The 101974-nt window shown below is 41.2% G+C and overlaps 6 protein-coding genes across 13 annotated transcripts; 3 read left to right on the forward strand and 3 right to left on the reverse strand.

Annotated features, from left to right (window-relative positions):
- Window positions 1–4815: 4815 nt before the first annotated feature.
- lpin1b (lipin 1b) lies at window positions 4816–20061 on the forward strand. 2 transcript variants are annotated; one of them, XM_085431629.1, is made up of 20 exons: window positions 4816–5406; window positions 10699–10902; window positions 11006–11101; window positions 13055–13326; window positions 13467–13580; window positions 13675–13798; window positions 13885–14221; window positions 14575–14668; window positions 14790–14974; window positions 15086–15179; window positions 15344–15413; window positions 16084–16176; window positions 16262–16323; window positions 16418–16556; window positions 16768–16916; window positions 17373–17459; window positions 17640–17792; window positions 17888–18002; window positions 18195–18298; window positions 18386–20061. In XM_085431629.1, the coding sequence occupies exons 1-20, from the start codon at window positions 5332–5334 to the stop codon at window positions 18558–18560; spliced, it is 2742 nt and encodes a 913-aa protein (XP_085287755.1). In that variant the 5' UTR covers window positions 4816–5331; the 3' UTR covers window positions 18561–20061. The 2 variants fall into 2 exon arrangements, with proteins under 2 accessions (XP_085287755.1, XP_085287756.1); XM_085431630.1 differs by lacking the exon at window positions 4816–5406 and adding an exon at window positions 7286–8663.
- Window positions 20062–20111: 50 nt separating this feature from the next.
- gnpat2 (glyceronephosphate O-acyltransferase 2) lies at window positions 20112–29559 on the forward strand. Its single transcript, XM_085431632.1, has 16 exons — window positions 20112–21314; window positions 23050–23250; window positions 23332–23508; window positions 23678–23807; window positions 23956–24083; window positions 24190–24265; window positions 25127–25278; window positions 25381–25511; window positions 25901–26142; window positions 26646–26903; window positions 26979–27058; window positions 27293–27433; window positions 28247–28346; window positions 28446–28539; window positions 28658–28719; window positions 28924–29559. Exons 1-16 carry the CDS (start codon window positions 21303–21305, stop codon window positions 28974–28976), a joined length of 2037 nt encoding a protein of 678 aa, XP_085287758.1. The 5' UTR covers window positions 20112–21302; the 3' UTR covers window positions 28977–29559.
- Window positions 29527–31152, reverse strand: LOC146691705 (uncharacterized). Its single transcript, XM_085431638.1, has 2 exons — window positions 30925–31152; window positions 29527–30299 (listed from the first exon to the last, which is right to left on the reverse strand). The coding sequence occupies exons 1-2, from the start codon at window positions 30986–30988 to the stop codon at window positions 29782–29784; spliced, it is 582 nt and encodes a 193-aa protein (XP_085287764.1). The 5' UTR covers window positions 30989–31152; the 3' UTR covers window positions 29527–29781.
- Window positions 31153–31527: 375 nt separating this feature from the next.
- fam228a (family with sequence similarity 228 member A) lies at window positions 31528–39461 on the forward strand. Of its 5 annotated transcripts, none has more exons than XM_085431633.1 (9): window positions 31528–31727; window positions 31998–32121; window positions 34596–34784; window positions 34863–34940; window positions 35067–35255; window positions 35428–35511; window positions 35610–35676; window positions 37988–38159; window positions 38251–39461. In XM_085431633.1, exons 1-9 carry the CDS (start codon window positions 31543–31545, stop codon window positions 38360–38362), a joined length of 1200 nt encoding a protein of 399 aa, XP_085287759.1. In that variant the 5' UTR covers window positions 31528–31542; the 3' UTR covers window positions 38363–39461. The 5 variants fall into 5 exon arrangements, with proteins under 5 accessions (XP_085287759.1, XP_085287760.1, XP_085287762.1 ...); XM_085431634.1 differs by having other exon boundaries at window positions 35428–35499; XM_085431636.1 differs by having other exon boundaries at window positions 31662–31727; window positions 32039–32121.
- Window positions 38991–88330, reverse strand: itsn2a (intersectin 2a). 2 transcript variants are annotated; one of them, XM_085431627.1, is made up of 40 exons: window positions 88225–88330; window positions 79673–79744; window positions 70932–71024; window positions 70769–70832; window positions 70200–70375; window positions 69894–70109; window positions 66192–66285; window positions 64011–64153; window positions 63688–63751; window positions 62186–62323; window positions 61994–62100; window positions 61642–61904; window positions 61414–61563; window positions 61176–61316; window positions 61002–61089; window positions 60777–60916; window positions 59821–59901; window positions 59141–59286; window positions 58661–59063; window positions 57543–57712; window positions 57276–57336; window positions 54851–55086; window positions 54730–54770; window positions 54476–54645; window positions 54354–54387; window positions 54118–54239; window positions 52772–52868; window positions 51219–51410; window positions 51024–51068; window positions 46499–46620; window positions 46296–46402; window positions 41615–41798; window positions 41419–41517; window positions 41140–41307; window positions 40714–40926; window positions 40475–40596; window positions 40305–40387; window positions 39637–39720; window positions 39388–39561; window positions 38991–39143 (listed from the first exon to the last, which is right to left on the reverse strand). In XM_085431627.1, exons 2-40 carry the CDS (start codon window positions 79677–79679, stop codon window positions 38992–38994), a joined length of 5190 nt encoding a protein of 1729 aa, XP_085287753.1. In that variant the 5' UTR covers window positions 79680–79744; window positions 88225–88330; the 3' UTR covers window position 38991. The 2 variants fall into 2 exon arrangements, with proteins under 2 accessions (XP_085287753.1, XP_085287754.1); XM_085431628.1 differs by lacking the exons at window positions 51024–51068; window positions 59821–59901 and having other exon boundaries at window positions 88225–88329.
- A 2234-nt stretch (window positions 88331–90564) lies between these two features.
- On the reverse strand, window positions 90565–101483 carry LOC146691708 (uncharacterized). Of its 2 annotated transcripts, none has more exons than XM_085431640.1 (3): window positions 101346–101483; window positions 100594–100690; window positions 90565–97909 (listed from the first exon to the last, which is right to left on the reverse strand). In XM_085431640.1, the coding sequence occupies exon 3, from the start codon at window positions 97882–97884 to the stop codon at window positions 91240–91242; it is 6645 nt and encodes a 2214-aa protein (XP_085287766.1). In that variant the 5' UTR covers window positions 97885–97909; window positions 100594–100690; window positions 101346–101483; the 3' UTR covers window positions 90565–91239. The 2 variants fall into 2 exon arrangements, with proteins under 2 accessions (XP_085287766.1, XP_085287765.1); XM_085431639.1 differs by having other exon boundaries at window positions 100581–100690.
- Between the last annotated feature and the right edge of the window lie 491 nt (window positions 101484–101974).

The following is a 101974-nucleotide window of genomic DNA, read 5'->3' on the forward strand; positions in this document are numbered from 1 at the left end:
GCAGTGTTTTGCCATTCTCAGTGAGAGATGAGAGGCCTTATAAGTGGGTTTTGATAACAATGTCCCGGGGGTACAAGCTGCAGTTTCGTCATCGATCTCACCCTTTTCAGAGAAAGTGACTTCTGTCACACTCTGTGAAGACACTGGGCTTGTCATAGGAAATATGCTACAAAAGGGCTATCACAATAGTGCAATCAGAACACGGGATTAATGAGCAAGGGATTTTATTCCACTTACTTCTTGATTCCAGATACTATATGTCCTGAAGACCATCACTCCAGGAGAGTGGTTCACCTTAGTCCTCAATGATGCTTACTTCCATGTGCCAGTTCATTTTGAACACAGAAGGTTTCTGCATTTCACCTTTTGGGAAGTGTGCATCAGTTTGCTATCCTCCCCTTCGGCCTGTCCCTTGCCCGTTGGATTTTTACGAGGTGACAAGGCCATCCTTGACCTCAATAATCCTGCTGAGAATAAAGATCCCTGATGATTTGCTTATCTGCATCCCCTTATTAATTAACATTCCCAAGACCACATGGTGGTCTTGGGAATGTTAATTAGTTGGGCAAAGAGCTTCCTACATCAATCATAGCAGGCCAAGCTCAACCCTCCAAGACCCAAAGGTTAAAACTTTTCACTATATAAATAAAATGGAATTGCAATTTAATGAATATGTCAATAATTTATAGTGTTTTTAAATATTCCAGTATAGTAGATACATGGATGTTAATGCACAGTAATTGTACACAGTATTGTGTCTGACATTACCTCTAAGAGGGCGCCATGGAGTCAGTAACGTGTAGAAAAATGCATAGATAACAAAACTGGAATCATATAAATACGGTTACACCAGCAAAACAATGTGAGTTAACTGTTACTGTTTAACTTTTGTGTTAACTAGATTGACATTAATGAAGTCAAGGTTAAATTTTAGTAATGGTGGTTTCAAAATATTTTCAATGCACTGATAGGTGATCCAGAAGTAGAGGAGTCATCAGTGAATAATGAAACTGGAGATGTCACTTCTAGAGCAGGACATCTGACTTAATTCTAATGAACCACGTGCCATTCATTCTTCTTAAAAATTTATCACAGTAGTTCATTAAAGAAAACACGAGAGAGTGAGAGAGAGAGAATATGAACTTAGATTAAATAAATAACTCAAACAAGTAAGAAAGGAAACATTCTAAATTCTCATTGTACTGTTTTTGCATCGCACAGTTACTTTTTTTGTGACGTAATTGTGAGTAACTGTGCATCGCAATCAGTGTTGGTCAAGTTACATAAAAAAAGTAACTAATTACTGATTACTTCCCCAAAAAAGTAATCCTGTTACTTTACTGATTACTTATTTTCAAAGGTAATTAATTACTTAGTTACTTAGTTACTTTTTAAAAATAATAATAATAATAATAATAATAAATTTTATTTATGAGCGCCTTTCAAGTCACCCAAGGACACTTTACAATAGGATAAAACACTTAGTAAAACAATGGCGGAATAAGAACAATAAAATAAAGCACAAGATAAAATGAACAAACAGTGGATTCACAGTGAATATGCAGATTTGAACAGATGAGTTTTGAGTTGGGATTTAAACTGGGGGAGAGAACCAATATTTCTTATTTCAGGGGGCAGAGAATTCCACAACCTGGGAGCAGAGCAGCTGAAAGCTCTGCTTCCCATGGTGGTGAGGCGGAAGGAAGGTACAGTAAGCTGGACAGAAGAAGAAGAACGAAGTGAACGGGCAGAACAAGTGGTGGTTAACAGGTCAGAAAGGTAAGAAGGAGCGAGGTTATGAAGGGCCTTGAAGGTGAGCAGAAGAAGTTTGAAAATTATCCGGAATTTCACAGGGAGCCAGTGAAGTTCCTGAAGAACAGGGGTGATGTGCTGGTAGGAGGGGGTTCTGGTGATAATGCGAGCAGCAGAGTTCTGAACCAGTTGAAGCTTATGGAGGGATTTTTGGAGGAGACCATGCAGAAGAGAATTGCAGTAGTCAATACGGGAGGTAACAAGACTATGTACAAGAATGGACGTAGACTGGGTGGAAAGAGAAGGAAGCAATCTGTTAATGTTACGTAGATGGAAGTAGGCAGAACGGGTGAGGTTATTGATGTGTGATTTATAAGAAAGTGAACTGTCTAGGATGACACCAAGGCTCTTAACCTGAGGAGAAGGGAGAACTGTGGAGTTATTGATGGTGAGTGAGAAATGGTTTGCCTTCAAAAGGTTGGATTTGGTGCCAATAAGGAGGATCTCAGTTTTATCCTCATTGAGCTTTAGAAAATTAGAGGTAAACCAGGATTTTAACTTGGATAGACATTCTGTAAGGGAAGAAGGTGGGAGGGAGGAATCAGGTTTGCAAGAGAGATATAACTGGGTGTCATCAGCAAAACAGTGAAACTGAAGATCAAATTTGCGGAAGATGGTACCTAGAGGGAGGATGTATATTATAAAGAGAAGAGGGCCTAAAACTGAGCCTTGGGGTACACCAGAGGTGACGGGGAATAGACGAGAGCGGAATGATCTTAGTTGAATAAACTGGGAACGGTCGAGGAGATATGATTGAAACCAGGCGAGGGGTGTGTCAGAGATGCCGAGAGAGGAAAGTCTGCTCAGAAGGACAGAGTGAGAAATGGTGTCAAAGGCTGAGCTCAGATCTAAAAGGACGAGAATGGTGAGAAGACCAGAGTCAGCTCCGATTAAGAGATCGTTAGTGACTTTAAGTAGAGCAGTTTCGGTACTGTGACATGAGCGAAAACCAGATTGAAATCTCTCATAGATGTTATTATTAACCAGGTGTAAATGAAGTTGAGCTGCAACCACTTTTTCGAGTATCTTAGAAATGAAGGGTAGATTGGAAATCGGACGGAGGTTGTTAAAGTTGTTAGGATCTAAAGAAGGTTTTTTCAGTATAGGAGTGACTAGAGCAGTCTTCAATAAGGAGGGAACGATACCGGTGGTGAGAGAAGAGTGAATGATAGCACAGATGAGTGGGAGTAAAGAAGAGAGGCAGAATTTCACAAGCCCCGTGGGCATGGGGTCAAGATGACATGTGGCAGGTTTTGATTTACATATTAACTCGGAAATATCAGATAAATCAGGAAGATGAAAAGTGGAAAACGGCTCAAAAAGGAGAAAAGGTTCTGGAGAGGGCGTAGACACAACATTTGATCTGAGTTGCTGGTGGATGTTATCGATTTTCGTAGTCCAGAACAGCATCAAGGAGTTGCATGTTTCAGAGGAATAGAAGTGCGGTGGTAAAGCGTTGGGGGGTTGAATTAGTTTGTTGAAAACTGAAAACAGAGTCCTAGCATTACCCTCATAAGAACTGATAATACCAGAGTAGAAGCTTTGTTTGGCCTTGTTAATGGAGTCTTTATACTGAAGTACATGGTATTTATAGATTTCTGAATCAACAGTTAAACCAGATTTCTTATATTTACGCTCTAGCTGCCGAGCTTTTAGTAGCAGAAAGATTCGAGGGAGTAAGACCAGAACAGCAGACCAAGTCCAGGGTGTGTCCTTTAGAGTGAGTGGGGAAATCGATAAATTGTTTAAATTCAGAGCCTTCGAGACAGGAGGAAAAGTCTCTGGTGAGCAGAAGGTCATTATTGTCCATGTGAATGTTGAAATCTCCCACCAAGATCACATTTGGGGAGAGAGATGAAAGATGGGTTAGTAGATTAGCAAAGTCACTGAGAAAGACAGGGTTAGGTTTGGGGGGGCGGTATACAGTAGCTATGATAGTGGGAATGGGTCCAGTCAGCTCACATGCAAGGACCTCTAGAGAACTAAAGGTATCAACATTAACCGGCAGGACTTTCAAGTGCTGGCGAAAAAGGATCGCGAGACCACCCCCACGACCTGAGCAGCGGGGTTTAGAAAAGTAAACAAACCCCAGAGGAGCAGATTCGTTTAGCTGAGAAAAGTCATCAGGTTGTTGCCAGGTTTCAGTTAAGCAGAAAAAGTCAAACTTACGGTCAGATAGGAGGTCTTGGATGAGAGGTCCCTTACTTGTCAATGAACGAATGTTTAGAAGACCGAAGTTGAGTGGAGTATCTTCTTTTTTGCTAATCGCAGTGGGCGCCCTGGGCAGGTGGGCTAGAGATCGATGGTTGACAGCCCGATCAGGGTTCCTGCGAGGGCGGCGAGTAGCAGACCAGAACGATTTAGTTCCATTGGAGTTATGGAAAATCCTGCGGGACCCGCGATGGATGTATCTCTGGCGAGGCTGGAAAGTGATGCCCGGGTGGTAGTGAAGCTCCCGGAAAGGACTGAAAATCTAGCAGCACAAGCACAGAGATGCTAACATTAGCGTGGAGGCTGTTAGGTCCAGAGTGAAGGGGAACGTCCTTACATGTTTAATAGACATTAAAGCTTTAATATGAAAGGAACAACTCTTTTTATCTAGCTGTAGTGTCACTTTTCAAGAAAATCTCACATGGTCAGGTGGGAGACATTTGATGAGCTGACACTGAATGACCTTTGTACCCTTCCTCAGTTCTGCACTCAGTTCTCCAACTTTTGTCATGATGAGTCTGGTTTGCACATTTCTGTGAAGGGAGTAGCAAACTCTACTCTTCTAATATAGCAAATACTTTATGAATACATTTAATCTCTTTAAAATTAAATGTGCTGCTGGGAATCCTTGGCACTCGTGTGAATGTCACTTTGACACATAACACCCACCAAACAGTGTTTTAGACTAAGGAGCCCCCCCATCCCCACCCCTTAGACTAACAAAGGTCATCAGTTCAAACACACTGTGTATAATAGTCTAATATTAATTACAGTAATCACTGGAAGAGTCACTGGGTACTTGGGAGTCTTGGATTTCACCCAATGCAACAGGTGGTCTTGTCTCAACGTGATGCAACAACACTATACTGTCAACAAAGGATCAACACCCACAACAGGTGGCACAGTCTGAACTAATGAGACATTTACATATTAAAAGGCACTGTCAGGCATGTCTTATTAGGTAGATCTCTGTGCCAGTGCAGCTTATTGTGTCATTCTTGTGTGATCATGTCTAAAGGGAAGATGCCCAGTTCCACTAAAATGCAATTTTAGCAGGTGTCCCCCTCATCAAATGCCTAAGAAATCAAAGGGTCTGGTGCATGATGACCACTCCAGACCCAGCTCAGGTTTCCAACCAGGGGGCCTGGGTAAATTTAGTAAGACACTGTTCACTTGCACTCAACAGTCAGACACTTGACATGCGCGGAGAGAGTAAGGATACAAGTTCTTGAGCAGACCAGACTCATATCTATCGAGAGGTGGCAAAGACCAAACATCTGCCGCTGGGATTAAACACACTATGGAATCATGATATCAGCAGAAGATGGAGACGAGTTAGATGAGGCTGCTCAGAACTATGCCACTGACACCACCTGGAGCTGGGTAAAGCGATTTAAGAAAAAAGAAAATCATCTGCATGTGTGGAAAAAAACACAAAAGCATGAATAACGCTTAAAGCAAGTTATACCCGTTTGTGTGTTTCAGCATTTGTGCAATGTGAACATGAATAAAATAGTCACGACAACCTTTCAAAGTCATGCAGTAGGTTCTCTGAGTAGAAGCAGGGAGAGCGGGGTTGTATTTTTCCATAATCCACCAGTGTAAGACTAGACGTTACCACTGAAACTGAAGATGACGGGCTCAGACTCATTAGGTCAAGTAAAAGTTACGAGATACCCTACAGCAGTTGTTATCAACTATATTCACAAATGCATCCACAACACCGAAAGACAGCAGATGTTTTCCTTTTTGTTTTTCCGTATTTGTTTGACATCTTACAGTTAACTTAAATGACTTTTTAAAAACAATCTACAACCATAAGCCCTGGAAAAGCTCATTATTTTTCCTTTTAGTCTCTGAGTCAGAGTTTAGTCTTTTCAGCCTCTGTCTCATGATCCTCAGGCCAGAATCGCCTCAGCCAATCAGAAACCTATATTATTTTAACAACTGACTCAATTAAAATGTCGTTTAACAAGAATTAGTAATACCTGAGGCAAACTGTGTTGAGTAAGTCCGGTTTATGGTGGAGTCATTTGTAAAAAATGACTGTCAAGCACCTTTCGCTGCATTTTTTGTATGTATTAAAGTGCATGACCAGATCTATGACAGGACAAGCAAACATTTTACCTGTAAATCAGTAATTCATTTAAATGTTAAATGTAGCACGTTGTCTGCAGAATGGACAGTGTGCTATTACACCCTTACATTGTAAGTACAGTATGTGACCACTGCTTAGGAAGGCAGTGAACTGACATCTCACAAGTCATCACTTCCTCTTGGCCTCACAGGGTGTGAGAACACAAAAGCAAAAATGATTTCCCCTTAGCGGGGCTGTCCTAAAAGAACAAGAACAGCTTACATGTTCACCAGTTGAGGTCTATTACAACAGTGTAAATGCACCAAGTAGAAATTTGAAGCTGATGTTTTTCTTCAGCCGAGTAGGCAAGTGAGACTGTCACATGTCAGCAGGTTTCTTGTAGCCTGACACAGGTCACGTCTCTGACCATTCATGTTGAAAATTAAACTGATATCATGTGCTTTTTTAAAAGTGTACAACGCTGGCTGAGTTTGCCTGGCAAAACAACGTGTTCTTGGAAACATGTCGGCAGCTATGTGGCTCATGTATCCTCGGAGGGTCCAGTGACGCCAGCGTTTGTCACCGACATAATGTGTGTCCCGCCTGTTTACGTAGGCACTCTGGGATAGGCTTACCGATGGTACAGATATACATCGGTATGTGTAACATCGAGTGTTTAAAGGACAGGGTGTTTACTGCAGATATTTAAAATAGTTTATGTAAAAAGACAAAGCGAAAGTGTTTTGGCGTTCAGTGTAACAGTGTAAGCATAACATGTTTTACACTGATGAGTTGTTTTGACCCCTTTTTAGGTACACCTGCTTAAAAGGCTTGTTGCTTATATGTGATCACGTGGCAGCAACACAATCCATTTAGGTATGTAAACATGGTGAGGATCACCCACCAAAGTTCAAACTGAGCATCTGATTTAAGTGCCAGACACGCTGGTCTGAGCATTTCAGAAACTGATGATCGAGTGGGATTTTTCCATATAACCATTAGTAGGGTTTACAGAGAATGGTCTGGAAGTGAACAAACATTAATTGAGGCCAGTTCTCTGGGTGGAAGTCTCCTATTGATGCCTCAGGTCTGAGGAGAATGGAATCTGTACCATGAAGAATTAAGGCGCCCCTGCTATATAAATAAATCTGACCTTGACCTTGACCTTGACCTTGAAGGCAAAACGAGGTGCTAACAATAAATAAAGTGGCCAGTGAGTAAAGATGACCATAGGGTGTAATAAAGTAAACTTCTGCAAAAGCGAGATTAAAAGCATCCTGGCCAAAAATATTTGCATTACTTCCATTTGAAATTTGCATTGAGAAAAAAAATGACTAAGAGCGCCTCATATTTCCTGACACCAACTGTCAGAATTTGAAAAAGGATGGTTGCGAAAGTGCAAACCTAAAACAATAAACGCTCATTTTAAGTTGTGATGGAAAACTACTATGAAGACACACACTCTTCCCCTTTCTGCCTCACAGTCTGGTAAAACAATTAGATCGTGTTCACTCAGAGACACATTTTCCCAGACACACAGGCTGAGCTTGGTTTGGTTGCAGAAGAGCTGCACGTGAGGCTTTTGTAGCGTGTAACCCCGTCCAGTATTTGTCCTGGAGCATGAGGGGAGAAGCAGTCTGCTGTCAGGATTTTGGGCTCTGAGGCACAGAGATACAGACAGAGTGGTTTTGGCAGTAATGTAATTGTACCATTAATGACAGTAGAGCCGCTTTTTTTAAATTAGAAATGAAATTGGTGCATTTACATCCTGACTTTGTTTCCTTCTCGAGTATGTTAGTCTTTGCAAACTCAGCGTTTGCATCTTTCTACATTAAATACCTATTTTTGCTTATGTTTAGTGTCCTAATCTCACTAACCACGAGCCGACCACATCCTCTTCGCACAGTCTCACTGGAGGGTCTCGCGCTGTAAGCAAACATGGCATGTGTTACGAGGCAGAGCTGTGATTGGCTAGAAAGATCACCTCACAGCATCAGACCTGACTGACAGACTGGTGACTTTAAACGCTTACGAAGCTTCCACTGCTTCCCGCTGTCAAAGACTTAAGTAAAGTGAGATGTCTTGCTGTAGATTTATTTTTTTTGTTATCAGGGTTACAAGTTTAATGCGACTGGATGTAAACGGTCACGAAAGAGCATAAAGTCACTCTGTAGGCACAGAAGAGCTCCGACAAAGTAAGAAAGAGGGTAATTTTGTTGCCACTGTGGCAATTGAATCGATTTTTTCTTTCTTCTTGGCAACTCAACAGCTCGACGCTGATTGGCCAACTAACGGGTCGGGGGTTTTTTTTGCAAGTGACGTCACCCAGTGACAGGACTCCTGAGTGAGAGGAACAGACTCGCTTAGAGAGGAAGAGTCAACGCTTTAACTTAAACGGTAGCGTTTTTGCTCCATGCTCCCAGGAGCTGCATCCGGGCATCAGACATCACCTGTATCGAGGAACAGGAGGTCTTTTAAAATGTTTCGTTGTTTTATTATTCCCGGTTGATGAAACGCTCGTCTCCCGTGTGTTGGTTAAAAGGCAGCCCCTCAGCTCAAACAGGTATGTTTTGGATTGTTTATGTATATTTGACTGCACCTGACTCTGAGATGAAACCGATGATAAACTGTCTTTATTTACTCTGTAGATGTCTGTTATAACCACACTGGCCACTTGTGTGTCTTTTATCTGTCTTTACGCTCATTAAGCTTTTTTCATTCATCACAAAAAATTCCCGTTTGCCCTGTCAGGAGGTATATGAGTCAGCTGTTTACCATATCGATTAGACCTTATTACACTTTTAGGTGTTTAAACATGCGTTATGGAAGCTGATTTGTCACATCACATGTTTTTTATTTAAACATTTAAATAAAGGAATTTCCTTACATGTAGAAGGTTTTATTTTCTTACATAATCAGGAATAGATTGCATCTTGTACTGTGTGTTTCTGTGTATTGATGTGGGACTGAACACATTATCTGCTAAGCTGTTCAGCCAGACTCTTCCAAATGAACATACCACAGCTAAACACAAGTGGATGGATGGATGGATCCTTTATTGATCCCACTGGGGAAATTATTTGGTCACAGAGCAGGATGTGCCACAGGCATATACTGTGAGCCTTATACAATGAAAAAATTTGCACACAACGGTGATTAAAAAAAAACCCCAAACAAATATAATAAAAATGAGATTAAGTTGAATAGTAAACAGTAATCGTACCAGAGAGTAGTGCTAATTACATTAATGAATAGCATCCACACTATAATTCTAAAAATTAATTAATTAATTAATTAATACAAAGAGTGGATCTATTACTTTCTTCCATGTTTCCTGTCATATATACACTGTTCCAGTGGTGGATGCTCAGGCTTTATAAAGGCTCAGTTTAAGATAAATAAGGATTCTTTTCAACTGTGAATAATACTAAGCTATTCTAAAGGATACAAATGTGGCGCTGAAAAAGTGCATAAAAGGTCTTCTTTAGATGGAGGAGCTCTTTTTCTGAAACCCAGCCCGAGTATTTTGCTAGTGTTCAGAGACACTGAGATGAAACAAAAAGAGGAACAAACACAAGACATCTATTTTTAGATTAGGCTGCACTGTACTGTGTAACAGTATTTTGCACTAAAAGTCCTCTGCTTGAAAGTCAACAGTGTCGTAACACAACGCCCCGGTGGAAAATTCAGTTAATAATTTAATACAGCAAAGGTAATTTAGAAGAGATCTTTTATAAGATTTAACAGTCGGTGTCTCTGTTCTTCAGACAGGGCCTCGTCTCTTGTTCACATGTCCTCAAGGGGTAGGATATGTTGGCATTTTTCCAACATATTTAAGGCCATCTTTCCCTGGATCACCACCTCCAGCACTCTCATCCTGTCTGTTACAAGAAGCTATACAAATCGTAATAGTAGTCAGTCTTTACCCTCTGTAGCCTGCTTACGGCCAAATATAAGACGCTAAATATGTTCCAATTTTCACCAGCGCGGGGCTAGAAATGGAAGCTGAACTATTTATAAAATGTTTCTATTTACATTTGTTTTTTAAGGGGAACTCTAAATCCTGTTGGTGTTGAAAGGTTGTTTGACTCAAATGGGCTTAAAAAAAATACATAAGGGGGTGGATGGGGGTTTTATGCATTGAGTTCATGCTATATTTACTGTATTACATTATATACACATGACTTGACAGTCTGGTCTAACTTAGTCTGTCCTTTGACCTTTGATGTGTGAATGGAAAACAGTTGTAAGGCTTTACAGACTCACAGTATGAGGCCCGAGGGGATGTAAGATGTAAGAGAGACAGTAAGGTCAAAAGTGGTAACAGGTTCTTTGTACAGTTTGTAATTACAGATCAGGAAACAGCTTCAACTCCTTCTTCATCTCTTATCCATACAGAAAGCTTATTTTACCTCAGAGTGTTGGAATAGCTCGCCCTATTTCCAGCGGGGTGAGAGTTATGTCACCAGTGCTTTGATTCACGGGCTGAAGATTGCTACGGCAGATGCCCACTCATAAGCGCGTCCACTTTTGAAAGTTGGCCGAGTTCAGGAAGAGGTGACTTACGCAAATAATTTTAATCCGTTCACTTCCCCCAGACCCGTCAAACCATGAATTTCGTGGGCCAGTTGGCGGGCCAGGTGTTTGTCCAGGTCAAAGAGCTGTACCGAGGCCTCAATCCCGCCACCCTCTCTGGCTGCATCGACGTCATTGTTGTGAGACAGCCCGATGGCTCCCTGCAGTGCTCGCCATTCCACGTGCGCTTTGGCAAGCTGGGGGTCCTACGGTCCCGAGAGAAAGTGGTGAGAAGATAAAAAAAAAAAACAACGACAACAACAACAAGGGCATCTTTAGAGGAAAAGTTTAATGTTCTAGTTTGTTCAGCTCTCACCCTTTTGCTTTTAGGTGGACATGGAAATCAACGGAGAACCAGTAGATCTCCACATGAAGCTTGGGGAGAACGGCGAGGCGTTTTTTGTGCAAGAAACAGAAAATGATCAGGTAACGATTGGGAGCGTTTCCGCGAAGCATAATGCTGTCTGCATGTAATTATATTTTGATTAACTAATTTGGCCAAATCATCTGATCTCATGTGGAACTGCTTAAATGAACAGGTGAGAAAATGACACAGCAGTGAAGAACTTTATATAAAAAACCCTAAAAGACTGTTATATTTGTAGCCATATAAAAGGCAGTACATTTCGATCGTGGCTCAAGAGTTGGGAGTTCGCCTTGTAATCGGAAGGTTGCCGGTTCGAGCCCCGGCTTGGACAGTCTCGGTCGTTGTGTCCTTGGGCAAGACGCTTCACCTGTTGCCTACTGGTGGTGGTCAGAGGGCCGGTGGCGCCAGTGTCCGGCAGCCTCGCCTCTGTCAGTGCGCCCCAGGGTGGCTGTGGCTACAATGTAGCTTGCCATCACCAGTGTGTGAATGGGTGGATGACTGGATGTGTAAAGCGCTTTGGGGTCCTTAGGGACTAGTAAAAGCGCTATACAAATACAGGCCATTTACCATTTCCGCCTTTATGTGGCCTTTTTGATTCAAATAAAACCAAGATTCAAATGATAACACTTTATTTACACCCTGCGCTCACACACTCCCCATTTGCAACTGAAAAGTGTTATCCAAACTTTCTTTTTCCTACTCGGAATGATAGTAGTTTGAACAAAGTCGCACTGTGTGCAGAGTTGGCACAGCACCCAGGAATTTCTCCCCTTTCCTTTTTTTAAAAACCGACTGCCTTTGTTTATCAGCGAGCAAGAGCTGAGAACGCAGAATTTACTCACCAAGGCTTTATGACCTGGAAGTATGTCAAACACTGGGAGCATGAGGATAAATCGGAAACTGGATAAATATGCTTCTGGAAATTTAAATGTTTGCGGTATTGCAGTATTTGTGAAACTGGCTTAAGTATTAGAGAAATGCTCAGAGCTTGGCGAGTTAAAGATATGTCAGAATTCCTCCAGTCTGACCTACATTTCTACTTTTTATGTTTACAAAACTTCACGGAAAGCCGTTTTTCCTCAGTTTTTTGGAAAGTCAGTGTTTAATTTTATTTTGGTTTTGCGAGGTTCAGTTGCAGCTTTAAAGAGCCTGGTTGCATGTACTCTCATCTTCTTTCTCTTTCTCTCTCTTTTTGGCTTTGTATGCACGTGAGGATGCATGCAGAAAAAGATAAAAACAAGCTCTAAAGTACTGAAGCTTGGGGCTGGCTGTAACGAGGGAAGTGTCTGATTTATTTTCCCCTGGGTGGTGTCAAATTCTCAGGCTTGAACGAGCAACTAGGGGAGGAGCGTTGTTTCTCTGAACCCATTTTCTTGGCTCAGGGAAGCAAAACGTGAGGCATTGTTGTCAGACCACAAATCATGGTGTTATACGTCAGTTTGTCTTCGCTTTCTGTTTTTCCCCTAAGTCTGCACACACATATTTATGTTCCCCTGGATGGACAGCAGGAGACCTCCTGGAAAACTCTTTTCTTTTCCTAGAAGGAGGGATCATAAAAGTGACCAGAACTGAGAAACAGAGTCTGCTTCTGCTTTGGCAAACCCTTTCCTCTGTGGAGGTTTTTGCAGTTTGGCAGTTAATTGCAAACCTATGTCTCAGACCAAAGTCATGCGATACACTAACTATGGAGTGGGGGATTTATTGCAATGATTATAATCTACTTTTATGCAGAGTGTTGTTATCTTTTGTTTCTCAGTGGTTGACATAGCTTCATGTCAAAGCAGGAGATAATAGCTGTGCAGGTTGCACTATCACATGTTGTTCTGCGTTACAAAAACCAAAGTGTGAACAGTAGGGGAGTCAGCAACACTCCTACAGCACCCAATTTCAGTGCAGACCTAAAGCTTTGACAGTAAATCCAAACAGATTTCCTCATGTGGGTAGTTTTTGGTGTAACGTTCAGGCTCTTTGTCTGCTCGGCATTGTTTCACTCCTGTTTCCTGTCTTAACAGGAAGTGGTTCCCTCCTACCTGGCCACCTCTCCTATCCTATCAGATGGACCTGTTTTGATGGGGAAGATCTCCGGGACACCCATACAGAATCTGTGCTCCGTGGCAAGCAATGGCGAGAACAGTAACGTGATGATGAAGAAAAGGAGGAAGAGGAGGAGGAAGGCTCGGGCGGACAGCCTGAGGAGAGAGGAAAGTGGAGACTACTCCGCGGACGAAGACATGTTCCCCATAGACATCAGCTCGGATGAAGTGGCAGAAATGGAGAGCAACAGGTAAGAGCTGGCCGTGAGGAGTGAAGGGAAATGGTGAAGGACTAATCAAATACCCATGCAGAGGATGAGGATGATCACCTGACAGTGTAAGAGAGAGTAAAGAAAACCCTGACTAACTCGTCTTTGTGATTATACTCCAGGTCTTCATCTCGGGATGTCTCTAGAGAGGAGAACACAGTTGGTTCGACCAACAGTTCTTTCAAACAGGCTGGCATGTACACTCGTTCAGATGGGGAGTGGAGTCCCATTCAGAGGTGCTCGACTCACACAAAATACTTTCACACCTACAGTAAATGCTATAAATCCATGAAATAAATGTGGAAATGCTATAATCTCTTTTTCTTTTAGTCCTGGAAACTCTCGCCCCACATCTCCCAAGAGTGATTCTGAGCTAATTGGCAAACCGTCAAACACAGACAATCAGAATCCAGAAATGCACTGGGCGTGGGGAGAGCTGCCTCAGGCCGCCATGGTAGGAAAGCCTTAATCCTGATACCCTAATCTGCAGTGTTGTTATTTCTTCAGCTCATATCATCATCCTCTTCTCCACTCTTGTAGCCATCTGTCCTTCCACTGAAGTCCAGCCCTCCACCAGTTTGCCCCGTATCTATCCCGGTGTCTGAAAGCACGCACTTCCGTGTGATTACGCCTGAGGTGTCTTCGGAACAGTGCGGACCCTGCTCGGAAATACCAGCACTGCGACTGCTGATGCCGACAGAGACGATGCACACAGAGGAAATGGTCGATGCAGAATCCATTGGGATGGAGTCTCAAACGATAACTTCGGCGATGCAAGTTACAACAGTGGGAGGCGTGGCAGCTCGTATGGTGGCCGACATGGAGGACACTTCACCCCGTCCACAAGGCAAAGCAGACTCTCCGTCAAAGAAAAAAGGTAAACCTTAAAAAGGTTTCCCCACGTATCATTTAATGCACTGTGTTACGTCGAGAAGCTGCAGCTTCACACTGCAAATTGCTCAAACTCAATCAGTTGCTCTCCGTAGTATAAGATAAGATGCAATATAAGATGGATTTACAGCCAAAAATGTGTCTGAATCGCTGCATATGATTGCAAAGATAAACAGGGGCCAGGTGAACGGATCTGGTACTACAAGGAAGCTTACAGCCTCATAATAATCCATCTATAGACCCTCTCACAGAGATCAAGCTGGCAAATGATTTGCTTCTGGATAAATCAGTCGGGGGGGAAAAGTCTAAGAGGCTGAAAATGAATTTGCTCTTTTGCAGATAAAAGGAGTCGCCATCTTGGTTCTGATGGAATTTATCTGGACGACATCACTGAGCTTGAACCGGAAGTGGCAGCCCTTTATTTTCCTAAGAGGTATTTGGACATCACGCACGCTTTCATGTTAAGAAAAGTTTCATACAGTTGTATTTCTGAACTGTGCAGAATGATCAGCGAGATTCTTATCAAAAGTATCTCCTCTTTTTCTTTTTTGCAGTGACACTGGTGCAACAGTGAGGAGCATCTCGGATCCGGGCCTCCACAGCACCAGTCAGTCTCCTCAGTCTGTAAGCTCTGGAGGAGACAGTGGAGTAGACAGTTACTGCGATCCCATGTCTGACCTGCCATCAATTGCCATCTCTTTGTGTGGGGGGCTCAATGACAACAGGGAGATCACGAAAGGTAAACGATCACGTGACATGACACGACTCCAAGATGCACTTTAGACACTGTGTTGTAAGCATGGGGAATAAGTAACGTGTGGGTTTTTTTTCTTCTCCCTTCCTTTTACAGAGCAATTTTATAAGAAGACCGTGTCCTATCAGCAGTTCACAGAGAACCCGTCTATCATCGACGACCCCAACTTAGTGGTGAAAATTGGCTCAAAGTAAGACATTCGAGTGTACTGAATGGATTCATGTGTCACACACTGCGGGCAAAAACAGCAGCGTTAGCACAACTCTTTGGCCTAATGAGCTAAAATTGGCTGAAAAACATGTGTTTTGCTGCATTTATGGAAGGGCTAAAAATACATTTTGTTATCTCCCACAGGTACTATAATTGGAACACTGCAGCTCCGCTTGTGCTGGCTATGCAAGCCTTTCAGAAGCCTCTGCCAAAGGTAAGAGTTGATTGCAGACGCTGCACAGATATTTAGGAGTCAGTAAGTTGGGTTGGATTACATGAGAAGTATTCCCCCTTCTGACTGATCCCGGTACTGCACCACTTTACATAACATAAGGCCTAATGTGGAGTCTGTGGACCTCAAACCTCACTGTGTTCAGTTTTTGCTACTGCAGACAAAATTTACATTGTGTAACAAATGTCTTCCAAACTTTTGCTCTCAAGCTAAATGTTGTTTTCTCCTTTGTTCTCTCCCCGTCTTATTTTATTACTCCCTCCATCCATCTGTTAGTCCTCCTGCCCTAATTACATTCACTCAACCTTACAGTTCCTCCACTGCTGTCTGACCAGTGTTCTGGGCTACAGCTCTGTATGTTTATTTTTTGTTTTAAACACCCCTCCCCCCTTTAATATCTCTACACAAGCTTTCACTTTTATTCTGTTGGTGTATTTTCCCCCGCTTCGGCCTCAGGCACATTCTTGGTTTTGCCTCAGTGTTTGTTGATTTACGGTATAGTTTGCTTTATTTTTTAAGTGTGTCTTTATGGCTTTGTGTTGTGGTTGCTTGGTGTGTGTGTGTGTGTGTGTGTGTGTGTGTGTGTGTGTGTGTGTGTGTGTGTGTGTGTGTGTGTGTGTGTGTGTGTGTGTGTGTGTGTGGTCTGCTTCAGGCTGCAGTGGAGAACATCATGAAGGAGAAGATGCCCAAGAAAGCAGGAAGGTGGTGGTTCTCCTGGAGAAGCAAAAACAGCAGTGCCAAATCGGTAATTTAAAGCAGCAGCTATGTTAATTGTGAACAAGTTACGCGCCAGATAAACACCAACCTGGCACTGTTTTTATTACCTATAGGATTCAGCCTCTGAGCGTGGGGCCTGTTGCACTGCTGAGCAGGTTGGGAATATGACAAGCAGGTAAGAGAGCATTCCTGGCTCAAAATTGTCCTTGCTCACTTACTGAGGTTTATATTGAAGCATATAAATGCCCTGTTCACCTCTCTGATGACAGACTGAAAGAAGAGTCATCCTCTAGTGATGAGGACCACCGGGAAGCCAAGCAGAACTCTTCCCTCATACAGACAGAGCCGGTACTCACAACGGGAGGCGTGTCTTATAAGAAAACTCTCCGACTCACATCAGAGCAGCTGGTGAGCACACAAGTTAAAGCACAAGTTTGGATATGATAGAGAGATAGCTCAAACATTAAAAAAGAAGCATAAAAGAATGAGTTACCAGCTTGAGCAAGATGGCAGCAGTAAAGATCCACCTGACAAGCCCAAATGGTGCAGCTATAACACAATTCTCTTCCTTTCTGAGTGGTTTTTCATGGATTTTCACCCCCTTCACCAAATTTCCCAGCTGTCTCTTCAGTTGCAAGACGGGCCTAACGATGTCGTGTTCAGCGTCACCACTCAGTACCAGGGAACCTGTCGCTGTCAAGGCACCATCTACCTCTGGAACTGGGATGACAAGATAATTATCTCCGACATAGATGGAACCATTACCAGGTGCGTGTGTCTTGTTTTTGTTTTTTTTAATGCATAATGGAGTTTAGTTTGGACGGCAAATCTACTGGAAGTGGCTCCAGTATTAGGTTCATCTGCATGCTGTACAACTCTGTGCACAGCAGGGTTCAGTGTGATGAATAAACTCTTCACGGCTATTCCATCTGTAACATTTATTCACTGCTGATTATGAGGCAATTTGTCATTCTGATCAGAAGATTAAATATGCAGCTTCTTGCAAAGGTAGCATTTAATAGAGAGCTAGCAGGTACTTTTCCAGTTATTGTGACATTTAAATCCTCTCTCAGACTAAACAGAGGATGCTTTTATATATTCCAACAATGAGAAGTATTCCAAAGGGTTTTAAATCTGGATGACTATGACATAAAACATCATTAGATTTTTACACAAGTGCAAAAAAATGCATTTTTAATAACGCTTGCTTGTATTTGTCTCCAGGTCAGACACATTAGGTCATATCCTGCCCACACTCGGGAAAGACTGGACACACCAGGGGATTGCTCAGCTGTACCACAAAGTCAGCCAGTAAGAACTACTTTGTTAACAGTCTACTCTCAGTTTTAAAGTAAAGCATAAAGGAGATTTTATAGAAATAAAATAAAGCTCTTAAAGAAATGCTTTTACAAAGTTAAAGAAATTATTTAGTAATTTCAACTCTCTATTGACACAAGTTGGTTAATATTAATCTCTTCCTCTCCACATCAGAAATGGCTACAAGTTCCTGTACTGCTCAGCCCGAGCGATCGGCATGGCTGACATGACTAGAGGTTACCTCAACTGGGTCAACGAGAGAGGCACTATGCTTCCTATGGGCCCCGTCCTCTTGAGCCCGAGCAGCCTCTTTTCAGCTCTGCACAGGTATTTCAGATCACAAACGTGCATCTGTTTTTCTATATTAGTACATGAGAGGATGCAGGAGGAACTCATCGTGCAGTGCTGATTGTGTTTCACAGGGAGGTGATAGAGAAGAAGCCGGAGAAGTTCAAGGTAGAGTGTCTCACTGATATCAAGAACCTCTTCTACCCCAACAAGCAGCCGTTCTACGCAGCATTCGGCAACAGACCGACGGTAACTCACATGCGGCTCTGCAGAGCTTACAAACAGTTATATTTGCTTATAGTTTAGTCTATTTCTCACCATAAAAGTGAGTTTGGATGTTCACTGAGGGTAAATTGAAGCTTTTTAGGTATTTTTTGCACTGTTTAAGTCTAATATCCAGTATATCTAACATTAAAAATGCCCCTGTTCTTGTCTTTGTAGGATGTATACTCATACAAAGAAGTTGGGGTGTCACTAAACAGGATTTTTACAGTGAACCCCAAAGGGGAGCTGGTGCAGGAGCACGCCAAGACCAACATCTCATCGTAAGTCCTTCACCCAGGTCCCACTGGATTGCTCTCATGGCCCTTACAGCATCACTGCATCATCTCGCTCTCCTCTCTTCTCTTCAGCTACGTACGTTTGTGCGAGGTCGTTGACCACGTGTTTCCGCTGAAGGCCCGAGCGTCCTCCTCTGACTTCCCCTGCTCGGACACCTACAGCCACTTCACCTACTGGAGGGAGCAGTTCCCCCTGGTGGAGAGTCAGGAAACTACACCTCAACAGACCGCCAGCTCCAGCAGCTGACCGACTACCTCTGGCCTTTGGAGCAAGGACTAAATGATGGTGTGCTTGAGATGTAGCAGAGGGTTGGAGAATGATGTGTGCGAGTGTATAATTGTTGAGTTTTCGTTTTGTTTTTTCAACAGAAGATGGAGCACTTTATAAATGGACAGCGGAGAGTAAAACTAGTAAACGAGTAAAGCAATCTGCTGTGAATAGTCTTAATTCACAAGATGGATATAAGCACACTTTTATTAAAAGATGGACTTTGGGGTCATCTGACTAAAAGTATGTATGTGTAGTGAGGAATAAAATATTAGTATTTTATTCAGGCAGCTTAGTATGGATACTATTTTATAGGGAGTGTTGGCAATATATCAGTAGCTAGACTACAATGTATGACCTAGACAATTCTTTAACACACACTATAGCTGAATTATGGCCTCTGTTTATCATAACGAGAGAGCAGGTTACTTAAATTTGTGCCAAATAGTCAACGTGGAATTTATTTTCTTACTGTGATCATCTGCTCTGCAGGGCCAGAAGTGGTGTAAACATTTCCACATACATACATGGCTTAAATTAAAACAGTATAGTTAAACCAGCATCTTCAGTTGAATTCTACATTTGGCTTCATTTCTGCGTTTATTTATATATTTATTTAACCGATGCCATTTTTTGTCCTCTTTAGTTTACACACAGCCTTCAATCAGCATGGAAGTGCAGCTCTCCACGTGCATTTGTACTATGTAGCAACACATATGTGAGGCGACCGAGCCAGTGAGTGTCAGGACAGAAAAGCACAACACTTTAAAGCATCGTCTTCCTTATTTGCGAGAGGGATTGGTGAAATATTTGTTTTTCTATTCAGAGTCTGCATGTGCTGTGGTGAGAATGTGATTTCAGTTTGTGAGGTGCAGTTTTTCGCCTTTCTGTTATAGTTCATGTAGTCTACGTTACTGTATAAGATGCAGACTGTGTAAGATGTAGCGTACACTTCTGCTACTGCTAGCAGCTAAGAGAGGTCATAGTATTTTAAGAAAAAAAGGGTCTTTATATCATATAATGCGGTCATATGAATATGTAAACAGGGACTGAGTCACTTAACAAATAAAATTGGCAGAGTATTATCAGCCTGTAGTATAGTTTCTAAGAGATGGTGTGTGTGTGTGTGTGTGTGTGTGTGTGTGTGTGTGTGTGTGTGTGTGTGTGTGTGTGTGTGTGTGTGTGTGTGTGTGCATAATGCTTTAACAATGCTATTATTCTTTCAATGAAAGAGCTAAAGTAGCGTGAAATTGTTTTTATTTTTGCCTTAGCTGTGAACGTGATCTGCATTTTGCTCTCTTTTGAACAGTTGCTTGTTAAACTGGTGCAGTCGGACTCATAAATGACATTGGGGTAAACACTTTATGTGTGAATAGAAACAATAAAGACTCCTCTGCTTGCCTAACTCATGAGATGATCATTGTTCGGCAACAAAAAAATACATAAATAAAATGAAGATTTACAAAAATGTTCACCTTCATTTTTGTGGTTGCTCTTCATTTTGAGACTGCTCACCACTGAAGAAACTGATACCAATTGCTCTTGACTGGTGAAGCATGTTTGAGTCTGTAGCTCGAGACTGAGTGGACAGAGGGGTGGAGGCCAGGGCGAAGGTCAACCAAAAGGACTTCAGTAGTAGTACTAGTAGTTCTACGTGATTTATTAGCTTGTATGGTCACCTTTAGCAGCAATAACTTTACGTCATTGTTTTCTGCATGACTTTATCAGTCTCTTACAACCCTGTGGAAGAATTTTGCCCCACTCTGTACGCCACCACTGTACAATGTTGCTTCATTTCATTGAGGTTTGTGGGCATTTACTTATGCACATCTCTCTTAAGGTCCTGCCAAAGTATATCAATTTTACTATCTTGACTTTGACGGGGATGCTGATAGATTTGCTGAAAGGCTTGGGATCATGGTCCTAATGAATTTCTCAGTTTTGACCAAGCTTTAGCTGTTGGACAGAAGGTCTAACATTTGCCTTCAGAAGACTTTGGTACACAGAGGAGTTCATGATTGACTCAAAGACTGCAAGCTGCCCAAATCATGACCCGTCCACCACTGTGCTTGCCAGTTTGCACAGATATCGCACAACAAATGTGGGGCTGTGCATTACCATCTCCACTTTGCTCTCATCTGTCCAAAAGGACATTGTTCCAGAAGCCTAGTACATTTAACATTGTAACTGAAGCCGGTACACCTGGAACTCTTGGGGGGTTTGCAGTTTCTCTGAGTGTTGCCTTTTAGGGTGAATTTGATGGGAAGTGCACTTCTGGGAAGATTGACAGCTGCCGTGAATGTCACATGTGAATAATCTTAAGCACATCTGAATGCTCCAAACCAGCAAAACTGACAAAAAAAAACAACGATAATTTAATCAGTCCCTGTGGAGTGCACGCTCAGTTGATGTTTAATTCTTGGTTATGTTTCCTCCAAAAATATTCAGACATTTTTTTCCACATCAGACAAACTCGAGATCACTTAAAACATTAGCTATCGCACTCAACGGCGCGCGTGGGGTGAGGGGGGTTACTTGGGAGCAGAGGGTTGAGTATTACAATATGCGGGAGGAGTTTCCAAAACCCAGGCACACCATTGGCCCCGGGCCCCGAAGTGCTGCATATTTCACGCAGTGTGGAGCGAAGATAGCGTCCAAGCACAAGAAAGACAGTCATTGAGGCCAGTCACCAGTCAGCTTCAGTGTTAGTGTCCGCAAAGAATGACGAGTACGGTAAGAAGCAAGTTTTAAACGCGTCTGTTTTTATCTTCTCTCGGGCCCGTCGACGCTTTTCTTTAAACCTTTCAAAGTTAGCGGCGACTATAAAATATATAATACCCAGAAGGAGACCGCCTGAAGGAAACCTGTAGCGATGTTCGCTTTTGTCTGCCTTCAAGCAGGGCTTGTTTTTGCTGTTAATTATGCAGGCAGGGGTGTCCTGTGGAGCCTGGCCGCCTTAAGCTGCTCAAACTTTGGCCTACTAAGAAAAACAGCGACTGTATGTAAGCCGCTGTTGCTTAATAGTTTTTCACCAGCCAGTGTTGGCAGGTCACAGCAGCCTGCAGAACAGAGCAGCGAGGAGATAACGACTTTTATGGTTTTAACTCGATAAACTTTGTGATTTAATAATTTAATTTGTCTCAGACCACTTTTCCAAAGTAACAATACGTCAGTTTTTCCTTACTGTTAAAATAAACAAAACTAGTGCTTGTATAAAAGGTTAATAAACAATTAACACATTAATGGGATAACTATAGGGATGCGCCCGTTGTAAAATAACAGTTCAAAATAACAGTGTGGTGAATAGTTGTTGTCCACATATATTATCTTTTACCCCCGCCCCCTCTTTTTTATTTTATTTTATTTACCAAAGAAATAAAGAGTCTTACAAAACTACAGTCTGCTCTATAAGAATTATAGCATTTTTAAAAATGTATTTATTTCTGTAGTTTTTGTCTGTTTTTTTTGTGAGCTTGCAGCTTTAATTCAAGGGTTTTAAGAAAGTTTTGAATTAAGTGCCTTTAGGTTTGAATTTAATAGCTAAAAAGCTGCTCTGCTGGTTTGACTATTAAAGGACATCCCATTTATTTTTGCTTGAGATGCTTTTACCGTATGCTTTAGGTCATCATCCATTTGCAGTGTCCGATCAATTTTGCAGCACTTGACTGAGTCCAAGGCGAGAGTGTAGCCCTGTACACTTAACAGATCATCCGGCTTCTTCAATCAGTACTTACATCATCAAGAAACACCAGTGATCCAGCTTCACTAGCAACCATACCATACCATACCAATACCATACCATACCATGCCATAATGTTACTGCCACCATGTTTGGCAGATGATGTGGTACGCCACGGATCATGTTCTTAGTCATGCTTTGGTCTTACTGTCATTCTGGTACAAGGAAATCTTTGTTTAATATAAATACACGCGAACTTTCGGAAGTTGTTGTGATTGGCAGTTTATTATTTTTGCAGAATGAACCAGATTGTAGAGTTTTTTACTATGTGTCTGATAGATTTATTTCAGTTTACATTTAACTTCTGTAATAAAAATTCAAGTGAAAAGCTACAAAATGCAAATTCACCAGTTGGAATCAATGCCACATATTTTATTAGCTTTATGTGTTACGAAATAACAAGGGAACAACCTAACCTTGTCATGAAATTGCTTATCAGTCAACTGTCCAATTAATTTATAACCTCTGAAAATGGGACGCTGTGCATACAAATGGATATAATTCCTAAATGGGTAATGCAGTAAATTTGTTAGACCCCTTGAATTAAAGCAGAATGTGTACAGTATAAAAAATGTGGTGCTAATAAATCCGTATTAAAAACAATCTTGCTCTGTACCCACGTTACTGAGTTGGTAGATTAGTAGTGTTGTTGTTGTTTTCTATCCTGTTACAGATGTTCCAACATCTTAACTTTGAGACTTTTAACATAAACCTTACTCCTTCCTTCAGTATAAAGATTCAGGCACTGCAAGCCTGAAGGATGAGGAGGAGTTTACGGATATATTGGAGGAGAGGAGATGCACAACTGATCTTGGCTATGCCCTGAGAACCTTTAACCCTCAACCGTACAAAGGAGCCCCATCCAGCTCCACTTCTGACCTCAAGAAAGCTGTACTGGAGTCCCAGTATCTGCGCTATATTGCCAAAGAGGTCAGTCATTTTATTTATTAAAAAAATATAGTTTTTACTGTTTTGTTGTCAGTTTGTTGTCAGTTTTTCCTTCCCTCTCAGATTGCCTTGGAGACGGGGTCATCCGTGGAGAAGGTGAGACAAGAGGCTCGTGGGATTTTGGAGGAAATGTCTCACAATCTGCAGCTGGGGTTTATCAGGCTGATGGCCTACACTGTCAATAAGGTGTTCAAGAGACTCTTCAGAAGCATCTATGTCAACATGGAAGGACTCAACATGGTCAGGACTCATCAGAAATCAATACACTTTAATCAGTTATTGGCCAGTTTGTTTCAACAGTAGCTCTTTAGAGGTCACACAACCATTCTGATAGATTTGCTTTACTATAGTATTTACTACTATTTACTATACAGAGAACCTTGGAAGTTAAAATTTTCTGTCACTGCAGCTGCAGCAAGCCATCCAGGAGAGTCCTGTGATCCTGATGCCCAATCACAGGAGTTATGTGGACTTCTTGATTGTCTCCTTCATCCTGTTCACCTACGACATCCCAATACCTGTCATAGCTGCAGGAATTCGCAAGTATCTATTTGAATTAAGACAACAAAGTGTTATTTAAATCATACTAATTATACACAACATTATATCCATTTTGATTGCATCGTAGCATCCAAATATTATTATTATTATTGTTTATTTTTTTGTTCCGACTCCTTCTCTTTAAAGCTCTTGCAAGCATGAAGGTTGTTGGAGAGATTCTGCGTCGCTCCGGAGCTTTCTTTATCCGAAGAGCAATCGGCTCTGACAAGCTGTACTGGGCGGTGCTGTCAGAATATGTCCGAACAATTGTCAGGGTAAGACAAGGACTTTTTAAAAGTATTCCTAAGTGCATCTTTGGCAGTCAGCTTCTTTAACAATTAAAAGAAGAAGGCTTCCAACAGCTTAATGTGTTTTTTGTAGACAGGATGTGCTCCTTTGGAGTTTTATGTAGAGGGTTTCAGGAGTCGCACACTGAAGTCTGTGGTGCCAAAGCTTGGTAAGTGTCTAAATGTACACCTTTGTTGTTTTTGTTGCTGTTCCCCAGGATATCAAAGTGTGTGCATCTCATTATTTTGGACTTTTGTTTTTTTTTTTAGGTTTTGTTGCTTTAATTTTATAGCAGTTAAGCATGATGACCTTTTTCTATGGTGGCCCGGGGAGGTCAAATGCACTGCAAGATAAGAAAACACCAGAAAAAAGAAAAATCCAGCACAAGCAGACAAAATACAACTGAATAAAACAAAGCAGAAATGGTGAAAAAACAAACAAAGAAAAAACAACCCACAACAGAATTTGAATAAAACAATTGAAGTAGGGAAAGAAAAAAGAAATTTCACTAAATGCAACAGAAGAGTTTCTGGAGAGACAATAAGGCGATGGACCAAAACATGAAAACAATTACACTTAGACTCACTTAAAAAATTCATTTAATAATGTAGGTGTTTGCTATTAGCTGTTTACTGTTAGCTTGTCACTTCCACAGCTGGTCCGTCACATTATTGTCTCCCCAAAAACACTTCCATTGTGTTATGTGAGGTCTTTTTTGTTTTTTAGGGTCTGTTTTGTGAGATTTAGCTGTGTTTTTTCTATTTCTGTTGTGTTTTATTACAGGTTTGACCTTAAAGGGCCATTGTACCCTTTTCATTGTACAGTACTTTACTTTTGCACACCAAGGGATCATGCACTCACAGTTTAGGATATTTTAATTGTGAAAAGTCAAACAAGTTTACAGTATTTTTAGATCATTTTGTGTAATTTGAATATTCTTTTCAACTTATTTTTATTTCCATATGTATTTTTACATATTTACTTATACATGTTTTGAGCATCTTGGTGCCACATCTGCATTTGTCTGCAGGTATGATGGACATGGTGCTGGAGCCATATTTTAAAGGTGAGGTGTTTGACATTACGCTGGTGCCCATTAGTATCAGCTATGACAGAGTAGTGGAGGAGTCATTGCTTGCACTTGAGTTGTTGGGTGTCCCCAAACCCAAAGAAAGCACCACCGTAAGTTTCGTCTCATTGCTGACTTGATAACATTTCCCATGTAATCTTTGGTCCTGAAAGATATGAAACTACAGGCCTCTTGCCCTCGCTCTTTCACTGCAGGGACTGTTTAAAGCTAGCAGAGTTCTGCAGGAAGATTATGGCTGCATGCATGTGAACTTTGGCCGCCCCCTGTCTGTTCGACAGCTGTGTGAGGGAAAGATAAATCGGAGCGAGTACAATCTCATACCAAGGTACAGATTTGCTTTTTTTTTCTGTTTATGCAAGACATGGTAGCCATGTGTGCCAAAGTCACAATTGGCTGTAGCTAAAAATTGTGAGTACTGAGTATACACCAACCAAAGTGAGTATTAAATGATTTTATGATTTACCATTTATGTATTCTGTTAATGTAATCTCCATTAGTGATATATAAGCAGTTCAAATGAAGTGCATAAAACACCTTTTACATTTTTGAAATGTGTTTTTATTTATTTTTTCTTACTCATAGTGAGTGTAAAATGAACCAAATCAACAAAAGCATAACAAGTGTAACAGTGATACAACTTAAATGAATATTTTTGTCGTTGTAAACCTTCAAAGCCTGTATGTAACTTTAGAATCTACCTTGTTTTCTGTTTAGAGATCTTCCACAGAGACCAAGTACGGAGATCCAGGACTGTGTGAACTGGGTGGCTCATTTGATTGTGCGAACCCAGGAGGAGGGCTCATTGATCAGTCCTTGGTCTCTGATGGCTTGCCTGTTGCTCCAGGCTCCAATCACAACTTTAACAGAAGAGGGTTTGCAGTGGCATGGGCTCACGGAAAAAACACTCTGGCTCAGGAAGCTGGTGCTGGACTTCAGGGGCCGTCTGAACTGGCCTGGTGAGTGGGCCAGATGGATTTCAAAGATATCAATTTATTTTAATTATACTGTGTAGAAAGCAGCAGCATCAAGCTTAGGGTTAAGAACAATATAGGCTTTGCTTATAGTGGGCATTTAATGAAGCTTGCTTTCCCTTCAGTGACCAGCAGGTGTCCTTAACATATTGCATTGCTAGACAACCAGACGCTGTTAATGCAGAGGAGTAACTGAGTAGTTTCCTTGCTGTTGCATAGGCTCCTTTTGACCCGGTCCTGTGTGGATCACAAAGATTAGGTGAATGCAAGTTGGCACAAGTGTCCAGAATCACTTAGGAGATGTTCAGTGGATTAATGCACTTTAAATAACTTATCCTAAGAGGACTCCACTGAACTGTCTCACTTCACAGGTGTCCTGTGTGTGGACATTCACACATGCAGGCACGTGTGCACACTTCAACACACACACATGCACGCATGACTTTCTGAAGGTCATGTGACCCTCAAACTTTACACCCGTTTTGCAGCACACACCACAGACTCAGACGTGATGTCATCCACCGTGGCTCTTCATCACTCCATCGTCCATCATAAAGCGGGCCGTGTCTGCCTGGTTCAGGATGGAGACCCTGCGAGCCAAGATCCACTCAGCCCAGAGGAGGGTGTGATGAGGACGGCGGCGGCGGTGCTGATGCTGGTTTCCTACAGGAATCAGGCGTTGCATGTCTTTGTGCGTCCAGGAATACTTGCTACTGCCATCCACATCACAAAAAGCACACAGAAGGGTAAATGTTAGGTGCAGTTGCAGATTCTGAGTCTCATGAATGGACACATCTTGTTGAACTTTTTTCTGTTCACAGATGAGCTGTTCAGCTTCTTCTGCTTCCTGCGGGACGTCTTCGCCAATGAATTCATCTTCATCCCTGGCAGGGCATCGCAGGTAACAGCCATGTTTGTCGGGATCACGATTATTCTGTGCATGAACTGGGTAAAAGGCCAAGGTCACTGTAGCCTCTCGTTTATCCAATTCCCAGGAAGAGCTAATGAAAGAAATTTTGTGCTTATAGTGCTTCAGTGTTTTGCTACTATCATATTCATACACACTTGTGTGTGATTAACAATGAGACAGATTATTGTTACTCATATTGCATATGTCTGCCCCTCCATCATTTAGGACTTTGACGAGGCATGTTCACTCCTGCAGAAATGTGGAGCAGTCCACATGAGTGAACAGGAAGTGACCGTGTTGGAAACGGGGCTGGAAGTGTTATCCTTTCTGCAGAAGCTGCTGCAACCCTTCTTAGACTCATATCAGGTCCTTCTAACTTGAGTATCTCTCTCTGTGATTAAGTGTATTTCGTGGAGAGTGACTGTTGTGAAGATTCTTGGTTAGATGTTGTAAAGTTTTTTTTCTTATTATGGACCTTCTATTGTATTCTAAGAAATGTCATTAAACATTAACCACTGTTATCAGATAACAGATTATGACTAACAATCATGGCATAGTCTCTAATGACATAAAGAGACATGCTGTAGTTGCATCTTTGAAACTTGAAAAATTATAAATATTGTCATTAAGACATTTTATGACTATAAAGAGTTCAATTTTGTGGGAGCTTATCTGCATTAGCAAAAGTATATCGAAAACTTTTTGTCTTTTAGTAAGACAAATACAGTTTTGTGTACTTCCTGGTTTACATATATTAAGATTATCTTTAGAGAGGAGATGCAGTTCATATCACTGAGTCTGAAACTAAAGACACGAGTCCTGCTTATGTGATTTAAAATGGATATTCCAAACATCAGTTTATTTCCATCTTGTGTCTAATGTTTATAGACTTATAGATTTATAGATGCACAGTACAATATTTAATGACTTCAAAGAATCTCTTGCAACTTCACAGTAACCATCAAATGGTGGTCAAGATGGTTTACAACTAAACTATTAACCATTTGGAAAACATTAACATCTGCTAACATGAAAATTATTTGTAACATTGTTAACTTACTATTGACTAAATTTTAGGCAAAGCATTTATTACTTTTTGACCATAATTTGACTTTATTTCCACATTAATATACCAACGTTTTAATGATGTTTTGGGGGTTTTTTTCCCCTCATGTCCAGCTGATCTTCAGGTACTTGTGTGAAAACGGAGCTCACGTGTTTACGGAGAAGCAGTTCCTACCTGCTGTGCAAAACCTGGCTACAAAACTCATCCTCTCAGGTAAAACTGAGTGTGTGGAATGACCTCTGAACTCTAGAGTTGTCTGCTACCTGGTAACTTGCAGATAACTCACAGTTTTTTGGGTTTTTTGTTTTGCAGGCGATCTTCACACCTTTGAAGTCCTCTCTTCTGACACACAGAAAAATGTTCTTTCTGCACTGCGGAGACTGGAGGCAGTGACAAAGTTGAGGGCGTGAGTAATGAGATTAAACCTACAGCCCTGTTTGGTTTTAAGCTCATTTTCTTTGGTGGTTTGAGAAGCTGTCCATAATGCTGATGCCAAAGTTACACATGCACTCTTCTCATCTCAGGTCCCAGCAGAACGAATACAAAGTGAACAAAGCAGCTGTCAGAAGAACTGGTGACATACTCTGTAAGATTATTTGTGATATTCCAGTAAAGATAAAGCTGCTGTTTTGTGTCCGTCTTGAGAATTTTGTTCTATTTTTTACCTTGCTGTCTTTAAAATGATCAGATTATTTTACATATACAATTACCGATTAGCTTACAGTTGTTTACTACACCCGCCTGAGGGATCTTTCTTATTTTTGTTTTTGTTCCTCTTCTTTCACTGTAGCTGGGAAAATCCCCCCTGAGAGCCTCCACGCTATACCTGACGCAAGACTTTAGTGTCAAGTAGAGTAAATTCATCTTCAGTATCAGCTCACAGTCCTGCTCCCCCCATCCCCAAACTTGCCTGTCTCTTCATTACTTCTTCTTCCTCATTTTCATCCCTGTGGTCTCTTTAGCAGTTTGACTGTGTAAAGATGCAAATGCAATCTGAGCTCACAGGCAAAATACTTGATCCCGGATGCCAGCCAGACTTAATCTACTGAATGTTGGCTACCTCTGTGTCCTTGCTGACATGCGTTTGAGACCTGAGAAGGCTGAGATGAAGCTAAAAAGCCCTGCAGGATAAATGTTGGTGGCCTATTGCTGATTTAGTTTGACTGTAACCAGAATCAGTAGGTGAATAATAACATACTTTCTATTGCTGATCCTTATTTTTTTGGTAAATATATTGCCATAGATGTATTATTAATGACTGAGATAATGAATAAGAGAGCACTTTAAAATAAACTTGGTTGCCAGTAAGATTTGGTATAAAAGAATGTAGCAATAAAGCTCTAAAGGCCAAAACAAGCAAAGATGTCAGGTTTTGTTTGATTGAGACATTTATTTTCTTTACATTTCCATAAATGTGAAACAGTTGTAACAAAATGCACCATAGTTTTATTCGTCTTTTCCCACACGTGCTTAAATATAATTTATTTGATTCCGTTGGTAACTAATTCCCCTCAACAGTGAGTGAAAACCAGAAGTCAGAGTTCAACCTCCTGCCCTCCCTGCAAACCAATCAACACTCTGCTGTACTTCTAACCCCTCAGCAGTTAGAAGAAGGCCCCTTATGTGCCAATTAGCCACGGGAAAAAGATTATCTGTACACGGGTGGCACGTCAACCTTGATGCGTAAAGCGCTCACGGGGTCTTGACAAAACACCGAGATGTATTCCAGCACTTTGGAATTGAGCCTCTTCTCGCCCTCTTTCGCCCTTAGCCGCTCTTTGTCCCACCTCTCCTTCTCGCCGTTCATCTGTGAGAACAGGTTGATCTGGATGGTGCGCAGCGTGGCCGCCAGGATGTAGAAACCTCCCTGCAGCATATGACAGAAAGCGGCCCCGACGCTCAGCGCTGCGCTCATCATGTTGGGCACCGTCTCGCACACCACGCACATGCCCTCCAGAAAGTGTAGCGTGCCTTTCCTGGCCAGGGGTTCGCTCTGATGGAGGTAGCCTGGAGGAGAGGGGCCCTGCTGGGCATGGTTGACCCAGTACCGCGCGCTGTCGTAGAAGTGCGTGGCGGCTCGGCGCAGCGGGAGCAGGGCCAGGTACAGGTGACAAGCGGCTTTGGTCAGAGCGTGGAAGAGCAGCCGCAGCTCAAGCACGGCGTTGCCTGGAGATAAGAAGGTAACAGGGTCAAGCTGGAGTCTAAATTAACACCGTGGCTAATGTCGAGAACCACAAACAGCGTCTGCCACTGGATTAAAGTCTGCTCACCAGCCGGCTGGGCGGCGGGTATACTGAGCACGCAAAGCGAGCTTTCGGCAAGTAAAAGTACCCTGACAACCACCTGACCTAAAGCACAAACCATTCACTCTCTAAATAAATACTCAAAATTGTTTGTATTGCCCCCTCTCCCCGCCCCGTCATCTCGAAGCAATCAAGTGTGGTTGCCTCATCAAAAGAGTTTAATAAAACATTATTAATTATGTAATATATCTTATTTTTTCATTTAAAACGTATAGAAACGGGAGGTTTTGGTTAGTGACGCGATCTGCACCACCTGCGCCCATTTTAGCTATTTGTGTCATTTTGGGACACAAACTATTCCCTAATCTGTAGAGTCTCATCTGCTCAGTGCATCCACCTTTCGAGGGAATACACTCGAAATATGAGCTACAATAGAATCCACAACCACTTTAACATGTTATGTAGAGTGATTCCTGGTCTCTTGTGCCGTACGTTTATAGGTTAGTGGACAGGTGCCATAAAACCATTAAAAAGCCGTTTTCCCTTACCGTCTATAAAGCAGAAAATCCAGAGTAGGGCAATACTCGCTGCCAACAAAGTCCACCAATCCATGTAGCCTCCCCCCTGTGCTGACCCCAGCAACGAAAAGCGAGAAAGAAATGAAAAAGACGAAGTTATGATCTGGCCAAGCCCTGCCCTGCCTCTTTTACGCAGCTAATACCCAAACATTAAGTCGTCGCTTTCTCCGCAGGAGAACCGTCAAAGCGCACCTCAGGTGTCAACCGGCGCATTAAGTCCTAGAAGCAAGGCTACAACTCTTGAACCTACTGCACCGTGTAGCGGAAGTTTTTATTGGCTGGAAGACCCTCCTCGGGCGTGAAAGGTGTCACCTAAAGAGACTTTTCAACCTTTGGGACTTTAAACGAGTTTACCCTCTTATTTTTTTAAATATAAAGTGTTATAAGTAAAAATCTTATAAGAATATTTTTCTTCTTGAAGTGCATCTATGCTGAATTTTTTTGTAGTTTTCCCCACCTTTGCCCAAACATCTGCTAAATATGATGACCTCCTAACATTAGTTATTCAGCTGATCTCTGCGCACATTAAAGAGGATCCAACAGTCAGAGGGTGCATGACTCGTCTAGACTTGCATAATCTGAGCACAGATGTGGGGAAATCACTTTCCACAAATACAGTTAATGCAGAACGCAGAACCTTCGCCATTTACGTACGACGTCTCTGCGCGTGCTCGCCCCAGGCTCGCTTGCGTGTCGGCGTCATGGCAACGGAAACCCTCTTCAGACGGTGGTTCACCTGGAGGAGGTATCTCCTTACTGGCTCCGTTAGAAAAGTAAGTCTGAGCCCAGGGTAAAAGTTAGCAGTCTGCACACTTTTCCAAAATGATGTGTGTTGCACGTGACCTAAAAGCACGGAGAGTTTTGGTAAATTGGCCACACGAACTTCAGTCCTCAAATCAGCACAGGTAAGAAGCAACCACATTGTAATGGAGACGTGGGCTTTTAATGAAATTAAAGCAACTTAATTAGCAGGTATGGAGTAAGTGATGAGTAAATTCAGTCAGTGTTGTTCTTTGACACTGTCTATCGTTTATCACTACCAGCATGTCGCTGACTCCAGGCTGCTTGTTTTGTCGTGATGTAGAGATGAGCCACATGAAGAAGAAGGGTCCCAGTGGTCTGATCACCGTGCACTCACCTTTTCCTGTCAGCCTGTTAAAATCAGAGGTAATAATAAATAAGAGAGCATCCTCATAAAAGTGGGAGTGTAGTAAAAAGAAAGCTCGGAAGTGGATTGTATATTACACAAAAGGAGCTACTGGGTGGCTCAATACCAACCCGCTTCCCATTATGTTAAATATACTGCTGTTAATGAAACTTTTAATTAAAGAGCATCGGCAGTGTAAGTGGTTTTGCTCGGCAGCACGGCAGTGGTGTTATGTTCTGTTTAAAATTTGGCTTTTGATGAGCACACTTTTTTCTTGTGAACATGGACACTCTGTGCAGTTTGCACTTCACAGCAGAGTGAGACTGTGACCTTTCACCACCTAATAATTTATCTCCAGTCTTTCTTCTTCTTCTGTATTTGTTCTCCTGCTCTCAGTATACGGTATGTGCACGCAGTGCTACGGAGGGCCTCAAGTGCCAAAGTGAATTAAATAAATAATTAAATAAATAAATAAAAATATTGAATTTTTAATTACACGTAATTAATTAATTAAAATGGGAAATAATTAGTTAAATATATGCATGACTTAAATGCCAATTCATTTTGTTTAAAACATTTAATAAATGAGTTATTTCCAATTTTAATTAATGAAAAATTTAATGAATGTGTAATTCATGTTTAATTAACCAAATCAGTTAATTCAAAGATGATAGTTTTTTTTTCTTCTTTTTATTATATTAAAATATCTCGGGGGTTAAATGTGTGGTTGATGTTTCACTGGCCCGGCCCACTTAAGATTAAAGTGCCCTGTATGTGGCTCACAATGTAAAATGAGTTTGACATGCCTGGCTTTCCTAACTGCACCTCTTCTTTTTCCTTTTGCGTATCATATCTGAACATACAATCTCAGAGTCTATTTTTAAAATGAATGAAAAGGTTTTAGTTTACTGACAGATACGGTAGCCACTGTTACCCGCACTTAAATAAGGACTAAAGGAGGCGCGCCGGATCAGGTTAAATGCAAAACAAAGAGTCTACCCTATCTACTGCAACAATAAAACCTAACAATAAGCACACGTACCTGTGCACTGATGCCAAAACCGCTGTCATAAAATGACCAGTGTCATTATCTTTTACACCAGAGTGTAAAAATGCACATATAACGTGTTACGTGTTAATGTAACTGCGAGAAGCTGCTCGTGTTTCCGTGTAGTGATGGGTGTGGTGGACTCTACATTCGTGTACACGGACATGATCTTCTCTCTATGTGAACTTTGGCTGGATTTCAAGAGTTCGGTCTACACAGGACTCTGCAGTCTGTAAATATATTCAAAGTACTGAATGCTGTGAAAACAAGAGATGTACATTACTGTGTAAAATTCTTGAGATACCCCTCTTTTTTAAATTATTTGCTTAGGAAATGGAAATCTTTGGATGTTTGCTGTTTTATATTCTGTTCTTTGCCAAGATGATCCCAGAATGCTTCAGTAATGTTGCAGTCTGAACTCTGGGCTTTTACTGCAATGGCAGTGTGTTTGGGATCATTGTCATACTGAAAAAATGAAGCTGACACCATTCAGACGCATTCTGGATGATATCAAATGGTGGATCAATATCTGATGGTGCTGTGTTTTATAAATTCATCAAATTTCACAAGATCTCCAACTGTAGAGACTCACTGTTGTAGCTTCCTGACCGCTTCTGTAAATATTGATGACAATTTTAACCAAAGCTCCAAGCTCCATCTGACGTGTTGCGACTGATTTTCAGACCAGTTCTTGTGTAATTTAGCATACCTCAGCCGACCTTCCAGTGAGACCATTTCTGATGAGGCTTCAATTAACAGTAGACTGGTCGACTGAAAGGCCAGATGCATCTCTCAGGTCTTTGCCTTTTCTTTTCCTTCGTTGCTTTTTTTAAAGTCCTGTTCCTTAAGAACGTGACTTTCATGTACTTTCGTGTTTTTCTAGGCCTGCCACTTTTTCTTTTGTCTTCCCCTTGTCCACTATCCTCAAAAATATTAAGGACACACGGCGCACTATGCCAGGATGTCTTCACAAAATAGCTCTTTGAGAATCAATTACCTGGTGCAATTATACTATTCGATCTATTTTATGTCTGTCGAACTGTGTTGTCTTTTGAATTTTCCATAGATTCAACTAAAGAAATGTGAAAGAAATTATGTGTTTTTGTAACACGCTGCTAGTAACAAAGTGCCTAAAGATACAGTTTAAAATTTGTTCTTAGCCATGATGTCCAGTATGTGTATATACAACATAGTTTCAGCCCTTGCATTAGGTGGCTTTTTTATGTCAAAATGTAATAGGTCAGTGTAAGTACCTTAAAAAAAACAACAACAACCCATCACTCTGAAAATGGTAAGATACAAGGATAAAAAAATGAGTTGTGGCTCAAGAGCTTTGCACATCACTGTAGTTGGAACCATTCATTTATTATTCATACTGTAATTTCAAGCAAACTTTATGCACTGCACACAGTAACTACAGCGTACAATATACATCTGGTGTTTCAGGAGTGCGTTACAGATGTGAAGCACACCACGGAGAGCAAGAAGAGCAGAAGGAGCAGCTCACAGCAGCGTGAAAGGACGAGGAGCACCTGCAGGTCTGTAACGCCAGAGAAAAGGAATGAGGTGTCTTATGTGCCAGAGTGGGCCACCAAACGGGACTGGCTCTCTTACACCTCCCTCAGACAACTGCAGGTACTGCACTCAGTCGACTCACATCTTCACAGAAAAGATGGAAAGGATGAATTCCTGAATCTCTTTCTTGTCATTTAGGCAAAGATGAAGGCTGAGAAGCAGCAAGTGAAGGAAATACTCCAGCCATTACAGGAGACAGAAAATGGGTTTATCAAGGTAGGGTACTAGTTTTTATTGTACTGTAGTCCATCTAATACAATGACACAGCTTTTTTTCCCCTCACATTTTATTCTTCATTATTAAAAATACCTCCAATATTGATTGAAATGCGTTTTCATTCAGGAGTTGGAGTTTTACCTCAGTCAGCGTGATGTTACAGAGCTCAGGAGGAGAGAGCTGCTCCACAAACACTGGACTGAACATGTCTGGTTTCCCATCCAGCAGAGAGTGAAAGCGCATGTGTCCAGCTGCCCAGAGGCCAAGAGGCGCCACAACCTCTACAATCACTACCTCCATGTCTGTGACTCCAAGGTGGTGCTGAAGCTTAAATTAGTTTTGAAGTTAGGTCAATGACTCCTCATGTTGGTGCTAGAGTTTTTGTGTTGTTGTGGACGGCGATGTTTAGGTTTTGTGCCTATTACTGCAAAAACAGATGAGATGAATGTTTAACTTATTTCACTGCCACGTTATCTCTGATCCACAGGGGAATGTCTTTCTAGAGACCTACGATCCACAGGAGTACGATCCTTTACTTCTCAATATCAAAATGCAACAGGTGAACAACCAGGTGACTTCTGTGACTTGAATATTTCCCTTCAGTATGTTTCATAACAACATTAGAGTGTCTCACGTGTGTGTTACTGCTAATGCATTGATTCCTTAAAGGGGTCATTGGGCCTTCGTTTAAATGAAAGACCAACAGGAAAGAGATTCTACTCATCTTTGGGACCAGGTATCTATATATTTTCCCCTTTTTTGTGTTTTTTTCTAGCCAATCGGAAATTTAAGACAAACTATTATACAAATGCTTAGTCTTCAGTATTGGCTTAGTTTATATATATATATATATATATATATGGTAATTCTTATGCTTTTGTTGTCTGTCTTATACTGTTACCATGATGGATGCTCACAATAAACATGGCCAAAGTTTTTACCTGACACTTAATTAGGTACACCGTGCTAATTCTAGGTTGGACCTGCTTTTTCCTTCAGAGCTGCCTTAATTCTTCGTGGCACAGATTCAACATTTCTCTGAGATTTTGTTTCATACTGACATGATGGCATGACACAGTTGCTGCAGATTTCTCAGCTACGCATCCACTAGATCTCAATGGTTCTGTATTGGACTGAGATCTGGTAACTGTGGAGGCCGTTTGAGTACAGTGAACTCATTGTCGTGTTCAAGAAGTCTGTTTGAGATGATTTGAGGTTTGTGATATGGAACGTTATCCTGCTGGAGGCTGCCATCAGAGGATGCACAAGGTGCACTGTGGTCATAAAGGAGTAGACATGGTTAACAACAATACTCAGAGAGGCTGTGGTGTTGAAACAGTTTTCAGTTTCAGAGGCCGAAGTATGACATTACATCATAGCGTTACACCGCTAAGCCCCCCTTTCTTTTACAAGAAAATCTTCGCGTATAAAGAGCTAACATCTCCAAAATGTCAGGAATAGTTAGTCATTACAAGAAGTGTTTGTGAACTAAAAAAAATCAAGAATATGGAATACTGTTTGTCTGTGATTTGGACAGCCCAGCGTGTGCTCCCGACGCAGGTTAAACAAATTCTGTCGTGGAGACCTATCTTGGCACTTGTGCAGGTGAAGTCAAGAAGGCAAGATATGCTTCATCACATATCTAGTATTTGGCTTGGTAGGAAGTTGGTTTGGAAACATATTTGGCGAGGCTTCATCTTCTGCTTTGCGTTCATGTGGGGTCCCCTCTGCAATGGCCCTGGCCCCCCACTTTGGGAACCTCTGCATTACACCATAAGCACGGCTCATATAAGGATAGATGAATCAATGCATTCATGTTATTTACGCAAAAGTCTGATCCTATCCAAATGTCACAGCAGAAATCGAGACTAATCAGATCAGGCAGCGTTTCTTCAATCGTCTGTTGTCCAATTCTGATCAGCTGGTGTAATTGTAGCCTCGGTTTCCTGTTCTTTGCTGACATGGCACCCAGTGTGGTTTGCTGCTGTAGACCCATCTGCTTCAAGGTTTAAGGTGATATCTGTTCAGAGATGCTCTCAAGTGTTTGAGTTACAGTTGCCTTCCTATCCTATCAGCTCAAATCAGTCTGGCCATTCTCCTCTGACCTCTGACATCAACGAGGCAATTTTACCCTGAGAACAGCTGCTCACTGGATACTTTCTTTTTTTCGGACCATTCTCTGTAAACTAGAGATGGATTTGTGCAGAAATCCCAGTAGATCAGCAGTTTCTGAAATATTCACAATGCCCATCTGGCAGCAAACAACTGTGCAAAGTCACTGTGGCGTGGTGTGGTTTGTGGCTCAGCTACAGGGGAGCGGTGGAGCAGTGGGTTCAGGACATGGTGTCAGGGGAAGGCTGACCAGCACAGCTGATTTCCGTTGTATAATCATGCCTTCCCTATTTGAGTAGGATGCCGGGACCTGACCAGGGAGCTGGGTGTACTTGCACTGGAGACAAGCAGCTGTAAAGCTCCAAAAACGGAGTCACTGGAAACTTTGCAAATAAACATTCAACTGCTTGCAAAGCTACGCGCTGTGGGTCCTTTACATCACAGTCACTTAAATCACCTCACTTTTCCATTCTGACGTTCAGTTTAAACTTCAGCACCATCTTCACCATGTCTACATATCTAAATGCATTGGCTTGTTAGCATGTGATTGGCTAGATATTAGCTTTAGTAAGCAGCTGAAGAGGTGTACCTAATGAAGCCTAGGGTGAGTTTATAAATCAGCACAATAATGACAGTTGTTTTACTTAGTAAATATATATTTTTTTGAACTGTGAATTGTGTAAAGCAACTCTAGAATCCAAGAGTATAAAATGGAAATATGGAACTGAAAATGAGCACAACAGGTACCCTTAATTTTTTGCTGGATTAATTTATAATAGGTACTTCTGAAAAGTACTTATTAGCATTGAGCATTTTCATTAACTGCTCAGTGTTCTAGGAGTTTATCTCAATCTTTTGCTTTTTCAGTGTAAAATACTTTCAGGTCAAAACTTCTTCAAATGAGAGATTTTTTTTTTTTCCTTTTCCTATCTTAGGGCAAAAACTCCACTGGACAAAAGCTGAACGGCGAACTAAAAGTCATCGACCTCTGAGTGAGTCTGTGAAGTCTCAGGCCAACAAACGTCTACATGCCTCATCTAAATATCCAGCCTGTGGGTCCATTAAAAGGCCAGTGGTCGTCGAGACTGATAGAAGCAAGTGTAGCAGGTACTTATATACTGTATTTGTACACTATAGCACCATACTGCTCACTGACAAATCCCACTAACAGTTTAAGTTTGAAATGTTTTTCATCCAGGCCTAACACTATACCACTGCACATCAGTGCAACAGCCACGTCAGATGGAAGGTGCCACCAGACCAGCTGCTGGTTCTCCAGATGTGGATGTCTGCAGGAAACATCAAGTTAGCAGTGACTTTGGCCACTGTGTGCATCCAAATAAAAAGAAACAAACATACATAAAAAACCTACTTCACAATTTTCCTGGACATCGTACTCGAAAGACAAACGCAGAAAAATGTTTTACTGTACATACATTTTATTCATGCCGGTGCCGTTTTCGGGATTTAATGGCGTACTTGCCATGAAACCTCAAGCTTACACCATAAGGCTAACCATTGACATTACATTATACAGCAGTGTGCAGCAGTTGTAATATAAAGATACGTGAGACAGTGTGCGACTGTCCACACGTGTGTGTAACTGGCTGATATGTTGTTATATTCTTTAATTAGCAGTGCGCCGGAAAAAAAAAAAAGAATTTACAAATCGAAAGTGAAATGTAAAAATCCGGTGAAACGTTGAGTCTCGTTTGTTACTTTCCATTTCTGGCTGGCGATTATGAAAATATTGGCAATCATCTCCGTGTTTTGGATCGTTTGAGGTCGCTGAAAAGCTCAGGGTCAGTGGAACAAGCAGGGACAGTAAAATCCCCATTATTGCGTAATGTGCAAGAGCATAAAAAAGGCACTTTAATGGTCCTTCATTACTATTATTAAGTGGTGTGTGTGTCTAATGGAGTATTCAGATGTATTTTCCTCATTTGGTTGGCTCGTAAAGCTGTAGGTCTAGTTTGACGTGAACTTCTCCAGTAGGGACTTCGTGCAGCAGAAGGCGACGGGTTGCTGCTCCTTTGCTCTCCATCTCTTTCTTTATCGTTGCCACGGGAACCTCAACGCGGCCGAGAAAATCTAAAGAGGAAGGAGGAGACTTTTATTTAGTAAGATGATTAAAATGAGAAAAAGAAACGCATCTCATCGGACAAAAAAGAAAAAGAAAAAAAAAAGAAGTTAAGACCGCTGATTTACTTTAATAGAGGAAAACCAAGACTTTAAGTGTTCCTTTAATTCTGTATAGGCAGGAAAAATTAGACAAAAAGCCTAATAATCAACTGTTTTATGCATGAGTGCATGTGCGTGTCCTTTATCCACTGACCATCTGGTGAGAACTGATCTTTCTCGGACACGGTGACGCAGAGGACATCCTGGTAGAGGTCTTTGATGAAAAACTGGCAGTTAAAATTCCACTTTGGGCTCAGAGTGTCGCTGATTGGTCGAGATGTGTAGCACTGAGCTCCCATTGTCAGCTCACAGTAAGGATTACTCTTACCTAAAGAGAAAAGGAGTTAACGGGACTTAATTACAAAGCATGCATTAGCACTGTCATGTTGCCACGGGGCCTCACCGTTGGGCTTACAGGCCTTGAGCTCCTGGGCTTCAATGACTGTCACCAGCAGCCGGCCGATTCCGCTGGACTTTAGAGAGCGTGCTAAAATAAGCAGAAGACAGTAAGATATATGACAAAAACGCAGCATCCATTCATAATTAGGATAATGTTTGAACAATACACACATGCATACTTCAAGGTTCAAATAAGAACACTTTGTTAACCCTGGCAGGGGGCTTGACTTATTGTAGATTTTTAATATGCAGACTGAAAAATGTCAACTCTGGAATAAAAGGAAGTAAAAATAAAGCACTCCATTCAAGCTCCAGTGCATGCAAATGACTACTCCAAAATTAAACGATACGATGCACGGTATAAATATGACACTGTAGGTGAAAACAGTCTAGTGGTCATAGGGACGAGTCGTAGAGTCTGATTTCCTGAAAACTTGTGAAGGTGCTGCACAGAGACCACCAAACAATCATTTTCAGATCAAGCAGATTCCAGGTCAGATGACACTAAGAAACTGCTTGTCATTATATCATTCAGCTCAAGCCGGCACTACAAGGAAAGTTAACAAGGGAGCAGCGGAGGAGATGATAGGAATACCAGCTTGCTCTGCAAAGGGATAAAGTCAATACACTCAATATTAGCTGACATATTTATGAGCGTGTAGCTGTGTTTACCTTGGTAAGCCTTCTCTCTCTTTTTCTTCTCTGTCTCTATGAAATGTTCAGATGCCGCTTTGATTTTCTGGACCCACGCTGCCCTAATGGAAGCAGTAAAAATGTGTGAGTGCTTCACGCAGAAACACGGACGTGTGGTTACACAGAACGCGAGATTTTTGCACACGTGCCTCTCGTTCAGGGTCTCGGTTTTGAGAGTGTAGACGCGATCGATGTGCGAGACGTGGAACAGCGGCTCGTCGCTGGACGGGTCGGGTGGCATTTTCACCAATACCTCGTTCAGGAAGAGAGGCTGGCGGAGATGAAATGCATATCGGCAAATGCCGAGAGAACGTAAACGATGAGAAAGAATAGTTCATCTGTGCATTTATATATATTTTTATATATATTATACCTTAGATTAGCTTACTGTTTTGTACATCTTGAGCTGTATGCTTGTTTTGGGGCTGAATAACTTGTCAGATCCTGAGGAGGAGAAGGGTTTGGCACTGTGTGTGAGGAGGAGGAAATCACTGAAGAGGAAAGCCCACAGCTCTCTGCTGCTTTTGGTCTTGTACAGCCGACCGCTGTGGAGCAACTTGCGAGGCCCGAGGCAATTAGTCAGCGAGTTGAAGACCAAGTGCTGGGGGGGAAAAAGTGCAGAGAAAACAAGGCATGGCTGAGGAAAGTTGTTCGAAAATAAGCAAACTGTCAAGCGTTGTAGTTAAGAATGGAATTGTTGCTGTCCCTGCATAACAGCTCAAGACTTGTCAGACATGAAATGCTTTGCAGAGGCCATATTTAATATAGCAGCAGGGACTCGAGAGTCGAGATACTCGTTTCTGAGTGTCCTTACCTCTATGGGCCCCTCACACTGCATGTGGCTCTGTATCCATTCGAGCCTGTCTGAGTTCTCCTTCTCCCGAACCCCCTCATTGACCTGAGAGCACAGCTCCTCGGCTCGCTCCAGAGCTTCTCGGAGAGGGCCTCGGTCTGCGTGGCCATCTGGGGTGTGCTCCAAGATCTTACCAAGAAGCACAGCACAGGCAACAAATTAAGAGACATGGAGATGAATATTAAACAAGTGGTAGGCGGGATTCATGGAGTTACATATAAACAGCATTTCTCTGCATACATTTTTGATGAGTAGAGGGTAACGTGTAATCCTCTGCATGGGCTTGAGGAGGAAGCTGGACAGCGGCATTCCTTTACAGCGGTAGTTAGTTGCAATCTTCTGCTCAAGAGGAGGCAGAGATATTTTATTGCATCTGACAAAAGCAAACGTTTTATTTATTTTTCCTTTCACAATATCCATTATCCAAGGCTCGTACTTTGAGGAAGTCTTTAAAGTCAGGCTGGTTGTGGGTCTTGCTCTGCAGCAGCGCTGCGGCGTTGAGCTGGCAGGAGCAGAAGCGAATGTACGGCTGCATGTGCGCGAGCTCCGACGCCAGCAGGTCTCCTATTAGCTGAACGGGCATGTTCTCTCCTCCTGTCTTTTTACGGACACGCAGGGCTCTGGAGGGAGGTCACAGATGATCAGGATGTGAAACACCATTTCATAACCTCACAAAACATAAATAGATGGAGTATCTGATGAGTTCTGCAAGCCTTCAGAGTCTATGGACTTGCAGAAATGAAATAAGTGTCAGTTTTTCTGTGCATTTGCTTTTGATCGTTTTCACAGAAAGAGTTCATAAATGTGCAGGGGGGAGGCGGGTGGGTGTGTTTGACGTGTTATTATTATTTTTATTCTGAAGCTGTACTTTTGTTGTTGTGGGTTTGCGTTGTGTGTTTGTGTGAGTGTGTTTTTCCCACTTGTTCTTTCTTTGGGGGTGAAGAAATAAGTATTTTCTCTTTTGTCTTTCTGCAATGATCAGCACTTCAGGTCAGTCCTTAGGCAATAGTGGTATTAGATTTTTAACTTGGAATGTCAAAGGTATGAATAGCCCAATTAAACGATCTAAAATATTTACGCATCTTAAACGTTTAAAGAGTGATGTAATGTTTTTGCAAGAGACCCATTTGCGAGATCGGGATCATCTTAGGCTCAGGTGCCCATGGGTGGGTCATACTTTCCATTCAATGTTTAATTCAAAAGCCAGGGGGGTGGCGATCTTAATAAACAGAAGGGTACAGTTTACAGCCTCTGAGATTAAAGCTGACAAAAACGGGAGGTATTTGGTTGTTGTAGGCACCATGTACAATGTACCCGTCCTCTTAGTCAATGTGTATGTGCCAAATTTTGATAATCCAGGTTTTACAGATGCACTTTTGAGTAGTCTCCCTTCCCTTGATACTCATCTTTTGATATTGGGTGGTGACTTAAACTGTGTTATTGATCCTGCCTTAGATCGTTCGAATCCTCGGACCCTGACCCAATCCTCTATGTCCAAGTCTATTTCTGAGTTTATGTTTCAGAATGGTTTTGTAGATCCCTGGAGGTTTTCTAACCCTACTGCCAGAGCGTACTCTTTCTTTTCTCAGGTACATCAGTCCTTTTCGCGGATTGATTATTTTTTTGTGGACGGTTCCCTTATTCCAAAAGTACTGTCATCTACATATCATCCTATTGTCATTTCCGATCACGCACCACTTAGCGTTGACATCAAGCTCATAGCCCAGTCCTCTTTTTCCTCACCCTGGAGATTTAACTCTTTGTTGCTTTCGGATGAGGGGTTTGTTACCTTTATCAAATCCGCAATTGATGAATTTATGGTGTTTAACGACAGCAATACTGTTACGAGGTCATTGCTTTGGGAATCTCTTAAGGCATATGTGCGTGGGCAAATAATTTCTTTCTCTGCCCATTCCACTAAAAGCCACAAAGCCAAACTTCAAACTTTGACTACACAAATTTGTGACATAGATAGACAGGTTGTTGACAGTCCCACTCCCGATTTGCATAAAAGACGACTTGACTTGCAGACTGAATTTGATTTACTTTCTACGGCAGATGCTGAACGTCTTTTACTTCGTGCGCGTGCGACTTATTATGAATATGGTGATAAGCCCAGAAGGCTTTTGGCCCATCAGTTAAAACGTCAGGCCTCGTCTCGATTAATTTCCCAAATTAAAGATGCGGCAGGCAACTCTGTCTCTGATTCAAAGGAAGTAAACGAGGTGTTTAAGACGTACTATTCCTCCCTATATGAATCTGAATCTGCTGCTGACGCCTCAGAGATAGATTCTTTTTTTAACGGTCTTACAATGCCCACTGTCGATCCTGTTATAGCTGAACAATTAGATGCCCCTCTTAGGCTGGATGAAATTGTGCATGCAATCAAGACCATGCACAATGGTAAGGCACCAGGACCTGACGGGTTTTCAGTTGAATTTTTAAAAACTTTTATAGACAAGTTAGCCCCACTACTTCTTTCAGTGTATAATGAATCTTTTGAACGTGGTCTATTGCCCCCTACATTGTCTCAAGCACTAATTACTGTTCTCTTAAAGAAGGGTAAGGATCCTACGTCTTGCACCTCGTATAGGCCTATTTCACTGCTGAATGTTGATGTTAAAGTCTTGGCTAAAATTTTAGCAATTCACCTTGAAAAGGTTCTTCCTACTATTATTTCAGATGAACAGAATGGCTTTATTAAAGGCCGCCAGCTGTTCTTTAATGTCCGCACGCTTTTGAATGTCATTCTTTCCCAACACTCAACCACTAATCCAGAAGTAGTTATCTCACTTGATGCTGAGAAAGCTTTCGATCGTGTAGAGTGGAGCTTTCTCTTTGCGGTCTTGCAAAGATTTGGTTTCAAGGACAGATTCATTTCATGGATTCGACTGTTGTACAGGGCACCCCAAGCCAGTGTCTATACAAATGGTGTTTCCTCTGGCTACTTCTCATTGTCACGCGGGACGAGACAGGGTTGCCCCCTGTCCCCCCTACTTTTTGCTATTGTAATTGAACCCCTATCTGTAGCTTTGAAGGCCCTTCCTCATTTTCGTGGTATTTCCCGGTCAGGCCTTGACGTAAAATTGTCTTTATATGCAGATGACCTGCTTCTATATGTTTCTGATCCCTTATCTAGCATACCATCGATTGTGTCTCTACTAAACAAGTTCGGCTCTCTGTCAGGTTACAAAATAAATCTTCTTAAAAGTGAATGTTTCCCCATAAATTCTTTAAGTCTTACACTTAAACAATCTGACATTCCTTTTAGACTTAGCCCTGCTGGCTTTAAATATTTGGGAGTTAACATGACTCGTACTTTGTCTTCTCTATACTCTTCCAATTTCTCCCCTTTAATGACTCAAATTCAATCAGATTTTCAGAGATGGAAATCGCTACCTTTGTCCCTAATTGGTCGGATCAATGCTGTAAAGATGAACATTTTGCCTCGATTGTTATTTCTGTTTCAGAGTATTCCTATATTTTTACCTAAAGCTTTTTTCAAAAAGTTAGACCAGCTAGTTACATCGTTTTTGTGGGGAGGGAAACACCCCAGGGTGAGGAAATCATTATTACAGAGACTGACATTTGATGGTGGTCTTGACTTGCCTAACTTTTTATTTTACTATTGGTCCTCTCATGTTCACAAATTGACCCATTGGCTTGAATCTCAAGACCTGCTGTGGTGCAAACTGGAACGCCTGTCGTGCACTTCCTCATCCTTAGAAGCTTTATTATTCTCTCCACTACCACTTAAGCCTTCTCATTTCACCCAAAATCCCGTGGTACAGTCTAGTCTAAGGGTCTGGTCACAATTCAGGAGTCATTTTAAGTACATCTCTGCGTCAGTACACATGCCCATCACGCAGAACCATCTGTTTACTCCTGGCCTCATTGATGGTACCTATGTACAGTGGAAGCGTCATGGTATTAATACATTTAAGGATCTCTATAAAGATGGCACTTTCTTAACTTTTTTAGACCTGTGTTCAGAAACAAATCTTCCGGCTACCAATCTATTCCGTTATTTTCAGGCACGGCATTGCACTTCTGCTCTCTTCCCCTCCTACCCTCTTCTCCCAAATGTCCAACCGTGGGAGGAATTCTTATCCCTTAAACCCAATAAGAAGTCAATTATATCTTTAATATATAAACAACTTATGGATTTAAATGTCCATTCAGTTGTTAAAATTAGGAGGGCTTGGGAGCAGGAGTTAGGAATAATTTTTTCGGATCAGCAATGGGAGAAAGCAGTATCCAATGTCCGTTATAGTACATCCTGTGCCAGGTTACAACTCATCCAGTTCAAGGTGTTGTACAGGGTTTACTATTCAAAGTCTCGTCTGTCTGAGATTTACCCACAAGTGATGGATCAGTGTGAGAGATGTCATGCCACCCCATGTGACCTAGGCCATATGTTCTTTCTGTGCCCAAGACTCCATGGCTTCTGGAGTCAGTATTCAGTTATTCTTTCCAAAGCTCTTGGGACCCAAATCTGCATGGACCCTTTTCTAGCTGTTTTTGGGCTTCCAGTCAACACTGGTCTAACCGACCCTACACACTTCAAAATATTAGCCTTTACATCACTTTTGGCTAGACGTTGCATCTTACTCCTTTGGAAATCTTCAAAGCCACCTTCAGTTTCTTTTTGGTTTAGAGATGCGATGTCATCTCTTAAATTGCAAAAGATAGGCCTTGTGGCGAAGGGCAAATACAGAGAATTTTATTCTATCTGGGGCCCCTTCGTGGACTATTGCAAGTCATTAAACGCTCTACCAGCTGATTAATATCATGTCTCTTCCCCCCCCCCTTTTGGGGTTTGTGTTTGTTTTGGGTTTCTTATTAGGTTTTGTTTTGTTTGTTTACTTAAGCGTGTGTGTAGATATGCCTGTGTGTGTGTTATTGTGTCTGTTCATGTAAGAAAAACTAAAAAATATGTGAGGGGAACAGATTGTGTTGTCATTGTAAACTACTGTACACTTGTCTCTCAATAAAAATATTAAAAAAAAAAAAAAAAAAAAAAAAAAGAGTTCATAAATGTTTATTCTAGCAGAGCAGTAGGGTTTAATAGTTTAGATGTCAGTATGGTTCATAACAATGTCACACGTGGGACCTACTTGAGCAATTTGGAGTTGCACATAATCAGTTCCCTCCAGTTAACAAAGATAACTGCCATCTCAGCTTCAGTCAGACGGCCTGACTCGGACATGGGCTTGTAGAAGACCTAAGAGGCAGAAACAAATGCAAACAGGTGAGGACGGGAAAAAAATGACAGAAAAGTGGTAATAATGTTCAAATATGCCGATGTTTCCGTCGGTACCTCTAGCACTAGCTCAAGATCCTCGACATAGGTCTCCTCGGTCTGGATGAGCTCGTGAATGTAACCCTGCCTTTTCCTCTCCTGAGGGGTCATTGTGTCGAGCGTCATCAGGTCAGCACACCCTACAGGAGCACATCCATGCGCATGCAAACACACGTGCAGACATGCATGCACGGACATGCACCGGCATGTGCATGGCAAACACAAGCACAAACACTTTCCTCTCAATCACTGATGTGGTGTGTGAGAAAATACAGCGAGCGTTCAAAAACATGTTAAAATCTCCCTTTATTATCACTTCGATGACGTCTAATTTACATTTAATGCACAGAGTGAGGCACATTGTAGTCGCAGTACATGAACATAAGCGATGCCAACGCTAACAACACTGCTACCAAGAACACTAAGGTAAAGAAAAATAAAGCACCTTTCATGGTGGAGTGCTCACTCCTAGTGATTGCATAGGTGTAAATGGATAAAGTAGCTAATGCTTGAGTGACAGAGCAGTGGAAGACTCAGCTGGTAGTTCAAGTCTTTGAGGTTCAATCTTGGCAAAAGGTGGATGTACAGTTGTGGTCAGGAGTTTACATACACGCATCACGAGCATGAATGTCATGGTAATTTGGGGCTTTTAATAATTAATTCCACAGTGGAAGAATTATACAACATACATGTTTAATAACTTTAAAAAACAAGAACTGATTCTAAATGCTTGACTTGATTTTGGAGCTTCTATAATCCACACAATGTCAAAAATATATGCACAGACTCAAACAAGGTTCTACAATAGCTTTTAACTCGACAAGACTGAGGCCTATTAACCTCTCATGATAGTTTCTACTACAACTGGTAGTTTCTCTTTGCCAACATAAAAAGGTTTGACAACTCTCATTCGATTGACGGATACTCAGAACAATGGGAAAGTCCAAGGAACTCAGAGAAGATATAAGAAGCAGAATTATAGAATTACACGAGTTGGGAAGATTTCTTGGAGTCATTACTAAACAACTGCCACTACTTTGGCAAAACCCACGATGTCACCCTCAGGCTGCGTCTACACTAGCTCGGATAAATTTGAGAACGGCGTATACGTCTGAAAATGCTCCACGTCCACACTATCGTTTTCATGCGTTTTCACAGAGTTGTTCAGCCACATCGAAACGGCCGAAAACGCTTACGTCCCAGTACTGCGCATGCGTGAAACGCAAGACGATTCGACCTGCCTTATTTCTGTCTGTCGTTTATTTACTTTCCGGCTCTTTGAAACGTCACGGCAAAATGTCGAGGAAAAGCACCGAGTTTTTTTAAACGGACTAACAATGAGGTGGAGTTGTTGCTGCGAGTAACACAAAAGTACAAAGTTGCAAAAGCGATTGAGAGTCAAAGAATTTGAAGAAAAGCTACCTGAAGCATGTACAAACTGAATTAATCTTTAATAGGGCTGTCAGAATTGAGAGCACACAAAACAACTGCTGTGTGATGCCCTCCGCTCACACACTCACATGACTGCATCACATGACTAAAATGTGTCATCGTTTTCGAAAAGGCTCTGGGTTTGTTATCCACACTGCGACGCGAAAACTGCGTCTTCAAATGTATCCGCTTTGGAGAGCGCTCTTAAAACTCTGCGTTTTCCTTGACCGAAAATGCCGTCTCAGTGTGGACGGAAGGCCAAAACAGAGAGAAAAAGATACGTTTTCAAACAAAAATGTATTAGTGTGGACATGGCCTCAGATGAAAGGAAAATTAATTAGAATCTTCAAAAACAAGCCAAAAACCACCAAGGCTCAAACCTGACATGAACTAGAAAATATTGGAACACAGTGTCCATAGTGTGTTTTATATTACCATGGACAGAGACAGGGTGCCTACTCAGAAAGAAGCCCCTTGTCCAAAACCAACATCTTTAAGCTTGACTGAAATTTGCAGCTGCCCACATGGACAAGCCAAATTTCATCTGGAGAAAAGTCAGGCAAGACAAAGATTGAGCTATTTGACTACAATGGCAAAAGGTATGTTTGGAGGAATAAAGATGAGGCTTTCAAACCTAAAAACACTGTACCAATTGTTCAGCATGGCGGTGGTAGCATCACGCTCTGGGGCTGTTTCGCTTGTACTGGTACACTGGACAAAGTGAATGCAATGGTGAAGAAGGACTAATCTCCAAATTCTTCAGCTTCAACTCAAATCAGCAGCTAGATGGTTGGACACTTTAGTCTACAGGACAATGATCTCAAACACACATCAAATCTGATTTTGGAATGAATAATGGCCTTCCCAAAGCCCTGATGTCAACCCAATTGAAAATTTGTGGACTACGCTTGAAAGCCGGGTCTGTGCCAGGAAACCAACCAGTTCAAACGAACTACCAATCGTGCCAAGAAGAGTGCTCAAATATCCAGCCAGAATTTCACCAGAAGCTTGGTGATGGCTACCAGTGTGGTCAAAGTCCAACTTGCAAAGCGACGTGGATTAGAGAAAATCTAAAATAATTTCAAACCATTTCTTTTTAAGACATTAAAGATGTATGCTGTGCAACCTCAAAATTACGGCACCATTCTAGCCCATGATGAGTGCATTTAAACTTTTGATGATAACCCTATATGTCAGCAGTGTGGTAGATGTTTCTCTCAGACTATTCTTGATATGCTAATGTTTGCATGTTTTTTTTTTCTTTTTTTAAATATGTATTTGCTGGTGATATCACAGTTCAGTACAGGGTGGGTGTCATTTTAAGTACTTGGAAGCGTCAATAAATGGCAGAGTGCATAAGCATCGAATAATAAAATCACAATCAATTTCATCTCAGTTGCAGTTCAAGCGATGCGTTAGCAAGCAGCAATCAAGGTTACCGGTGATTTAAGCAACAGCGAGTCTTCACATTGATCCATTTTTAGCAAGGTTTCAATGTTGTTAGTGCAAGAATGAGTGACCCTGTTAGAATACTCTGCATCATACTAACTTATAGCTTTAATTTAGAAAACTAAACCGATGCTTCTTACATATTATTTTCCATACTTTTGTAATCAAACTCTTATTTTCCTTTTATCTGTAGCAAAACTACGCTTTCCACACTTTTGTATCACGGGGGACAAAAGCTTTGAAAGCTCATGTCTAGCTGCCTCTGCCTCGCTCCCTTGGTTAATTAGTTAAAGAAACAGAAATGAAAACAAGGGAGAGAAGAGAGCGAGGGGGGGAGAGGAGGAAGGGGTGTACGGTGAAATAAATTTACATTTAAAGCTGAGAAGGTAGGACGCCAAAAACAAAAACCAAAGAAAAAAAACAGGGTTTGTAACAGAGAAGCACAGAACACCAGAGTCCTAAACGGGTGAGGTGGAAAGTGCGGAGGTGGGCCGTTCTTGCTGGCGGCTGGGCTTCCTGTTGCGACAGGGCAATTCGGGATCGCTCAGACAGAAGGGGTGAGAAAGAGGAAGAGGAGGAAAAGGAGGAAGAAGAGACAGGAAAGCCAGCGTTACTGTCCTACAGAAGAAAAGGAGGGGAAAAAACAGATGAAGTGGAGGAATGGAAGGGAGGGAAGTGAGATGATGAAGAGATGGAGAGACAGCAGACGTTAATATAGCTTTAATATTAATGCTGGACACTCACATGCAGGCGCATTAATAATGCATTTCTGGAAATGTAAATGTTATTATTCATCATATCAGCTGCAGACGGCGATTTCTCGCGCTCTTGTTTCGGCAGCTTGTTTCGCCGGCCTTACGTGTGGCGGGCGTGCGAGTGACAACGCCTTCGCTGGAATTAGAATATCAGAGCGTTTTGTGTCTGTGGCTTCGACAAGTTCATCCTAATTAAAGAGCTCGTGTGTTCACGCTTGTTAACAGCTGCTGCTGTGAGGAGAACACGCAAGCTGTGCATACTAATTCAGGCGCACACCTCTCATTAAGAAATCGGCCTTTTTAAAATTTCTCAGCAGCTACGTATGAATGAGCAGCGAGCGGGATACGCGTGAGGAAAATGACCGCCTTCCCGTGTGTTGCATTCAGAGAGGGAAAGCGAAGCTGCCGTTTCCAGAAATGTGACCAAAATGATGAAAAATGTGTCAGTTTGAAATCAGATCAGCTTTCGCTCTTTATTATTTTGTTGCCCGGGGTGATTTGTCAGCGGCATCTGTTTTAAAAGAACAGTTTGACATTCGTGGGATATACGCTTTGTTCACTTTGTGGTTGCAAGTTAAATTAGAAGATCAATACCACTCTCATATTAGTCTGCTTAATATAAAAACTGCAGCCAGAGCGTGGCTGGATTAAATTAACTAACAATACGATGAGAGGTATCCATCACGCTTCATGCCCAAAATGTCAAACTTTCCTTTTGATGATTTGAAATTGTTGATGTTGTCCAGGATACTTAAAAGGCCCAATCATTTTGCCTTGTGGAGAAGAAATTTAACATTTTCTATTAATCAATTTCAGAAGCTTTTTATGGGAATGAGCCTTTTAAGTGTAATGGTTATATGTTCACCAATTTCCTCAATGATTGATTGAACCAACTACTCGAGGCTTACCATCAGTGGTTCCATGGTCTGACATGGATAAGGAATCTACTGTACCTGGAGTGAGCCAAGCCAACCAACATTTTTGTTTGTTTCTACAGCTGATAAACACAACTTATCAGTTTCCATGTGTGCTAACTGTCTTATTATTTTTTATTTAGAAAAAAAAAAACAGTCCATCAGTAAGAGGATTAAAGTTTTACTTACATTGCTGGCTGGGGTCTGATTCTGTTGTCATCTTGACATAATTGGTGGGCAGCAACCCTGTTACCCCGTTGGCTTCTCCTTTCCACCAGTCGGGGTTGGTCTTGTCGAGGATGTTGATCAGCTGACCCTTGGAGAAACTCAGCTCGTCCTGATTGGCAGCCGTGTAGTCATACATTGCAATAACTTGGCATACTGAGGGAACAGAGTTGACATATGAAGCTTAATCTGTTGCTGTAGATTTGTAGAATGACCCAATGAGGGCCAATGTATAAAAACAGAACTAAGAAAGCCTTAAAGAGACCAAGATGACATTAAAAGTAGGTGAAAATAGTGAAATGGTTTCCCTTGGGCACCAAACATTTAAAAATACTGGCAGCCTCCAGTCTTAAGCCTCAGCCTCATAGTAGATGCACCTCTGTGGTATCAATTTGAAAATCCTCTGTGGTCTTTTAGAAAATTTGACCTCTTATCTTGACCTTGAGGTCACTGAGATTTCTAGTAGATGCATCTATGATCTGAATTTTAAAATCCTACGTTACCTTGTTCTCGAGTTCTTGCATTCACAAACTTGAGTATTCACGCTGCCCACCCGGCCGGGCGACAACAACACCCCATCAGCCTTTTACGGCTGAGAGGTTCAACAACCTTTATTTTGGCTCATTCTACCATTTTATTTCTGCATATTTATTTATTTAGCCACAGACATTCATGCACGGACATGCACCAGCATCTGCATGGCAAACACAAGCACAAACACTTTCCTCTCAATTACTATTTATTTAGCATATTTAGCCACAGGCCAGTCCCAACAGTCACCTCAAGAGGAGTTCGTGCTGGATTTTGGTCATTTTTAAGGCAGAGCCCTAGAATGCTATATGGCACTGCCAGGAACACTAGCTGCGTAGCCTGTTTGAGCTAAAGCTTGCAAGCTGTCATTGGCAGGCATCTGTCTGGAGGACTAAAATTGTCTGTGACTCATTTCTCCTAAATGCTATTGATATAATTAATGGCAAATACTGCCTAGTCTATTTGCACTACCTGGGCACATCTCATGTAAACATATTTGCACTTGTGTGTAATTCCACGTCACTGCATTCATTTTTGAGTTGCTGTTGGGGATTCATTGTGTGGACTCCTAAAACTAAAAACATCGCCATCTGCTTCTGCTGCTTCTATGATCAGTGCTAAATGCTGAATGTTTGCAGGCTGAGAGAGGAACCATGGTAAAGTCTGTGTCTGCTAAATATCAGCATGACAGAATAAGCAGAGGGTGCTCCATTGTAAATGACTAAATAACAGAAATGACACAAAGATTATGTTCTGTCAGCTGAAATTTGAGACAGGAATTTATGATTAATGAGCATTTTTACCAAATTAGTTTCAAAGTCATAGACATAAAAGCTTTCCAGCAGTTACTGTCGTGGTTGTTCAAGTAATTTCGACCTGCATCTCTCAGCTAAATATACAGATTTAAAAATGTAAATACAAACCTGACTTAAACAAGATCAGTTATAGTAAATCAAATGCTGTGTTTGCCGTGTGTCAGCATTCACCTGGCAGAGGAGAGGGGGAAGACTTGCTACTGGAGGGACCCAGGAGCTTAACGTGAGAGGAATGAAACCAGCCTCGCTGCCGCTTTTTCCCCCGAGCCTGGAGGGGAGAGAAGAGCCAGTGAGAGTGAACCAATCTTCTGCTGGATCGTTTCTGAATCCTAAATCGAAACATTAATTGATGAATTGATTTTTTTGACAGGCAGAGTTTTGAACCTTGAGAACGCTCTCTCATGATGGGAATGTACATTCACTCTATAAATTAAACTAAAGCTCAGCTGAAGTCTCTGAAACAGCCGCAGTAATGCAAGCTGCAAGCTGCTGAGGGTAATGCACAGATTGACAAAGCTGTGGAAACCCTCTGTTCTCGGACACTCTTACTCATATTGACTTATTGTCTGAACGTACTAACAGCAAATATGACTTCTGCTGTCGCACTCTGAGCTTCAACTCAAACTACAGCTGCAGCCTCAGCACGAAAACATGCAGAGAGAGATGACCCTTCACTTTGATGACCTTTGTAGACGACAGCACTGTTATATTGAATGGGTTGCATTGTTGTATTTCTGTCATGTTTCTCAGGTCTTTGTCTGAATTTCTACGAACATTACTGCTAAGGATTGTCTTATTGCATTGGAGTCACACTGGGTTAAATATGTACACTTGGGTTTTAAGGGGTATTTATTATTTTCTTCTTTTTTTGGGTTGTATGGAAGCCCCAAACGCAATTTCATTGTGACAATGACAATAAATAAATACTACTACTATACCTTAATTTGTTGATTGCTTTTTGCCATTTGACTGATTAACTAGTTTATTAAAAACATCCATAGTGATAATGTCTTCATTTTGTTTGCTCATTTTGTCTGTCTATCCAAAACCAAAAGTTCAATTTACTCTCACTAAAAAGACTAAACAAATTTCAGGCGTTTTTTCCTTACAGGACCACCTTAATATTTAAGGAAATATCCACATATCTGCACTGTAATTTCCTCCACAATCATTCTGCTTCGCGTCTAATGGCAACAAGTTTTCAATGACCTTTTGTTAATAAAGCTTTTCATTCTCGTCGCCATATAATCCAGTAGGTGTCACATTATAATGTTCTAAATTCCTTTCACAGAGAGGCAGAAATGTGTCATTTGCAACCGGGAGGTGGATTTAGGAGAATAATGACTCATTAATTGTGCTTACACGGCGCTCGGCGGTGCGATTGACCTTCTGCACTTGCAGCCAAAGTAAAAATTTCTAGCTGAAATCGTAATTTTTCTGATGTTAACAGTTTCAATTTATCCATGGCTCTTTAAAAAAGAAAAATGAAAAAAAGTATAGCTTTTAGTATAGCTTACTTGCAGTTCCCCGAGCCACCAGCCGGTGGAGTTCTTGGCCAGCACCACGATCAGTTGCCCCGGAGACAGGCGAAGCTGATGCATCGTTGAGGCCCCAGTGGTGGTGACTGCCTGCGCAACCTCTGTTGACCAACCAGAAAAAGCCAACAGTGAATTTCGATCATTTAAATGTCAAGAGAATAACAGAATGAGTCATCAAACACCGACTGAGTGTCCGCCTGTGCGTTCATTCTCACCAGGTTTCTTGGTTGGACCTCCAGGTCTTGATGCCTAAAGTTAACAAATGAAATGTAAAGCAGAAATAAAGTAATAATTTAATTTGGCAATTTTTTTTCCACATTAACTCAGCTTGACTCACCTCTGGCAGTTCTACAGGTCGGACATAGTTGGAGGGAAAGAGCCCTGTCTGGTCCCCAACGCATCCTCGCCACCACTCTCCTTCTTTCTCCAACACCAAAACAACATCCCCCTCGACAAACGTCAAGTCCCCCACCTCTGGGCTCTCATATGTATACAAGGCCACGTATTCTGGTAAGGACAACAATAGTACCAGTTAGGAAACCTTCGCTGACTTTAACTAGACCTTATTTTCCACAGATAAACTGCTCTTACCTTCTAGTTGAACTGAATCAGATGTGTCCAACGCATCCACACTATGATGGGAAAAACACATGGTGAAGCAAGTCTTTCAGTTGTTAAAGGTTTTACACAAAAGGGATGTGCGTCTTCTTACTCTGTATTGCCAGCCGTCTCCAAAGCGACGTAACTTTTGGGGAACCATCCCTGCATCCCGTTGATCTGCCCCAGCCACCAATCTTCCCTCTGCTGCAGCACGCTGATGATGTCTCCCTGCGAGAAGCTGAGCAGTGTGGTGATGACGTCTGTCGCCAAACCGCCTGAAAGGCTGAGGTGGGTTTCTGAAGTGGCTGACCATGGCGAGAGGGCCCGAGCGAGCAGAGGAACGGAGGACTGAGGAGTGTGATCAAAGAAACAGCGATCTGTCACCATGGGTACATCTAAGAAATCAATCACTAGACGCTCCCCTCCCCTGGACTTGCAACACAGCTAATTTCACCTTTGGACCATGGGACATGACCTACAAACGCTAGAGCTGCCAACACTGATGTCATCAGACATCTGTAAATGTGTGTGACCCACAGAGAGTCAGAGAGAAGAACTCCCATTGGAGAAAAGCTATAAATATACAGCTGTGCTGTTTCTGAAGATGTGTGTTGATGTCAGCAGACCTATTTCTGATCATGCCACAGTCTAGATATACACTACTATAATAACACAGATGAACTAAGAAGGGAAACATGAAGATTAAATGATCTCATGAACCTTTTTCAGTAGCAGAGTGATAACTTTTAGCCATGAAGTGAATGTGCTCTTTTGGTTGAATCAACCAGCAACTACAGGGCGGACGTGCCCTTGTGAGGTCAATCTACAACCACCATGGTGACTCCTGTTTTTGTGTGGAGATTGAGAGGTGTGGATCCAGGCGCAGACAACGATGCAGGAGAGAGTGTTCAAACTTAAAATGAGCCTTTATTGTGGCTGTAAGAATTACTACAAAACCACTACCAAAACCTAAACTGGGGACAGCTACAGAATGATACGCAGACCCTCCGACGAAGAACCACACACTAAATATACACACAAGGTAACAAGGAAATGGCACACAGGAGGGAGACACAGCTGAACCTAATTAGACAAGACAACGGGAAAGCATAACCCAAAACACTGAACACCAGACGGGGGACTCTCCAAAGTAAAACAGGAAATGCAAAACAGAAAACCACAATTCCCAGAATAAAACTTAAACCGAACACACAAAACACTGGGCTGCAGACCCAGGACTGTGACAGTTTTTTAAAACTATAACAACCATTGCATCAACCTTTTGATTTATCCAATACTGTAATTTAGTACCAGATACTTATTAAGAAATATTACCGTGCCCCATAAGCTTAAATTGCACTTTGAGCTTACTGGTAATTGGCCAGTGTTACAGGTAAGTCCATAATTTGTTGGATAAAGACACATTTTTATAGTTTTACCTTTGCACACCAGAACAGGGATTTTAAATGAAACAATTAATACATGACTGAAGTGCAGGCTTTCGGCTTTAATTCGAGGGGTTTTACGAATATTTTGCCCAAACTGTTGACAAACTACAGCCATTTTTAATACCCACTCCCCTACAAATTAACACCATTTTAAATTTAAAGATCGTTTTAATACTTGTAAAAACATCATGTTTCCTCCCTCTATATAGTCTGCTGGGCCTTTGCTGCAGCCACCATCAGCTACTGCTTATTTGCCTTCAGTTTTGTCTTCAGTAACTGAAAAGCATGCTCTGGGTTGTTTTTGCAGTATGCTTTGGGTCATTATCCATTTGCCCCGTAAACTGCCACCTGATTGGTTTTACAACATATGACTGAATCTGAGCAGACAGTACAGCCCTGTACACTTCAGAATTCATCCTGCTACATTTATCAGCAGTCACACCATCAATAAACACTAGTGACCCAGTTTCACTGGCAAACACACCCATGCTATAACATTGCTTCCCCTATGTTTGACAGACAATGTGGTATGCAGAGGATCATGAGCTGACTTTTTCAGCCAAATGATGGCTTCCCCAACCTGCTCTGACTTGCTTTTTGGACCTTATATTTAACTTGTATATGTAATTGCAATGCAAACTGATAAAATCTGAACTGAATCAACTTTATCTGTTATTCTCTGCTTCATTTGTCTTGAAATAGCAAGAGAAAAGACCTCACCTGGCCATGAAACTGCTTGCCAGTCAACTGTCCGCTTATTGAGAAAATGGGTCGGTATACAAAAAGTCTGCAATTCCCCAAACAGCTCATGCAAATTATTTTCTTTTTGAAGCTTTTGAATTCAAGCTGAAAGTCTGCATTTCACATACAGAGCAAAAACTATAAAAACTGTCTCACAAATTATGGATCTAACTGTATCTTGCTAACATGCTAAACTGGAAAACTAAAGACCTTTTTAAACAAAGGCAAAAATGAAACAGGGCTTCATTTTTGCTGCTGAAGTAGGTCACAGTAAAGTTTACCTGCTCATTATAAAGAATAAGGAGTCATCTAGCCAGGAAATAAAAGTAAACAACAGTCAGGCTCTACCTGTGAAGCATCAGATTGGACAGGAAGAGGGCTGTCACCTTTTTCCACCACATCGGGGTGTCTGGGTAAAACAAGGGGGACAAACCATTAGGGGAGGATCCAAGAAAAGAAGAAAAACAACCTGACAGTGCTATTACAACGACCTAGGTGGCTGTTACAGACTTTCAGTCAGCAGAAAAAAAAAAAGACCCAGACAGTTCTATCTTTAGTGCAGAGGAGCTAAAAGCCTAGAAACAATCTCAATCTGCTCCTCCTGTTTCATGTTACCTTGTGTTTAGTGGTGGTGGCAGACAGGACATTTTTCCAGGTGAAGTGGGACCACTTTGAGTCGAGGCAGGGGTCAGACATTTCTCAGCGTAACTCTGGGGGAACCAGCCCCTGTTTCCGCGGTAACTTCCGCACAACCAGCCAGGCTCACCGACCGTGTGCTCATCCACCTGCATCACGGAAAACACAGTTCACTTGCAGTCAGTCATTCGCAGCGAGGGGATCAAGATAAACGTTTTGTGATCAGTCCTTAATTCTAACACTTTCAGAATTGATGCTCCTTGAGGAAACGGGGATAACGGGGATAATTGATTGAACTTTAACTCCATCAGTGATTACTTAAAATCAAAATATAATTATAGATTTTTAACCAGGGGTGCAGTGGTTAGTGCTGCTGCCTCACTGTGAGAAGGTCCTGTGTTTGAATACAGCCTGGGACCTTTCTGTGTGGTGTCTGCATGGTGACTGTGGTTAGTCTGCCTTCCTCCCACAGTCCAAAGACATGAGTGGGATTAGGTTAACTGGTGAATCTCAACTGACTGTAAGTGTGAATGCTTGTTAGCCTCTCTGTGTTTCTGTGTTAGTCCTGTGACAGATTGGTGATGTTTCTAGGGCGTACCCTGCCTCTTGCCCTCTAACAGCTGGGACAGGGTCTGGCTGGATAAGCCAATGGATGGATTATTAACCAAGCCAAGGGTGAAACTCTTTCTGTATTTCTTATTCCAAAAAGTAGGCCAACAAAAAGCCCAAAAAATAGCAAAAGAAATCACAGCTTGAAGCTGAGTTAACCTCGTATTCTAGAACAGGAATTGACACGCTGACAATTTGGAATCGTGGCAAATGTGCCAACGCTGGCAGCTGTACTGTGTCACCTTTGATAAATCGAGCCACTGAACTGGACCGTGCTTGTGGTGTTGCTGCCATTTGGTGCATTTTTTTAAATGGACTGTAATGGAATTATCTAACGAGTCTGACACTGAGCCTAAAAAGCCAACAGATCAGGTCCCACAAAAACTAATTGATAATCAAAAGCAACAATATTTTGAGTAATACATATTAAATACATTTTAAAAAGACGAATATCCTGTGTGTTTGCAGCGCGGGTGTGTGCTTCGTACCTCTATGAGACAGTCTGCGTCTACACTCAGCTCATCTGCGTTGCGAGCAACAAAGGAGTACAGGGCTCTGTAGGTGGTTAGCTTGGGTGCCAACTGCTGCCCCATTTCCTGCTCTTCTTTCCTCCTCTTCTCCTCCTCAACCTCTTTCAGTCTCTTCTCCTCCTCGGCCTCCCTCCTCTTCTTCTCCGCCTCTGCCTCCTCCTCTCTCCTTCTTCTCTCCTCTTCTTGTGCTTTCTCCTGGGCTGCCCGGTGGCGAGCCTGGGCCTCTCTCTCTTCCTCTTCCCTCTGTCTGGCCCTCTGCTCCTCCAGAAGCCTCCTCTGCCGTGCCTCCTCTTCCTCTCTCTCCCTCTTCTCTTGTTCCCTCCGCTCCTGCTCTCTCTTTTCTTGCTCCAGCTTTGCCTGTCTGTGGGAAGTAAATGCAGCTTAATAAAGCCACATTATGTCTAAGCAAGAGTAATACAGACAAACCCTGAGATTCACCTGGCCGCCTCTTCTTCTTCCTCTCTCCTCCTCCTTTCTCTCTCCTCCTCCTCGCGGCGTCTCTGGAGCTCCCTCAATTTCTCCTCTTTGACTCTGTGCAGGTCGTCCAGAACAGCCTGCTGCCTCACCTGCTTCTCCCTCAGCTCCTGATGCCGTCACAGAATGTGCAACGCAAGGAGACATGTAAATATCTGTCTAAGACCTTTGTTCTTATCAGCCTTAAAAGTCTGAAAGAACCACAACACAACAGCTTCTCCACACGATGCACTTAGCATGACAAGATGAACATTGTTTTGCCATTTATGATTTCTCATAAACAGCAGCAACATTCACAGAAACACGCAGGCATGCTGTATGTGTATGTGTATATTTTTTTCTTTCTAACACAGAAGTTGTGCAGGTTAGACATTCTGTGTGCGTGCGTTTTACCCTCGGAGTGCATCCTGTTTACACAGAAAACACAGACTAGAACAAATCCCACAGAGAGAAACAACAGCGAAGGAAGAAGGCATGGTACCAACAAAAACCTCCATTTAAAAATAATTCAAAAGAGCAGGAAAAGATGAACGAGCAGATCAAATCATTGCGGGATGCAAAGGAAAGGAGATTTAAGATTGTTGCTTGAAGGGGGGGGGGGATGTACAGAGTGGGAAATAAAGCGACAGAGAAAGAGGGTTAACCTTGATGAGAAGGAAGAGCTGGCTGAGGCAGGCCAGCAGAGACAGAAGGCCTCGGAGGACACAGTCGTCCATATCCCCGAGCTATGGAAATAACAGTGTGACGATGGAGGGAGACAAAATGTTTAGACGATGGGTGAGGAGAGCAAAGAAGAAAAGTGTGTCACAAAGGAACAGGCAGAGACAACAAAAATAAAAAGTAAGAAGACACATCCAGGTAGCAGGGAGAAGAAGAAGACAAGAGAAAGAGAAGAGGCCAGGGGTTAAAAGCTTTAAAAGCTGCTTAAGAAATAAACAAACCAAGAGACAGAGACCAAGAGAAAGGGAGAGCAGGTGTTTTAGTGCTCCAGTTATTAACATCAGACTGATGATAAGACTCTGAGAGGACGTCATTCACAGCTATCAAATGATCAGGCTGTTTGATGACAAACGTAGACTTCAGAGACTGTATGTGTGCAAAAATAGTTTAAGTTTCCATTGCCCAAGGGGTGAAACTCTAGAGCTATTGTGACCAGTTGAACAAGATTTCACAGCAAGTTGAAAACGCCCTGTTTTTGTGCTATTTAATATCAAGCCAGAGCTGTGGGACAAAAACAACAGTATGCTTTTGCTTCATTTAACATCAGTGCAATCCATCTTAAAGCAATTTTGCTGCACGATTATATTCACTACTATGAAACTTCTCTTGCAAAATATGTTGACGCTAAATAAAGTCGGGGTATGAAAAACCCAACTTTAGCCTTAAAGTTAGTTTCATGAAGAAATAGTTTCAGATTGTGATGAATGATTTTAAAGAACTGCCAAGGGAGGCAGCTTAGTGTGCTACATACACGTCTCGGTACAAATACAGAATATAAAGTGCCTCCTACAATTTATGGGTGATATCAGAGGCTATGTTCTTTTTTTCCCCTACAACTTTGGTCTGAATGAGTCTGTAGTGGCCTGAACCAAACACTGACCTTAAGCTCCTTATTGTACTGCTCCATCTGCGTCAGTTTGTCTGTCGTTTCCCTTTCCAGGATGTCAAGCTGGTCCTTCAGCCTCCGGCAGTTTACAGTCTTCTCCGTCACAGTCCCGGTCAGGGAGGTCAAAGTCACAGCTACAAAGATCAAAGGTCAGAGACATGTCAGACCAGCGGCCAGTGACTAATCTGTGTGACGTGAGAGGAGGCATTTGTCACCCACACGGGAGTTTGTTGAGGCTGATGTTTTGCAGCTTCTCACACAGTCTCTGTTGTTCTGGAACCAGCTGTGAGAGCTTCCTCTGCCACTCCTGCGACCAACCGAGAGGAGAGCGCGTAAAAACACACATGCAGAAAACTGACAGGGCAGAAAACTGAGAGAAACATTTCTGTTAACCTCAAACTCGAGCTGAAGCGCGTTAATCTCTGCAACGCGGGTGTCCCTCTTCTGATTGACGAGGTCCAGCTCAGCCTTCTGAATCCGCCTCTTGCTCTGAGCGTCGCGGAGACGGTCTGAGATCTGCTTGTGCATGTTCCCCTGTGAGACCAGGTAAATGATATCATGGTGCACCCATGCTTTGATTAGCACTGTGAATTGTAGGTGTGAATATTTATAAGTGTTAATGTAGCCTCACCACAGCCTCTAGCTCCAACTCCAGACTCTTCTTTTTCGCCCTTAGTCGAGAGATCTCCTCTTGCTCCCCCTCTTTCTTCCTGCCCAGCTCCTCTCTTTTCGCACGCTCCCACTCGTCCCTCCGCTGGCGCTCCATCTCCTGCTTCGCTGCCTGGAAGTATGAAGACAGAAGGTTATCAGAGAAGACCATCGATCCCAGACAGCATCACCCGACTGCTCCGGCACTCACCTCCTTCCTCTCCAGCTCTCTCAGCCTCTCCTCTTCCCTTTGTCGCTCCATTTCTCTCTGCCTCTCCAGCCGCCTCTCCTCCTCCAGCCTCCTCCGGTTCTCCAGCTCCCTGGCCTCCCTCTCCCTCCGTTCTTGAGCCTCTCTCTCCTCCCTCTCTCTCTTCTCCTTCTCCTTCTTCTGCTGCTCCTCAAGAGCTAGACGTCGTTTCTCCAGCTCTGCGCTTCCCTTTGCAAAGTTCTCCTTCAGCTTGTCCTCAAAGGACACTAAGAGGAGGGGAAAGAAATAGGTGTATTACAAAGTAAGACAGAGGACGTCCAATGGAACAAAACATGCAGAATTCACAAAGCCATACCGCTGCTCTTGTTCTTTTGAGCAGGTTCTATCTCTGCTGTGTCTATTAAACAGGGAGTTATGTAGGGCCCTGTTCCATTAACAAGCTCATTGGATTTAATTCCTCCTCTGTAACAAAAGCAAAAAGAACATTTGTTCATTTATCTATTTGGTTAATTTTTAAAAAAAAATTGTAAATGAATCTCTGTGTTACCTCAGAGAGGGTGGTACTAGGTCTTGTGGCAGAGTGAGTGGTAGAGGGCGGCCCGTCTTAGCCATGTCCACCAGGTGCATGGCCAGAATGAACTCATCAGCCTGCAGCTGGCCATCCTTATCCACATCTGCCAAGGTCCTACAGACAAATCACACAGTGCTGTGTGTCAATAAGAACATCATGGTGAGAAGATAATGAAGTTAGAGATTTTTCACTGCAAGCATCCTTCTGCTGTTTCTGGCATTGGGACAGTAGTGGAAGGAAACTTGGGATATAAATCAAGAGTACTGGGCTCACAGACATTCATCAGCTGATAAAGCGGAGGAGAATGAGGGGATCATCACTGCAAACAAAAGGTTTCAGATAATAAGTAATGTTCTTAGTACTGTCAGATATTACAGCTATAACGTTTATAAAATACTACTGAGTCTTATTACTTCAAATGTGTTATTTGCTCCTTTTGTGGCTCACAGTTCCAATAAAATACAGTACGATGCAAAAGTCGTGAGTCACCCTTCATTTCTTTATATTTTGCTGCCAAGGAGCCAGACTTTCCTCTATATTTTAAAGTGGTTTTGAGCACTAGTTCTCCAGGCTTTCTGAAAGTCTGTTTCTTTAGAAGTTGGCTACTTTTGACCTCATTTTCAGTCTAATCCATGTATTAGCCATTTTCAGACTAATTTTTTTGTTGTTGCTGTTGTTTTTTAAGCCACTTAACTCTGACCTATGAATTATTCAAGCATGAAAGAGGTGTACTCGCTCAAGGGATAAACTAGTGTTGGGTGTACGCATAACATAAAACTTAGCAAATTGTCTGTTTAGGCACTTTGTTACCAGCAACCTGTGTCAAACTGACAGCGAACAGGCAGCCAGCATCCTGATTCCTTGAATGTCCTTCAAGAAGTCTGGAAGATTGCTTGCCTAAGGAACGTGTTGTAGAATAAACACATATCAAATATTGACTTTTAAACTTGCTCAAACTGTACAAACTCTGCTTTTGCCTCATATACAGAATTTATGTTTGCACCTATTTCCCATTTCCTAACAGTATAATGAAATGAGGGATGGCTTGAGATTTTTGCACAGTACTGTATAGTCAAATTAGAAATGCTTCAAAGCCAACTTTATAAGTGGTTAAACTCTTTTAACACAGTCAGCGTTGGTATTTACGTTGTCTGCAGAGCTCAATTTTATTATTGAAGCACATAATCAATTATCTGACCATTAAAGAGTGGTACACAGTATTTCACTTAATATAGTTCCATGCTTTTACTTAAGTAAACTCTCCTCTTAACTCTAGTTTACGGGTAAAATTAGCAAATTCTAACCTTTAACCTAAAACAGACTTCACAGACTTTGAGGTCTTGAAAAAAATAGGGGAAAGCGGCAAAAGGGTCCTCACTTTACCAAAATGTCCTTACTTCAATGGTCATAAACTGTCACTGGTCCTCACTACGATAGATAGGCAAGAACATACACAAACATACACACATTACACTCACCAGATGGTAGCTAACTGAGTCTGCGTCAGATTTGATGCCATCAGTGCATTTCTAACCTGAGGTCCTGCAAAGTAACACGTAGATCAGATCAGAACAGCAACGTGAACTCTTACAGTGAATACGTTTGTGTGCTTTCCAAGTTCTGTTAAGTGCAGTTAAGAGCAATTACAGGAGAACGGGAGTGCATGTGTGCAAAGTGAAACTGACCCTAAATTGTTCGCTTTTAAACTCTGACAGGAGCACTCATGTGGAGCCTAGTGGTCCTGAGAATTTCATGTTTGTTTAAATTCATGCGCGTATGTTTGTGTGTGCACAGGACTTACCTGATAAGTAGCCGGTCATGAGCTTGTCTAGTGTGTTGAACTGCTGACGGTACTTGAGTCTTGAGGCCTGAGAAACGGCCCAATCACTAGCGCCCATCTTTGGGGAGTTACTGGCCAAAGATGTGGTGGAGGAGGAATTGGAACTATGGTAAGAGACAAGAAAGGTGTGTCTATATGTCAACAAATCACCTAAAGGGAACTGAAAAAATATTATTATTATATTATATATGATCAGCCTTTTTCTTTCTCCTTAGACCACTAATTGCTTGGAGACTCCCCGGTGTTATTTCTCAGCTCTTAATTAACTGCAGAGGAAGCTGGCGCAAACAGCTAAGCAGACAATGACTTTTGGACAATGAAACAAGACAACATAATACTTTCGGGTTATCATAATCAGCCATTCGGTGGGGTGCGGTGGTTGAATTGTTAGCGCTATCAAGTGGCTGGCTCAAACTGGGTTTACTCTAGGTCCTTATTCTTACAGTCCAAATACATGCATGTTAGTTAACTGTTGACTCCTGGATATGAAGCAGATAAAGTGCTTAAAGTTTATAGAATAAATCACGTTATAAATGTATGGTTACATTTGGCTAGTAGTCAGTGAGACAAGTAAAGTGCTATATAAATACCAGTCCATAATGAGTATGCCAGACCACATGATAGTCATGGTTGAAAATTGTAGCAGAGTGGGAACTTGCAACACTCATTAAGGTTTCAGAAAGACAACAGGAGATGCCAAAGCATTGTTTTTCTGGGTGTATATACACACAGTAATAAGATTGCAGAAGCACAGACCGGAAAAACCTCAAAGAACTATCAAGCATCTGTCCTAATATTAGAAAGTCTAACAGCTAGAACTGGAAGGTAAAAGCAGCTGTGGGATTAAACTGCATCTATTTTACTTCTTGGTATGCTGGTGCCCTTAATAATGCTTTCCTTACCACCTACACCTGAGGTCAGGGCTTATTGTGTGAAGCACTAAGCTATTCAAAACAATGAAATCAGATACTATTTGCGTTGTTTTCCAAACCCACTCAAAACACCATGAGGTGGACAAAGGATATTAGATATTCAAGAGGACTTGGCTGTCAGAGAAACTGCAAGAGGACCTTCCAAACCTCGGCTGATATTAAAGTACATCATGCCAAAACGGAGATGAAAGCTTCACTGGCACATAAGTAAAACTACAAACCCCTCTAGTCGCAGTCTTATATTTCATTTTAGACATGAGCTAAAATTCAATTTTGATTTCATTTTAGAAGTGAGCAGGCCAAAAACAAAGAAAAAACATCTATTCAGTGGGCACAAAACAGTATGAAATGACACACTATGAGATCATTGATGTGATGGCCTAATTCCCCTAAAGTCACCAGCTAAAAAAAAAAAAAACAACCCCCACATGTTTTAAGCTGCAGCAGCAATTTGGGCTTATTTCTGGTGACGAAGATTCAAGTAACTTATTTAACATTTTGTTTGCCTGTTTTATGTTACCTAATATCTTACCCTGAATAGGAATGACTGAAATGGGGACACAGTGGCTTATGGAGACCACAGGGACCAATGATCTACCTACCTTATGTCTAGGTGACTATAGACAGATGACTATATAACATTTACAAAAAAAAACCATTGTAGTTGCTCAGAAAAATAGTCATGACTAATAAACCTTCATAGCATTCTAAGCATTTAAGATCTATAATGACCTCGCCCATTGAGAATGCTTTTGGATTCCTGTTCTCTGACGTTTTCGACTCTAAACAAGACAACTTCCTGCTATTGCCAAAACCCTCTGATTTCAAAATGTTTTTCCTGTACTCAGTGTTATCTGGGAGTTTCATCTCTGTTTGTGCTCTAATTCTCAACCCTTTCCTGCTGAAATCACGGCATGACTGCATCTGTCTGAGTGCTCAAACAAGCGTGTGTAGATAACAAACGGGATGTTTTAAAACCAGTAAACCCTAAATTTAACTGACATAAATATTTCTAAATTCGTCTTTCAGCATGACTTCACTTATGTAGTACACACATGCAGCATTGATCCGAATCTCCCGTTGCACCACATCTCAAAGGAGCTCTACTGGATTGAGATCTTGCTTAGTTTGAAAGCATTTTCCTAGAGCCCAAGCACATCTTTATTACATGCTAATAACAGTTTAGTAATTTGCTCAGTAATAATCTCACCTGCTCGATCCCAGGTCGAGTAGAGAGTTGGCCTTTGACATGCCAGTGGACGGGGAGAAGGCCATAGGAGAGGAGAAGCCAGAGAGAGGAAGTCCTGTAAATGCAGTTGGAGACACTCTGTTAATGGTAAAATCTCCATTTGGGAAATTCAAAAGAATGTTTCAGTTTACACATGGTACTATATCCAGATCAATTTATGACATTCTGCGAACATGCAGACTGCTGCTGCCCTTGGTGGTACGTACGTCTAATCTTATCTGCTCATACTTTACAGTCGCTGCACACAGACCTCAACCAGCAAGGTTATTAACATCTGGGTAAGAGATTGTGGTTGGCTGCAACCACTTGCTAAAGAGAGTCTCAAGAGCTGTGGCACTGATATATTTTCATCAGAGAGGGAGAGAGAGAAAAATGGAGGAGGAACACCAAATAAAAGGCTAATCTCACACTAACTCTTATTAGATTGCTCATTTCACAGCCAGAAATCGTACTGGAACAGACTGAGTAAGATTAAAGAGAATGGCCACGGAACAGATGGAGGAGGTGAGAAATGAAGAGAACAGACTGAGATGTAAGAGAAATCCAAACAGAAGAACTGCTAATGTATATATAACATATATGTTCCCACAGTTGATATAAATTAACTTTCCTATCTGAACTGCAGCAAACACTGAGTGTGTGAAAAGCTGCAGTGCTGCATCACACACACACACACACACACACACACACACACACACACACACACACACACACACACACACACACACACACACACACACACACACACACACACACACACACACACACACACACACACACACACACACACACACACACACCTATATATATGACATTGGAATTGGAATGTCGTTCGGACTGGAGAAGTGTAGTCGGATGGTAACAAAGAGAGGGAAGGTAGTCAGAACTGAGGGGATTGAACTACCAGAAGGCAACATTGCAGACATAGAGGACAGTTACAAGTACTTGGGGATCCCGCAGGCGAATGGGAACCATGAAGAGGCCGCTAGAAAAGCTGCAACCACCAAGTACCTGCAGAGGGTCAGGCAAGTCCTGAGGAGTCAGCTGAATGGTAAGAACAAGATCCGGGCCATCAACACGTACGCCCTGCCCGTGATCAGGTACCCTGCTGGGGTAATAGGCTGGCCAAAGGAGGAGATAGAAGCCACTGACATAAAGACAAGAAAGCTCCTTACCATGCATGGAGGGTTTCACCCCAAGTCCAGCACCCTGAGGCTGTACGCTAAGCGGAAGGAAGGGGGCCGGGGACTGGTGAGTGTCAGCACCACAGTCCAGGATGAGACAACGAACATCCAAGAATACATTGGGAAGATGGCCCCAACTGACCGAGTGCTCAGTGAATACCTCAGGCAGCAGAAACCCAAGAAAGAGGAGGGAGACGAGGAACCATCATGGAAGGACAGGCCCCTGCACGGTATGTACCACCGGCAGATAGAGGAGGTGGCTGATATCCAGAAATCCTACCAGTGGCTGGACAAAGCTGGACTGAAAGACAGCACAGAGGCACTAATCATGGCAGCACAAGAACAAGCTCTGAGCACAAGATCCATAGAGGCTGGGGTCTATCACACCAGGCAAGACCCCAGGTGCAGGCTGTGTAAAGATGCCCCAGAGACAATCCAGCACATAACAGCAGGGTGCAAGATGCTAGCAGGCAAGGCATACATGGAACGCCATAACCAAGTGGCCGGCATAGTGTACAGGAACATCTGTGCCGAGTATAACCTGGAAGTCCCGAGGTCAAAATGGGAGATGCCCCCAAGGGTGGTGGAGAATGACCGAGCTAAGATCCTGTGGGACTTCCAGATACAGACGGACAAAATGGTGGTGGCTAACCAACCGGACATAGTGGTGGTAGACAAACAGAAGAAGACGGCCGTAGTGATCGATGTAGCGGTTCCGAATGACAGCAACATCAGGAAGAAGGAACACGAGAAGCTGGAGAAATACCAAGGGCTCAGAGAAGAGCTCGAGAGGATGTGGAGGGTGAAGGTAACGGTGGTCCCCGTGGTAATCGGAGCACTAGGTGCGGTGACTCCCAAGATAGGCGAGTGGCTCCAGCAGATCCCGGGAACAACATCGGAGATCTCTGTCCAGAAGAGCGCAGTCCTGGGAACAGCTAAGATACTGCGCAGGACCCTCAAGCTCCCAGGCCTCTGGTAGAGGATCCGAGCTTGAAGGATAAACCGCCCGCAGGGGCGTGCTGGGTGTTTTTTTATATATATATATATATATATATATATATATATATATATATATATATATATATATATATATATATATATATATATATATATATATATATATATATATATATATATATATATATATAGACAGATATGCCTATACTAAATGCAAAGCATGCACGCATCACAAGACCAATATAAGACTTGAGGGAGTAGAAAGATAAGGTGCAGCTCTTTCATGTTCCAAGCGTAATCCTCACTGCTTTACTGCACCACTGAAGCTCAGGACATGAATAACTGACCCTTACACATAAAATATTAACAAATTAAATAAATAAAATCCTGTATGCACCATGCTCCATACTGTTCAACAAAAATCTAATCTCCCTGCAAAGCTGCTAAAAAAGCAGGAGCAAAGAAGTTGCAGATTTCAGCTTTATCAAAATACAAATCTGCGTATTTCATTTCACACGCAACCAAGTCATGTTACTGAATTACACCAAACATTTATGTTGGGTAAACTGGGGTTAGTTGATTAGCTGACAGGTGATTTTTGGTTTATTTATTTATTTTTACTTTGCAGAGAGCTGGTTTTGGTGAATCATCAGAAACATTTTCGGTGGTGAAGATGGTGGCGATACTTAAAAGTTTTGCAAGTATGCGTTTCAAAGTTGGAACATATTTGGAAATATGATTAGGCTAACATAGCTGAAACAATCTGATCATTTAAATGGATGCTCCTTATTAGAGCCATACTGATATATGATTTTTAAGACGATAACTGGTCATTTAAAAAGCCGATAATTCGACATAATTGTTTTTTTTTAAAACAAGTTTTTAAGTCACTTTTTGGCAAAATTACCGTTAGTCTTCAACACAGTCTAAATTATCTTAAGTCAACTTTCTGGTAATTTCTTTAAGTAGCCTTCAGGCTTTTGAAATTACATTCAAAGCTCTTCTTTGGACGACAGCTATCTTTTGTTCCATTCATAATCTATTTATGACAGGCTGCTAGTAACAAAGTGCATAAAGAGACTATTTAAAATTGTTTTTTTCTCATAAGTTCTAATAAATTAGTCAGGCTCTAATTTTTTTGGTACTTTGTTTTATTTTTGTGAAATGTAAAATCTTCCTACTATACTGGTTTGTTAATCAGCTTTTTGCTGAGTGTCATTTTTAAAGGAATTTATAATATCGGTTTATGCAAGCAATATGTGCAATCAGGTCATGGGACCTTGTTATGCAATGTGCAAAGTTATGAGCAGATTACAACTGCAGTGGCTTTATTTGCTTGTGAACAAGATAACATTGATGTGTGTCACTGAAATATCGTCATTAAGTAAAATGAAATGAAATGGCTCTGGAGCATGACTCAATATCTTCAGCCTATGTTCACTTTTAGGCTCATTGCTGGAGCTAATCCATTGATCGTTATCTATTTTGTTTTGCCCAGAATGGTTCCCACTGCAGAACCAACCTGCGTTGTTAGGAACGAGTGGTGGGGTGAGGAGGGTGCCGTTGTGGAGCCCACAGTTTCCAAGCGGGGCGATAAGTGGCAGAGTCACAGGCGTTGGCAACAGGGGTTGCATTGAGGGCATGGGGGGGTTAACTGGGATGGGTGTGAGGATGGGCATGGCTGACATAGCTGACATGGATGACAGACCAATTGACAGGTTTGGCATAGAACCCATTCCTATATGGAGGAAACACACAAAAAAATCAATCATTTTGTAATTTTTTCAAATGCATAATTATCTAATTTTGGAGAAAAACATGCTTGTACCAAATCGTGCTGAGGAAGCGACGGTTGAACCGCAATTGGAAGCAGGAGGCTGCTTCATGACGACTGGCAAGGCGGAGGGCAAGTTGCGTCCTTGAAGTTTAAGTTTGATGAGCTTCATAGCAATGGAAAACTCCACTTTGTCCATTTTCCCATCACTGTCCATGTCGGCTAAGTTCCTAAAGGAGGGGAAGAAGAAAATCTGGAGTATGTAATGATCTGTGTGTAGCAAAGTGTACATTCCTATTTTTCTTTCCCTCTTTATTGAAACAATAGAAAAAAAATCACTGGGGACAAGGTTGTGGTGGGATTGAATTCCAGTCTCATTTCACACACACACACACACACGCACACGCACACACACACAGAAAGCGAGTTCTAATTACAGGACGCCCCCGCCCTCTCTTCACTCACATAGTTTACTAGGTGTGGCAGGCTGTGAAGGAAATAAATGCTCAACAGGAAGCTGAATGCAAGCCAGTGTAACAAAATCTTGGACCTACTGACCCACTTGCTCCTGCTCAGCATTGAGTTGTGACAAGAACTTTGTCAAGTTGTCAGTCAGTGCTTACCAAATCTCAGCCAGGACAGAAGCAGGCAGGCCGGACTGCAGGAAGAATTTTCTTGCTTGTTCTCCTGCAGGTAAACAAAAAAAAAACAAAACATATGCAGCTCACTTACTGCTAATGACACAACCTCCCGTTAAACAGTCTGTTTCTTATGAGAACAGCCTACCTGAGATGTAACCGAGGACGGGGGAGAGGGTCTCAAACTGTTTGTCATGTTTCGCCCTCTCCTCGGGAGTAATGGCCCACACACTGGCTCCACCTGGACAAAATCAAGACACAGTTTTGGTATTTTAAATTCTAAACAAAAAGTGACATTAATGTTGTTGATGTGAGTCCAGCTGACACAAAATATAAGTGCTGGTAATAGCAGGAAGTCAAGTTTGAGTTCACAACCTATTTTTGGGCCTTGGCTCTTTAGTAATAATCTGAGTCTGCTTGTAACCCCTCTGCACAGGATGCATAACAGCATGCCAGGTTTGAATGGCAAACCTAAAGAGTCATCTAAATTCCTGGGTGCTGTACATTATAGTGTTTTTTAAAGATCTGAAGAAGTTAAATTATTTGAAAGGAAAATAGAAAAATAAAATTTGTTAGTCCATCCATCCATCCATTCGCTTCCGCTTATCCTTTTCAGGGTCGCAGGGGGCGCTGGAGCCTATCCCAGCTGTCATAGGGCGAAAAATTTGTTAGGCACCATCTAAATGATCAGTTACAAATGTTGTTTGCGTGGAGCTGCTTGAAAATCTTGTAATCTAATTTATGGCATCTAATATAGACAACAAATACACTTTCTATATAAAAGTACAAGCATACCAGAAAGGCACTATATCTCAGTATGAAAGAAAGTCACCCAGCTTCTCACATAAAATCGATTAATTCTTATTTTGCCTATACATCACTGCTTCATTAAACACTATTAAATCTGGACGAGTAGTTAGATAAACCTGTGGTCCTACAAATGCACAATATCAAGTGATGCATTGATGCGGTATGCTTGGTATAGCCCCCAGAACTTTGAAATAATCTGTAAGGAAGAAAAATGAACATAAAAGAAGAAAGCTCTACAAATTTAAGCTATTATGGGAGGGGAGTGATCCACCCGTCTCCACAAACAAATTCAAACACATTTAAAGTCAGCGATGGATCCCCGGGCAGATGCGCTAATACAAAATTCAGCTTAGTCTTTTATTCCTCTACCAAACCATACAAAATGTGTGCATAATTTCCAATCCAAATGAGATTTTCAGCTGAGATGAAAACTCTCTTAAGCAGCTCACGATGATGATTAATGTATAAAAATGTCCAGTCAGCTTTTTTTCACCCCAGCTGCACTCTTGCATATCTCAAGGTAAGTTGAGGGTTGGCCATGAATTAAAGATGAAGTCTGATGTGCTGTGTGACCGATTCGAAACTCAAGTCTTCCTCAATTTCACGGAACGACTTTTAACGGCGGGGGAGTGAACGATTATGTTCAAGGACAATAATCAATTCATCATAAAGGAAGAGCTTGAATCCATCCAACCATAACACAATCGGGACATATTTTACGCCTTCTCTCAAACTTCTTTCACGGAACTTGGAAGCTTTGAAGACATTTTGTGGCAAAGAACTGACGGTATGCACCGACGGCTCTCCCCTCATCGCAGCAACTGAACAACAGATGAAGATAAGGAGACAATGACAGATAATGAGCCTCGCAAGCGCGTACAGAAGGAGAGGGGTGTATAAAAGAAGTGACGCTAGGCTAATGCAGCGAATCTAGAAACAGGTTGGAATGGGAAACCGACACAAACACGACTCAACTGGGACAAACAAACTTTTTCGTGTTCTTTTTTAAGCTCATCACTCTCTGCTCGACAGATGCGCTTTCTTCGTGCTGACAGCTGTTACCATATTGATCACGGTGGTACAGACATAAAGCAAAATGTGCACCAAGATTTCACAAATAAATAAATAAATAAATAAAGTGGGATCTAGTTTGGGAACGAAGGCAACATTAACTTGCAGTAAGGATCACGATCAAACCCGTTTTCTCACTTTTATAATAAAAATAGCTCAAACCAGAAAATGCTAGAGTCTCAAAGATAACAATCAACTTCTTATTGTTATATTAAATATAATAATATTATATTATTATAGTAAAAGGAGAGAAATATTGAAAGACACCTCAAAATCTAATCACTCTAGTCGATTATAAAATATTCAAACAGACAAAAACTGTCTTTTCAGAATATTAGTATAAAAAAAAAAAAAAAAAAAAGAAGGTCTTTTGAGCGATTACGGGATCCTGTCTTCAGAGACATGGCTTCCAGGCTCTAATTTATTCAAGTGCTTCAGGAAATACCACCCTGCCCATGATGGAGCTTCCACTCTAGCTCTAACCCAAACAATCCACTGACCTTTGCTTAACATACTTCATATACAGAAGACTGACACAATGGAGTGTAGAGCTTCAGTAACAGCACGCTACGTAGCCAGAAAATGAAAGTAGAGCAACTTTAGAGTTAAGAGCAAGAAGATCCAATGTCTTTTTCTAAAAGTGGGAGCAGATACAATCAAACACTGATAATGGTTTGTTTGTTTGTTAGGAAATATTCTAGCCAAACCTCTGATATGGTTTCAGTGTCTACACAAACCGCCCGAAACCACCACCAGCAACACCTGTTAAGGTGGACGCTTTCCCCCTGATAAAGCCAATGTTAGCAGCACACAGCGGCCGACCCACTTTTAGCCACCGTCAGCAAAATGCTGCCATGAAAAGGAGAAAGTAATTAATCTCTCACAGAGATGTGAGTATTCTTCACATTGTCTCATTGGCTGTGAAAGCCCCCATTTGAAGCTATTGTAGGTAAGAAAAGGAAGGCGAGATTTAGCACAGTGCCACTGGGACATGTAGCTCGCATGGCCACATCCACAGGCCTGTCAGTCGATTCAGTCTGTGTGTCAGTGAGGGCTGAATGCTATGTGAGTAAGTGGGGCACTGCAAAGCTTCTTACACAGCCATGACCGAATCCATAGGGGTCTTCTGTGGCTTGATACTTATACTGGAAACATGTGGCCACTCGGTATGACTCCTGATAAAAAGATGGTACAGTTACGATTTACTAGTATACATAACCTGACACTGAACACCACAGGGTTCCACACTCTTGATACATATTCACAGTATTTGCAAATTTCAGGCACTTGTTATGAAATGTGGATTGGGTATGTAAGGATTTTACACTAATTTGATTGAATATGATTTATGCTTTTAATAAGGCCGTACAGTACTGAGTCACCCTCGTTTCTTTATATTTTATTGGGGAAATGAGAAATGTGTGCAGTAGTTTCATTACGTAAGGCATAAACAGACAATTCTAACATGGCACGCTTAGGCTGTCAAGGTTCTGGGTCATTCTGACCCAGCATCTTCTTTTTCTTGTGTTTTTGTATTATTCTGTATTATGGTTTAGGTTCTGATTCCTTAGTTGTGCTGTTCTGACTATTATTATTATTATCCTTGTGTTAGTGTAGTTCGGTGTCTAGTCTGCGCCTGCTGTGTTTCCTGTGTTACTTTGAAAGTCCGTGTCTCATGTCAGTGTGTCTAGTTTTGCTTCCCTTGTCTTGTTAAGTCTGATTTCTCCCAGCTGCGTTTCCCTCCTGTCTCCCATTTCCTGATTACTCCAGTGTGTATTTAAGCCCTGTGTCACCTCGTTAATGTACGTTCACACCCTCATACCTGGCTGTGTGTTGTGTCTGCCTGTTAAACCTTGTTGTGATTCCTAGCGTATTTAGTTTTCTGTTCTTTTGCTGTCCAGCAATAAAAGCTGCACTCTCAGTTTAATTTTGCTGTCTTGAGTCGTGCACGTTGGTCCTCCACTCCTGCCTGCTGCACACAGATCATGACATAGGCAAGCTTTCGTGCAACATTTTTAAGTAATTATCAAGAGGAGTTGTCTGGGACTTTAAAAAGCACTTTTGTTGGTGTTGGCTGCCTTTTGTTCATTTCTCTGTCACGATTAGTCCACACTGCGTCATGTTGAAGTCCAGGCTCAAACTATGACTGAGCCTTCACCAGCTTTTACAGAAGACTGTAGACACTCAGTTTTACCGCTCTCGTCTGACCTCCTCTGCACATACTGACAAAAATTCGAAGCAAAAATCCTAATTTGGATTCATCACTCCATCAGACCTGCTGACACTGATTTTCCAATGCAGTCTGGTTCTTGTGTAATTTGGCATACCTTAGCCTTTTCTCTCCGTTTCGCTTCCTTAACAAAGTTTTCTTGACAGCCACCCTTCCACTGAGACCAGTGAGGCTTGAGTGAAGAGTACATGGATCAACAGAAGAGTCAGACAATTTTCCCCAATTTATCAAGGACATTTATCAAGAAATTAACTTTTAGATGCCGTTCGTCTGCTGTAGTTTTATAGGCCTACAAATCCACACCATGCTGACATATGCCAGGTTTTCATCTAACACCTATTTGGGAATCACCTTGTTGGTGCAGAAAAACTATTTTATGCCTGTCACTGTGTCATCTCTGACATTTTTCACAGATTCAACTCAAGTCTGTAATGTGTAGACACAACACTTGTTCATAACTTGAATTAGGGGCCTTTTTGTGATTGAATGATTCATAGGTCAGTTTTAAGCAAGTAGTCAAGTACAAGAACTGGACTGAAAAAGAGACAAAAAGCAGTCAATGTAAAAATAAAACATTTAAAAAGACCTTCAGAAAGCCTCAAGAGCACTTTAAAAAATTACAATAAAGTCTGGCTCCTTGGAAGCAAAATATATAGAAAAGAGGGGTTGCTCAGTGTTATGTACTGCCATGACTGAGTCAGCCGGTATCAGTGTGAGTCAGTGTACTGTGTTGTCTTCTATACCTGCCAGTAGCAGGTAATAGCAGGTATTTTCTTAATTTAATGACAACAAGAAGTTTTTGAAAATCTACCTTCAGACATTATTGAGACCAAACAGAAAAAAAAAAAAATCACGTCCCTAACTCTTACGGAACAGGATCCACAGCAACATCATCTACAGACTTTATTAAACCAACAGTACCACGGCTCACCTACTCAGCCGCCTTTACCTTGTGTGCTTTCACTTCCCTTTGTCAGCCTGTGTGCCGTTGTCTAGGTGGCTGCTAAATCCTAAGGAGACGCTCGAGTCAATACCCCAAACACCCAGCTCTCGTACTCCGAGGGAAACCACATCACTGCTTTTATAACTATTTACATATCAAACACCTCACCCGGGGAGGACAAGTTGATGGTTCAGATAACTGCATTGGATCAACAGTCTCTGCAAAGCTTCGGTGTACGCACAAACACGCACTTCTCCTCTACGACTGTTGCATAAAATTCACCTGTTTTTAAAATTCACTGACTAATGACTGTGCAAATGCCTCATTGCAGGCTCACTGTGTTAATGAGAGTGTAATAGCGCAAATAGCTCTGCCTCCCATATAATATGTTCCCTCGGAGGAGCTCATCATATACCGATTACATGTTTCTTGATTCTCCCCTCCGTGCCATTCAGCTGGATGGGATTAAAGCGCAGAGAGAGGGTAGTTGTGCGTTTTGGTGCTCTGTTAGACTGAAAAATTAGGTGTGTAGATAAGACGCACACGCAGACACACACATTCCCTCTTAGGGGTTTTCCACAGAGGGCTTTGAGGAACGGTAACTATGTTCTGCGATCAAAGGATGAAGACAAAACACACAAACACACACAAACACTACTGAGAACTGTGGTTCACAGAAAGGGCAAAAACGCTGAATCACCTTCAACTCGGAACAATAACAAAGACAGACACACAGAAAGCAGCTAGATAGACTTTCCTGTCATTTTTAATGTGCTCTTGAGCCTTTTCTAGAGCAGAAGGTCTTTTAAACTTTTCTTTCATTCCACTGCTTTTTCTCTTCTTCAATCTAGTCCTTGTACCGGACCACTTTCACAGGAATGTTTTGTTTTTACTTGTTTTTTGTTTTTTTTTATTTGTTGTTTGCCACCTAACACTGATGTATGAATCACTGAATCACAAAAAATGGCCCCTAACTCAAGAGATGAACTAGTGTTGTGTCTACACATAATAGCCAACCTAAAACTATCTAGATGAACAGCATCTAAAACTCATGTCCTTAAGAAATAGGAAACACACCAGGCAAAGACCTGACAGATACATCAACCCCTTCAGCTGATCCATCTACAGTTCACTGAAGAAGGGTGGCTGTCAAGATGTCATTCTTAAGGAAGGCTAACAGAGAGGAATGGGTATGAGGCTGAGGTGTGCCAAAATATACATGAACTGGACTCTGGAGTGATGGTTCTGAGGGAATCAAGAAAGGCAGAACATGGATTGTTTACATTAGGGCTGCAACGATTCATTGAGTATTTCGAATAATTCGATTACAAAAATTTTTCGACACAAATTCTCTGCTTCAACATTTTGTTTAATGAACAGTGGAAGATGACCTTTAAAAACTTTACTGGGAAAAAGTGAGCACCCATCAACAAACTCTGACTAGAGAAAAAAAACCAAAATAGCCAACTCAGTAGCTGCTCCATCCGCTGTCACGCTGTCATCCACAGTGAAAAATCTGCAGTAATCCTCCAGAAGCTGTATTAAAATATGCAGATGAACTTTTAACTTGGTCTGACACCAAATTAAATTATAAAGTTTGCTGAAAGCTGACGGCAGCCATCCTTTTTTACATGGACTCGAACAGGGGTGAGTCTAAAGGGGGGCATGGTATGCACTAGACCATATTTATTTCAAGGGGTTATAACATTTTTAGACTGAAAGTGAATTTCTATAAAATACTCTCTCAATTAAATTGTGTTAATATTTAAAGATATAAAAATTTAAGTTTTTTCGCAGGCCAATAAAAATGTCCATGGGCCAGTAAAACGCTGAGCCTGAGGGATTTTAGGGTGGACACTGAATTATTGTTAATATTAATTAAGGTCTACACCATCATACTGTCGTGTTTCGTGTTTTCAGCAGCACAAAAACGTTGCATCAAAGCACAGGGCCAATTTCAGAACACTGATATGTTCGCTTCTCCTCACTATAGCCACCACATTCTCCTTTAAAGGCTTGCAAACACTTAAACATGCAGAAACACACGTACAAAAACTCAAAAGCTTTCCAAGAAGTCAAAGTGAAGATGAACTTTTTATGACTTAGTTTTGATTGCACATGTATTTTATTTGACTTTACTTTAGAGTATTTATACATTTTTGCATTTAAGAAAATGTTTTCTTAAAAAAGAAATTTTCATATGGCACAAGGGGGGGGGGGGGGTTGACAGATGAAACAAAAAACACTCAAATTTCTAAAATGAAAACAATAATCAGGATATTTTAAAAGTATTTTTTCTGTTTTGAATATTTACTATTGCTCAATAAGACAAAAGTATTTCTTATCCGATTACTCGACTAATCGATGGAATAATCATTAGATTAATTTATTACTAAAATAAATGATAGCTGCAGTCCTAGTTTACAGCCATCTGTAAAACATGGTGGAGGCTCCATCATGGTTTGGGGCTTTATCTGCAGCAAGTGTCCTGTGCTGAATTTGACGTCGTATCATGTGGAGCGCACCACAGTATTTGTGGCAGTTCTGATGCTCAATCATCAGAAAGTTTATTTTGTTCATGTGAAGTAGTGTTTTCAAAGGGAGAAACAGTTTGTCACTCATCCAAGTGACTTCTTCAGTCTCAGCTGACTGCAGGTTTTCCCAACCTTACAAAGAGTACATTTGCTGTGATGTCAGTTTCTTAATCATTAATATGCAAATTGTCACAACCACTGATCATTGATGAATGGCCATGAGTACCATTCACCATGTTAATGAATATACAGGATATACAGGATCTGCTGCTGCTGATATCTTGGGATGAGAAATCAAACAGAGATTATGAAACTATTTTACTATCTTTTAATTCAGTCACACTTATTTTGAAAGAACCATTTTACAATTACATTATCTTTTTTTTTATTTTTTAAAAGCTATCATTTCAAGCTTATTAACTTTTGTTTTTACCTTAAACACTGAATTTCCATGTAGGTTTGCACGTTTCAATAAATCACTGCAACTATTTTCCACTTTCCTAGCAAAATATAAAGAAAGGACTGGCAGCTCTAGGCTTTTGCATAGTACTGTATAGTGAACCCAGTGTCCTCCACAGAGAATGAAGTCCCAGTCCCTTTGTATCTGGTCAAGTTTCTGGATCGCTACTCCAACTGTGCATGCATCTAAGTCCACAGAAATCACTTCTTTGAAACTGATGGGGTTTATAAAGATACAAAAGTCAAAGTCAGAACCAAAGCAAGACAGCAGAGTTAGTCTGGAGCGCTAAACAGGCTGCTGCTGAAATGCCTGTTTTGGTTTGACGTGCAACTACAGTGCATATAAACACCTTTAAAATTAATGAAGACAATCCTGCCATATTACTTTAGACTGACCCTCTTTCCAGCAGGGGTTTGTACAAGCTACAGCTCAATAACTTCCCCCCCAAAAAAGTAGGATTAAAGATGGTTTTACTTAAAGCCTGAGCCTTGTCTCTGTTTGCAGATCAATATCCCATTAACATGATTTCACACCTCACACGTTACAGTCAAAACAAGCAGTCACTCGTAGCAAAAAAAAGGAGTTCAAGCTGACCAAAGCACAAAGCAGATGCGCTCGAATGTTCGGTCTTGGCAGGAGGACGGCCAGAGGGAGAGATTAAAGTTGAATGAGGCATAACACAAACAGCCGCTTATTGGTCTCAGACCTTTTTCTGCCCTTTAAAGTAAATTCCAGCCCTCATTATTGTCTCAGCAGAACCACAGATCTGCCTAGCATAGACAGAGATGTTATGAGCTCAAACACATGTCCAATAAAGACAAAAAAACCAAAGTGTTCTTACCATTCATGGTTGCAGGTGGAAAGCACGGGCAGAGAGGGAAGTCCTCTACTCAGCTGGCAAGCCCTCAGACATCTGCAGAGAAAGAGAGAGAGAGAGAGAGAGATGTGAGTGTGTTATGTGTGCATTTGAGCGTGTGTGTGTGTGTGTGTGTGTGTGTGTCACGAAGCAAGGGGGGTATAAGTGAGGAATGCAAGCAATGCAAGTGTGAATGGGGAAGACGGCAGAAATGATACACATCCATGCAGGAGCAAAAAAAAAAAAAAAAGGGAAAAAAATCAGCTCCTTGTTAACAAAGCAAGGAAAGCAGAGTGAGTGGCCAACATGGTGAGGGATGACAGAGGAGGGGAAGAGGCAGAGGAGAAAACGAAAAGGATGGGGACCAAATAACAGAGAAGGCCTACAGACAATGCCAGCACGGAGCAGTACACAAGAAGAGGACAGACAGCTGAAGAATAGAACTGGGGGAAGAAATGATAGTGGTCTGGGAGAAAGGCTGCTTTTATTACTGCCTGCTCTGAGATTACAGATGGTGACTGTAGTTTGGAAATCTTGATGTATCAGCTTGTTTATTTTGTCTGTGACATTTTGCTTTCTATGTATCTCGTTTGTATACTATGTAATAATACAAATTTCTGGACCTTAATAAGGCGTATGGATGCTCTTAGACAAATATTTGTGTTTTACTGAGATAAATATAGATATATGACTCTAATAAAGCAAGTACAGTTTGAAAACAATAAGAATTTATCACTGTTTGGGTGCAGTCAGCATCTAAAGTGGTATGCCAACAGGGAGCCTGGCCCATCTGATGAGATTAATTGTTGGGATCTTTGGCATAGTCCCAGGAGCAGATAAGCCCATGCAGGTAACATGGAAAACTAGCTTTATGTGTAAGTGGTTTGATCCACTCATAAACACTGTTTGTGTAAGGCATGTTTGGAGGACTAAAAGTTAGGCTTTCAAGTAGGGCTGTTCGATATAACGATATATATCGGATGCTGATATGAAAACGTCTATCGGCAATATTTTTTCATTGTTTTGATGGTCACTGCAGAATTTATTTCTTAAAGTTCTCTCTTTCTCTTATATTTAATATAACCACACTATGAACGAACAAGCGACTGTTTTTATGCGACGGTAAAACCATCGCATGGCTCCGCCGTCCGCTTGTTTATTTTCTTATTTTCCACATAAACCTTTCACAATAAAGCTGAAGATCCTGTTGAGATTTTTCAAAATAAACTGAATCACGTGAAATAGTATGCACAGTGTTTACAGATGAGAAGCTAAAAAGAGCCGTCAGGTGCTAACAAATAAACCTTAGAACAGGCCAAAAAAAATTGCGTCCGTTTCAACTTACCGTATGTCTAAAAATGTATAGTAAATGTATGCAGTTTGGCCTGCATCGGTCAATCACTCGACTCCGGGTACAGGACGCCCAGCTGAAAACACTTGACACAAGTCAAGTTGCCCGAGATTCACAGAATTTACAGACAATGTAGAATTTTTGTGATATATATCGTTGTCGGGACGATAAATGTGTTATATCGGGATATGAGATTTTGGTCATATCGCACAGCCTACTTTCAAGCCTATGAAACCAGCTGCTAAGCATGGTGGTGTTAGCATCACGCTCTGGGCTATTTTGCTGCCACTGCTACTGGTACAATGCACAAATTTGATGAAATAATGAAGAAGGAGGACTACGTCCAGATTCTTCAACTTCACCTGAAATCAACAGCTGGATAGTTGAAACTTGGACACGACTGGGTGGTCCAACAGGAACCCAAACACAAATCAAATCTGGTTTTGGGATAGATAAAGCAGACTAACATCAAGCTTCACCGACCCCACCATATTGAAGGTTTTTATACTATACTTCAAAGCCAGGTCTGTGTTAGAAAACAATAATTAAAAGCCCCAAATTACCACGACATTCAAGCTTATTTTGCATATAAACCACACCTATAGGTAGCAACTCTTTCAATCTTGTTGTTAAGATTCTGTTAGCCGCTCCACTTCACTCCATCCATTTCCTCCTTATTTCCTCTCATTTCTCTTTGCGTGCCTATAGCTAACAGGCAGTGTTTCTCCTCATCACTTTTGATTCTTGTCAGGTCTAAGCAATCTCCTTTTTTGCTTTCACTAAGTCCTTCCATCACAACTTTTTCCTCACTTCACCCCTCCCTCTGTCTTTTTTTATTTCAACTCCTCTATTTCTTATTCATCGTTCATTGAAACGTATCTCTTATGATTCCCACATAGTTTCTTTCCACTCCTACTCCCCTTCCGTTCTTATTACACTATTGCTCCATCATTTGCTTCCCTGTTTTTGTGTGAATTCCTGGAGGGGAGACTGTGGCTATCTTGTAGTATAAATCACTGTCTGTACATGCCGGCACTGCCAATTACTTAAGAGCAATGAACAGCCCACTGAGGCTTATGCTTCGGTATATTTCGAGTGTCTGCGCCAGCGGCTCCGTGCAAACCCGCGCATATACAACATAGGCAACAAATAATTCACGCGCACTAGCAAACAATACTGACATTTATGAACTAAATTCCCAATTTTATGAAAAAAATACCAACTAAAATAGAAACACAGGAAGCAGTTACAGGAAAACAATTGTTTTATAGTGAATGGAGGCTGACACAAACTGTCTTCTGGGGATGAGTGATGATATAGATTTTAGGGAGTAAAATAATGGGGCTAATCTTCAGCAATGGATTTCACAAACTAGCTCCTTACGGCATGTTAAACAGTACAGTCAGAGTACGATCATCTTTTTCTGCATCACACTCTGCAATAGAATGGTCTTCGCATCAGTGCATTTCAGATAACATATACACACACCAATATTTGTCAGTTCTATCAAAAGCAGAAATATCGAATTAACAAAAGAATTCATATTCATGTATCAATGCAGAAGTTATTTTTTGTCATTTATTTGTATGCTTGTAAGTTTTCTACAAGGGCATTTAATTAAATATCTGGATGCAATGCAAGAAATGTCTTACAGTTAGATCTATAACTAAAAGTCAGAGTCAATGTCATCGTCAGTTTTGCAATATGTACAGGACTAACACAGAATCGAAATCCCATAGTGTACAAGAGAGCTATGGAAGTATGAGAAACAGATAAATATGAAGCATGCAAGATTGTGTCGAAATATTATTAAAGCTATACACATTACTGTAGTTCTTTGTATAAAAATATGCGAGTATACATGTATTTTGCACATTACTGCCATCTATGTACAGTGTGCAAAATAAGGGACCATATCAATATGAGACTGAATGTGTATTTTACATCAAACAAACAATATGTAATTTCAGCTTTAATTAAAGCGCATTGCAAGCGTACCGCATTAGCTATTTAAGAATTACAGCCATTTTTATACACATTTCTCTGAGCCTTAACAGTAATTGGATAAATCGATAGGTAGATCTGGAGTTGATTCCACTTGCTGAACTTGTATTTGGTAACCATTCAGTAAAAGTATGAATATGAGGTCCAGAGAGACATCAGTGCAAGTGAGGGAGGCTATCATTAGGCTGGAAAACCAGAGACAGATAGCAAGAATCAACAATCTGGTACATTCTTAAATAGAATGAATGCACTGGTTAGCTCAGCAACACCGAAATGCCTGAAATACCACAGAATTATTTCCATGGTTCTCAACAGCTTCACAACAACTTACAGTACCAATGCAAGAACACTCTCAGGGAGGCACAAACTCCATAAACAACCAAGTGTTTCTCACACCAAAAAAAAAGGATATTGTTCAATGGTCACTCAGTCAACACAACACAGCATACTCTTTAGTTACTGAAGTTGAAGCTGAATACAGAGGCCGACAAACAAGCAGCAACTGAAGGTGGCTCCAGTAAAGGCCTGATAAAGTATCTTAAAGGACCACACACAGCATTTGGTGATGCCCGTGGGTTTTAGACTTCAGACAGTTATTAACTGCTAAATATTCTCCAGCAATCCCCATATTTAAAATTATTTTAGTTGGACCAATTTCTTTTGAGTCTCTAAAAATGGGGGACCGTGCTTTTGCTAAATCCATTAAAGATAAAAGTCTGCACTTTAATCAAATGTTGATTATTTGACTTAAAATCCAGTGTAGTGGTATACAGATGCAAAATTACAACAAAGAATATGTGTCATTGTCCAAAAACATATGGACCTGACTGCAGCTTGTTCCACAAGCCTGAACATGACAACCCACGGATTGTGTGGGAAGTTTTATTTAACAAAAACCCCCCCCAAAAAACGAGATATAGTCTAGATATTATATTCTGGCACAAACTGCCTGTACATAGAAAATGCAGCTCGCCTTTACCGCAACACATTGCGATTAAGCTTATAGAAACACATTGTGCTGTACTTGCATGCCTCTTTTCAGTTCAGTGACTTTCTGGAGCCTCTGTTCCCTATCTATGACTCATCTTTGCTGGTGTGTGGATTCAAGCATCAAAATGATGATGCAAATTATGTTCTTTGGAAAAAAAGAAAGAAAGAAAAGAACAGAAAGCAAATACATGGACCTCTCTTTACACCCAGTAAAGATTTACAGTGCTCAGTCTCCCACTTCACTTGAAGTGATCTCACTTTTCCTTGTTGTTGCCATCTGTTGAAACTGTGTGGCTAACTCATCACCATGTACTAAAACCTCATCAGTGTCTCACCCGAGATGAGGTCCTATAAGTAATGAAATATTTTCTTAACACATATATACACAGAAAGTTGGCAGTTTGCTCATCTATGTGTATGTGTCTCTGTGTGTGAGTACATGTGCACTAGTGGAAAAAGTAATGTCTTCAAAGTATTCTATGCAATCTTCTAAGAAAAACTAAGTATCCCTCATGATTAGGGATGCCATAGTGATCTGGTGCTTAGCACTGTTATTTTCATATGCAGTCTGGTTGCTGCCTTTCTGTGTGGAGTTTATTCTATCCAGGTACTCTGGTATCCTCCCCAGTCCCATACACAGGGTTAGAGTAATTAGTGAATCTAAATTGGCCACAGGTGTGAATGGTTGTCTTTCTCCATATTTAAGCCCTGTGACAGAATGGTGACCTATCCAGGGTGTCCCCTGCCTCTCTCTACCTATGACAGCTAACATAGACTCCCCTAACTCATTTGTTTATTCACAGCACCTTCAATGTCCCACTACAGCATTTGAACCAGGTTGAGTTCTGGACTGGGCCACGACTGGGCCATCGCAACACCTTGAATCTTTTCTTTTCAGCTGCTCTGCTGTGGATTTGCTGCTGTGCTTGGGATCACTGTCCTGCTACATTAGTCAAAATTCAGCTGTCAGACAGATGGACTCCCATTTGACTCTAGAATACTTTGGTATACAGAGGAGTTCATGGTTAACTCAGTGACTGCAAGGTACCCGGGACCTGTGGCTATAAAATAAGCCCAAATCATCACCCCTGCACCACCATCCTCGACCATTGGTATGAGAGGTTTGTGCTGATATGCTGCGTTTGGTTTTCTCCAAACATGGTGCTGTGCATTATGGCCAAACATCTCCACTTTGGTCTTGTCTGTCCAAGGAACATTGTTCCAGAAGTCTTGTCTAGTCTAAGCAATACTGCCATATTCCTTTTAGAGACTTTCTCCAGGCAACGCCTCCAAAAAAAATCCATACTTCTACAGTCTTTTTCTAAGTGTACTCTCACAAACGTTAACACCTAACATGCTAACTGCGGCCTGTATGGTCTGAGATGATGTGTCACTGTGTTAACAAACAACTGAACTGCCAAAACGTCTGCCTCAGAGGTGCTCACACTTGATGATCATCAGTTAATCAAGTGCATTGGATTAGCACCACCTAGCTGCTTCTTACCCGCTTAAATGCTCTTAAAGGATGTACTTAGATTTTCCCAGGACTGCACAGAGTCCTGTGCAAACTTTCTTTTTCACATGGCTCTATGCTATTTGCGTGTACCTAACACTTCCATGTGCAAACATGTATAGGCCTTTAGCAGAGTTTCATCCACCCTTATACACAACCCTGTACCCTGAGGTGTACCTGGTGTCAAATATAACAATATCTCCCGTTGGCTAGGTTAGAGAAGAGACTCCACTGTTTAAACAGGACATGCTATATCCTGGATGACAACGGCACTGAATCAACAAAAGAGGAAAGAGGACACCCTCTACATCAACAGTGACTGTACCTGCACAGGTTCACAACAAAATGGTACACTGATTGAAGTCCCTTGGATGTCTGAAAATAACTTTAAAATGTCATTATGCGTCTTTGATTTGATTTACCTTGCAGCTCGGCCCCTGCTGGTATGGCAGATGTAGTGGAGAGAAACACAGTCATCTCACAATGCTACTTCAAATCATGCCAGATCCCCGAATGAACTTTTGGACACGAAATACTACAAAAATAATCATAACGGAAAATAAACCATTAAAAATTTGAGCATAGAACAAATTACTTTGCAGCGCAAGTTTAGTTCTAGTTTTGGCGTCTTTAAGAAGCAAATGAAGAACAAATGGCACATGCTATTTTCATACTTACACAGGTTGATGTTGCAAAGCCAGCAGTTGCAAAGCTAGCCTTGATGTTACACTGATGTTTAAAAATAACATTGCATTAAGCATTTTGAAAGTTTCTAATATGAGGAATAAGACATAAATCCTTTAAGGGCCAGCAGTGCTGAGGAACAAAATGAATCAAAGAACCTTTGACTCAGCCCAGCATGCTGATTGACACCTGTGTGCACCACACTGGACCGGTCTGACGTGAATATCAATGTTTCGGCCTGTGTGCGCGGAGTGTGTCCAACACACCCTCCTCACACAGAGGGGGACCCTGTTCTAGCGGACACAGCCCAGGAAGCTTTGCGAAGCCTGAGGAAGAAAGAAGCCTGTGTGCATGCGTGTGTCCTGTGTGCATGTGCTGGGATTTTCCTCCTATTCACAAGAGAGCAGACACACACAAGCGCACACATGCCACACACCTTCCCCCCAGTGGGCTGCAGGTGAAAATTGGGGACGCTTCCGACAGAAGAATCATTCTATGCCTTTTGGTACGTTTATGGGTCAGCTCAATGAAATGATTCACCTTTTTTTTGTTAACTTCCTGTACACTCCCCCCACCCCCGAAGTGAAAAACACACACTCAGCAGTACCTCCAACCTCACCTTCTTCCCCACATACTTAAGACACAATAATAATAATGCCAAATTAACCTCAATACAGCATCCATGCCACTGTAACTGCTATATGAGAATGGACTCTGAAGCACATCAGGTTCCTCTTTCACCACACCAGCGAACACGCTGGTGTATTGTACACTTATGTGAACGTGTGGATATTACGCAACGCTTTGAGTCTCGGCAGGTGGATATGCAACAGTCCCTTCTGGGATAAAGCACAGATGTCACAGAAATTGCAGTCACATGGACTTTGCCACTTCAGCAAAGAAAGTCTCCTCGTTCTGTTTTCACCGAGGGCAGCAGAACACACACATAAACACACGCACACACAAAGCAATCTCTATAATTAGTCTTTGCTGCAGTGATTCAACACGTACGTGCATAAACATCCAAAGCTGCCCCAGTCATCTCATATATAAGAATGGAAATTCACACCTTTGCTCAACTATTAAACAGCTGATGACACTTTTTTATATCAGGAAAAATAAAGATAACAGACGCATTTGACGGGCTTCGAACCGGAGGCCCTCCTCGTGTTATATTTTCCATCTTTTAACGGAGGAAGCGCCAAATGTAAGTCACCTTTTAGGGAAATTGCTGGGCCTAAGAAAGTGAGCACAGACACCCAGCAGACCGTTAAAGTGACTTTGAGAAATATCACATAGATTTTCTCCCTCAGGTTAAACACAGCAGTGATTTTCAGCATGTTTAATAGTCACAGGGAAGCATGTCATTTCCTTTAAGTAGTACCTGAGGGAACACAGGAATAACCTTTGGAGTTACACCTTTTATCATAAAAACAATATGCCATTCCCTGCTTGTCGTTGTTGCACATAGTATATATATTATCAGACAGTATATATCTAATAATATACATAGATAATTATATTATCTTGAAAAAAAGACTAGTAATTTAGAGCCTAAATCTATTTTGACTGCTTTAAAAAATGAATTTCTCTTTAAATCCAGGTTAGTTTTCCTTTTCCTCTTCTCCGCCTTATTCAAACAAGCAAAATTAATGAGTAAACAGTGAAAAGATCTGAAGAACCAGTTTTCAGCCATATGGGGTGCTCTTCATCCATAACGCAGACAAAAGACTGGCACTAGTGGCTCAGAGACAGGTTTGAGAGCTCCACATATTTTCAGGATGAAACATTAACAATGGGCTGTACTGCAGGTAGACAAACCTCGTTGTTAATACGCTGCACTGCCTCGCCTTTTTAAATGCTGGGTTTAATAAAGCAGGACATCCCACTTACCTTGAAAGAACAGGTAGAGGGGAAGAAAATCTTCAGCGACAGTATCCAGCAAGTCATGCATTTTGTTCGGTATAAGCGTGGGAATGATTTCTATTCTTTTACCTGTTGCGGTAGAATAGCGGTGCTGATCGGCATCCAGGGTGACGATCCAGCTACTGAAGAGGGGAGGATCGATCCAGCAGCCGGGCGGGTGTGGACTGGAAATGGGCGTCTTCAGTTCCAAGAGTCAAGCTACGCGGAAGTGCGCGGAAGACTTCCGGCTTTGTCTTTCAAAAATAAAACTCAAAAGGGAACGAACTACTGTTCAACTCCTTCAGATGTACAGTGCTCTGAAAAAGTTTTAAGTATATTTTTCTGGGAGAATGTGAAAGAAGTAGAGAGATTTATGAAAACGTACATAGACACATAGAAAAAGAGAGGCAAAAACCACCTTAATGACCACCTTCTATTGACGCTTTCTTGTCATTTCTTTAATAATAATTATCCAGGCTTATTGAAGAACATTCATAGCTCTTTCTTTGGATTTTGGCTTTCTTTTCTTCCATTCTCCATCAATATGACCCCACATTGCTTCAGTATTGTCCACCTCCAAGCTCTGCGGAGGCCAATCCATGATCGATAGTGTTCCATTGTGTGTTTTTCTAATCACATATGCTTTTATTGCATTGTGAGTGTGTTTGGGATCATTTTCAAGCTGACAAATTAAACCGTTACCAATGAGATGAGTTCCAGATTGCAAAACATGGTAGATCAAAATCTGACTGTACCTTTCTGCATTCATAATCACATAATTTTTCAGGAGCTGTGTTTGACCTTAACTTTCAGATATGGTTCATCAGCTGTACAGTCTTTTTTTAAGGCCTGCCACTTCTTGTTTTCTATTAGTCCTTTAGTTATCCAGGTAAAACTCTCATTGAGATTAGAAATCATTCTTCTTTTGTCCTCCAATTGTCCAGTTTCTTCAAATGTTTTTAAGGACACCATGCACACCATGGTGAAATATCCCAAGTTTTAAGTAATAGTTCTTTGGGAACCACCTTGTTGGAGCAAAGATACTATTTTATCCCTGTCAAACGTATTTACCTTTGGCATTTTTTGTGCATCCAACAAAAGAAATGGGAACAAATTATGTTTTTATGACTAGCTTTTCGTAACAAAGTACGTAAATATGATGAATGACAAGAAATTCTCAGTTCTTGGAAGCAAACTATCTCGAAATACTGTAGATGGGTGACTAATTAAATGAAGAACTTTCACACTCTGCCCCTATTGAACTCTTAGATGTAAGGTTGTCTTGAGAGATTAGGTTTATCCAAAGGTGAAACATTTCCATTCTGATGCGAGTGGTGGCTCAGTCCGCATTCTGCAAAACCTCACTAAATGCTTTGCTGTGCATTAATGAAGTCAAGCATTAGGCCAGGGAATTTCTTTAGGAACAACGATGAGCATCCCTCCAGTAGCGTCCCAGAATCAGGGAATTTTGAGGGGAAAATTTAAGTATGCCTATGTTATGCAGTTTTCTGCTCTTGCTTTATATTTTTATATACTTTATTACCTTTACTTAAGTAAAATGTCTAAATACTCCAGCCCCCCACCTTCTACTAAACCATTATCCAAAGATTCCATTAGAATTTTTGTGCAGCTCCACTTCTCATATTAATCTGTAATAGGTCACAAGGCTGCACATAAGCCTGAAAGTTGTTATCTATACCAGTCCTTCACACTGATTTTGTCTTGCAGTAGACATTTGTGTCTTGCTCACAAATCACTTTTTTCTTTCATTTGTCACCTGTATGTTGGATTTTCAGCCACTTATATTAGTAATAATCAAAATCTACAAACAACTTATACAAAACATAACAGAGTGGCAACCCAAAAGACAATTTAGTGATTTGTCTTTTTGAATTTTTTATTTTAGTGAACTGGGGATAGAATTCCTTTTTAAAATCCCTAAAGCCATGTAGAAAAAGTCTTTTACTCGTTTTTCTTTTAATGGTTATATGGTTTGTAGAATATATAAGGTCCACAAAAGGAGTAAATTATGTTAGTATTGAGCACCACCAACGGCTCAATTTTGGCATTACATCAAAATCATACACCAAGTCTAATCTTTAAGCCTCTAATATGAAAATTTCAGCTACAATTAAATATGCAATACTTAGCAAATGTTAGACACATACACAAGAAAACCCAAATATTCAGGAAACCTGACAAAAACTTGTTTAAAAGTAAATATTATATTGTTGTTAATTAGGCACACTGGACTTCAGTAAGAAACTGATCAAGCATAACATTTAAACACCAAGACAATTTTTTTGGTTGGGAATACAAGTATTAATCACAAACACCTTACATTGGTTAGCGAGCTAAAAAATTTGCTCGCCACTGTAATATTTACACACATATATATATATATAAATAAAACACACCATGACGATATGACAGGTTCGAGCTTTCAAACCTTTATACAAAATGTACATACAGTGAGCTATCAATGTGTATATTACCTCAAATATGAATACATACATTTATTTGTGTTGCAGGATCAGTTTTAGTAATTTACATTATTGTTGCCATTCTGGAAAATTATCTGAAAAACTTTTGTATATACATATTTACACAATGACGTATTTCTATGTTTGCTCATTTATAAAGTGAAATACATACATATGTGAAAAAAAGAGTAAAATATATAAAACAAAAAGCAAGAGAATGATAAACATTTTACAAACAGTCCAGGATACCTCAATGGATAAAAAGAAAGAAGAAAAGGGAAAAAAAGGAAACAACATCTATGAAGTTCAACATCCAAATTCTTTGTTATAAATTAGAGTACTAAAAGGCTGCTACAGAAGGGAAATAACACATGTGGTTCCATGCTGCAGACATTTGCCCTGAAAGCTTTTGGTCAATATGAGCCATCTTTTCAGGCTTTTAACCCATAGCTCTACTATATTTGTATAGATTGAGATCGCTTTAAAAAAAAAAAAAAAAAAAAAAGAAAAGAAAGAAAAAAGATTGAACTCTCCTTCTCCATCAACAACAAAAAGCTTTTCACAGGGATTAAGGCAACATTATTCAAACTTAATGGTCTATACAAAAGACATTTTTTTTCCATTAACACTCACATTCCTGTTTAACATCCACTTCACTTTCTGCACTTCCAGCTGGCACATGTTCCTGCTCCTCTTTTATCTCTGTGTCCTGACCTACAGTTACCATGTAGTAATCCATGTATCCCTCAGTGTCTGACTCGGTTTTTATGACAGTCTCACTACTTAGAGATGCAGTTTGCACACATCCATCAGAGGGCTGTGATGACTTGCTTCCATTATTGCTTTCAGAGGTTGGACATGCGGTATGCCCAAGGGAGCCTGCAGGATGACCTGGGACTAAATTCTTGGCAGCCTCAGTGTTTAAGTCAGTTCTTACATCATCATTACCTTGGTGATAGTTTGTTTCAACATCCAGTGATGGCATATTGCCATAACGTGGATCATCTTCCTCCTCTTTAATTTGGAGGTTTCCTGGAAGAAAACCGTCACAACCTACAGTTGTGGTGGTACTGGTGGAGGTAATCGTAGGGGTATTCATGGGGGTAAGTGTAGAGGTGCTCATGGGGGCAATTGTAGGGGTATTAATGACGGTAACTGGAGGTGTAAAAATTGGGGTAATTGTTGGGTTAATCACAGGGGTAACCATAGGGTTGATTACAGAGGTAATCATAGGTGTAAAAATGGAGGTAATCGTAGGGATGTTCATAGGGTTGACATTCATCTGCATTATTGTCACTGGCTGCATTTGGATTGCATGATATGTTGCTGGCTGCACACATTGGTTTCCATCCACTCTATGAGCACTTTTATTATTTTGCAGATTTTGTGTTAAGCTCTGTGGGAGTTTGGGTCCAGACAGAAATGGTAACTTGAAGATCTTTTCTATTCCAGTATTTCGATACTGTCTGATCATCGAATGGAATTTGGTTGCAGCAGCGATTGAAAATTCCCAGCGCCTGTGATGCTGTGAGCTAATCTCAAAGTTATAGTCTAGGATGTCAAACAAAATAGCTGGGAAATACTGGTTCCTTTTCGTTGCTGCAAATTTCTGTATTTCCAACAGCACCGATGATGTCAGTAACTTCAAGTTCAGCTTTTTTTTGTCCGCTGATTTTGATGAAACATCAAGGTCCAGACCTATTTTCTTGCAAATAGGATAGAGATTTTTCTGCTTATTCTTTGTTAATGTCACAGCACTCAGAGTATTACTTAACAGCATGGCTTTTTCCTTCTTTGCTTGCATTTCCAGTTGTCTTTTTCGAACCGTTTCCTTCCATTCATTTCTCTGCACAGTGGGAAGCTCTTCTTCTGCACTCTCAATGACTTGAAATGTGCGAGGTGGCTGAATAATGAAAACTTCGCTGAACCAGGCGGGCTCTCCATCATGTGGATTCACTCTGTAGAACTGCACTGAAGGATTCATGTCTAGACTCTGCTTGTCCAAGCTGAAGTTGTGCTCAAGAACATCATTGACAAGCTTGTGCTTTGTCCCGCACAGTTTCCTGGCAAAAGAATACACCTCGCACATGACCTCCCACGTCAAAACACATGTGTCGAGTTTAAGTTTTGGGTGAGCTTTGTCCACACATAGGCTTAAACCTATTTTCTTGCAGAGAGGGTAAGTGTTCAATATTGTTTCTACTGATGCAGAAAAAGAGGTTTGATCATCTGGAGGCTTTTTTACCGTGCTGCTTGCGTTAGTAGAGATGACGCTGGTCACGGCAAGAGGATGGCAAAGCACATTACCAGAGTGAGATTCATCCTGGACAAGCTTGCCATTTTTATCTTGATGACATTTGGGGCAATCTGGAGTATATTCCTCAAAGAAAACTGACAGAGGGAGTTTAAAAAGCTTTTTCTTTTGAGGCAGGCTGAATTTTTTTGACTTCAGTGTTGTAATGGTTTGCATGAGCTGCTCTGCGAAGGCAATGTGAGATAGCTCACTGTTCAAATTTAGATCAAAATTATACTCCAGGATCTCCATGATGAAGTCTTTTGTGGATGACAGCATTGCTTCGGCAAATGTGTTAACTTCAACCATGACGCCGTTGGTCAATAACTTTGGGTCCAGATTTTGCTTTACTCCAAATCCGACATTAAAATCCATATCCAATTTCTTACACCTGGAGTAAGAATACAGTGGGCAATGTTCTCCATGAGGCACTGAGAGGATGCGTTGAATTTGATTGATACGCAATCTCCATAGAACTGAATTTAGGTCATTTTGTTGCTTGTCAGTGGAAGTGCTTACATTTTGGTGCTTGACTGTTCGAGTAGATGCAGCACTACATATTTCTGCATCTGGCTTGTATTGGCAATTCAGTTTCATGACTATTGGATAATCTCTTCGTGTGTTCTTTTGCTTTGCTTGGGCAACCCAGGTTGCCACATTTCTATGATCATTTGCAACAGGAATTTGTGCAAGAATATGTCTAGCAAGTTCAGAATTGACGTTTTGCAAATCAAGCTCAAAGTTGTGTCTGAGAACGTCCAGACAAATCTGCTCAAATGTCCCACACAACTTTTCAGCAAAGTTTGTCACTTCCATCATTGCTCCTTTGGTCAGTTTGTTGACATCAAGTTTGTTTTTCTGTTGACTGCAGCTTACATGCAACTTCAGACCAATCTCCTTGGAGAAGGGATACAGGTTCACACTTTCCTCGGATATTGTTTTCGGTGGACCAGCTGGTAAACCTGGTATAGTTGACACATGTGGGTCTGGTCTAGTTTCACCATCTGAATCAGGGGGATGTGAGGGTTCAACATCAGACTCATCCAATCTTGATATGCTGCTGTCCATGCTCTGGTATCTTGTGCCTATTGAAAACATGGAATCGGGGAGTTTAAATACCTCTTTTGAGAATTTGACTGGATCTTCATATTCCTGAAGCTGTCTTATTTTATTCATCAGTTCACATGCAATGGTGTATCTGTGGCTATTGCTCTCTAGGTCTAATGCAAAGTTCTTCTCAAGAATCTCCATGATGAATTCCTGCTGGGATGAACTCATTGCCAAGGCAAACCGAGCAACTTTATACAGAACAGAATTGGTCAGACAGTCAGCACTCAAATTTTTCTTGGGTCTAAACCCAATATTGAATTCTAGGTTAACTTTCTTGGGCCTGAAGAATGGACAGTACTCTTTGTCTAGGACTAGGAGGATTTGTTTCACACGGTGAGTACGCAGCTTCCACATGTTACTCTCCATTTCCTTTTCCTCTTCTTTCATGTCAAATTCATTTGGTACATCTGTTGGAATCTCTTCCTCCTCTTCATATTCTAGCAGCCCACTTTCATCTGGCTGACTTGGAGATGGCAGGTCCATATCTGTGTCTACGATTGCTGAACTGAAGGAACTATCAGTGGTGGTATGGAAAGGAGCAGAGATGCAAGATGATGTTGGGTTTTCTATGTCATCCTCATTCCCGCTGTTTTCTGAATCTGTGAGTGTGTCTGCTTCTATAGGACACATGTAGCAATAGTCCACTCCAACTGTTTCGTCTAGACTCAAACCCATTTCATCAAATCCAATCCTTCCTACACTATCATTGGCATAATCACTTGACACCATGGCCCTTTTCTTCTTTGCCTGCATGTCCAGCTGTCTTTTTCTGATCGTTTCTTTCCATTCATTTGTCTGCGTGGTGGATTGTCCTTCCCTTTTAACCCCAATAACAGGACATTTGCGAGGTGCCTGAATAACAAAAACATCATTGAACCAGGCATGCTCTCCTTCTCGTGGCTGTACTCTACAGAACAACATTGAAGGATTGAGGTCTAGAGTCTGTTTGTCCAAGTTGAAGTTGTGCTCAAGAATATCATTGACAAGTTTATGCTTTGTTCCACTCAGTTTCCTGGCAAAAGAATAAACCTCACACATAACACCCCAGGTCAAAGCACGTGTTTCGAGTTTACGTTTACGGTGTGCTTTACTCACGCGGAGTCTTAAACCCATTTTCCTGCATGAGGGGTAACAGCTCATTATAGTCTTTCTTGTTGCTGCAGAAATAGAGGTTCGATCATTTTGAGTACTTTCTGCCTTTGCATCAGCACAAACATCTGACCCAGTTTGGGGCTGCTCAGGGACGCGACCAGACTGCGATTTATCTTGATGACGCTTAATTCTGTCTTGATAACATTTGGGGCAATATGGAGTATATTCATCTACAGATTTTGAGTCAGGCAGTTGAAAAAGTATTTTCTTCTGAGATGCAGCTAGTTTCTTTGTCTTCATTGCTCCAGAGTTTCGCATAAGCTTCTTTCCAAAGGCATTGCGACTTGCCTCGCTGTTCAAATTTAAATCAAAGTTGTACTCCAGGATTGCTGTGATGAAATCTTTTGTAGATGACAACATTGCTTCGGCAAACGTGTTAACTTCAACCATGATGCCATTGGTAAGTAACTTTGGGTCAAGATTTAGTTTTATTCCAGATCCTACATTAAAGTCGATGCCCAATTTCTTACATCTAGAGTAAGAATAAAGTGGGCAGTGTTCTCCATGAGGTACTGAGAGGATGTGCTGAATTTGAATACGTCTCAATTTCCACAGCGCTGAGTTGAGGTCATCTTGTTGTTCAGTGTCAGTGGTACTGCTTACATCTTTGTGTACATTTTCCTCAGTAGAATCAGCTCTACATGCTTCTGTATTTGGGTTATTCTGGCAATTCAGTGTCGGGAGAATTGGGTAATCTCTTTTCGGGTGCTTCGATTTCCCATGGGTTACACGGGTCACAAGATTTCTTTCTTCATTTGCAGCCGGAATGTGTGCAAGAATATTTCTTGCAAGTTCTGAATCGACACTTTGCAAATCAAGCTCAAAGTTGTGTCTGAGAACATCCAGACAAATCTGCTCAAATGTTCCACACAACTTTTCAGCAAAGTTTGTTACTTCCATCATTGCTCCTTTGGTCAGTTTGCTGATGTCAAGTTTGTGTTTTTGTTGACTGCAGCTGACATGAAGTTTCAGACCAATCTCCTTGCAGAAGTGATAAGGATGGACATTTTTCTCTGACTTTATTTCAGGTTTGGTTTCAGTATGTGGCTTGGGTTCAGTTTCATGTAGATGGACTGGTAAATCAGTTGTAGTTACATCATTTGGACTTAGTTTAGTTTCAGCTTGTGAGTCAGGACAATTTGAAGGAGCGATATCAGATTCCTTCACATTCGATCTGCTGCTGAGGTCTGGGCTAACAATGTCCATTCTCTGAGATGTCATTCTGAATGATGGAACAGGACGAGGAAGTTCAAAAACTTCTTTAGAGAATTTGACCGGAACCTCGCATTTCTGAAGCTGTCTTACTCTACTCATGAGTTCACATGCAAAGGTAGGTTTATAAGACTTGTTCTTCAGGCCTAAGTCAAAGTTCTTCTCAAGAATCTCCATGATGAATTCCTGCTGGGATGAATTCATTGCCAAGGCAAATCGAGCAACTTTATACAGAACAGAATTGGTCAGATAGTCACCACTCAAGTTTTTCTTGGGCCCAAACCCAATATTGAATTCCAAATTTGCTTTATTGGGCCTGAAGAATGTACAGTACTCTTTGTCTAATACCAGTAGGATTTGTTTCACACGGTTAGCACGCAGCTTCCACATGTTACTTTCCGTTTCCATTGTCTCTTCTTCCATGTCACATTCATTTTGCATATTTGCTTTTGAATTGTATTTTCTTCTTTTCTTCAAGCTCTCGTATAGAAGTTCTTCCATAGTCAGCTGTGTGGGAGCTCTTTTAAAGGGATTTGTCTCAAAGGAAAACAGCTCATTCTTAAAATGTGGACTTATTTTAGTACCAGTGCTCTTAAGTTTTTTTCTCCTTTTCAACAGTTGGGACACGCTGAACAAAACTTGCTTTTTGTCCTGTTGATTTTGAAGGTCAAGTTCAAAATTATGCTTCAGGACACTGAGAATAATAGAGCTGTAGGATGCAATCAGTACTCTAGTAAAGTCTACCAGTTCTACCATCATACCATTTGTCAATAAACCTGGATCAAGGCTTTGTTTTGCACCACTTTCAAAGCGCAAACCAATTTCTTCACAGTAAGGGTATGAAAATGGGAGAACATCTCCTCTGATTTCTTCTTTTAACTGCGCCCCTAAGCACTCAATTTCCTCTTCATCATCGCTGACATCAGCATGTAGTCGGTCAATCTTTTTTTCAGATGTTTGTGAGCAAGGAATTTTGCTTGCATGTCTACCATTATCTTCTTTCTTCAGCTGGAAACCGAAATACTGGCAATCGGCTCCCACATTCGGTTCTTTTTTGATGCTTCTGGCACACACTGGCACAAAAGAAGAACCAAAAAGAGCAGCAATGTCAAGTTTTTCTTTAGGAGGCCTCCTCATCAGGTCCTTGAGCTTGTGTGAAATCTGAGCTCTAAAATGAATCCGTTGTTGCTCATTTTCCAAACCAAGATCAAAATTGTTCTCCAGAATGTTCATGATAAAGTGGCTTTTACCCTTTGTAACCATTTTAGCAAAGTCACAGATTTCAAGCATGACCCCGTTTGTCAGTAATTGTAAATCCAGTTTCTGTGCCGTGGATCCAACATTAAAATCTAATCCAATTTTATTGCTGTAATGGAATGGTTCGGGGCTTCTTGAGTATTTTTTTACGTGCATAATCCGCCATTGCCAGACAGTGTTGGCATCCATCCTTTTGCTGTCATTCAGTCTATTTGGGTTGGTGTCCTCCATCTTCAGTTCCATTTTCGTATCTTTGCGCCCCCTATTCCTGTGTGGAAACAAAAATAGTATACATTATATATGAACCATAACTCATTAACTCAGTCTAAATGTACCAATTTTCACACTATAACAGCCGAGAAAAATAATAGTGCACTTTATTCTACCCACTTCATTATAATTTTGTAAGCTTTGGGTTTTGATACCGGGGCACAGACATACTGCAAGACTACAGCTAGCTCAGTACACTGCAAGCCACAGTGTACAACAGTGTGCAGGACAAAAACAAAAAAACAAAAACGCACATATTGATAGTATTTTAACAGTACGGTAGTCCTACTGAATCAGAGCTCCATTAACTTTGGCACTGGTCTACATGTGAAACAAACATGCTTACGCTGCCAGCTTCCCTAAATATTTCTTTATTTTTTTCCATCTTTTACCTTTATCTTTGAGCATATTATCTGTTCTCATACTAGACATAGGGCTGCTGTTTTGAAACTTGACCCTGAGCTAAGAATATTTATTTGTGAAATTTTACATTTTAATTATATTATCTGATTTATACCAGTGCAGATCGGACTTTTGGACTCTTACTGGCTATGATAACAGTAAGAGGCCATGATGAGACGGCCAAAGTGGGACAGACACTTGTAACCAATTGTAGTCCGAAGCTTTGGCCTATTTGTTAATAGGGACTGAGTTCAGGGCCACAGCCATTCATAACATGATCACATACGTTAAACTAAATTGGTGGGCAAACTGAGGATTCTGATCTTGAATTATTACCTAGAAATTCAGCAATAATGGCTTTTAGCCACATTGCCCAACCCCAGTTACGTCACAAAATAATTCCCAAAAGCAGCCCCCAATTTTTTTTAATATCATGAAGTAATGTAATTATATTTTAATATCATTATTAATGGTTTTTAGCATGAAGACTTTCATTTTGCTTTTGCAACCCCCCCTCAAAAAAATAAAAAAAAATAAATTACAAATAAGCAAAGTTGTTATGATGTAATGCACAATTTTTAGAGCTTTTCATTAAGTTTTATTTATTAAGTTCAAGCAGCAACTCGAGGGTTTTTTTTTTTTAAATTTCTATAACTCTTGGGTATTTGATAACATCAAATAAGCAATGCAGTGGAGTTTTTTGCACTCAGAAATGACATTGCGTGTACTCTTTAGGCATAACAAACCTATTAAATAAGAATCCCTGCATGCAGACTTTTTGAATATTTACATGACTTCATTGTACATTGTGGTGGCTGTAGACCAATCATAACCTTGATGGTTCAATCTCTGCCTGCTCCAATCTCCAGTCTAATTGCCTAAGTAGTCTTGGGCAAGATACTAAACCTCAAGTTGCTGTCTGATCCATTCATCAGGATATGAGTGTGTGTGAATTAATAATAATAATAATAATGGATACTTTATTGATCCCCGCGGGGAAATTACTCTCTGCACTTGACCCATTCACTCAGTGAAGCAGTGGGTAGCCACTAAGCAGGCGCACCGGGGAGCAGTGTGTAGGGACGGTACCTTGCTCAGGAGTACCTCAGGGTACCCATTCAGCGGATTCGAACCCCCGACCTACATTAGGATGTAGGCGACTCATTTCTTAGTTAATTAAATGAAGAAAAAAGTTAAATTAACTGACTAGTCTAAAACCAAGAAACAATCCTCCTGGTAGGATGTGCCCAGCAGCAACCAGGAGGTGCACCCAGGAGCTTTAGCTGTCTCTTTTCGATGTGGAGGAGTAGGCAATTGACGTGTTAACCCCTCTCAAATGACTCAACTCCTCACCCTATGACTACGGGAGCGCCCATCAGACAAAGCTAATTTCTGATGCTTGTATTCGCGATTTCATTCTAATAGTTTTGACAAACAGATGATGCCTAGATTATCATATTTATGGTGTTTCTCAACAACGATGTGCCATCTGGTGGCAGATGGTTATATTAAGTGCTTTAATTCCTCAAGTAGAAATCTGCTACATAAGAATCAGTCCAAGTGTTCACAGCCTTGTTAGTTTGAGAGCTTTTCATCTCTGGTGCATGTTTCATTTCTTGACAAGCTACTGTAATTGGCTGGAATACCAAAAGCAGATGGTAGAAATGTTTTTTTTTACCTTGAGCTAGGTGCAGCAAAACTATGAAATATGCACACCAGCCAATTGTGCTATACTAATGTGCATGTTACCGAGTCAGAATCCTTAAAAATCAAAAGGCTTTCATGCTTCATTCTGCAACCTCCCCATTTCTCTACACAACAAAACACATTGTCTAAAGGTGCAGTTTCCAAGTGGAAGCTGTGCACAAAAAAAATTACATTTGGTCCCTCCTAAACATATTTTTATTTATAATTTATTTCAAGGGGCTGTATTATACTTCTGCACTATTTTGCAGGATATATCAGAAACTTCTTTTTGTCCTGTTTTGTCTTTTTTTTGTGTTGACGAAAAGAAAGTAAAAAGTTATCCAAAACCCTACAATATTTTAGATGTTTTTGTTTTGAATATTTTTGTTTCTAATCATTATGATCATTAATTTAAATTAAAAAAAATGGGAATGAAAGATCGTATACTTTTAGTATCGTTCAGCTTGAAGATATGTGTTTACTGCTATCGCAGTCTAAGGCACTTCTAAATTCGTTTGTACTGTATGAACAAATTCAGAGAAAAAGACGATGATCTGTGTGTGAAACTTCAGTGTACTTACTCTGGCTACTTACTCTGCCCAACATCAGCATATCCAGCATGTCTGGTACCTGCTCTGGTCCCTTTGCTGTCATCCAAGTAGCAAAGAGACCGTGTGGATACACTGTAGCCCTGCATGAAAAATGAAAAGCTTATTTGAAAAATAATAAATGTATTGATTCTTCAGCTCTTCCTTAAAGAACGATAAAAACATGCAGCCCTGTTAGACACCATCTCACAAACACTGTGGGCATGTGTTTGTGAGCTACACTTCAGTGAAAGTGGGGCCGTTAACCAGGAGAAAAACAAACCAGGTGTTCCTTTGACAAAAGGACAAACTGGGGGTATTTTTTGTCTACCACGGCACTTAAACGAAAGGATACAGACTCTTTAAAAAAAAAAAGAGCAAATTCAACAATAATTAGTTAAAACAGCTTTACTGAATAAAAGTGAAACCTTTTGGACAGTCCTTTCCAAACAAAGCATTTTGACCAGCAGATGGCGATTATTTTGACTGCACCAAATGCTTCTGAACACTGAAGTGCATCACAATAATTCACTGAGCTATCTGGAAAAAAACACAGTCCAATTACTATTACTAAAAGGATGCCATCCATGTATTTAACACGGCAGCAGTGCTAAAAGTGGTCCAGCGGAAGGAAAAACCTAATCGAGGGTTTGCATTTACTACTTTCCACCTAAACATGGCGATGTGAAGTCGTTACAAACAGCTACTTCAACGGCAAAGCGACGTCAAAAAGGAGTCCGCAAACAGGATGAAGCTTACCCAAAGTGTGCACAACATTCACACGGCCGTGGTTCTCACTTGGTAAAACTACGCACTTCTTTGCGGCACAACGTTTGAAGGATGCAGCGGAGTTGAAGTCCCTGAATTTCAGGAGGGAGACTATAGACGATGCACAGCACTGTTATGGAAGTGACGTCACAGAAGAGCACCACTACTTCAAAATAAAAGTGCAATACTTGATCGGCAAACTCAATACATTAGATGAAGCAAGGTTTGTTAAAAAACAAAACAAATGCTTGAAAAGTTGCACACAGGCTTGGATTAATCTTTAAAAAAATCTTGGAAATGGTGAAATTTAGTGTTGTAACTACGGAAGAGGATTAGGGCCACTGGGGGAAAAAAGTGGGCACGTCCTTTTTTTTCTTCTTTTCCTGAATTCTGAGGGAAAAAAGTCAGAATTCTGAGAAAAAAGAATTCTGAAAAAGAAAAAAAAGAAAAGATGTGAATGAAGTCGAATTCATTAAGTGGTACAACCGCTTAATAAATGCAAAGGCTGTAGTGACTGCTGTGTCACCTGCTGCTGTCCTAGTTTAGTTTACACTTGTAAGACTTTTATTTTGAAAGCGCATCAATTTGACCTTAGCTCTATGTCTGGGTTTGCTGAATCA

The sequence above is a fragment of the Copadichromis virginalis genome, linkage group LG15, assembly GCF_057382275.1.
Source record: "Copadichromis virginalis isolate Kocher_CV1m ecotype Utaka linkage group LG15, C_Virginalis_male_GT1.1, whole genome shotgun sequence".
NCBI lineage: Eukaryota > Metazoa > Chordata > Actinopteri > Cichliformes > Cichlidae > Copadichromis > Copadichromis virginalis.

Coding starts and splice junctions, on each gene's coding strand:
- lpin1b (XM_085431629.1), top strand. CDS start 5,332: ATGATATCAGCAGAAGATGGAGACGAGTTAGATGAGGCTGCTCAGAAC. Junction 16,917..17,372: donor ATAGATGGAACCATTACCAG/GTGCGTGTGTCT, acceptor ATTTGTCTCCAG/GTCAGACACATTAGGTCATA. Junction 17,793..17,887: donor CTCTTTTCAGCTCTGCACAG/GTATTTCAGATC, acceptor TGTGTTTCACAG/GGAGGTGATAGAGAAGAAGC.
- gnpat2 (XM_085431632.1), top strand. Junction 27,059..27,292: donor TCCCTGGCAGGGCATCGCAG/GTAACAGCCATG, acceptor TCCATCATTTAG/GACTTTGACGAGGCATGTTC. Junction 28,540..28,657: donor GCAGTGACAAAGTTGAGGGC/GTGAGTAATGAG, acceptor TTCTCATCTCAG/GTCCCAGCAGAACGAATACA.
- LOC146691705 (XM_085431638.1), bottom strand. CDS start 30,988: ATGGATTGGTGGACTTTGTTGGCAGCGAGTATTGCCCTACTCTGGATT. Junction 30,300..30,924: donor GATTTTCTGCTTTATAGACG/GTAAGGGAAAAC, acceptor TCTTATCTCCAG/GCAACGCCGTGCTTGAGCTG.
- fam228a (XM_085431633.1), top strand. CDS start 31,543: ATGTGGGGAAATCACTTTCCACAAATACAGTTAATGCAGAACGCAGAA. Junction 32,122..34,595: donor TCAGCCTGTTAAAATCAGAG/GTAATAATAAAT, acceptor CTGGTGTTTCAG/GAGTGCGTTACAGATGTGAA. Junction 34,785..34,862: donor CCTCCCTCAGACAACTGCAG/GTACTGCACTCA, acceptor CTTGTCATTTAG/GCAAAGATGAAGGCTGAGAA.
- itsn2a (XM_085431627.1), bottom strand. Junction 66,286..69,893: donor ACTCGTTCCTAACAACGCAG/GTTGGTTCTGCA, acceptor CTGCATTTACAG/GACTTCCTCTCTCTGGCTTC. Junction 64,154..66,191: donor CTCGACCTGGGATCGAGCAG/GTGAGATTATTA, acceptor CTCTTACCATAG/TTCCAATTCCTCCTCCACCA.
- LOC146691708 (XM_085431640.1), bottom strand. CDS start 97,884: ATGGAACTGAAGATGGAGGACACCAACCCAAATAGACTGAATGACAGC.